Raw genomic sequence first — 121,896 nt, forward strand, 5'->3', positions numbered from 1 at the left:
TCTGTGCACGCGTTTGAAAAATACGGATCGGTATAGATTAGGGGTCTAAATTATATGAAGATGATTCTCATTTCTAACCTTGCAAGCCAAGTCAAAATTTCAATGGATTCCATGCCAACTAGTATTTTCTCCAAAAGGAAAAAGATCTTTTACAGAATCTGGTTTCTTAGTGGTCAACAGTTGCGTCCGGAGGTGTCGCTTGCTGCCATTTTCAGCGAACGTGACATGTGTCCTTGGCTCCTTGTACAGCCAACGATTGCGTGCTCGTTTTGGTAGCTCGTGTTCCTTCTACGTACACTACCGAGCGCTTGGCTTGCATTCTCGCAAGTTCTAACCTCTGTCGCTTGCGACTGAAAATGAACCGCCCACGTCCCCTGGAAGAGAAACTAGAAGAGAGAGCCCGTCTAACATGGCAAAAAGCGATGCTGGGTTGCTTTCTAGAAGCACAAACGTAGGTTTAATGTCGTCTGTTCGGTTTCTTTATTCGTGGGTTTTCGACCGTCCGGAGAATAGAAAAATCTAGGGGCTCACGTTAGGTAAATATGATAATATGGGATGGAAGATTGTCGATTGCGAGACTTCTTTGTCAGCTGTAAAAAAAATAGGCTTTTCGAGACTAGAGGTGGGTTCTTGGTCTGCCATCACAGGTCCAAAACTCAATATGCAGACTCCCAGTAATGCACGCAAACTAGAAACATCAAGAATTAGCCGAAAGAAGGCACTTCCTGCCACGACCGAAAAGTTGAAAAAAAAAAACAGCAGGCCCTTCAAAGAGCAACAAGCCTTGGAGCATTAGAATTCGAGCTTAAATTCAGGCCAGTCAGCTCACCCGATCGAGTTGCCATGAACCGAAAGGGAAACTTGGATCCGATGGTAAGACTTAAGATACCGAGAGATAGAGATGCAGCAGTTTGAGTACATCAAATATACAATGCTCGGTTGGTTACTCCCAATTAAAAAAAGGGGCAAAACAAGGAAAACAGCTTTCAGCTATTTGGAGTATTCTAACAGCAAAATCTCCACTCCTATTATTAATAAATTGGCATAAACTCTTCTCAAGTAAACAAAGGGTATGAAATATGATATTTGTTTAAAGGGCCGAAACTATGTAAGGACCACTTGATTTCGACTTGGGGCTGCACAAGTTCTCACGTCCACTTATCAGCAAGCCTTTTCTGGGGTGCGGCCCATTTGAAATACATCGGGGCCAGAAGTATACCGAGCGCGGCGATTTGTACAGTTGTCGCATTTCTCGTGTGCCCGAGATGGTACGAAAATGAACTCCGGCGGCGGTGGCTAATGTCCATGTTTCGATTTTATTTTATTTTTTGGTTGCAATCCATGTTTCCAGTTTAATGAGATTGCATGTTACGAAAGTAGCTAATAATTTTTTCAGTGATCAGGGACAGGTGTTTGATTTTCTAAGGCAGCTCGGTGATCTCCCTCATCGGCCTCTCATCTGGCGCTGGCGGATCGAATTGGATCGGCACCACTGGGATGACCTGACTCGGGGCCTTCGAACTTGGGGATAGGCACCGGAAGTAATCCATGTTGAAGATGCTCTTCTGATCAGGATGGGGCTGTGCCTCCTCGAGAAGATCTTGTCGCCCTCATTGAAATCAAGATAGCCATGGACAGGAATCAACTCCCACTCATAAAGATCCATTTCGGGGTAAGGGACGTGTTGTGGGAGAGAAGGTTAAAATAAGAAGCGTCTGCTCCTTTTTGGGGGTTGAAATTTCTCTTGGTGACCCTTTGAATTGTTGAATCAAAGGGAGGAGAAGGACGTGGGTTTGGGCTATATCATGGAGTGTGATGTGGAATTTGAGTGAGAGGAAGCCTCCCCAAGATGGCGGTGTACTCTTGCACCTGGGAGTGAAAGATTGAAAACCAATTGGCCGAAAGGGAGGGAGGCTGATGACGTGACAGGGCTTGAGGCGAGTGCTTATCCTCCCAAGAGGGGACAAAAGGAAGGTGGTCCGCTTGTGCCCCACGTTGAGGAAAATTCCCTCTTTTTTATTTTTTATTTTTTGTCGAGAAAAATTCCCTCTTTGAAGAGTTCTTGGATGTGCCCTTCCTTTTCCCCCCCCAATTTCCTCCCCCAAAATTAACCATATCTTTCGCGGGATATATTCAACTAATTGCCTTCTTTAGATTTCTGAGGTGGTATGTCCTTAAGCGAGTCTTGCAGATGAAGGTCTCCCGTAATCTGCCAATCTGGGTGGTCATGCATAGCTTCAAACACACTGATCCAATTGTTTTAGCTGCAAGTATGTCGGTTGCTTGGCCGAGGATGCATGAGAATGATTGGGACTAGAAAGGGCCTTCGGAGTGAAAATGGGCACAAAAAGAAAAAAGATGAAAGTGAAAGTCCTCACAACTGTCCATCCCTCCAATACGATTCTGTGCACACATTTTAAGAATACGGATCAGTATAGATTAGGAGGGGTCATGATTATACGAAAAGGATTTTCATTTCTAATCTTGTCACTTAAGTCAAAATTTGATGGATTCCATCCCCAAGTGGTAAGGAAAAAGATTTTTTTTTTTTTTTTTTTTTTTTTGAGAATCTTGGTTTCTTAGCATGGCAAAAGTGATGCCGAGTTGTTTTCTAGAAGTGCAAGCGTAGGTTTCTTTTTTCGTGGGTCTTCGATCGAGATATCACCAATTGATTTTTAGTATGGTGAAAACTTTTAAGAGGTTAAAATTACCTCTTTACTTTACCTATGCATAAACAAGAGGTGTTTCTTTTCTTAAAAAAGAAAACTAGGCAAAAGAAAAATTAAGAGTAGGCCAAAATAAAAATAAAAAATAAAAAGCAATTAAGCAACAGGAGTAGGAATAGCAACAATAACAAAGGCGTTTCTTCTATTATTGTTAAATCGTCGAGTTAGATGACATGTGATAATTAATTAGTATACCGATTTGAGATTTTGGTTTTCATTTATCTCGATTGTACCAGTTTTCTAATTTTTTGTTGTATTAATCCAATTTAACATAGAGTATATTCGTTATAAATGTACCTTTTTGAAATTTTTGGTAATAAAAAAATTTAATTTAGGATAAATTTATCATAAGTATATTAATTTGGGTTTTTTTTATGGTCATTTAGGATAAATTTATTATGAGTGTACGGATTTTTAATAATCAAAAAAATTAATTTGAATAAATTTATCACGGGAATATGATTTGGAATTTTTCCTCGTATTTAACTCAAAAATAAAATTGAGTGACAGTAGGAGTAGCACAAGTAGTAACAGCAGCAGTAGCAGGAGAAGCAGGAGTAATAAAACGAAGAATCAAATTCGCTTGGGAAGGTTTTGCTTTTGCTTGTACTTTGATCATGACCACAACGTGGAGGCCACCTCCACAGGTATCTCCACCTGCTCCAACTGCTCCGGTCCTTAGAAATAGAGTGGCAGCACCGTAGCAAATGTCCTTGTTGCAGACTTGCAGAATTTCATTTAAGGCCTTTTGCCCCTCCTCATGTAGCTCCTGAAACAAGTGCTAGTGCTGGCCCCTCCACACCCCTCTGGAAACAATAAATATAAACATATATAAGACCCGTTTTAGAAAAACCCAAATAGAAAAAGGGAATATTAAAACTCACGAGCTTGTCAACTTATATTAATTGTGCGTTTGGTAACGATTACGTTAGGGTAGATTCGATCGGGCGGATTCTTTTTATTCTGTTTCTAAGCCGATTCTAAGCATTTTGAGCCGTTTGGAATCGTCCAAAATTTCGATTACGGAATAGAATTACATTTGATATTTGTGTTTATTAATTATGTTCCAAATCAATTTTTTTAATTTTTAAATAAATATTTTACTTTTTACTTGTTTTTCTTTACTTTTTCATATTTTCCTTTTTTTTTTTTTCCTTTTTCTCATCTTCTTCTTCTTTCTTGTGGCCGGTCGCCGGCCAGAGCGTCGCCAGCCCTCGTCGGCAACTGGGTGAGGCTCGCCTAGCCCCGCCGGTGGCCAGGCTGACCTCGCCGGGGCCGGGCGAGGCTCGCCCGAGCCACCGGTGGGGGCTGGGCGAGCCTCGCCCGGCCACCGTGGGGCTGGGCAAGCCTCGGGGTTGGGCGTCGCGAGGCTTGCCCCGCCCAGCCCCCGGCGAGCTCGCGGACCTCGCCCTAGTCCGGCGAGCCTTCGACGAGCTCGCCGGACCGGCGGCGGATGGCGGGACGGCGGCGACGGGCGGCGAGCGGTGGCGGGCGTGGTGGATGGCGGACGCGAGATGGCTGAAGGGAAGAAGGAGGTTCTTGATTTTGATTCTCAAATTCGTTCCCGGAACAAAAATCAACCTTTTTTTGTTCTTGATTCTATTCCCAACTGCTCCTGGAACAAAAATTTTACCAAACGCGATTCTAGGCCCAAACTGATTTCGGGAACAAAGAATCAGAATTTGGCCCTGTTTGGATGGTTACCAAACAGAGCCTAATTGTCCTACCATTTTTTTCTGGGCGCTTTGAAAGGCATCGAATCTGATGCGGAGCGCAATGCGATGCTCCATGGAGTCCTTTGAGCGAGAGAGAGAGAGACTCTGAGAGGACGAGAAATTCTCTGTACTAAATAAAATTCTTTACAGGATCAAGACGTCCATGCACGGGGTATTAGCCTTACCCCGCCTGCTAGTCTGCTCTATATTTCGATACATCATTGTGAATATTACATCGTCCTATTTATATGTTTCATGAGATGACTATTTAAAATAACATCCATCAATTAAGATTGTGCAATCTTGCTTTCTATAAATAATTAATAGTAATGTCATAATTGTCTTTTAACATAGAATAATATCCTATAGAAAAATGTAAGAATCTCTAATATAATACCACTATCAGGTCAACGTGCATAATATGAGGATTTTATTATGTCTATCGGTTAAATATCAGCATTTGTCAATCACGCAAACAGTTCAATAATAATAATAATAATGAACTCTTACGCTTGACAGCGTCTGCGACTCCATGTTAACCATGGCAGCAAAAGCTAGTAAATATATCGTACAGGAGAGTGAAAAGTGAATCACAATAAATGCTAGTAAATATGCAGTACAGGAGAGGTAAAAAGTAATACAGCAGAAAAAGAAAGATCTACCCGATAAATTTTATTGACAACCAAAACAAAATCCTATCAAAGTGCCAAAAATCCTAGGTTTATTGCACTATTACCAATTTAGTCTCAGATTTTTTAATTTTGTTAGCTGAGTTCTAAACTTTTTACATTTTTCCAATTAAGTTTATCCATAAATTATGATAGGAATATGTCAATGATCTTACGTAGCACAATTAACGCTGACATAAATAAATTTTAATAGTATTTATTTTTTATTTTTTATATTTTTAGAGATTTTTTTATTCTTTTTCCTTCTTTAATTTTTTGGTTGGAAAAAGTAGATGCCAAGAAGATGAAAGAGTTTTCCAATAAATTTCACTTCCAACCAAAATACAATCCTATTAAATTATCCATTTTTTTTTAAATCTATTACACTTTTGTCAATTTGATCTTAAGCCTTTTAATTTTGATAATTGAGTTTTAAACCTTTTTGACGATTTGCCAATATAGTTCATAGGGTGAATTTTCGTAGAAAATCGCTGATATTAAAGTTGGTCATTCTACATGGTACAATATGTACTTACGTGAATAATTTTTTGAAATTTTTTAAAATAGTTTCTAAATTTTATTCTTTTTTTCTTCATTTCTTTTCCTTTTTCTTTTATGTTTGCTACACCATAAGCAATGGCTGGCCTCCCTTGGGCGAGGGTAGGCGTCACTGCCATAGGCAAGAGTTAACCTTGGCGGGCCTTGCGTAGGTGAGGGCAAATATTAGCTAGGAAGAGCGCCAGGGCAGCAAGGGCCCCTTCATCAAATTTGACTAGGCTGACTCTCACTTGGTGATATTGCCCTTGCTTAGGGTGAGGGGGCCCTTACATGAGCTTGCCCTTGTCAATTAAATTCTAAATATTTTCACATTTTATTAGTTGAGTCTATCCAACCAAAATTGGTCAAAAATTGCTAATGTGGGCAGCTAGTGCTAGCAAATGAGGTGATGCCATGGCCTATGGCCGGCGAAGGTCAACCGGCAACCCTTGTTGATCCACTCTCCAAAAAACCTTTTTTTTATAAAAAAAGCAAAGGAAAAAGAAAAGAAAGAAAAATCATAAAAAATAAAAAAAATTATTAAATTTTACGCGGTCGTGCCACGTAAGATGGTCGACATCCACATCATTGAAAACCTATCAATTTTGGTCGGACAAACTCAATTGTAAAATGTGAAATATGTTTAAAATTCAGTTGACAAAATTTAAAAATTTAAAAATGCATTGGTAATAGTGCAATAGATTTAGAATTTTTTTGGATAATTTTCCTGTTGATTAATATATGTTATTATAGATAGTCGTGTCATATAATCTATAATAGATAATTTACAGAAAATTCTCCATTTTCTCTCATGGCTTCTTCAGCCAACTGCTTATCTTCCTCCGTCCTCAACGCTGGGACAGTCTCCAATTTTCTCATTGAATAAATGACCGTGTCATCAGCATCCACTCTTCGGACGAGGCAACTATCACGAGACATCCATGGCTGGCAACGAGTGGAGGCCGACCTTCTGCCGCCGTCTTTTGGAAGGCCGCTTCACGCCCCTTCTCCCAAATCCCGAGCAATTACATGCCTTTCAATCTCTCATTTATCTAATTTTTAAAGCATGCTTTCTTCTTTGCTGCAATTTTGTGCCGAACCAGGCACTGTGGGTAGTTGGTGGTGAAGGGGCAGAGCCTGTTGTAGAAAGGCCGACCTTGCTGGTGGACGGGAGAAGGATGACGGTGCAGGAATGACCCTGCAAGTGGAGGTTAGTGTGTAATAATTCTTCTTAGTATAACTCATGAAGTTCATTTTCAAACTGGTATCATTTTTCATATTTATGAAAACGATACTTGCACCAGCAGAAAGTGTCGGGTAGTGGGCAAAACGGAAGGGTTACTATATATTTTTTTCGTTAATAAAGTGAAAAGCTCGTGACTTTATACATGTGAAGTGTCCCTTAATCTGGAAAAAATCACAATTCTTCCGTCCCCTCAAAATCGGATGATCGCGGATAATAGTCCATTAGTTGAAGGGAAAAAATATCCCAGCATCCAATGTAATCTTCCATACACAGCATGGAGCCCAAAAAATGAGTGTCAGCTGGAAAAATCCCATCGTGTTTTAAGTCGATGCGAGGCTGATTGACGTAGGATTAGCCCTTGTTAAAAGAAACTCGCGAAAATTACCACTTTGGATGTGGTTTTCGAATTGTGGTTCTCGCAACGCCCAATTACTTGTTGATTGTAATGTTTGCAAAGATTGAGTTTATTGTTGCTGTTGAACAAAACAATCTAACCCATCATGAATGGCGAAATTATTCCTAATTTCTCAGTACTCTAAGTCGATTGAATTGACTTGCTAAGTCCAATGCACTTCTCGCCAAGTTAAAATCAAGCATGAGTGAGAATTAGAGGTGTCGAAATGAATTATGGATCACTTTTTGACTCATATTTGGGACGTACTCTAAATGAGTTGTTAAACATTTGAAGGGCTGACTGAAAATGAGTATAAAATATTAAAATTGGAGAATGACCCCTTTAAAAATTAAGTTTGTATCACCAAGGCCCGTTTTTTACGAGACCGATTTGTGCTGTCTAAATACCAATCGTGGACCCAAAAAAAAAAAAAAAAAAATTCCCAGTCGGGCAGCAAGATTAGGTTCCCTTGTGTACATTAAGAATTTCACACCCACGCGCTTCCAACAGTGGACGTCCACTACGCGCTAGGAGTGATCGGTTCCCGGTTCGGTCCAGTTCCAAGGTGGAACCGGGAACTGGACCGGGAGAATCAGTTCCTAATTTTGGGAACCGTGGACCGGACCGTTGGTCTTAGGATCGAGAACCGGACCGGACCATCGGTTCCGGTCCAGTTCGGTTCAGTCCAAAAGAATTGGCACTTTATTTTTCACTAAAGAATGACCATTCACTAAAGAATAATCATGTTCTGGATCGATCAATCAAATTCGGTTTCCGAGCAATCTAATAAAACTACTCACACATGTTTCCACGTGCAAAATATTCAAACTTCACTTGTGTGAATATCAATCATAGTTTATGTATTTCATGCTTAATTTTAAGCATAAAACCCATGAACAACGTGATTAAAGGTGTTGCTTGGCTTAGGTTTTATAGACAATCTCTCTTCTATACTTTGAATGTTTAGTCGATATGAGACTTTTTAAGGCTTGAAGTGCCTTGTCGTTTGCAAGTGAGGGGAGCAAGAGAGAGAGTGTGAGCATGATGAGAGTTTTTTCTATAAATAAAGAGTAACAACAAGAGTTTTGGTGATCTCTTGGCCACATAAGAGGTTGTTACTTAAATTGCAATTCCGATTGCAATAAGTTTCATATATAATATTAATATATTATATGTGTTTATATATTATATGAATATAAATTATATATAAAAAAATTTGGTCCGGTCCGGTTCCCACCTTGGAACCGGGAACCGGACCAACCGGCCGCCGGTTCCAAGATTAGGAACCGGGAACCGAACCGCCGACCATGGGAACCACCCAAAACCGGCCGGTCCGGTCCGGTTCGGTTCGGTTCCGGTTCGGGTGGTTTCCGTTGCACACCCCTACTACGCGCGTATCTTATCCACCAACCAATGTACATATTATTTACATGTTCTCATTTTATTCCTAATAAAATATAATTGCACATTTAAAAAAAAGGTACACAAATTCAGACTTACAGCATGACTGCATTTCAGTGGGGTGTGTGTATTTTTGTGTAACAAAAATGGTGGCCAAAGTGGGCAATCACTCCGGGGATTAGAGCATCAGTGGTATATCTTAAAGGCCTCTTGATATTAGGTGAATTCTACTTGTCACCCTTATCGGCCCTTCCTTTTTTCTATTTTTTTTTTCTAATGTACGATTTTTATGACAAATTATTATTTTTCCTCCACAAACAAGTATGAGAGAGAAGATCCTTTTCATTTCTATATAAATGAAATAATAGAAGACAAGCAGCTTGGTTTTATTTGAAGTATAAACTCAATTTGAAAATCTTGCCATATGCTAAACAAAGTTTGGCAAATCTTAACATTTTAATGACTGAAACTTGTTGAATGAGGTCATGTCCCCTCCGCAACTTTTATTTCATCTCCATGATATACATTTTTCGAACAAATTATTGAGATTGATATCTCGAATTTAAATACGATTTGTCAAGACCAAACTCAAAGTTGGAAGCTGTTTCATAATTTAAGGAATGTCCACGTTCCATTTGTATTTAACCCCAAATCAAAGTCCAAATTACTTTCATGATTTGTGGATGGCCGGGGCCAGACTTTCACCACCTCCTTCATGCCTTGTCCATAACCTGACCTCTAAGTTTCCTCTTTAATTTGATGAGTCAGTTCATGGATTCATCTATTCTTTAAAAGCAACAACATAAGGAGAAAAAGAAAATGTGAAAATTGAATCCCAACGCAGGCCGATCAACTCAGTCAGGTAATTTTGCAGGCTTAATGAGAATCTAAGAAGTCAAGCAAAACAGTTTGCAAATTGGCAGGCTACTCAGCAACCAATACGCAACTCGATAGATTGAGCGGGATGATCAACCTGTACCAAATAAACAGAGCACTCGGAGGCTTGAAATAAGAACAGCTTCATAGCCTCCGCTGCTTCCGCGTCCGTCGAGCTTTGCTGATTTTTTAATCTCGACTCTTCCCTTTCCATAAATAGAGAGAGAGAGAGAGAGAGAGAGAGAGAGAGAGAGAGAGAAGGTCAGATCGGAAGATGATGAGCTCTTCTACAGGGAAGGGAAACTCAGTTGAAGCTGATTTTAGAAGAAAACACAAATGCTCAAGAATTTCGTCGGCAATTGGTGAATAGCTTGCGTTGTTTGTTAGGGGTTTTCCCTTGATTGAAGGCTGTGATATTAATCATCCTTTTCTTGGAGGTAATCTATAAAGATGAGATCGGATCCTATTTTTTATTTTTTTTCAAAAGTACAATTATATATCTATGAATGATGGATTAAGCATCTTATGCGTGGTTTGGCTTGAAATTGAAAGGTGATTCGTGTGCATGAATTACAAACAAATTAGGTAAAAAAAAATTCGTTTCTCATACTAATTAAATTATCATATTTCATTGTTCATTTAAAAATCTAAATTTGAAATTTTCAAGTATCGCATACGGAAAAACGTCAAAATGAAAATATAAAAATTATTTAAGACATGCCATTAGCGATAACATATTTCTCTTCATTTTTTATTTTTTTTGTGCAATATAAATTTTCACAATGTTAATCCTCATATATGGTATTTATTTATTTATTTACTTATTTGGGGCCAGAATCCTCATCCGTGGTTAAAAAAGATATCGCTGATTAGGAATTTCAAAAAAGATATCCCCTCGGAGGGCGCTTTAGAAGATTTGCCTAAGACCTGAAGACGCAGCCGCAGGATGTGATCGGGAAGGCTAAGAGGAGAAAACGTAATGGAGGGTGAACTAATGCCAGCGTCCATGGATTCTCCATCTCCAAACAGGCTCCGCTCTGATTCTGAAGCCGAATCTGCCGACAAGGTAACTTTCGGCTTTGTGCTTTTTCTTGGTTGGGTTAATGGAAATGAATGTCCTTGACAGGAAATTTGAGTTTCTTATGTTTGTTTGATAAGTTTTCCTGCTTCCTATCTTCCATCCGTCTTATTTCCAGATATTTCTAACTTTCTTTATTTTTCTTTTGGTGAAACTCAACCCAAAGGAGGATCGGATCAGCTGTTTGCCTGAAGACGTTATAGGCTTTATATTGTCTCTTTTGACGTCTAGAGAAGCACAAGCCACTTGTCTTCTTTCCAGAAGATGGAGGCATTTGTCTGCATGTCGGGTCACCAACCTTGACTTCGACCGGCGTGAGTTGTTGGACGAGATGAAAGATAACCCCGAGTTGGCAGAAAAGGAGAGGGAGAGATACGTGGAATGGGTGGACAATGCCTTGTATCCACAATATGAAGGATACCACCTACGTAGATTTGCATTATGCTTCGACTTGAATATTTCATATCAGTCTCACATCGATCGGTGGATTATATTTGCGTTGGCAAAACAAGTTAAAGTTCTCCAACTGATTTTCGACCCAACATCTATGGAGGATTTAATGAATGATTGTGACCCAAATCACTTGCCATATCTCTTAGGGCGGGAGACACTTATGGATGTTGATGTAGGGTGTTCACAACAGACTTCATGTCTAAATAATTTTGCCTTTAGCCCTTCTAGTTCTTGGCATGTTGGCTTGAGGTATCTTGAAGAGCTCACCTTTCATCGAATCACTGTAGAGGGAGAACTCATTGAGCAATTGCTTGCCAATTGTCCGGTTCTAGAGCGATTGACTTTGAACGATGCTTTTGGTTTGGATAGGCTGAGAGTTTCTGGCCGATCATTGAAGTTGAAATACTTGCTCATGACATGTTGTGCCGATCTTGAGTGCGTTGAGATTTTTGACACAAATCTTGCATCCTTCACTATCATGGGAATGGATATTCCAATGTGCTTGGACAAGCTCCCCCATATGTCTGAGATGTCTATTATAGGATCTAGCTGGGGGTTTGTGCATGCAGCCTTGTTTTTTCTTTCGAGTCTTTCTTGTTTGCAGATTCTCAAACTTGACTATGTTACTTCACCTGATGTAAGAGCCCTGACCGATTTTCATAAGGTTTCATAGGTTATGTCTTTTTTGCTATCTTTGTTATCATTGATACTCTCTCTCTCATGTAGGAAAAGTGGCATATTGGTCAATTGCCTAAATTGCCAAGTGTCAAGCAATTGAAAGTGAGTGTTCAAGGATATGGAGATGCAACCCTACTTCCATTCACTCTGGTGATCGAGGCATGTCCCTCCTTGCGAAGTTTTGTGTTTGAGGTGGGATTTTAGCCTCATTCAAATCTCCATCTATTTAGATATTAGACAAATGTAGGAAGATAGAATATAATAAACGAAGCCACTATTGAATCCTATTCAAGTTTCTGCTTATAGGTGAGTCATTGGGACATCACGTGATCAGCATTTACTTGATGTGACAATCAGGCGTACTTTTTTATGGCAAATTCTCTCTTTCACTAGCATTCTCCAATCCATCGATATCTTGCGGTGATCAATAATATACGGCATTCTTCTTTTTCACAGTTGATGCGGCCGTCAGAGATGCTATGCAGGCAGAGAGAATTGAAAAGAGTTGTTAGACCTTCCCATATGTACCTAAAGGAGGTTGAATTTTACAACTATTATGGTCGACCTTGTGATCATGAACTGGTGAATTACCTTGTTGAGAATGCCATTGCTCTGGAGAAGTTAGTGGTGAATCCCTGTGAAGAAGCATATTTCTCGGATGGGATGAAAAGACTGATGGAACCTAGAGAACGTGCTCTACAACAGCTCAAGGGAAAGTTACCTTCTAGAATTGAGCTGATGATTAATTAACAAAACTAGAGCATCATTCACGCGGCATCCACAGAGCTGTTATGCATTAGTTTAATTCTGCAACCTCTTGCGGATATATGTTTGTTTATTAATTTTTTGTTGCTCCTGATTCTTTTTAGTTGGATTTATAAGTTGCGTAATAGTTGTTCTCCATTTTTAAACAACATGGAATGCAGCAAGGCTATAAATAATGGATGTTTTCGGTTTATGGTTGAACTTCCTCGTGTGTTTCTACTTTTTGAAGTTACAATTGCAAGTTTACATCATCAATTCTCCATTCAATAAAACCCCATGATTCTGCCCAACATCCAATGTAATCTTCCATACACAAGATTGGACACAAAAATTAAGTCTTTTTTTTTTTTAAATTTAAAAAAGCCCCACAAGTCAATGCGAGGCTGATTAGCATGGTCTTAATCTTCGCTTGTTAAAGGAAATTTGCCACTTTTACCACTTCGTGGTTTTTGAAGTGTGGTCCTCAGAGAATGCCGCGATTATATGCTAACTCTAATGTTTGTAACATTAGGCCTATCATCATTCTTGAGTAACGTGAACAAAACAATAATACATATTAGTATATCACAAATGGCGAAATCATTGCTGATATCTGATAGTGATCTTCTAAGTTCCAAGTCAACATCAATTACTCCATTAGTATATCTTGCTGCAACTCATGATCAGATCAATCAAGCACGACCAAGAATCCATGAAGTCAAGCAGCAAAGCACAAGAAAATTTGAAAATTGACATGCAACTACTCAGCAACCAATTACACAAATTGAACGGGGAAAGGAATGCCCTTTTCCGATTATCACATCATACCAAATAGACATAACACTCGAAGTCTTCGAACAGGACCAGCTCGACAGGTTGTGGTTTGTCGGTGCCCTCCGAGCTCTACCAATCCTTTGAGTTCATTGGTTTAATGTTGTCTGTTCGCTTTATTTTTTCGTGGGTTTCGGCTGTCGCGTAGAGTTGAAAAATCGAGGGACTCTGTGTTAGGTAACTGTGATGATATGGGATGGAGGATTGTTGGATAAGTCGTAAAAAACTTAAAAACAAGTTTCGAGACTAGAGGTGGCTATTGATCTGCCACCACAAGTCCGAAAGTCTCAAAGTCAATATGCAGACTCCCAGAACTGCCCGCAAATTAGAACCATTTTTTTTTTTTTGGTAAATTTTTTTTCACAAGATTAGTCCTCCTATATGTTTTTTTTTTGGTCAAAATCCTTATCCATGATTAAAAAAATCACAATTCAAGGAAAGTTCCATCCTGTGATATTGTTCCTATGGCGGTTCCATTCCCGAAATGATCAGCGTTTCTTTTATTAAAAAAATAAAGAAAGAACAGAAATAGGCAAAAGACGATAGCATAAAAGAAATAGTAGTATTAATAAGAACAGCACGAACATGTCCGATCAAAGAAAAGAAAAGAAAGAAAAGAAAAGCAAGAGTACTAATCCTAGGAGATGAGTGAGAGGCAGCAGGACTACTAAGGGCGCGTTTGGCAACGGTTCTGTTCCAGGAAGCGATTGCGAGTAAAAGAACGTGTTTAGTAACTGTCTAAAATTTTGATTACGGAATAGAATTGCGTTTGATAACGTGTTCATTGATTTGTTCCAATTTTTTTTATTTTTAAATAATTTTTATACTTTTTTTCTTTTTCTTTTACCTTTTTACCTTTTTTCCTTTTCTTTTTCATTTTTTCTTTTCTTTTTTTCCTTTTTCTCCTATTTTTCTTCTTCTTCTTGTGGCCGGACGAGGGCGGCGACCTCACCGAGCGTCGCCGGCCCTCGCGAGGGCTGACCGTCGTCGGCCAAGCCTCACCTAAGCGGTGGCGAGGCCGGCCTTGCCATCTGGCGAGGCCGGCGTCGCCGGTGGACGGGCGGGCCTCGCGGGGCGGGCGAGGCCGCTTGGCCCACGGTCGAGCTAGGCGAGCCCGGCCGGTGGTTGGCGGGCCTCGCCTAGCCCGGCGAGCCTCGGCCTCGCTAGATCCGGCGAGGCCTTGCCTCGCCGGATTAGGCGGGCGGCGGGCGGTGGTGGGCGGCGGCGGACGGCGGCGGGCGGCGGCGGGCGACGGTCGCGGGATGACAGAAGGAAAGAAGAAGAGTTTTATTGTGTTGATTCTTTTTGATTCTCGAACGAGAATCAACTTTTTTATTCTCAAATCTATTCCAAAAACTGATGCAGGAACAAAATTTTTACCAAACGCGATTCTCGTCTTAAAGCGATGGAACAAAAAATCGGAATCAGTCACCGTTTGGCATGTTGCCAAACAGAGCCTAATCCTAAGAGACTACAGTGAGTGGGTACCAGGCACAAACCTACTGCCCAGTAACTACTAGACTACCTAGTAGTAATAGCAGCGTTACCAGCTGCATTATCAGCAGCTGGAGCAGGTGGGTAAAACAGTAAACCATATTTGTTAGGTACAAATTTGCACCTAAAATTTTGTGCATGGCTATCATTGATGAGGGCAACTCGGCAGACACCTCAACTTGTTCTAATCGGCCGTGGTTCTGAAAATGTGTCGGCATTATTTTCATAAATGCCTTGGCATCCTCCACGTTATGGAGAACCAAGGCACGCTGGTTTTTCACCTCCTGGACAGTATCACGTAGAGCTTTCTCAGCCTCATCATGAAGTCTTTTGTAATGCTGACTTTCTGCTTCTCTGAAAAAATAAATATAAATATATAAAAAATATTTACAAAATCCGAAAAAAGAAGAAGATAAACTCACGATATTGTTAGTTTCTGCTGATAGCGCGACCAAGTCTTTTGTGCGCTAAAAAATTCTTCGTTCTAGATACGAAGTCTTGCACCGAGTTCCATTTCGATGGGCGATAGGCTGAGAGAGAGAGAGAGAGAGAGAGAGGGGTGGAGTAGGGGTCGAGAGGGAGGCTGAGACAGAGAGAGGTGGAGTAGGTGTATATATATACTGGGAGGACATGGAGGATGTGTGTGGAGTTGAGCCGTTGGACCTTGAAGCATGAGATTAAAGAGAGGGAGCGGCTGCGGCATGTGGGTGAAAATGGATGATTTAACCGCAAGAGAGAAAGGCTGCGGCATGGGGTCACATGGGGGTCAAGCTGGATGCTTTAACCGCAAGAGAGAGCGGTGTGGCATGAGGTGAAGCTAATTATACTTTTTGAAAGTTGTAGGACTCAATTGTACTTTCATAATGAATTTTAAGATTTAATTGCACTTTTAGAAAATTTTAGCATTCAATTATACTTTCGTAACAAGTTTTAGAATTTCAAGTACACTTTTTCTTTATAATAAATAAGGAATCCATCATCCAAAATACAGATAAAAGTAAAAAAATTTGAGTATAGATACACTAATAGATGGAGAAGACTAGTCAATCTAGCATAAGAATCTACATTGGCAAAACATACGAGAGATTGTGTACCCTCATGAACCGCATTAGAGAATCTTTCTTTGTGCAAACCAAACTGAAGTGACAGTTTCTCCTCAAATGCCAGTACCATCATAGTAGCCCACTAGATTTGTGAGGTGTTATGTCCTTAAGCAAGTCCTGCAGATTAATATCTCTGAATCTGCCGATCTAGGTGGTCATGCATCGCTTCGAACACACTGATCCAATTGTTTTAGATGCAAATGTCGGTTGCTTGGCTGAGGCTGCATAAGAGTGATAAGGACTAGATAAGGACTAGAAAGGCCTCTGGAATGAAAAAGGGCAATGAAACCAACAAGATCAAAGTGAGAGTCAACTGCCCATGTTTGGTGTCTACTTTAGACCCTTTCTTCACGAGGTCTGGTTTAATGCTAAAAATATGATTAAAAAGAATGTTTAAATGTATTTGTAATCTTTTTTGAATTTCATTTTCGGCTAAGAAAAAAATTAGGAGCAAAATAGGAGTAGGAGCGGGAGTAGGAGAATGAAAAGTCGAATCGGCTTGCACTAGCTCTCCTCTTTCTAGGATTTTGATCGTAGCGGTCCTCGTTGTTGTTGGGTGTTGGGGCCACCTCCACAGCTATCTCGCTCCAGCTGCTGCCGCTCTCAAAAATAGGTGTGCAGCATCATGCTGAAGGACAAAGCACCAGGACCTAGTTCCGCTAGATTTGGTTGGCAATTTCATTTAGGGCTTGTTGGGCCTCCTCGAACAGTTAGGGTAAAGCTAGCGCTCCACTTCTCTGAAACAGTAAAAATAAAAACATATAAAAGACTCATGCAAAGGATGCAGCATTTTATAGGCAATTGAGAAGGGAGAGGTGATGGAGGAAGACATAAGATATATATATAAGTGGAAGGGAAGGGAAAGATGTTTGTGTAAAAAGATCGTTAGACAATACTCTCCATTTCCATCGAAGCATTGGGCCACGCTATCTTCATTGAAGCCTCACTCTACTTTCGCTTGCATCTGAAAGTCAAGTGAGAGAGTGATTCTGACTTGTGAAGTGTGAAGGATTAAGGGGAAGATAGAAGAGATGTGTATATATATAAAGTGAAAGGAAAGGGGAAATGTGTGTGTAAAGGGGTGGTTGGATAATGCTATCTTGGTTGGATAATGCTACCTCCATTGAAAGCTCACTCCCTTCTCACCTGCAGCTTGAGAGTCGAGAAAGAGAGTGACCAAGGCGTGAGCAAGCACAGGCGAGCATGACTCGTGTGCGGGGCCCAACATATAATTGTGAAGGATTAGGGAAATTTGTAGATTCGTAAAAAAATTTAAAAATAAAAAATCCACCTTCCACCCATGTTGTCTTATAAAAGAAAGCAGGTCCCTTCAAAGTGCAAGCCTTGGAGCATTAGAGTTCAAGCTTAAATTCAGCTGACCCAATTGAGTTGCTTCATACAGAAAGCGAAATTTTGGATCCAAACTCAAGGAAGTAGGGTAGAGACGGAGAGATATGCAGCACTTCAAGTACATCGTAGGATTCGAAAAAATAAAATATGCACAAAAGTCAAAGCTGCTCTCAGATATACAATGCTCGGTTGGTTCCTCCAAAAAAAAAAAATAAAGGGCAAAACAAGGAAAACAGCTTTCAGCTATTTGGAGTATTCTAACAGTAAAATCTCCACCCCACTTACTAATATTACAGCAAAAGAGTGAGAGTGAAACGACCTGTCGTGAAGCATCTAAGTAGTTTGTAGCATTCTAGTTAGATTTCTCGTCCACCCTCGGGCATATGGAGGCATGAATTCAGTCTTTTAAGATGATGATGATCTAGCTGATGAGGATTCGCCCAACGAGACAGAAGCCAGCGAAGAAGCCCAAACCCGGGCACTCTTTGCCCTTGCGTGAAAGCTCCTGCCTTTACAAAGTCTCACCTTTGTCCAAATCCTCCTCACGTCAATAGCATAAACCACACGCCCCAATAACTGAGTTGCCTCGCCAAATATTTCCAAGTTTAGATGAGGAACATACGAGACACAGAAAGCTCTCAAACAAGAGACAACTTTAGGGAATATGGCCATGAGTAGTCTCAAACAGGAAAACAACAGCGAGAGAGCCAGATATGGTTCCCTTTTTAGACTCTTCATCGACAGCACATCCTTGAACTGTGTCCTGGAATTTTCACGAGTCTGAAGACGCGATGGCTGCTCTACCATGACGTGCTGCACAGGATGAAGGCCTGTGTTGCAGACAGAAGAAAAATGAGCCATCCAAAATGTCACAAACTGAGTTTATTTGGTGCCAAAATTGGCTGCATCAATTAAAAGCTATTGGGCCAATAGCGCTCTATTAATATGGGGCAATTCTATCTAATCATTTACCTGTGTTTGTCTCGTAAAATTCCACAAGAAAGTCGAGAGTTTTTGGACCATGGTATTGCAACCTTGAAGTCTGATTCAGCAATAATATAGATGGCAAACTATGGATCCCATATCTTGAAAATACACTGTAAAACCAGCTCAGGGATAAGCACAACAGTAACTCAGATAAAAAGCAATACAAAATCCCTAATCCCGGAAGGACGGATAAAAAAGAACCATTGACCTTTCTTATTATTAACCATGTATCTTTTGATGATACAAGATTGCAACTACCATTTAACAGTTTAATAGAGGAATCCGCTTTCACGAATAACGACAAGTATTTGATGTAGTAATAGTATACCAAAAAATTCACAAGACGTAGTTAGTTGAGGATGCATATAGTTGTACCATTATGATTTTAATGAAATCATTTGTCTTCCTTCCAAATATCCCTTTTATTAACCCACCTTTCATATCCTCAATAATGGCTATGTCCGAACTTCTTGCCATTACTTTATTTCATGTCTAAATGGTTTTGAAAGCAGTCTAGTCCGTGGGGTTGTCCCTTTTTGAATACTCAAGAAGTTTCTGACAAATCCCCTTGGAGTAGCTACATCTTTCAAGTTTTATCAAATGCACATTCTACGATATTCCACCACCAAGAAAAGGTAGAACAAAGCTGTAAGCCTCATCTGTAATAACTGTAGTGCAAATAACAATTGACAAAGTAAAAAGAAAGAGGTTTCCATTGTGTGGCTTCAACTATATAATACCTACAACAATCATGTTCAAGTGAGCCTGGCCAAACAAGATAAAACACCGTTTCCACAGCATAACTAGTAAAGATAGTATCAGCACAAACCTTGGCATAGCTAAGGATTGCTCAACTGCCAAATGATCTATTTGAGGGAACATAGAGCTTAGGGCTTCGTATATAGGCCGTATAGACTGGGAAAACGGGCACCATGAAGCATAGAAAAGTACAGCAGTATATCCACTGTGATGTTTGGACATCAGAAATCTATCAAGGAAGTTCCCATTCCCCTAAACACAGTTAAATAAGAGTTTATGTATTAGTAGAACTTCAGTCTTGGGACACAGTATTCTTTTGAATCTATGGAAAGAAATAATTGGGGCAAACAGCATCCTGCCAAATTCATGCAAGAGAAACTCAAGGAAGAGGAAATAGGGGTTATTGAATATTCAATGCTGTGGAAAAGATAAGATTACAAAAGTAGGAGGACATGAGACCAAGAACAGTCTAAAAGTTAGAAATGCAAAAGAGGGTGACCAAACAACCTTTATTTTCACTTTAGAAGAAGAAGAAAATGAAGAAGCTTCATTTTTCAAATAATAAGATGCTACAATCTACTATGGGCTGAATCATGAGAGAGAGACAGGGAGTCATCTAAAGCCTTCTGAGTATGCAAAGTCCTCCACAAATACTGACCCACGCTTATAGCAGTAAATGAGTAAATGGACAAACACGAATGAATACATATGATGCCATACTTCTAATGATTAAAAAATCAACAAGAATATTCACAAACAATAGAATATACCCACCTTATGTCAAATGCATCATAAAATACTCATATTTCAGTGAGCATAACAATCAATGTAATCAAACATGATTGAAAATCCATTTGCTAATGCATTTGAGTTTCTTTCTATAAACTAAATAGACAAGATATCTGACACCTTTGAATAAAGAGTCTGAGAAGGAATGTTAAAAAATCTCAAGCAATTTGCTTAATGATTGATCCCAAGAAACTACCTCCGAAAACAATATTTAGGCATAAAACAAGAGGAATACTATTTTAGACACGTCTTGGTATGGGACTATCTTGACAACAAAGTCAAACCAGATTATTGAGCAAGACATATCAAGGTCATACCAACCTTGTGCCAGAAGAAAGATACGATTTCAATTTTATCTTATTGTCCAACTAATCGATGTAAATAAGATTCCATCTGAAACACATGTAAAAAATTTCGTGTTCTCCTCCACTCAACTCACATGAACTTTTTGATGGGGGAACTAGAAGATTAATGGCAAGAATTACACTGCAGAAATTCATGAATGACAGAAAATCTGCGGAATTAACATGTCTGTCACAAAGCTAAAACAATAATCTTGTCCAGAGGATAGGAAGACAGGCTCCGATGAACTAAAACTATCCTATTTCACTGAAACAACATGGATTCTCAAGCAGATATTCTGATCTGTCAAAGTTTGTGCTAGCTTCTTCCCGCTCCTCCTAGGTAATCACTCTTATATTTTTTTATAACTAGGATTGAGGCACCCACCTTAGGACCTTAGGTAGGCAAACCCCTGAAATCGTTTGTACTCAGTGGTGTGGGAATCAAACTTGTACGGCGTGCCAAATTCACACATATAAGTATGCCCTTAACCACTTAGTTGATCCTATGGGGTATATCTACTATCTTATATCACCACACCCAGTGAAGTCCAGCAAGTGTAATAACTATACATATCTCTCTTTGAGCATGTGTGCGTGCATTTTTGTCATTGATCAGCTGCGAGACAGCATTGAAACAAACTATTAGGATGAAAGAAAATTACTTCGCAAGGCAAAGACACACATTCCCTGACTTGAAAGGCCAATGATTTCTCCAAAAGGCGGCTTTGAATTTTAAATATTTCACAGAATCGAACTCTTCATAATACGGTCCTTTCTAATACTAACATGACCGCTCACCATTTATTTAGCATGAACTTAATCAGATCTTTTAGGCACACAGCCCATTTCAGCTGTTCTCTCCTTTTTCCTCACCATCTGTTGCCCACGCTGTGTAGAATTCACCAATTATACATCAGATGTCTTCAAGTACAGGAGCAACTAAATGTAGCATGAAATCTACTAGACAATTAAGAATGATTCTTCCTTTTACTCTTATTTCCTTGGGGAGCTAAGAAAATTATGGACACATTCTAACGTTAGGAAACATCGGTAAAGTTGAAACAGTACCGCATCAGAATTAAAGAAACTGAAGGTACATGAACATTTAAGATAATACTGACATAGAATCTTCTATCATAGTCATTTGATATGCATGTGTCTGATTGCTAGGATATGATTTCTACCCTAAAATCACTTACCAATAAGACAGTGGAGACCCTATATAAACAAGCAAGGGCCCCAGAGGTCTACATGCGGCAAAAGTCCTTCCCGTACATCTAATTATCACTCTTTAGTCTCTGAAGAACTGATGTGGAAAATAATAAAATTTAACTACCAAACCATTTAAAATGTCCCGATAGATGCCTTCTTCCAAGTCATATCACAAGTGCAAAGAACTGACCTCTTTGCAAAGAAACAATATCAAGATCCTTATTTTCAAACGCTCTTTCATCAAGTAGAACTAAATCCGACAACCTTAGGCTGGGGGGAAAAAGAAACACTGAAGCAAAAGTCAAGGCCCAAGAGCCACATCCCAAATGACAGGTTCCACCATAGATTTCTTTCAATTCTCAAATACAATTAAGTTGATCCTAGAAGACCTCCCCTTTTGCCGAACAATTACATACCACCGAACACCACCAAAGGGAAAGTCAACGCGTTCATTCACAATCCCAAAATCAGCACAAATCTAAGGCCTCCAGAACGACAAATCACCAACCCAGATCAAACATCCCATCCAAACCAATCCTCGCAACAATCCCAACCCACCTATGGGCCAAAAAGGAGAGCAACACAGAGGGCGACAATCGAGCAAAATGACGCACCTGGAGAGGCGGAGAAGGCGAGATCGAGCCGGAGCACTGCGATCGCAAGCCGATCAGGAAAGCAGGAGGCTCCCTCGGGCAAGCGGTGGCCGATTCCGGCGACACGAGACGCGCCGCCAGGGGGGACGACAGCAGGCCGATGCACACGAGGAGGACCGGAACCGCCACGGACGGAGGGGCCATTTCCAACACAAAACGGCCGACGATACTACAGCAACAATGACAACAACGGGAAGGCGGCGGAAACCGAAACCACCAGGAACCGACGGAGGAGGGGAAAGAAGGAGATAATAAAATAAAATTAAAAAAAAAAAAGGAAAAAGAGGAGGTGGGGATTTCGCAAGCCCACAAGACGGGCGGCACGGTTTATCTTCGTCTCCCAGAAATGGAACGTAATCCGATCACGTCCGATGCTTCCCTCTTCCTCTTCTTCTTCTTCTTCGATTCCGCGTGCGGTTGCGAGCTCGTCAACAATGTCGCTTTCTCTCTCTCTCTCTCTCCTCTCTCTCCTCTTTCTCTCTCTAGCTGTTGGGTGATTATCTAATGATTTTCTTTTTTCTGCCCTTCTTTTTTTCTCCCGGCCTCGAGAAAAATTGGGGGGTTGCGGGGTTGGTTCCTGATTTATATTTATATTTATTTTCTTATTAAATATATACTTTGCGACTAGTCGAAATAAATTTTAGAAAATATCTTCTTCTTTTTTCCGAAGCCCAAAGCCGCCTACGTGAGTCGCGCGCCCGTGGCGAGAGATGACTTGCTGAGGGAGAGAGAAAAAAATCTCCTTCGATTAATTTCTTTGTGCTTCTTTTTAAAAAAAAATAGAAGAAGACAATTTTGACTTTACTGCCATAAATCGAAAAATAAAGCTCGGATTTCGAGAAATTATGGGGAAAAATGATATGTTAATGTATTATGAAAATATCGTCCGCTCTTTTTTGGGGTCAAAGAAGTGTCAAAATGCATCTCTCGTCAAATTTATACTTAGTGAAAAGTTCTAGTTCACTTGGTACTCTTAATAAGGAACAAAATGATAGTCTTAAATGTAATAATTTAAATTTATCACGATGATTTTTATCCAAAAAATAAAGAGATCTATTAAAATATGAATTCTTTTTTATATCTCGTTTTTAATGTCTTGACTTATTATGACATAAAAGGACGAAAGTAATTTCATCAGTTTTGAATCATGCTATGCTAATTGAGTAACATGTTCCTTGGCAAGAGAGTCAACGCCATGTGGTAGTTTTGGACCCTGTAATCATTTTTTCGTTGCAAGTAAGATTAACTCACCAAATTAATAAAACAGAAATCCATACAAATATTGAAAAAAGAAAATCGTTCCTTTACCCAAAAAAGGGGAAAAAAAAATCCAAATGATCATTTTCACTTGTTCAATTAGGTCGGTAGCGTTCCACGAGCGCCAGGGTGCCACATCTGGAGAAAGGCGAGTTCAAGTCCAAGAGGATTAGTGCTGGAAAATTAGGGCTTCTTTTGGGAGGCTTCTCTCGGACAGAAATCGATACCTGCGAAGCGAGGAGGAATGGAAGTAGAAGCAGAGAAGGACTCCGAGCACAACAACAACAACGAGAACAGCAACAGCGGTTCGCAGCCGCTCGTGGAATCTGCCGATAGCTATGGCTACAGCCAGGACCAGCGCGAGCGCCATGCTCGCGAGCTCAAAGCCGGCCTCCATCCTCTCAAGGTTTCGCTCTCTCGTTCGCTCGCATCCTACTCTTTGCAATGTGTTCGCAATGTTATGCGTTGTTTGATCTGATGTGAGTTCATGTTTCAAGTTCCTTTCTTTCTGGGTTGGGAGGGGGGTTTGTTTTCTGATTGAAATCACTCTAGTGGAATGGCGTGTTGGTGAAAGTGGAGATTTTTGGGCGAGTGGGTTTGTGTTTTTTCTGATCCAGCAGTGGTTTTACCTCGAGTGCCATCGGCACGGCACGATTGGCATGGCGTGTCCCCGATTTACATTTGCCTTGAGCGTGGCGGTATCGGCTTAGTTAATTGGGTGCGTTTGAGGACGTCGTGGCTTGACCTCTTTTATATGCAAGAAGAAAATTTGGGTTTTCTCTGTCAAAGTGGTTTGAATTTATCTTGAGATAGGAAGAGGTGGATGGTGAGTAGCGAAAATGGGTGTTCCCTTTGTTTTCTTTTCTGGTTTAGTTTGTTTTGAATTACCGGTACATTGAGTTTGGTTTGTCCGTGTGTGGTTAAGTGCATTCTGGGGAATATGTGTTATTGGGGATTAGGTATTGCTTCCTTTATGGAGAATCCTCACTAGAATTGGTACTTCAGAAAGCAGAGGAAGATGTTGCGCTACTTATACTTTCCACATTTCCATTTCACCCTTCCATCAAGTGCAAGACTGTTGTCTGGTAAATTGGTAATGTTAGCATGACATTGATAATTAGGATAGTTAATTTTGATGTGAATCAAGCACATGATATTGAAATGGATGTTGCGCTTTTTATTTAGGACCAAAGCTTATCATTTGGTGTTGCTTCTTGTTGTTGCAGTACAAGTTTGTTTTCTGGTACACTCGTCGAACTCCAGGAGTTAGGACCCAAACATCATATGAGGACAATATAAAGAAAATTGTTGAATTTAGTACGGTAAGATCATCTTGACCATCACAGGATAATTCATGTAGACTGTTGTTTTTCAAGATGAAGTCATGGCAGACTAAACAAATGTTCTAGAATATTTTCTGTGTGTAGGTTGAAGGTTTTTGGGTCTGCTATTGCCACTTGGCTCGCCCTTCTGCTCTGCCAAGCCCAACAGATCTGCATCTTTTTAAGGATGGAATCCGTCCTCTATGGGAGGTGACGCTTTTGTTCTGCAGTTCGTGATGATGACGATGTTGATTCTTCATTTAGTTATCTCTTTTATGCTTTTAGCCACTTTTTATCGGTCATACGTGGCTGAATGATGCATAACCTTGAAAAGATCAAACTTCCAGGACTCAGCCAATTGCAACGGTGGAAAGTGGATAATACGGTTTAAAAAGGTGGTGTCTGGCCGCTTCTGGGAGGATTTGGTAAGAAATAACAAATTCAAGAATCTTATTCTTTGCCCACACTTCCCACCAATTGCTGGATTATATATCATCTATCGAGCAATGTTATTTTTCTTTTGTTTACCCCAAGCTCAGGCCTTTGCAAAAGATTTCTATGAGCTGATGATGTACTTGCAGCGTCCCATGTTAGGTTGAATTGATGTGAGTATTTCCATAGACCAAGATAGCTCATACTATATGGTCAAAGTGTGCATGCCACCCTAGCATGTATGTCTAATGTCATTCTTAAAGAGAATATTTAGTCTTTGATTTTGTCGAATTTTCTCCTGGTCTAGAAAGAAAGAAATGACTGGCGTCTTGTTGGCACACCTACCCTTATGGCAAAGCTTTAAAATGGTGAGTTTGAAAAGTTAATTTCTGAACCCTATTTTTAGAAAAAACCCATTCAAAGTGAAGGTGTAATCCCTTCATTGCATTCGGTTGTCTGAACAACACCTGAAGCATCAATTGGTTTTGAAACAGAGTCCATTGAGTCCGGACCTGTTTACAACATGTAGTTTGTGATCAAAGTAAAAAAACTGCAACTTGAGTGTTTTTCTTAAGTTATACAAAGTATATATTTGAAACAAGGTGTGTGTTCTTTAAAGGAACCTTTGCCTCATTTTCCATTTGCATGGCAATAATGATAAAACTCTGAGTCTATATAGGATGACTATATGTAAAAGTTTGGCATGCAATATGTAAGGGCATTGAGTAGGACTGCTACAGAGCAGGAGAGAAGGGAAGGTAGTCTCTTTTTCAAAGTCTTATGAGGATTGTATATAGTATTGCAAATGCTGGTCCTTTGGTGAGGGAACTGCAGTTATACGCGTGTATGCATAAATGTATGCCAATTGTTTTCTCTTGCACATGTATCCAGGTACTTGCCTTAGTTGGTGATCAACTCGACTATAGTGATGACATATGTGGTGCAGTGTTAAGCATTCGCTTTAATGAAGACATATTGAGCGTGTGGAACCGCAATGCTTCTGATAATCAGGTGTGTAAAGTTCATTACCCTTTTGTCTTGCCACAAGGTGAGCTACAATCTGCTGACTGTCTTTTGATTTTACAGGCTGTTATGGCTTTGAGGGATTCGATTAAGCGGCACTTGAAGCTTCCTCACAACTACATTATGGAGTACAAGCCTCATGATGCTTCACTACGTGACAACTCGTCATATAGAAACACCTGGTTGAGAGGTTAAAAAGATCTCAGGGTTCTCTCTTCTGAAGGTAGTCTGCAATGAGGGTCGGTATTGTCATTTAACCATGATGTATGGAAGTAGCAGTTGAATGCGCCTTCAATAATTGCAGTACTTTCTGTTTGAATTTTGAAGATGCAAATTGCATTCCGAATTGAAGTTATTGGTAACTCTTCTAAATGGTTTACAAGCTTTACTGTGGGATATGGTCCGAGTCTTCTCGCTTGACTAGCCTCAATCAAGTTATACTGTGAACGACTATCCTCTTGTTTGACTAGTCCTCTCGTTTGAGTTCCTGCCATCTTTGCTTACCTAGTTGATATCGATGGGTGATGAAAGAATTGCTCCATCTATAAGAGGAACTTCAGCCATGTTCGTTTTATGCCTATCACGATAATTTAGCGCGTGGCCAATTTCATGTTCAGTTAATTCTGCCTGAATGAATCTTGTGAGGTACCTCGCCATCGATAAACTTTGGCTGTACTAGTTGAATGATGGCTCATATTGCATTTCAATGGTAAGCTGAGATATGGAAGCGTTTTGCATATAGTTTGTGGTGATTGCTGAATGGCCATAATTTGCTAGAGCTTTTCATCAATGGTATGTTACCTCACGAACACGTTGAAATGAACATTGTGGGAAGCGGTGGGCGATCAAGTGCTTTATTCCCGCCAATCTAATTAGGAATGTGAGATCATATGATCAAAGCCATACTTGTGTCACGGGCCGATTGAGAAACCTCTTGGACATGCTTTCTTTCGGGTCATGACACTTGAGTCTCGTGTGGCAATTAAGCAATTATTGACTCCTCTGATTGCTTTGGCCAGATGATTTCTTCCGGTTGGTCATGATCGACCCAGGCCACATGGCATGAGCACCGTTCTGAATGTCATTAGAAGGTCGATTATGGATATTACTCCAAAATTGTTAGCTCATAGCACGAAACTTCTAAAGTCCATAATCTGAAACCCAAAATTGAAACCCAAAATTTTCAGAAATGCTTAGTAATTGTCAAGAGGTGTCAGTATTTCTTAAAATGTGTGTTTCGTGTTAGGCTATCAGTAGCATTTCAAACGTTCAAGTAAATCATGAGGCTGTAGCGTTGGCCATTCATGCTGGAGATAAAAGAGTGGAGATACATCTTCTAAATGAGGTGTTTGTTATGATCGCAAAATTTGATAAGCCGAGCATTGGTATCTGCACGATGCTCTGTCCACTCTCGTCTGGACCGTGTATAATCAGGACCTCTAGTTTCACCGCATCTTAGAAGATGCCTCCTCTTCCTCCTTGAATCAAAGGTCACTAGCCAGGAATAAAAATGCCGTGATGGAGGCCAATTGGACCTACTTGAGCATTCCTCCTGCTAACTGTAGTTTTTTTTTTTTGGCTAAATATTCCAATAGGATTTTACAGAAGATTCCCTTCGTAAGGCGGCTTCAATGAGACGCCGTCATTATGGGACTTCCAAGTATAAAGGGGGTCTGACGAAGCCTGAGATAATCCTCTATCACTACTGGTGCTGCAAGAAATAGGTTACTCCTGTTACTTGGCTGCAGGACTTGATTTGTTCTCAAGGTGTCGGGTGTTCTGTTTGTGCAACTCAAAACGCTGAAGAAATAGAGAGGGAACAGCTTTTAGTAAGTGCCAAGTGAAAGCAATCCAAGTCATCGATACATGATCCCTACTCGATGTCTCAGATACAATTAAGTTTTTTGCTTCTCCGACTTAACTCCTCTGTGAGCTTGGATTATCCTCCATGCCAGCAACGTACTAAGCCCCTTAGCCCAACACATTCTTGCGTTGGCTAATCATTTTATATATGTGCTCTTAGAAGATGCGTGAAATGTACACTCTCGAGTTCATGTGGTAAATTCTACACCGATGACTGGAGCCCGATGATGCCTGCCAAATATCATAAGCGAGTAGTGACGAACAGTAGAGTTAAACAGGAAAAGAGAGCCTTCAACTCTACAAGACAAGAATGTGGTTCACATCCACATGAGGAAGCAGACACATTACCGCATCCGACTCTTGCACCTGCGTTCCCAGTCGTCTTGCTAAGTTCATGCCCACCTGTTTAAATAGCTTGTTTAAGTAGCTAAAACCAGTAAAAAGAGATGATTACGACACATATGGCAAAAGCCAGATTTACACCTTTCGAAACATAATTCAACCTAGAAATGGCGAGAATTAGTCATTCGAGATGAGATGGGAACAAAGAATGAGAATGCATAGTTGCTAATGGTGTAAAAGAATACAAATGCATGATTATCAAGGGCTAGGATTTCGACGAGACATTTATCAGTTGAGATACATGGTACCGAGTGGAAAGCATCCTCAAAAGGCCCCCTTTCTAGGACCCAAAAGAGTTTTTCCTTTTGCAGGGTATATAATGACCTCGTGACCAAAATTTTGGAACACAGACACCATCTTCCTAGTTACCACCCACCCACGTCAGAGCTAGTTGCTTTCCAATTTTAGCAGTTTCAATGCTCACTCTAGGCAACAGCAATACTGCATTATCAATTCCAAAGAGCCCAAATTTCACAGCTCGAGTCTCGCAAAAGAACATACATTCCATGAGAGGATCCTTCGAGTCACTATTGAGTATTACCTTTGCCAAGGTCATCAGGATCGGCGTGGACAACAACAGCCCTCCCCAATATCGAGTGCTGGCCAGTTAGGGGGATCTGAAGAAGCAATGAACTGGTAACTAATACTTAGCATAATCAACTTAAAGAGTGAAATATCTTTATCCCAACTCAACTAGCATCCGAAAGAATTCATTCCACTGCCCCATGTTTCCTTGATAGAATAGGTCATGCATGTGTTTCTAGCGGATGCGGTGTTAACTAGCTAAAAGTTCCCATAAAGATTGCAATTCGCATGCTTCCCGACAAGTCTCAAATTCATGTCTTCCCCTTCTTAAGCCACACACGATGAAACCCTGTTCCTAAAACGAAAATCATCGATCAATATGAAATTGAATAGCATTACCTGCACATCCACGATAGAAACCTCAGCAACTCCTGCAGCACCAAATCGAAATATCAAACCATCATGACCACCAAATCAACTAAGCGACCATGACACAAGAAAGCACCAAAGGGAAACCAAGAGAATGGGCCGAACCATCTGGGCCGGCCACGATGTTGCCCAAATCACCGGCGTGACGCTCGCTGTCGGCGGGAGCTCCGTGGTTTTTCTTCAGCGGATTGAAATGCGGTCCTAGCGACACGCAGCGCAATTAGTAGGATAGACTAATGAAACAGAATTGGGTGTCCGAATAAAGAGAGAGAGAGGAAGTTAAGCACCGGTGGAGTTGCAGCCGTTGGTGGTGTCGCCGAGGGCGTGGATGTGGAAGCCGTGGAGGCCCGGCGAGAGCCCGCTGATCCTCCCTTTCACGTGCGTCGCCCCTGCGATTCACAGACAACATCAATCGACTCGCACGGACACAGAGAGACAGAGAGAGAGAGAAAGAGAGAGAGACCGTTGGGCTGCTGTAGGAACTGCAGGGAGCCCCTGACGCTGGCGTCGCCGATGATGAGCGCCACCGCTTTCACGCCGCTCATCGTGTCGCCCCTGCTTTCTCCTTCTCCTTCCTTCTTCTGTCTCTGCAGTCTGTTTAGTGGTATGCAATGCTTAGCAGCTTGTCGTACTCGCTTCCTCTGAAGCGTTCAGTTGTTATATCTCTCCTCCTTCGTGGATTCATTTCAGGGGGCCGCCGCTGTTTTATTTTCTTCTGGTTCTTATTTTATCCGAAAATTTCTGTCGTTTCATTTCCACTTTATTGTGTTGGGCCTAATTGGGTTCGGCGACGACTGGAGTAAAATCCGGCCCTGAGATGGCAACATGTTAGAGCCCAGTACCGTGTCCAAAATGAGAGTACATATATATATGAAAAAAAGCTAGAAAAAGCCACAAACTATGCCTATTATTACACATTTATCATCGAACCTACGTGACATGTTTACTCTCTTTCAAGGTTCTGCCTGATGAGCACCATTTAAAATCCAGTCTACTTGGATGCTAGAAAGCAAATGATGTAGGCATGGTTAATTGAAATACATACAACATTGCCTTAGCTAAAAATTCATTTGATTGAATCTTAATAAAAGATAAATGTGTCACATAAATATAAATTTTTGATTTTTTATATCATGATAAAAAAATCAAGTGATTTTAGAGTTTTTTATGTCACAAAAAAATTCGGAGAAATGTATCATAGTAATATAATTTGATGTTTTTGGTGATTCTTTTCTTTATTTATTTATAGCATATATCTGCACTATGGATCAACCTAAACTCAAACCCAAACCCAAATCAGACTCTAGATTCGCCCTCCACATGTCAAATCATACCGAGAGAGATGACTAAAACCCGCCAAGAATCTGCAGCGAGATCGAAGAGACCTTCCGCACGGGAGGAGGAGGCCACTGGCCTACAAGCAAGATGAGCACGAGAAGGACAAGCACAGGCCATAGCACAAGGAAGGTCTCACCAACAAGACCAAGGACCGGCTTCATGGCGACGGCGTAGCGCGAGGGGCAGAGGAGCAGCGGCGGGACAAAGAGGGAGACCGAGATTTTGATCGAGGAGGATAGAGTCAAGAGCTTGCTCTTGGTGATTGAGTTGCATAGGGCAACGGGTAAGGAGACCTTCTTGGAGGGGCGGAAGACAATGTGTGGTTTAAATTGTTTCGGTTAGATTCGGGCACCTATACACAAACTGTCTCCGTGCCTCCGTGCCTCCTACCCTAAAAGTGCTCAAGAAATTTGATTTGAGTCTAGTTGGCCGGTTTGGGTATTTTTAGCACTCCTACCCAAACTTGCATTGATGTGACCATTTGTCTACACCAAAAAAAAAAAAAAAAAAACACTAAACTTTGGACTCTAAAAAGAAATTTCAGCGGATTTTGACAAGAATTTCCTCAATTATTGATGCAAGTTTTGAGATATTAGTAACACCAGAAAAAAGTTCAAGATACTTATATCCCATAGGAATTTTTATTTTTATTTATAATTTTTTGTGATGGATGGTAACACTGGTATAAAATTGGAGATTTTAATAATGACACAAAACATCGGTGTAGTAATGTTACATAGAAATAATTTTGTGGACTTTATATTTTATATTTGTATTTTTAATTTATTATTTTCTCGTTCTTTTAGGGGGAAGGAATGGATCTTTGGATATCTTTCAACTATGGTAGTCAATATTTGAAGATCGATACCTATTTGGTAATTTATAAAAGTTCCATCTTCTAGCATGGATCCAATTTCAATCCCATAGGACTTTGTTCTATTTAAGGAAACATTTGTTCAAGGGATATGAAGAAGAACGAGTAAACCTTGCATTTTGATATCAAATGAGACATATGTCCACGAGTTATGGCAATCGTCATCTGAAAATATGATTAAGATGGAGCACAAAACATTTTGACTTCATAGCAGCAATCATTGCAATGTATTATTAATTGTAAAAAGGTGCACGTTGACTAAATTAACAAAGCACGAAACAATTAATTGATCTAAAAATAAATGTCCGCTAACATAATGTATATTGTAAACGTTATCTTTTATCTTCGAAAGCCATACCAATACAATGGTAGCGCTCTGTCCCTTACCTAACAAAAGAAAAAATTTCCAAATATGTTGTTATTCGCAAAAAAAAAAAAAAATGCTTGGTGAGTTATGAATGATTTGTCATATAATGAAGAGAGAAGAGAAGATATCGTTATTATATATCAGTTTGTATAGTAGGGAAATGGTAGGTAGCACGTTTGCTTTTTTTCTAATTAATACCTATTGAGATATTTCTCAGACTTCACCAAGAGCCGAGAAACGTGGCATCACTCATTGGCCCTGGGGTAATGGCAAAAAGTCAAATCTTAACTGCTCCTCTGCACTAATACGAGAGAGATCCCTGACTAGACTCTTTTCCGAAAAAACAATATGTAAATTAAATACATTTCCTTTATGTCCTAATTTCCGCTCGGGATGATAATTACTTCTTCTTTTTTTTTTTTTTTTTTGGCTCGAGAAATCATGAAAAAGAAAGAAAGGAAAATCGCTCCGCAATTAAAAATTCCGCCGAGCCGTCCCGCTCAGGTGGACCAGCCGCAACCGACAGCAGCCGAGCGGAGCCGAGGGGGCGGCTCATCAGCTCGACACAGCTGGCGCCGAAAGGGCGGGCGACCCCCCACGTAAAAGCCAGTCGAGCTAGCTAATCTTAAAAGCATTTTCGTTAATCAAGCAAGACAAACGGCTCGCCCGTCGCCGACGCGGATTACATAAGTAACCCCCGTGCTTTCGAGCAGGTCCCGATCTCTCCGCCCTTCTCCTCTCCTCTCCTCTCCTCTCCTCTCCTTCTTCTTCTTCTTCTTCCTCTCCTTCCTCTGCAGAAACTGCGGCGCAGCAGCTCATCTAGAGAGAGAAAGCGAGCGAGAGAGAGAGAGGGACAGGATGAGGGAGGTGATAAGCATACACATCGGGCAGGCGGGGATTCAGGTCGGCAACTCCTGCTGGGAGCTCTACTGCCTGGAGCACGAGATTCATCCCGACGGCACGATGCCCAGGTACGTTCCGGATTTGGAATGCCTCTCGAGGAACCGGACGGCATTTGCGTCGGAACCGTCGGCGGTCGATGCGTTCGTCTCGTGCGCGCGCCTCCGCGCCGCTCGAGCCTTTTCGTGACGACGACGACGGCTTTGCTCCCGAGCGTTCGTCCCGGCGGTCCCGATGCCCGCGACTCGGCTTCTTTTCGGTTGTTCCTGAGCTCCTGGTTTTCTGTTGTTTGAGGAGCTGGTGGAGCGCGCGCGCGGGGTCGACCGCTTAGCATGATTTTTTCCCCTTGTTTGCTCTGCCGCTTCTGCCCCCAACCGAGGGTTTCTCGATCCCGGTTAACGATCGGATGGAAAAGCAACGCGGCGCTGCGGTGTCGGGATCGCGGCACGACGTGTGTAGATGCTTCTTATGTCGAGGGCGCGCATTGTCGTTTTCGCTTGTTCGTGTTATCTAAGCTGCAGAGGAATTGGAAAACGTTTGCGCTTCTCAATTGTTAGCCCACAATGACGCTCATGCGCTTTTTCTATTCTTTTTCTTCGAAAGGTCGGAATTTATTACAAAAGCGAGTGTTTTGAAACGTCCTCGGTAGGGATTGGAGAAGTGGGGGTGCTTAGTTCCTTATCGTTTCTGTAGACGTTCGCAGAGTGCCGAGGATCCGGCACGTTCTAGGAAACCTGGTTAGGTGATGCTGTTGGTACAGGCATCATTTAGATCCTGATGACGCCTGTTTATCTGGGGAGGTTGTGAAGATAGCTTGTCAAGTTTCAGGGTCGCTCGGTTAATGACACTGGCAGAACTTTGGCTACCCTGAGAATACTTTATCAATTACTAATTTCATGGATCCATAGGATTTACTCTGATTGCATGCTTGATGCACTACTCCAATTGAGCTTCCACTGTCGCTGCTTTAGTAATTGTTGATTTGGTCGCTTTCTGAATTTCATAGCATCCTGGGTTATCATTACAGCCTTTGGTAGTTACTTGTGGTTATCCATTTTGAAAGTGAGAGTAAATAATGCAGAATTTGACACGCTATCTCTCTCATTTTCTTTATCTGTTTATGCTTGCAGTGACACCTCGGTAGGGGTTGCGCATGATGCCTTCAACACCTTCTTCAGTGAGACTGGTTCTGGAAAGCATGTGCCTAGAGCGATATTTGTTGATCTTGAGCCCACTGTCATTGATGAAGTTAGGACAGGGCAGTATAGACAGCTTTTTCACCCTGAGCAGCTTATATCTGGCAAGGAAGATGCTGCCAATAACTTTGCCAGAGGACATTATACAGGTTCGTACATGTCTTTTTACTGTTTCAGAATTGGCAACTATTGCTTATTTGTAGATTGTTACTTGATCTGCTTTCTCATTTTCTTTCTGCAGTGGGGAGGGAAATTGTTAATCTCTGCCTTGACCGAGTGAGAAAACTAGCTGACAACTGTACCGGCTTGCAAGGTTTTTTGGTCTTTAGTGCTGTAGGCGGTGGCACCGGTTCTGGTTTGGGTTCATTGCTGCTGGAACAATTGTCCGTAGAGTATGGAAAGAAATCGAAGCTTGGCTTCACAATCTACCCTTCTCCTCAGGTACATTCACGTGGGCCTTAAGTTAAGCAGGCCATCTAGATTCTGTAAAGCATGCTCATGATGTATGAACTTTCATGAATTTTCTTACTTTTCTTGCCTCAGTTGTACTAGTTAGCACACAGCATTCCGCCTGTCGTTGCCATTGAGAAAAAATGGTGATGGATGGCAAGGCTAATATGGGAAGATTAGATTTATTAAGTTGCTCCATAGAATATATGATGCATTTCCTATTTTTAATGACTGAACTGGAAATGCTGACTTGGCATCAGTATGAGTTGTTTGCTTTAGAATTTGAAGGAGAAAATCATCCCGTCGGTGAACAGGCATCTCCATATTCATGCATGAGATTGTTATTCATCTCTTTCTTCAGTTAAATGGATTCTATCGATGAGGTTGAGCTATAAAATAAAGGCTATAGTTTCTTGAATGGAGCAGGTTTCAACAGCAGTGGTGGAACCTTACAATAGCGTGCTCTCCACTCATTCTCTCCTTGAACACACAGATGTGACTGTTCTTTTGGACAATGAAGCTATTTACGATATCTGCAGAAGATCCTTAGATATCGAGAGGCCCACTTACACAAACCTGAACCGCCTAATATCCCAAGTTATTTCTTCTTTGACCACTTCTTTGAGGTTTGATGGTGCCATCAATGTGGATGTCACGGAGTTTCAAACAAATCTTGTTCCATATCCTCGCATACACTTCATGCTCTCATCTTATGCCCCTGTGATCTCGGCTGCAAAAGCTTATCATGAGCAGCTCTCAGTTCCAGAAATTACGAGTGCTGTGTTTGAACCATCAAATATGATGGCCAAGTGTGACCCACGGCACGGGAAGTACATGGCTTGCTGTTTGATGTATCGTGGAGATGTTGTACCTAAGGATGTCAATGCTGCTGTTGCTACGATTAAGACAAAGCGCACTGTTCAGTTTGTGGACTGGTAAGTGAACATCTAATTCATTCATGGAGATTTTAAAACATTAAACACCAAGAACTACTTGAAATGGTTAGATTTTCTTTTCGGTTTTGCATGAACCAAATACTTAATGACGTATGATGAACTGGCTGGCATGTATCTGAGGTGAAGTTCTAAGATCTAGGATTTAATGAAGGAAGATAATGTGCTTTCCCTTCTGATGGAAATGTTCCCCCTTTGCCTAAGAACATGGTAATCTTTTGACCTCACTTTTTGAGGTCCTTTATCATAGTTAAAAATAAATAAATAAATAGAAATGCGGCATCAACTACCTGCCACCGGTTCATGTCGAATTTCATCCATGCGCATGCATTAAGATGTTTAAGATGAGGGTCATATTGTTAGACATGTTCTTGAAATGAATCATGCATATCCATTCTCTCAGGTGCCCAACTGGCTTCAAATGCGGCATCAACTACCAGCCTCCATCGGTGGTACCCAGTGGAGATCTTGCAAAGGTGCAGCGTGCGGTGTGCATGATAAGCAACAACACAGCTGTAGTTGAGGTCTTCTCCCGTATTGACCACAAGTTTGATCTCATGTATGCTAAAAGAGCATTTGTCCACTGGTATGTCGGTGAAGGCATGGAGGAAGGGGAATTCTCAGAAGCCCGTGAGGATCTTGCTGCTCTTGAGAAGGACTATGAGGAAGTTGCGGTAGAGGGTGGTGATGAGGAGGAGGAAGAAGGGGAGGATTACTGAAACAAAAGGAAATTCTCCTTTTTGAAGTACCATGGGCCGTCTCTCTGGCCCCATGTTGTATGGTTGTTCTTCATGTTTTACCTTCGAAGTGGATTTTCCTTTTGGGCATATGTGCTGCCAGTTTCTTATTGTGTTTGAAATTGAAACTTAAAAGTGATCATCTTGACAGCTGATAAGCCTACATAAATTACCCTTGCATTTACTTGTGCGCATTGATTTCCTTCTATATTCATCTCTTATTGGTGGAGATGCGCATATAATGAAGAAACCCATTATTGTGGCCATGATTTATATAGCTAATTGGTCATGCTAGATGCAATTTCTTCAGTTGGTTACAGATCTCTTTTTCAGTCACATAAACTGGTGGTTATTTCCCAAGTGCTTGGAGTTGATAATTTGGGAAATTGCTTAGGAAGGTGAAAATGGAGACAGAGGAATGTCATTTGAAGCATTCAGATCTTGTTTGAGGCGAACTTTACATCTACAAGAACAAACCTTTTTTCTTGGGCTTTTACAAGTTATTATTCTCAAATCTGGTTAGCTAACCAAATTTACTGTCATTTAGCTAGCTGTAGGTAGATGTAAGGTGACTAAACCACATTACATGTTCCGGTGCAGTGAGTGATTTGGTTAATCCATTCCCACAAACTTCAGAATCTGTTGCTAGTATGATCAGCAGCTTGTGACGGTTCTTCAGGTGAAATACAGACAAGGCAACATGCTGCTATCTGGCAGATAGTATCTGCGAAGGTTTTTTGAGTGTTTAGTGTCATACTTCTTACTGTGTTTCATCTATCATCACTAGTCCATCGGCATCATGGAGATCACTCAGGAATCAGCACGAGTTGTTTCAGCGAATGCCTGAGTGTCTATGGAGGAATTGGCCCCCAAAAATGCCAGAAACTTTTGAAATAACTCAAGATCTTTCTAGTGGTAATAAACATGAATACTCAGTAGAGGGAGAGTAGTATGTTAGTTGCTACCAGTTACGTACATGCGCTTCCCCGAGAAGTGAGGAGCAATTTGAGTTTCCACTGAATCAATCAGATTCAATTTCCACTAAAAGTTAATAATTGTCATCATGCGAAATCGGTGGTACAATGCATATGCCAAATTGTAACCATGAAGATGATTTCTCATATTAAAAATTTCACAATTTTGGGTGACAAGCTGTTTATTCTTGACTCGGAATATATCTCAAAATGCTTGATTAATGCTATTTGTCCCTATTATGAGCGTATTTGAAGGTGGAGATTCTGGCGGACACCAAATTATATGGTTCCACCATGTGTTTCTGATACACGTAAACAAGAGAGCGCTGTCAAGACTCGTAAGGTTTGACTGGAAATGCATCTTACAGCTACTCTCGTCTATCTGCTGTATCCATGTGCTTGGTGGGAGAGAGAGAGAGATTCGGATTTCCAAATGAGGAGAGATTGTCGGAAGTCGTCAGGCTTGTTGATTCTGAACTGGAACTTTGTCCCCGATTACAGAGTTCAAATTTCTTTGGATTAATAGCACACGAAAATTTATTATAAAGAATCTGAAAGCAACTAGCACAGAGAAGCTGGTTCTATGAACTTTTCAAGAGCCGTGAAAATGTTTGGGTCAGCATAACAATGAACACAGGGGAGGGAGATCCCACAGACCCTCGGACGGATCATGGACGGTTTCCATGTACTCCTGCAACCCGTTCATGGCGTACAGCGATGCGGAAATCTGTCTCTCCACTTGCATCCTGTCGAACGGTGATAACTCCCCCATTTCGTCCGACTCGTCGGCTGGACCGGCCTTAATGCTGTTCGGCAATTCCATGACCTCCTGCGCGTACGAGAACCTATCGAACCCATGCTCAGGAGCCCAGGACAAATTGTACTTCGAAGAAATCAACTCCAACTCGTCCCCGCAGTGGCTTAAATCCGGCTTGTATACATCCTCGCTGAAAACCTGGATGGCTTCCGAGTTGATCTTGTCATCAGCAGATAGAGTGCTGCCACTATCCGTGCAACTATTGCTACTGCAGCTCGTGCTACTGCATGAGTGAGTAGCACTAGTAGTAGTCTTAGCCGTGGTCGAGGTACCAGTAGTAGCAGTACCCGTCGTCGAAGAAAGAGAGGCATCGAAACTCGGTTGGTTAGTGCCTCCCTTCTTGTTGTTGAGGAGGTTCCGGATGCGAGAAGCGAGGGCCGAGTCGGAGGAGACGGCGTGTGTCGCGAAGTTGGTGCGGGTGTTGGATCCGCGAAGGAGGCACGCGGCCTGGTCGTAGGCCCGAGCGGCCTCTTCCGCGGTCTCGTAGGTGCCGAGCCACATCCTGATCTTCTGGGTGGTGTCCTTGATCTCGGCGACCCACCTCCCGGAGGGCCTCTGCCTCACGCCGACGTACTTGTTGCTAACGTTGCCGTGGCCACGGCTCCTGGGCTTGAACCTGTTGCCAAGCTTCGTCACGGGAATGTCGGCTTCTCCTCCGGGCTGCTGCTGCTGAAAGTGGATCTCCATTGGAGGTCTCAGAAGACAGAAGCTTCCAGCTGAAGTAGAGAGAGTGCTAGAGAGGGAGAGAGGAATTGGTGTGGCGCCTTGGTCCGTTTTTCCATGTCCGGTTCTTCAATTTATATGTTGGAGGCCTAGTGCTTTGAATTTTCTTTCCATTGAAAGAGCAAGTTGGGAGGTGGTGATGTAAGCGGGTGATTTCTTTACGTGTTGGTTTGTGCCTGTCGTTTAGTGGATTCTCAGCCTTCTTCCTATCTATGCCCCTTGCTTCTCCTTCTCATTGCCCAAATTCTTGGAATCGTTTTTAAGATGCCATTGACTTGAAAACAGATCGATCAAGTGGGCTTTGGAAACTGCTTTTTTTTTTTCTCTCAAATTCATAGGTCAAACGCAATTCCTCGATCGCATATCTTTCCTACGTTTTCATTACGAAATAAAATAAGCTTTTGAAAACGACATAAAAACACGTCAGTACTTCGAATCGAATCAAATTAATGTTCTTTTTCTCATACATACGTAATTCAAATCGAATAAATCATGAATACACATTATACGTTTACCTTTTGTCATCTCTAACACTTTGATGATAACTAGCCTCTTATAGAAAAAAAGGAAAAAGGCAAAAAAAGCGGGGGTCAAATGTTGGCGAGGATAAAAGAGTCATTACACTTCTCCCCGAGGAGATAGATTCTCGGGAGGGGAAGAATGTGATGACGATGGGCAAGTACAATTAACAAAGTGAGGCTTCGATGCACGTATTATAATCTCTCTCGATGTTTCCCTGAGGACGGGTCAAACATTGGCGAGGAAAGTCGTGAGGGCGCGAGGGGGCGACACTTGGAGGCACCATAGCGATTCTCCAATGAAGCCAACCAATACAGTTTTAAAACACAAGAGGTTTCATATGAATTAAGTAAGGAAGACTCGGTCCAAGTAGAGACAAACAGTATAGCATCTCGGGCACGCTGCGACTTGTCCTAATCAACGTTCCCCCCTACCTAACGTCACCCCCACGCATTCCCTTAAGTCATCAAATATCTTGCATGGACTACCTACTTGGTCTAATAAAGAAGAATTGATAACCAAAGTCTCCGCTACGTTCGTCTCGCCTGAAAATCCTTGTTCTCTCTTCAGAATTGCGATTGACTGCCATGAGGGAACGACCTGCTCGTGTTGGGAGTTTGTGGATCCGATCGAGTCCGTCCGCCAGCTATGTTACCTGGCTCGATGTTTCAGGACCTAAGCCTCTTTTTCTTTTCCCTTTTAGTCTAGACCGGGGGCAACCCTAGATAGGCATCACATTTAGTGTTTCCCTTCTATGCGCAAGAAAAAAGTATATTGAAAACAAGAAAGAAGAGGAAGAAGAGGAAGAAGAAGAAGAAAACGATAGGGGGCGATGTCTTGCTCTGGAAGATGCCTCATTGGTAGCTTGGGGCCTCACGCCTGTGATTTGACTACCCTTGAAAAGGACCATCTAGTTGTATTCTTTTCTCCATTCTAAGAGCCACCAACATGTACATCGTTCACCCTTATTTTAACGCCACCAAGATTCGTCGAGCTTGCCCCGTTATTTTACCCGTTCTCTCTCTCTCTCTCTCTCTCTCTTTCGTCCAGGATTCCCCGTCGATTTTGTCTTCTGCTTTTAAAGATTTAACTAAGAGCGCCATCCTTCGGTAATAAGATATGCAGGTTGACCACTTCTCACTCCAAAAGACCAATCAGAGTTCACCAACGTCCGCACATTAAGTACGATTACGCTGCAACATCCCCCCTTCCCACAATTCACCACAATTCATTCAAACGCTTCGCGTCGTCGATCGGTGGTCCCTGTCAATGATGTTTGTGCCTGTGATCCCGATGCATTGACCATTTGATTTGTTTTTTTTTTTTTTTTTTTTGGGGGGGTGAACATTTGATTGTTGCAATGTAGGTGCTGAGAGAATTCCCAGTGTTATTCAAATAGCATGTGCAGAGAGTTTAAGGCTTTACTGCTGGGTGCTGAGCTGGTCGTGTGGTCAGGCATGCATCAGCACATACATCCTTTCCTTCTTGGCCCTTCTCTCCGTAAGCTCGTTTGGTGTATTAGGAATGAAGCGCCAAATCTAGTTGGACCACATCCATGCCTTCCAAGTCTAGTACACATAACAACGGCGGCGGCAGCGGCGGCGCCTAGTACATGGACTGTCCTAAACGTGAGTTCATAAGTTCGAACCCGGCGCTGGTAATTCGTGTATCTTGCTGTATTAGGTGAATGAGTACTAGATCTATAACACCTCGGTAGGGTTTCTGGTGAGGAGGCTCGCTTACATCAGATGAATAGTGGTGCGTGATGCCGAGTAACGATCCTTGGCAGTCTTAAATCCGAAACTTATCAAATTTTTATGGAGACTTGAAGGGAGCAGTCACATTGTTATGGGATCATGCTGTCTTAGATCTGGAATATGCCTTAGAAAGGCAGAGAGACCAGTTGTGTTGTGATTCCTAATTTCGTCGAAGGTGTGGTTCTGTTTTTTTTTTTTTTTTTTTTTTTTTTTTTTATTGGGGGGGTTCAGAAAGGTGTTGTTCTTGTTCTTGAGTGCAGGGAAAAACTCAACATCCATTCTCTTTTTAATTGTGTGCGTGTGTTTTTTTTTAGTTTATTTGTCCCATTCGGGTGTATCCCACTGTCTAGGCCTAGAAAATTGATCGAACTTTGGATCTCGAATTATTCGTGTTTATTCCGTCTGAAAGACGTCATCAGATAATTTATCGGATTTTAAATCTTGAATTATATGTGTTTATTCTATTTGATAGACGTCACCAAATGCTGAATAGGATAATGAGCTTATATTTGACATACTAAATTTAACCTCTATGTTTAAATTACAATGGGAAAGTCAAACAATAACTTACTTGCTTACCCATGATGAGCTCACTGGATCACGCGAGTTTTTGGGACTTAAGTGAGTCTTTCAAGTCATTCTTAACTAAGGTCATCTAATAAGCCTATTATGGAATAATTGTCCAAAAAGTTCTAAACTTATTGCACGATCATATATTCAATGCTAAACCTTTTAATTGCGACAAATTTGTCCTAAATCTTTTGATGATTTGATAATTTAGTCATAAACCTTTCTTTGTGTCAATTTAGTTCTAAATCCTTTGTAGATTTGCTAATTTAGTGATAAACCTATTAGTTTAATATTTAGTCGAAAAGCCTACCTTGGTAAATTTTCAAAATGTTTAGGACTAAATTGGCAAATCGTTAAAATGTTTAAGATTAAATTAACACAATTAAAATGTTTGAGAACTGAATTGGCAAATCACCAAAATGTTTTAAATCAAATTGACAAAATTGAAAGGTTTATAATTGAAATAACCTCCGTATAGTAGGTTTAAAACTATTTGGACAATTTTTCCAATTTAATCTCTTTTAACTAATTGCTGAAGTTTTGATTTTCAGCACTGAGTTGGGTCGTCAAGGACACCAAGTCTCTAATTTTTCACTCACACCGAAAGAAGGGACTGGACTGGGAGCTGGAGTGGGATGGCCTTGAGGAAGAGCTTACGAGCTGACCATGATGCCGGGCATATCATTTTGGACCATGCTTTTTGGGCCTATCTTCGTTTTGATCTGATGACAGCGTCATCCATTGGTCAGCAAGGAGCCAGCGACGCCTCTCCTCTCCACCACCTTTTCTTTTTCTATTTTTCCCCCTTTTTTTTCTTTTCTTTTTGGTGGTCTGGTTATTGAATGAATTACTTTATATATCATACATATTGCTAATATGGTACAATAAGCTAATCACAATGTCTATCTGATATGCTTCGACTAGATCGCATGTCGTTAATCATCACACAGCATGACTAATTAGGCACATTATGAAAGAATGCCGACTTAGTTTGGATGTCAAGTCATCAAAGGTCGATCTACCGAGAGGATTAAGTCTTTGCATCTAAAGATGTGCTGGTTTGAGCTCAAGATCGGTTTCTATTCATATTGATTTTTCATAACCAAGTCGTGAGAAATTAATTTCGTGGGAATACCCTATTCATCTTCCATTCTTCTCTAAATAATAGATAGATTGGTTTAGGCTTCAACGTGATGTGATTGTATATTTAATACCATTTGACCACCAAAACCCTGGAAGCAAAAGTAAACCAATCTAGAATCTTTAGAGAAAATTGTCCAAAAAGTCATAAGCTTATGATATTTATTTTATTTTTAAAATTTAGTTCCAAACATTTTAAGTGTGATAATTGAATTATAAATTTCTTCATGTTTTACCCATGGAGTTCATCCAATCAATTTTGATCAGAAATTGTTGATGTGGACACTAGCCTCCTATATGACATTGTTGACAACTGATGCAAACATTTTTAATAATATATTTTTATTTTATTTTCTTCTCTTTTTTTCTTTTCCTTCTATAGTTTTTTTTTTACAATGACCGGTGAAGGTCATCGGGCCCTCATTAGCCATGAGTGAGAGCTAGGATGCTTGCCCAACCTTGCTTAGATTTGGGCAAGGCCATTGCATGGTTGTAGGTGACGTTAACCTCACCAGCCTCTACCAAATCTGGACTAGGCTACCTTGCCCATCCGGGATTTGGGCAAGGCTGGCCTCACTCGCGACTAGTGAGGGCGTCGCGGCCCTCACCAGCAATTGGCAATGGCTTCGTTATCCTTACCCACCCCTACTGAGGCTTGACCTTCTAGTGAAAAAGAAAAAGAAAATTAAAAAGAAAATTAAATATTATTAAAAGTTATCTATATAAATACCGATCACGCCATATAAGAAAATTGATGTCCATGTCAACATTGACCAACCAAAGCTGGTTGGATGGATTGAATCGACATAAATATAAAATGTTTACAATTTAATTGAATAAAAAAATTTATAATTAAATTGACATAATTATAATAGGCTTACGACTTTATAATTGGGTTCTCCCCAATTTGAATACCTTTTGATTTACTTCCTTTGTGGAATATCCAACTAAGAAAGTTGTCAAAACTAGGATTGCGGTAGCTTCTATGAACTTTCCCTAAGTCTCGAATTAAGCATGTAGTCATTTTGGGTTTTGCTAGCATAATAGTTAATTTGTTATAAATTATAAATTTTTAAGTGAGCAAACTCCATAATAATTTATACTTATTTATTATTTAAAATAAACAGTTATCCTTATACTAAATTTAAAACTGTCGTGTAATCTTTTCTTAGTCACTTTCCCATCACCCTCATTAGCTCTTGGTCCTCGGCAAGACCTTAAACTGCAGCGCTCCCAGGGGGACAACCCCGATAACAAGGCCCCCGCGCACGGGTCGGTGCGTGCCCCCCCGAATAAGGGGACCCCGAGGGCCACAAGAAGGGTATTCTTGGTTTCCCGAGAAGAAAAATAATGGTTGGGAGCAAAGACCTGGCTCCCGTAAAACACAATTAGAACCAGGCAATTGGTCCTCGGCAAGACCTTAAACTGCAGTGCTCCAAGGGACAACCCGATAACAAGGCCCCCGCGCACGGGTCGGTGCGTGCCCCCCCGAATAAGGGGACCCCGAGGGCCACAAGAAGGGTATTCCTGGTTTCCCGGGAAGAAAAATAATGGTTGGGAGCAAAGACCTGGCTCCTGTAAAACACAATTAGAACCAGGCAATGACCTGAGTAGGTCCTTAAACTGCTCCCCCGAATAGACCATCCTGGGGACTCCTCCTCACAAGCCATTTACAGGCAAGTGAGGGAGAGTAGAATGGGATAACGGTCTTATTGGGTATCTCAAAATGTTTACAATTTAATTGATTAAAAAGTTTATAATTAAATTGACATAATTATAATAGGCTTATGACTTTATAATTGGGTTCTCCCCAAATTGAATACCTTTTGATTTACTTCCTTTGTGGAATATCCAACTAAGAAAGTTGTCAAAACTAGGATTGTGGTAGCTTCTATGAACTTTCTCTAAGTCTCTGAATTAAGCATGTAGTCATTTTGGGTTTTGCTAGCATAATAGTTAATTTGTTATAAATTATAAATTTTTAAACGAGCAAACTCCATAATAATTTATACTTATTTATTATTTAAAATAAACAGTTATCCTTATACTAAATTTAAAACTATCATGTAATCTTTTCTTAGTCACTTTCCCATCACCCTCATCAGCTCACATCCAGAGAAGTTGCCTCGTATACTCCACCTTTGACCTGACGCTCTTGCTTGTCTAAGAGATGGCCAAGCTTTCGCTGGCGCAATTCTTCGTGGCGGCCCTCGTTTTTTCAGGTTATCTTTCTTTGTACGTGAGTTTCTTTTGCGGCGATGTTTCGCTTTGCAAGACGTAAGCGTGACTGTAACGCTGACTTTGCGTTACTGACGTTTCTCGGTCGATTGGGAAAAATATTTGCAGCCATGGACGTGAGGCCTCGTGCACCAGCGGTGAGGTCGGACCGGAAAGTCCGTGCCTCGAGATCACAGATGACCCGCAGTGTTACAACCTGATTTGCGAGAAGAAATGCAGGTCCGACCACGGTGACTCCTTCCAGCAAGCGTACGGCGCGATCAGTTCCATTGGTGGCGGGGTGGCCTGCCACTGCTACTATTTCTGTTGAGTCCTCGAGCGGGCACGTGCGTCGCCACCTACTTTCGAGCTGCTTCATTGGGACGCTAATGAAACGTCTGGCCGCTTGAATTCTTGAGTAATATTTGATCTCTTCCTCTTTATTCTTATCTCTTGATTTCGCATTCTTATCTCTATGATTTACCCAATGAAGGCGATCTACTGCAATTCGGGATTTTTTTGTCATGCCTAGAGACTGATAATTAATCACGATAAGGCACGTCCAACGGAGTCGGAGTTGATCAACAGTAACGCAACCCTAGCCAAGTTGATGAAACATAGCTAGTGCCGCACCTTTTCCTTGTCGGCACGAGACCCCGATTCGGAAGGTGGTGAAACATTACATCTCTCGCCACTGTGACCCCGATTCTCGGAAGGTGGTAAAGTTCGACGTCTGTTGTCGAACTTTCTTGGTCTTTCCCACGTCCTCGAACACCAACTTGTGTAAAACCTTCGACGAAACTAACTCCAATTTTCATTGGATTTCTTCACGTTCGAGCCTTTTTGCGACAGTTGTCTCAAATTTAGGTAAGCATTATTCAATTGTATCGGGCCATGCTTTATGGGCCTATCTTCGTCATAACTCGATAGCCCCCTCATCTCCGCCAGAGCATCATCTGTACAATGAGCTGATCGCAATGTCTATCTGACATGAAAAGCCTTGTCTCGGGTTAACTTGCTCCGATCTAATCGTGTGTCTTTAATCATCACAAGGTACGACCAACTAGGCCCGTCATAAAAGAAGGACGACCTAGTCCGAATGTCAAATCGTCAACGACTCAACGGTCGATTTACAGAAACAGTTATGTCTCCACGTGTAAAAGACGTATCCATTCGAGCTCAAGTTCAATTCCTGTTCACATCGATTTTTCATAGCCAAGTCACGAGAAAGTAATTTCATGTGAAGTGAATACCCTGATCGTCCTCCTCCGTTCCCCTCTAGATGGTAGATAGATTGGTAGGCCTCCACGTGATGTGATTGTACATTCAACAACACCCGACTGCCAAAACCCTAGAAGCAAAAGGAAGCCAGTCTAGGATCTATGCGCATATTTATCCTCGAATAAAGACGTTTCTGATATATGTCGAACTTCCTTATGGGTCTAACTAGGTTAAGATCACTGGATGTGCGCATATGGTTTCGAAGAAACTGTGCGAACAATCGTTTGACATCGCCGTAGCCAGTCCGAAACGCTCTGAAAACCTCCATATTTTCAAGTTGAACAAGAGCAAAGAATAAAGGGATTTAATACCGGGCAACTCCTCATATTCTCTTCCCCCCCAAGGCCCAGATGCATGCCCATCCAAAAGCAATCATTGCTCAGTGCCGTAGCAGCTTGACTCTGATCCATTGAAATTGGCTTCTATGATAACTATACGTGTCACTCTCAAGCTCCCCAAAAGAAGCACCTACTCACTGGCATTCTGGCCACGAATTTCTCGGTCGAAATTGTAGTAACTAAGAAAGTCTCATCATAAATTATGGAGGACTTCATGCAATCGGGGAGGTGGTCCTTCCAAGGACAATAAATTGCTGATGGTCCTAGAGTTCCATTTTTCTCGTTTGCTTTCCCTTTTGTGTTAGGTGAAATGGAGGAAATAACGTTAGAGTTTGCTCGAAAATATGCACGATAAAGAAGACATGCGATACAAATTTGATGCCTCGTGCCATTGGTCGTAAATAATCTCATAATCTACTCAAGTTTTAGTTCACGATTTCCAACTTGATTGATAAAGTTAGCGAGATATTTTATAGATCGGATCCTAACATAGAAAAGTTTGAAATGAAGGAATTTCATATATATATATATATTATAATAAAAAGAAACCATGGAGAGTAATCCCCAAATCGACAAGAGAGGAACAGCCGCCCCCCATGCAAAGAGGGACACAAAGCAAAATGGCGGGCGGCCCCGCCGGAAAGGTAGAAGAAGAGAGTAGACGCATATACATATACATATATCCAAAACTCAATCACCACCACGTGTCGGCTCCCCATTGGGGGTCAAGAATGTTCTAAAACTTGATGTGCTATGATGATGAATTCTGAGGATGTTTGCGCTTTCGACCTCTTCCCTTTCCTCCTTCCCAAAATCAACACGAGACGAACTGAGCTTCTCCATCTCTCCCACCAACCCTAATAATACACACCACCCCCACTTTATCCACAAACCAATCCATCCCACCCATAATTAATCTCTAAAGCAAACAGGGAAACAGAGAGAGAGAGAGAGAGAGAGAGAGAGAGAGATCATGAGATACCCAGCTCCAGCTCCAGCTTCAAGGGGCAAGAGCACGAGCACGGCAACGCCATGCTGCAGCAAGGTGGGGATAAAGAGAGGCCCGTGGACGCCGGAGGAAGACGAGGTCCTCGCCAGCTACGTGAGGAGGGAAGGCGAGGGGCGGTGGCGGACCCTCCCGAAGCGTGCTGGCCTCCAGCGCTGCGGCAAGAGCTGCCGCCTCCGCTGGATGAACTACCTCCGCCCCTCCGTCAAGAGAGGCCAGATCGCTCCCGATGAGGAGGACCTCATCCTCCGCCTCCACCGCCTCCTTGGAAACAGGTAACCTCGTCCACGAGCTAAGTTCCGTTAGCAAAGTAACATGAAACATTCGTTTTTTCAACGTAGACAAATCTAGCGATAATTAATGAAGTTCTACTAATGTTTCATTTCTAGGGTTTCACTGTAGCATTCTTCAGGTGACATGTAAAGAAGCAAATCCAACAGAACAGGCTTTTAGCATGAGAATTCAAATAGAATAAATCCAGAACCTGTTTTTTGCCCTCTTTTCAAGAATTAAATTTTAAACAAATCTAGCTACCACTAGGAAGTTGAACAAGAGTTTCACATGCCAACTCGAAATAAAGACTACTCGATAGATCTAGAGCGGCAACATCGAGAGATATTGGACAATGAGGTTGACTATACTTTGGTATCTCCGGGTTGCTTAAACACGTGAACAGGTGGTCTTTGATAGCTGGAAGAATCCCGGGCCGCACCGACAACGAGATCAAGAACTACTGGAACACCCACCTCAGCAAAAAGCTCATCAGCCAAGGAATTGATCCCCGGACTCACAAGCCATTATTGAACCATAACCCTAGTTCTTCACCAGCAGCCCATTTGCAAGATACTTATAATGCTTCAACATTCACACCGACAGCAACTTACCCTAATCCTACAGTACCAGTGAAAGAAACCGGCGATGAAAATGATCTGAAAGTGGCAGACAGCCAGCTGGGTCAGCCTCAAAACGCGGGCGTTGCCCAAGATCACAACAACGAGAACTGGCAAAATGTGGAGGGACTCACGATGATGAACAGCTTTGGCCAGAATTATGCTGATCATAATTGTAATAACGAGGACATATTCTCTTCATTTCTGGATTCGCTCGTGGAGGACGAGTACACAAATCAGTATCACCGCGGTCTGACTGCTGCAGTTCCAGCGCAGTTTGTGCCAGGCGTTTCCTTTACTTCCGCGCCGAGCTTCAATCACGGGAATGTCACCTGGGAATTACCAGGACTCAGACCAGAAGTGGAAAGCTTCGGTGATCAACAAAATGCGGTTCTCTACAATAACCACCTACCGTGACACAGCCGAATCTGTGAAGATTAAGGATCAGTGTCTCTAAATTTGAATCAGCTCTGATCAGATAGGTTTATTAGTTCTTGTTTCATCTTGTTATATATCTACAATGAACATCTCTGGTACTTACTGCTCCAGTACAGCTCAAGTGTCTTTGTTTTTCAAGCGACACTAGTGTAGCTGGAGATATTGGGTTGTGCTATGTTGTGTTGTAAAAAAAATTTAAGGAAACATTATTGTTATAACTTTACTGATTTTTATGATAATGGGTTTGATGTAATGCGGGCTATTCTTGTTTGTCTCTATTTTTTTCTTGATCTATCAAAAAAGGAAGATGGACATCAGGAATTATCAGATGGCCTTGTGCATCTCTTGTTCATTAATTGTCCGGGTAAGTTTCTCCTCTCTCTTTGTCCCCTTTTTTGCCCTTACTGCACTGTTAGCCAGTTTTATGCAAGTCCCAAAGTTCGCAGTGCATAATTCCCTTGTATTAGTTCTGGTGAAGGATAGTCCAAACATGTAGTTTTGTTTGAAATGTATCAACTTATAATCAAACACTTTTGCCTGTAAAGCTCAGTTGACTACTTCACATGTCATTTCGAGTTCATCTTTTAGCTATACTACCTGAGTATTTGTTGGAATAAGGAGTAAAGGGGACGAGGGTTTAATGTCTCGAGATTGTTAGATCAAGTAGATCCACGTACTCTTCACTCGAGTCGAAGATCAATTTATCTAAATGCAGTGCACTCAGATGAACTCAATTCCACACGTTCAAAACATTTTTGTCATGCTATCGTGTCATAGAAATATTGTGCCTAACTCTCACGGGCTGCCTAAGGTTTTTTCTCCAAAAATTCTAAAGATTATGGTAAAAACAATTTTGGAAAACACTTAAAATCATAACATACAGCACTAGATTCACAAATTCATGTGATTTGATGCAGTTTCACATACGCTTACACGGTATACTATACTTACTTTTTACCACGAAAAAGTATAAAGCAAGAAGTATTTTATGCACGCATTATTGTCATGATTATGTTTGCAAATCTTACCTACAATCAATTGCATGAGTATGTGCTACTTCATTTATGGTACTCCAAGCTCACAAAGGTATCATTAAGTCGGTAGACTAACGTCATGTTCCAGAGTACCAAATCGATTGGCTGTGGCTTGATTTTACCTCTCAGTTTGTATAAATCAAGTAATTTAGAGATTAAGATGCTCAAATATCATAATGCCAACGGGACAAGAAAATATTGTAGTTTCTTTACCAAAAAACAAAATATTGTAGTTCTCTAGTTGCTGAGTATAAGGAACTTTCGATCGGCATCTAACTAACCTTCCTGAACTAAGTTATTTTTTGTCCAGTGCACTGCATGAATATACTGCGCAATTCGTAGAGCCGTACGTGTGTGTATTTGTATTATATTATAGTTAAAACTGTTATACTATTTCACACATTCTCCATGAATTCTTCTTTTTCAGCTAAAAGTGGTAGCCAGTTTGGTTCTCATCTTTTTTTTAGCGATTTTAGTTGTCACTTAATACATGATCCTCTAGACTTCCAAGCTAAATTTGTAGTTTCCTTCCAATATTTAAGTTAAAATAGAATGATTTAAGCACCCCTTTTCTTAGCTATTTCTCGTTATAGTGGTTGCCAACAAGATAGAAATTTTAAGGTTTTTTATTTTTTATTTTTTTACTACGTATTTGAATGGAGGGTACATTACGTTAACACACGCATGCATATTAGCCTCGAGAGGCAATGCGATCACTATATCCAATATTTACTATGGTTTCATACATCTTGTCATGTTTATTCTTGTGACGAATGGCGTTTATGATTGCTATGTATAGTTATTGGTAAAACGTACTTAAATTTGTGATTCACTTTCTGTAATTTGTCGAATTTGACGGTTGAATTGGTAGGTAAAATTCTATAGTTTGATTAAAAAGCACATCGTTCCAATATAATAGGTTTCATGTTTCAAGATAGGTCTCCAAGTACATTGGAACAGACATTTCCCTAATAATGAAGGCAATCATATCTTGTCGCTTGGACTTCTGGAAGTGTTTCAATCAACTTCTTATAACATAAGTTGTCCTAGGCAAAAATCCCGCCGCTTGATAGCACGCACATCGAAATCTAAATTTTTTGTCATTATGTAACTAGGATATTTCAAAATGGGTAAGGCATAATGTGTTTTTTCCTTGTTGACAATATTCATAAGTCGCATGTTATTCTTCTAATTATCAACCCAATTAGACCAAGAAGAGAAATTAATTGACTTTAATAAAAGATTTGTGCCAATAATATTGAAGGTCGGATTAACGTATATGACGTCACATGCTTCAATACAAAAATATTATGAGTATTCAATTAAGACAAAATACTACATCAATCGACATGGACAATCTATAAAATATAGGTTGCAAATTGTAATTAGCCCAAGATAGTGGCTACAAACATTTACTCATGCATTCGTACTTAGCAGAAGGTTTAAACTAGTCAAGTTATTCAAGTTCGACTTGCGAATTACTCAATCTCAATTCTATTCTTTATCAAACTTGAGTCGACTTCAGGCCTAAAATGTTTGACTTGAGTAGCTCATAAGCCTAGCTAATCACGTAATAATACTTTACATATTTTTATTACGCATACACTTGTAAAGATGAATAATTACAAATAATTAGACATGTATATATATAGAGTATTTTCACAATCGGAGCTCGACCTCGAGCTCTAGTTGGATTTGACTAAAATTTTGAGTCCAGAATAAGTGATTCTCAAAGTCATTGGAAAATTTGCTGGACTGAAAGTCGAGTATCTAGCATAGAGCAGTCTAATGAAACCTACACGAGCTATACGCATCCCATCCACGTTCATGAGGAATATACAGATGCCATCTCCTTGTTATGTTGCGGTAACATTGTTACCTCAGTGTCGTACTTTCAATGATAAACCAAAGTCCATGGACACACATGCAAAGAGTATAGTCCACGACCTCAGCTTCTCTTTTGATATATAGATATAGCTTGAATGATGGTTGATGTAAGCGCGCTCTACATTACTCTTTCTTTCTGTGTTTTCCTGGCCAAGTTTCAACCGTGCATTGTGGCCGTTGGAGAAAAAGGAAAGAGTCCTTCAAAAACAGGTGGGAAAACGAGGAAGAAAGGCAGATGGAGTGGGGAGATCCGAGAGAGTTTGATACGAGTGAGTAGGTGGGGAAGGGTGGTGCTGATAAAAAGCAGAAAGGAAATTGGAAAAGGGCATCCCAAAAGTCTCAACCTTGTATCTTTCTGTGGAGCCCTCCCACAGTCTCAAATATCTTGTAATACTCTCTCTCTATTTTTTACATTGGAAAATCAGTTCGGAACAAACCAGCAAGAATATATACATGGAAAATGAAAGTTTAACCTCAGACTCTGTGTGCATCTACCTGGCCTTGGTCCTAGGTGTATGGGACTTCTATGGTGCACTTGGAGACTAATCTCCGGTCATAGCCCCGTGATAGTTTCTTCAAGTCCTTAAACAAAATGCCACGCCACACTTTCAAGATTAGCATGTGAAATTTGCTCCCATCTGCTGCGATGGTCGCCTCGTGTTTTGAGTAAGTAGCGAGGATTTATGAACGGAAGGTGTAGAAGGGGCTCTCGTATAGCCCACAAAAGAAAGTAGTTTTTGCATGTCTTCTCTGCACATTTTCTGTGGCATGCATGGAATTTATCCAAGTTTATCTGAAAGAGCAGTTCTTGTTTTTACGTTACCCCTCCGTGCATAGTGATGGTACTTAGAAACTTTAGCAATCTCTCAGTGCTTGTGCAAGTAAGAGGCATGTCACAGAATCATCTTTGCTCGCAGAACTAATGAATGCTAACATATACTCATAGCCACGATAGAGAAAACGGGATCACTCTATAGAGAGAGCTACTCAACCAATCGACTTTTTCGCAGTCGAGATGCAATAAGCTTAACTAATCATAGCTCGAAATTTACAAGGAGTCAATGCCTTCAAGCTGGTTAAGCTTTCTAATCACCCTTGCTAACCCAGTAATAGTCCATCAAAACGCAGTAGCAGCTTAAACAGGACTGACTGTAATCTTGCAAACTATTCATTCGGCAGAACTCATCAAGAATTTCTGAATTGTCATCGATAAAATTAAGAACGGATCATGTACATACTCATTGTATTTTAGATAGGCAAGAGGACCTGACTTACCTGCAAGTTGAGCATCAGAATTAAATAGTAGGAAGAAGGGCACGTTCCATACTCCATCACCGTCCTTGACGAAAATGGGAAAAATCTCCAGAATCAACAAAATAAAAGAGAAAGAAGTTTTATGGGAATTGCACCGTTGAAGTGCGGGCAAAAAGCTGAGTGATGAAGGCGATGGAATAGGAGAGATTTTAGAGAATAGCGGGGAGATGGTTAGATCACGAAGTCACGTGCAGTGCTTCGGCTTTTGCTGAGTGGCCAAAAGGCCAACCAAACATTCTAATGGGGAAGAAACATAGTTAAAGATTTTCATATATAAGGCAAAGGAGACAGCGGACCTACCTTTCTTTTTCAGCGAGAGCTTGTGTTTTCTATAGGCTGCAAATGCGGCATCTATTATTAATTTCTCGTTGGTGGGAATCATGAACAACGGTTCCTTTCCATTAAAAGAGGACGAAAACTCCCTAATTAATTCTTCTCTCTCTCTTTAGGGGAGAGGGGAGGTCAGAATTCCAGCTATTTTGAGGGTAAGACACCACCGCGGCAAAGATGCGACGCACTCAAGTCGGTTATTTGGCTGTCGTGGAGAAATTTATTTATACTCGAGGGTCCTTCACACCGGTGGTTACACGTAGAAAAGACAGCGAAGGCCAAATAAACGATGAGATGAAAACCATGACGAGTCCTCGAACACCGCAGGCGTGTATAACCTGAAAGGACCACAAAAGACCCACTTCTCGGGTGCGTCGGTTAGGTGGTTCCCTCATCACTTTCCTATGGAAAAACAAATTTGCACGGCATCGAGAGAATAAAAAGAAAATTTGCCCCATTTCATGAAAGTGTATGAAGATGCAGTTGGTTGACTGCCGCTCTGGAAGGACCGTTGGCGGATGCAATGTATTGTACCTTAAGTACAGATCATACGGTGCAGTGCAGGCAATGTGTTCATTGAAAGGAGAAACGAACGCATATAGAGCAGATGAAATCAGAGCCATACAACAGATGCGCCATACATGAAATATCTCCTCATTTGTGTGAAATGTAACAGAACAGTTGCACTTCCTATCCTGACACTTTGTCTCAAACACCCATTTTTATTTCCTCAACATATCGACTGTGGAACTTTACAAATGTGCAGCGCCAGTGTGGTTTCTGAATAAGTGGAACAGGAAATTGTACAAGGATCAATTGGAACCAAAGGAAGCAGTTAGTGGGACTCTGATGGTACTTCTTCGCAGCCACAGCTCATACATAACCATGCAAAAGGCGTCATAATCGACCGGGGATGGATGCCACTGAAAATGTTTCCGGACCTTCATTACATTGCTTTGGAACATCGAGAACTTGTCGCTGCTCACTCCCTTGAGGATTCTCTTAAGCAATGGAATGTCCAAAGTGGCAACCACGACCGAGAAGCTCTTCCAGTTCAATATGTCCGCGAATGGGAGATCATAGTGATTGGCGATTATCACAGGGACACAACCATAATACAATGAATCTGCAATGCGGGCTGTGTTTACTTCAAAGCCTTTGACATGGAGGCAAAATTTGCTCCCGAGAAGCTCATCAGAGTATGGCGTGGTGAGCCGGCCATAGTGAGCAAAGATCTCAGAGTCATTTCTCCATGCTTTGACAAGCTTTTCCCGGACAGGGGAGTTTATTCCCCCAGCAAAGAATGCAAGTTTGTTCCTGAAAATTTTGACCAACGTTAGGTCAGTCCATGGATCAGCAACAAGGGAAACCTTATACATGGGAGTTCTGGAGGAAAGTATACACTTCTTTCCAATTCTCAGGAAATATCAAGTGCCAAAAGATAATTAGTACATAAACAAATGAAAAGATGGAAACCTGAGTTTGCTTTAGAAAACGCAGAAAGACCCACGAACCTTACAAAAACCACACTTATTTATGATGAGATCCTGAAATCGTACTCACCTCTTCGACGATATGATATTAGGAGGATCACCCTGTCTTGGCCAAACTTGAGGCAGAGATGCATCCTTGTGAGTTATATAACCAGGCAGGAAATAGCTTGAAGAGCACACAACCTGGATGGCATTCATCTTCACCTCACTTGCTTTATCCATGGCGGACCGACTGATGGAGTGACAAGCGACATAGAAGTGATCGGCCCCGCCTGTCCGATTCCAGTAAGGATATCTCCGAGTAATGTTGAGGACATAATCCCTTACATAATCCTGGATGCCCGCAACGCCAACTCTCGGGTCATGTCGCAACCTTGCGATAGAGAAGGGCATAAAGAACAAATCTGCCTCAGTTGGATCCTTTGTGATGAAGTGGCTCTTCATGAGGCTCTTCTTGAAGTAACTTTCACTGGCGTAATTACCACCAGGCTCAAAAGTCACCGGCAGGAGAACATTAGCGAAGGGATCGTCCCGCCTGTGAGGATAAACATATATCTTAAAGCTCCTATTCATTTCTCTATAGTCTTTCTCGAAGACATCTCTGTTATGGTACACGTCGTTGTTATTCACATGGTCGCCTGAACCATAAGACCAAAAATTCCCAAACACAGGTGTTAACACAATAAGGTTCTCAGACATTAATCTCGAGTCGTTCAATGTCTCATCCCACTCACAGCAACAAATTTTCAACTCTTTATCCGATAAACAAGGCAGAAATTACATGTCTAGAGCCGGCTAAAATGCATGGAACATTCTATTTACTTCTCGTATATCAGTAAAAAGACCATAACGGTTCTTCTCGAATGCAAATTGGATCCACCAGTTCAAATGGCTGTGAGGTAAATTTAGAAATTTCTCATCTCCTGCGGAAACACTTTAGGTTGACATGTCCATTTCTAAGGTCTAAAAAGATTTAATTATAGCAGCGGGCATCATTAAAAGGACATTATCGAGGCCTCATTAAAATGATAACTTCTTCAATTCCTTTTTTCCTCCTCCTAATTGCGAACCTTCCATAAATTGCAGTGCGAGAGCAGGATCAAACAATTTCAGACAATATCTAGCAATTCATGAGAAGATCCCAAAAGTCAAAAGGTCGCAAATTTCACTAACCGCTGGGCCCAAATCGGTCTCCCGACCCGCGCTGACCGGCGTTGACTCCGCGACCGCCGCTCCCTCCGGCCACGGCGGGGCGGCCGGCGGCTCCGGGCGATTCCTCACCCGGAGAGCTCCCGGCGGCGGGTCCTCCATCGGGAGAGACCGGGGAGGACCGGCGGGCGACGCCGGAGGAAAGGAGCTTGGGCATCTCGAGGGTGAGGGTGGGCCGGCGGTAGTGGAGGAAGAAGATGTTGGAGGTGGTGAAGAGGTAGAAGAGGATGAGGAGGGAGGTGAGGAGGGCCAGGGTGGTGGGCACGAAGAAGAAGCCCCCCCGGGTGGAGTGGGAGAGGCGGCGCTGCGAGTAGTGGAGGAGCAGAGACGGTGGAGCCATCTCCCATCACCAACGCAGAGACAGAGAGAGAGAAGGGTCGCTGAGAATCACTTCCCCTTCATCTCTCTGCTGCTGCTGCTGCTGCTGCTGCTGCCCGGAGCCGAGCTGATACAGAAAGTAAGACAAGAAGGGGGCTCTTCTGTCCTCGGGCCAAGTTGGCTTTGGATGGTTCGTTTCGTTTCTATTCTCGTTTTCGGGTGAACCGGGTCTGAGCCGGTCGTTGGATACAGGAACCGGCTTAGGAGCCGTTAATGCGGCATCCTCGGCCCTGATTAAGGATTTCCCCATTTAGAGAAGGTGGATGCTCGGATTAGACCAAGTGCCGGCGAGCCATGTTTGTCACATCACAAAGTCAATGCTCAGATTAGAATAAGTGCCGACGAGTCATCTTATCACATCATATGCGGGATTCTTTTTGAATTCTGAGAGAGCGTACAATATTATCGTACAATATTCTGGGATTCTTTTCGTTCCAACCTCACGTTGTCGATGAACTTAATTTGGAAGGGTAGCTACAATTAAAAGCGTGCGATACCAACTCCAATGCCGCTCTTTTAACGGCTCATGTTTATCTTAGCAGGTGGCCAGTTACAACACGCTTATATCATGAATCATACCCACTGTGTTTGTTTACCTTCATTAATGTGCCAGGGATGTCATTGTCCACCCCTGCAATTTACTCTAGATGAAGAACTGGTAACTCAGCTTTTAGCTGGTTTACCTCATCGGGGCAGTCTCGGTTTAGCAGAATTATCCAAGAGAAGTTTCCCAAAACAAAGAATTCATAGATGAAGAAGCTGCCAAAGAATTTTGAATCAGGTACAAAACCAGGAGGATATCCGCAGTAAAATGAGATGCTACACACTCGATTGCCACGTCCAAGAACACGCCGACCACAAATTATCAACAAGAAATAGCCAGAAGACTTTTTAAACAATTCACGACATTGCTCTTCTATTTATACAGCAAACAATACGTGAAGCCCTTAAGCACCCTTGTTGCTGGACCAGGGTTTGATCACTGCAACGACAATTATCACCACAATGATGAGTAGGATTAGGATCGCGATGCACATCCATTTCCTAGAGCTCTTCTGCAGGCTCTTCGCCCTCTGGAGGGCAGTGTTGCCACTCTGAACGTGATCCACCGCACTTGAGACCTAAGGAAACATAGAAGAAGAGTCGGAGCACATAATCAAGGTCCAAGTGTAGCAAAGCAGAAACTCATTGAACTTCTTTAATTGGAGAAGTGCTTTCATTTTCATCTAGTGGAAAGGACTAGCCTACCTGTGATTCTATATTGTCAAGCATGTCCCCCTGGGCATCCACCAACACAGCCATATCCATGAATATCTGCATCATGAACACACAAGAGTTACAACACATAGCAGAGCTTGACTTCTCTCCCACACAACATTCATCATCAAATTTGTGAACAGAAAACTTGGTGCCAACATATGATTGATCTGAACATGGATTATGATATTTGTGAACAGAAAGAGTTAACAATGGGGAATGCTAAGTACCTGCTGCAAATCTAGAAGCTTGCGCTCTAGCTCTCTGACAGCATCATGACGCTCTTGAATTTCAGCAACAGTATCCATAATCTGTAAAATTAACTAGCATGAGATCTATCCAACTTTTTAACTTCAAGAAAGACTACCTTGTTCCTAGTAAACAGAATATGGCACACTAAGGAAGCAGTTCCAAGATTCTAAAGGAAAAAATTAAGCCAAATCATTTCTTTCATCAATCTAATGATGCATATACCTTACACTAGGAGTTGGGAAAGGATGACAACTTATAATATCAAGACCAAGTAACCCCCAAAAATATCTTGAAAGCCTAAAAGATCATTAGGGCCTCCACATTTTGAAGAGAACTCTTTGAAAAAAACACATGTTCATCAATTCTCTCTGAGCAACAGAGTGAATTCTATGCAGCTGCATAGAGCCTGAAGTATTTTGACAAAATGATATGTTCAGGGAAAACGTTTTCCAAGTTCAGGATAACCCACACACATTACGTTAATCATTTGTTGAACTGAAACTTTGAGAAAACAAGAAAATTGTGGGCTTAGTTGATGCTACTTGTGGATGCACATAAGCAACATGGCAAATATATATTCCAGTTGGACTCAACAAAACTGAATTTCTTAAACATAAAGATGTTAGCAGAAAAGGCAAGAGCAACACTTCACAAAATTACTCGAATAATAAAAGTGGCAAAAAGCAACAAGGAAAAAAGAACCTGGCCTCGCCCCTGCTCTTGAATGGCCTTTTGGAAGATTTGTTCGCTATCTCCAGTCTCAATTAATCTGTCAATTGTCTATTCAAAGTTGTGTTTAATCAGTAAAGGAGCAACAGGGGCAACATACAAAAAGTTGGTAAAATTTATAAATCATTTTACCTCTTCATCGGCTCTAGCGCCCGTTACTGACCATCAGAGAAAAAAAAATGAAAGAAGTTAGTACTAAGTCATGCCACAATTGCATTTTTGATTTCCAATTAGCCAAAAGGTTTTGTACCAGTAAAAACACGCCTTTCGACAACCTCCCGATTCTCTTGATGTATATTTTCCCTAAGGACCTGTAAAAGTATTCAAAGTGCAAAAAGTTGGGAAAATGCCAGGTAGATAGAGACACAAGAGGCTATGAAGATATTTATGTTTAGAACAACCTGAAATTCAGCCATCTTGTCTTTAAACTTTTTCTTCATGGCGCTGCATCAATAAAGTTTATCAAATGACATCATTCACTTGATTATAACCAATCTCTGGTGCCATTGGATGATAGATTTAGATTAGTAATAAAAATGATAGCTTCAAAATAATGTGTTAAAAAAGAAGTAACCCTGATGAAACATTTCAACTTCAGCCACTTAACAGGATAGTCTACTGCATACATATAAACATGTTTCTTGGGCCAGCTGTTCTATAGAATCACTTCTTACAATGCATGCAAACAGATACAAGCAATGCCAATTCAAAAGCAATTATTGCCACGCATGACATCTAGATTCCCTATTCATCACCACACGCACAAACCGACACACAATCAGAGAAGATATGTACACACACACACACACACACACATGTACCTACATATATGTGTATATGTGTCTGTCTTTCTGTCTGTGTCTATATATATAGAGAGAGAGAGAGAGAGAGAGAGAGAGAGTTACACAGTAGTTTGCGTTCTTGATCGGTCAACAGCAGTACCTTTTCCACAACCGGGTTTCTGCCTATTTGCCAGATTCTGCACCAGAGAGACAATATAAGACAGATAATAATTAAATGAATATGGTCCTTACTGGGGACAACAGGCAGCTTATCATCTTACTTCACGGTCAAGTTCTTCAATCTTTGATTTTACAAAGCGAGCAATCTTTCCAACTTCATCAACTTCTTTTTCCATCCGCTGCTTGATCACTGTAGACAGTAGAACCATCATGATTAGCGATATGATGGCATAGACATAGAAGAGTGAAATATGAAATGCCACTTAAACAAATATCATAGATGAATAGAAATGGAGATACTATGCAAATAAATTTTCCGATAAATTTAACTGAAACTAAATCTCATGTTTGGGATCAAATTAATGCTTTCCAGTTGAGTTAGAACTTGTGAACATTATGGGCATCTCGTATGTCAACTATTAGAGTGGTTGTGCCATGGAACAAAATGTGATGTAGTTGAACTGTGACAAGAATAACATAGGTGCACTAAGCCCTTCTCTTAAAGGATTGTCCTGAACGGTAAACAGCAAAACAGTTTGGGTGCATGGATTTTTTCCAAGCATCAAGAGTGAGATAAAAAATATCAACTTAAACACAGTGATGGTGAAATACAATAATCACAAAATCTGTGTCTTCATCCCACATGAATGATCATCATCTGCATGTACGGCTCAGCTAAACAGCCCATTATGCACTTTTTTTTTGGGGGGGTTGTTAAGCACCCAGTATGTACTTTCAAGGTATGAAACAGTTGAACAGTTTCAACACAAGAACTTACTATTTTGGTAACTTTGAAAATGTATAAACAGCACACAGCTCTCATATTACCAGTAAAGCATAGGAGAGTCATTCTAAACATTGTTCTAACCAACGAAGTATAGCGACAGAAACATAAAGAACTGATTACCAAGTTCTTAGATAATCCAAACTTAGTAAAATATAAGTTACAAATTAAGTTCCATGGAAAATGAAGTTCCTAGATTTCTTCAGCAGCTGGGCATGCTGCAAATAACTATGCACCCACTGGCTAGACAAAAGAGCTCTAATAGATTAAAAAAATCTATCGAAGTGAGGATATAATTACACGATACTCAAGACTTGTTATCCATTGGGACGTATGGATTTTCCGGGCTATGGAAATCGATACTAAGGGGAACAGTATACTGGAGAGGAGATTACAAATAAATGGAGTTAAGGCAAATCATGTCAAGCTCCCTTTAATGGACCAATGGAAATGAAGAGAAATCATGTAGTATGCACTTCTTGCGCAATGAGGAAAAAGAAGGCTAGAGCAAATCACCTTTCATGGAAGCAGCCTTAGTTATGGCTTTTGATTCCTCATGTGCATCCTGCATACATACAAGGTGGCAGAAGGATGTATCATCTTATAATAATACTCTTTGTAACAGCAGGTTTTGAGACATCATTAATATCATACTCAATTCTACTTCTTCTGTAGGTGATGAGGTGCTAGTCGATACAATCTGGAGTTCATATAAGTAGCCATCGATTTATTCATTAGAGCCTACATAAGCTGAAGCCTTAAGTGGCATGAGAAAAAGACGCACATCTTCATTTTGAGATTGTAAAGGAAGGAACAAAAAAGCAGCAGTCATTAGAAGAAGTTCATCATTGAATTATCTATAATTCCACTCAATGATTGTCCAGAGAATATAAAGATATAGCTCACTTGTAAAAATTTTGAATTATCACAGTGCAGACAATTTGTTTGCAGCATTCATAAACCATTGATGTGTGCTAAAAAATGAGAAGAATTAGTAGACAATGGGTTTTAAGTTTTTAACATAATCAGGTATGCTCATCTAAATCTGAGACAATTGTCACCAAAAACAGGGGAATAAATAATAAAACCACAGGGGCCTAGGATGAATGTGCCTTACCTGGAGCTTCTTTAGCAATTTATTCAACTTGTCGATTTGCTTTTCAATATCTTGAACCTGGTTGATAAAGAGGCTTATGAGTGATTATTATAATGCAAAACAGATATATAATGTGCACTATCAAATTTAAGACATGAAATTACATTGAAAAGCAAAATGTTTCATAAGGAGAAGCAGCTGAAATAATATCAATAAAACTAACCTTCTTAAAGAAATTCTCCAAGCCAAGCTCCCCTGAGTGCATTGGAGCATTTGCACCCATCTCAATGTCCCCATCTCTAGAAGCTTGACCCCGAGGGATCTCAAAGGATTCCTGGAAAAAGTTATTAAACCAGTAGGCAGAAGTTAAATTTGTAGCCTCTAGCATGGTGAATTAATCCTCACATCACTTGCATAGAAGAAAAAGTGCACACGTATAATTTCTTCACAAGAAGTTTATGCCCCCAAGCCAACGAGGAGACTTCCGGGATGAGAAATAAAAAAGTCAAACAACAGAACACTTCACATCAAGGAGATTAAAGATCACTCAAAGTAAAACATTCAGATCAAACTATTCATCGCTCAACAATGATGATGATATATCTCAATGGTCCACTGATTACAAACTGAAGGCGCACGTTTTAGCCGGATTGGAAGAAGAAAGAGGGATCCAACACTTCTTTTCCTTCTCACGAGTAAATGCACAACAATCCCACTTAACCACCTCTCAACCAGCAATCTGGTGATATTAGTCATTAGTTGATAAAAGCCAAAACAATAAAGAATGCTGAAATCCAGACACCGCCCTGGTTTTGAATGGCATAATACAAGTACAACTGTAAGTACGCAGGCCTAGAATGAAAAAATATATACCCCATCAGAATAGCTTCTGCTTCAGCAAAATTTCTTTAGCAAAGAAGCTGAGGGTTCATCATCGTCTAATGATATTAATTCTCTTCTTCACCTATCTACACTAACTCATTCGCCATAGCTAGAAACAACCATTGGATCACAAACAGAACAGACGCAGATTCCTAGAATCTACTGCTCGAAAACACAATTCGAACACCAAAATTCGGCATCTGCAGGCAGGGATGCGACGGAAACATAAGAATCCAGCTCAGCCGGATGAGATGCCCTTCTCATACATCCCAAAAGCAAGAGAACAATGCAGGAAATCCAACTTCCCGCATCTTCTCCCACACATTCCGATTCTCATTAACGACATAGAATTCTCCGCGAGATACGAAAGTCAAATCGCCGCGCGGGTGATTAAATAATTCGACAACACAAACAACAAAAACGATAGATACAAGCACGACATCCAGTCGAAATCAAATGCGACCGTCCTAATCAAGCTCGACCTCAAGCTCAGATCAGAACAAAAGCCGGCGCAGCGGCGACGTCCAAAAAGATCGCGCGATAAAACAAAGACGGAGCAATATAAAAAGAAAAAGAAAACCAGCCGCGGCCCCATTCAGCTGATCGCGAAGCGGGAAAAAGGGGGCATTTTTACCGAGAGAAGGTCGTTCATCGTGGGAACGAGGCGCGGCCCTCGAGCGCGGGAGCCGAGGAAGGCGGAGATCCGAGGCGGCGGCGAGGAGGAGGAGGAGGAGGAGCTTCTCCGGACGGGGCGCGCTCGGGAGCCCGATCGAGGTCGCGATAGGGTTCGCGATCGGAACGCGCGGAGAAGCGGTGAAGAGAGAGAGAAGGCGAGGGGGGAGGAGAGAGAAACGGTGCTCTTTTTCCCCTTTTTTGGTTGGCGACGGAACAGCGAGGAGAGAGAGAGAGAGAGAGAGAGAGAAAACCAGCGACAGAGCGAGAAGGCAGGTTCTCTTCTGTCTCTCTCTCCGCCTCTGGCGTCTGGCTGTTCGGCGAACGATATGTTATGCCAGTGGAGGCTGTTCCTGGTAGCTCACTTCTTCCTTCTCTCTTTCTCTCTCTCTTCTTTTTTTTTTTCATTTTTATTTTAATGAATGATTACGGCGAAAAGATTTGGATTTTTCTAATTATTGGCTTTATCCAATAATCGATATATCTAATTTATGAAAATGAAAAACTGACTTTCCCTCCATTTTTCTCCATTTTTTTTTTAAAATTTATTTGGCTTGAGAAGAAAGGAATCTTGATTGTTGGCAAAATTAAGATATTTACATGATTCTGCATATCTCTTAAAATTTATGCATATATCTCCTTTGAAAATGCATATTCTCGATTAATTATATTTAGCATTATGTTTATCTTATTACTTTTAATAGTTGTCTAACAAGTCTTTAAATAGGCTCATCTACTATTTATCGAATTCCCTAATTTCTCTTTTCGGCATTCTTAAATTTTATTTTGATAAAGTAGTTTTTTTGGGGGGTCGAAATTGATAAAGCAGTTAATTAGCCCCTTTTCCATAGACTTTAAGCATGCCTTTAATCTGAATTGACTCAATTATTACAAAGTACAAACAACGTGCGCGGTCTCAGTTGATATTTGCTAAGATTGTGGGAGAAAGTTGCCGGAATCATAGCCGTCAAGTGTGGGCGAACCATCCCTGGTCTACTTGTAATATTGAATTTTTTTTTTTTTAAAGAATGATGTCAAAATTCCATCTTTATTTTGGTGTTGAGTCTGCTTGTTTTGGAAACTGGAGCTGGGGCCCGGGGGTCCGTCGTGGTCTCCAGTCCCCACTGCCACGACACCGGAAGAATTCCTATGCGCAAAAGACAACACAACCCATGTTGGGAATTCTTGTAGAATCGTCGTATAAATTTTGGAATAAAGACGTCGGAGGTCTTTGAATTATTGAAAACTATCTAATCAAATGCCTTTAAAAAGTTTCGGATTGGGTTCTTATGCTATGCATTTTTGTGTTCAAGCTAGTCCTTCTATATGATATACGATCAAAATGCTGAAGTGGAATGTGAATTCAGCACATTGTCAACACTAACAAGATTAGAACGATGACATGGAATTTCTTTATCACTTAGTGCTGGCATAGATAAGAAAAAGAGAATGATTAGCAAAGATTATAAACCTATTTAAGGTTCACAGTACCAAGAAAGGGAGGATTGCTTGGTTGGGCCAGGTTGCGGTGGCCAAATCATTAGTGTCTCTGAAGTAGGGGTGTAAATGGTTCGGTTCGATTCGATTCTTTTGAAAAATCGAATCGAACCGAACCGAATCGATAAGGAATTTATTAAACTAAACGAAATCCGGTTCGGTTCGGTTTCGGTTTTTACTTTTGTGTTTGTATTTCTCCCTACATACACTCCTTTCTTTAATTTTTTTTTAAAATCAATTTTGTAATTATTTTTTATTATTTTTTTTTCTTTTCTTCTTCTTCTTCTTCATTGGCCGGTATAGGCTCGGTGGCTTGATCGCAGCGGCTGGCAACCGATCAATGAAGAAAAAGAAGAAGAAAAAAAAAAACGATTTTTAAAAAAATTAAAAAAGGAAAAAGGAAAAACTTTAGATTTTATCAATTTAGTTTGGTTAACCGAACCGATAAAAATCGAACTAGTTAAAAGTTTCAGTTTTTAAAACTGCATCGAAAAAATAAGATTTTTCGATTTGATTCGATTTTTAGTTCAGTTTCTGACACTCCCACTCTAAAGCACGTTGAGGGCTGCCGATTGCTTCTTGGCGTCGTGCGACCACCGCGTGGTCCCCGTTGGCTCAAATTCGAGCAAACACACACACAGAATGACAGGGAGACACGAAGAGAAGAAACATGATGGGTCACATCGTACTCGCCAACTAAATCCACGTGAAAAGGGTTGGGCAACCCCAATGGAGCTGCTGTTGCCTGGGTGGTGCAACTGGGCGATTGAGATCTCATTGGATTCGCTCGACCGTTCGCGTCTGAATGAAATTTGGATCCAACACGCGTCAAGTCACTGTGTCATTAAAGATGCCTAGAATTCTCCTACTTTCTGATCATGAGCCCCTCGGGTGGCGATAAAAATCTTTAAAAAAAAAAAGAAGCATTACTATACTGGAACAAGCAACACTTTGAAATCATTTTCCCAGCCGGCGACGAATAATCTAATAAGGCTTTATATTATATCCAGCAAGAGGAGACCTCTGAAGGCAACGAGGAGATGTAGAGATGGGCCAAGGAGTGCGGTGTCTCGCTACAAACTCTCGAAAGGAATAATTGCAGACATGCTTTGAAATATCGAATTTGTTGCGAGTTTATGGAGCCCTCTAAGCGAATTATTCTCCAAAAATCTTTTGGAGATCAAAAGATAATTCAATGGTGATTGAGCCCGAATGGAAACCTAGCCTCTAAAGAGATTTAGATGATGTGGAAATTGAAGCCACTATTTTTTAGATTTATCCTCATAAGGCTCTCGGACCGGACGATGTGCCACGAGTTTTCTATATAAGTAAATGATCGGTGTTTATTAAATCATGTGATATATAAACTTTTAAAAAAGACTTGAATGAAAATTAATATCGCAAAACTAATTTGTACTTATTCTTTTTTTTTTTTTTGAAAACTAATTTGTACTTATTCATTATGAGCTCTTTCCTCCGATTGAACAGCGATAACTCCTCTTAACTAAAATAAATCTTTTTTGGTCGAAACCAACCAAAATAAACTTGGGTAGCAAATTTTGCTTTCTTTATAAAATATGAAAACAAAAAACAGGCATTTGTACTAAGAATTTATAAGAATTTATAAATTTATCATTTAGGCCAAACACGTCGACATAAATAAATTTAAAATTTTTTAGTTGGTTCGCGTTTATTAAAAATCAAATTATGGGACTTGTACGATCAAAAGAAAAACAAAAAAAAAACTTTTTAAGTAAAAATGACCGTTGTTTTCACTGTTCATCTCCGTCTCTGTTCCTGGTTCCTGCTGTTCTTTTACGGTTGCGCCCGCCAAAGTCTAGAGACTCAGCTAGAGACCATCGAACGCTTTCTTTGCGTGTGGCGATTTTAAATTCTCTCGGAAGATAGAGTCAATCGCTTGCAGTCGCAGCCAAGAAAGGGCCGATTTCTGCAATTCAACGAAAGCACAGCTCGCCCGCGTCCTCTGGCCCGACCGAGTAGCTTCACCTCACCGAACATCGTCACATCGCTTTTGCTTCTGGGATCAAGCAAGTTTTCCTTTTTTGGCTTTCGGAGAAGGCGTGGGGTAAGAAATTCTGCGAAATGCCTCCTGGGTTTTGTTCTTCGTGATTACGTAATTCGATCATGTGAGCCGCTGGAGGCTTAAGGAAAGAACTTCCTTGCTCCGCTGGAGGCGCGATATTATGGCTTTTTTGATACAAGGTGAGGAATTTGTCAAATAATATGATATGTCATCATTGATTGTCTGATGCAATTGCTTTGCGAGTGTGGGTTCGGGAGACAAAGGATATACATTTCAAGCTTCAGCTAACACAGCCAACATGAAAGAAGAATCTCAATCCAGTGCACGACAGGAAAAGGTGAAAAAGGAAGAGTCAAGAGGCAAGCTGAAGACCAAGGCTGCAGACCAAGGCTGCAGACCAAATCAAGCCGCATCATGAGAAAGACAAGGAGGAGGGGCATAAAGAAGAGGACGAGGAGATATAGAAGAAAAAAGGTCGAGGGGGAAAGGAAGGAAAGGACAAACAGAAAAAGGGAGATGACGACGACAATGAAGATGAGAGGAAAGTTAAAGAAAGTTAAAGAGGAAGCGAGGGAGAAAGAGAAGAAGGAGAAATGCAGTTTTAATGACGATCAAGGTAAAAGAATTGAGAATGACGAGTCCGTGGAGATTAAGAAGAAGAAAGGGAATAAGAAAGAGAAAAAGAAAGGCAAGGAAAAAGAAGAGATGGAGACAGAGAAACGTGGTGGAGATTCGGAAAACACTGAAGAATAAAAGAGAAACAAGAGGACAAGAACGAGAAGAGGGTATATGATGACATCTCCAAGGACATATAAACGCTAACAATAATTGGGGATGATGGCTTCCATTGCCATTATCTAATGTATGTTACGGCCAATATGAACCACTGAGGGTGCACAAATAATAGCCTTCGCACATAAATGATTGGGAGAGAGCTGGAAGCTTCTACTTGCAGGATTTGGGGCTTACTATTTTAGTGTTTTTCTTTCTGTCTTCTTCTTCTTCTTCTTTTTTAAAGGATTTTAAGAGGACATTGTTTGCTTTCCAACATTAGATAAGGAATCATTACTAGATAAAAAAAAATAAAAAAATAAAAAAATAAAAATTGGATGGATCTTATGTTAGTTAACTTTACAAAATATGGATACTGTTACTAAAATTTAAAAGTGCCATAATGCTGAACAAAAACTAGAGAATAAGCTTCTGGATTTGCAGCTGATCCTTAGCATTCACCACCATTAATTCATTCTTCACAAGTTGATATTTGTGTAATCAGCTTCTAAAATAAGGAAGAGTTGGATAGTCTAATTAAATGGTGGAATTTAGCAATATTTGCACTCTCAATTTTCACATACTTCTAAATCTAATTGTTTTGCATGTCAACAATGGTCTTGTCTAGTGTGCTTACTCGACTTTTGCCACCGCGATGTTATGCATGTAATGGATCACCTGTGTGTCAGACCTGAATTTTTTTAGAAATTTGCTTTATATGAGAAAGTGCAAATTACTTGTATTGATGAATTCATTATATATGACTATTTAATTCTTGGAATTGCGAGAGATTGTGTTTGAAAATAATATATTGAACATATTCAATATTCAGGTAAACCATTCAAGCCCCACTTTTGAAGCGAAATCAGACTGGTCCCCTTGCTTAGAAAGTGTGTAGAGAGAAACTCTAAAGAAAATCACTTGTATTCATTGGATGTTACAACTGAGGGCAAGTACTCCTATTTATACACGATGTCCTCTAATTAGAGTCGTTGATCTCTATCTCAATCTAACAATACAAAGACTCAATCCTCATCCCAATCCAATGGATGAGGTTGAATTGATTGTACGATGTTGGATATCAATCTTCATCTAAGGGAGTCGATGGTGGAGATCTATTTGTGTTGGGGATCAATCCACATGACACTGATCTAACCATAGAGCATCCTACCGATCTGACGGTTCCGAAATACTTTGACGTCACCTCTTCAGGTTGATCTATGACACGTGGTCTCAATTGATATTTGCTCAAATCGTGGGCAACGGTAGCCGGAATCATAGCCACCAAGAGCGGGTGACCTATCCCTGCTCTACTAGTTTAAAAAACAAAAAACGAATTTAAAAAGAATTAGTTCAATGCTCCATCTTCATAAATTACCCAAGACGAACGAGAGACAATAGAGCTAGCTTTTATATTGAGATCAAAACGAGTACTTTTGTAAAGATGTACAAATGAAATGCTGAAGTGGAATTCCAACTCGGCACTTCGTCAGCGCTTATTGGATTAATCACGACGCATGAAACTTATTTTACTTAGTGCTGACAAGGATAAGCCAAAAAGAAAATTTTGAAATAATCTTAAACCTAACCAAGGTTTATAGCACTGGAGAAGATAGGGTGGCTCAGTTGAGGTGAGCCAGGGTGGCCACATTGTCGGTGCCATGGAAGCACGCTAAGGGCTGCCGAGTGCTCATCAACCACCGCATGGCCTCCATTGCCTCTAATTAGAGGTATTGAATGGGTGGATCGGGTAGGGTCATTAATAGTTCGATCCAAATTGACTCATTAACCTATTTATGACCCATTTATGTTTAATGTAAATTTTCCGACCCATACCTGACCCAACTCATACCCAACTTATACCCGACACATTTAACTAAACTTAAAAAGCTTATTTTTTATATATGTGTTTTAAAAAAATGGTATTACTAAAATATTTTTATACAACACAAATTTAATGGACAATTTTTAAAATTTAAAAATAATTATTTTAAAAATCGAATTTTAATTATTTTTTATTTTTAAAATATAATTTTTAATTTTAATTTTTTGTTTTTCTTCTTCTTTGGCCGGCACCGGCCACAGGCGAGCCTCGAGCTTGCCAAATCCGATGAGCTCAAGCTCGCCCTCGGCGGATCTAGCGAGGCTCGATCCTCGCCGGACGTCGGTGAGGCCTCCGCCTTGCCGAGATCTAGCGAGCTCGAGCCTCGCCGATGTTGGGTGAGGCCTTTGCCTCGCCAGATCTGGCGAGCTTGAGCCTCGCCAGCGTTGGGTGAGCTCAAGCTTGCCCCTCACCAAATCTGGGTGAGCCTCAAGCCTCGCCCGGTTAGTCATTAGCCATCACCGTGCTTTCCTGACCGGAGGAAGAAGAAAGAAAAAAAGGAATGAAAAAAGAAAAAGAAAAAAATTATAATAAAAATAATTATAATTTCGGTTTTTATAAATAAAAAAACTAATTTTGTAAAATTAAATAAAAAGAGAGAGTCTCTCTCAGTAAATGGAGTTAATAAATGGGTCTTAAATGGTCTGCTCTCAGACCCATTTAAGACCCATATATCTTAATATCTTTATTTTCAAAATTTATTATGGGTGTTTTGAGAAATAAGGCTTGACCCATTAAGAACCCATTTAACTAGAAATGGGTCTAGAAATGGGTCAATGACCCATTTAACACCTCTACCTGCAATTCGAGCACACATCCACATGGAGCGATAGAGAGACGGAGAGAAGAAATGGTGGGTTGCACTAGGGGTGTAAACGGGTCGGGTCGGGTTGGGTCTTGATGTTACCCGACCCGACCTGAAACATACGGGTCACATACTGTGACCCAACTGACCCGACTTTTTTTTCTTTTTTCGGGTGAGAGTGAACGGGGGCATTCATCTTCATTGTTGTTCGTGACTTTTTACAACTATTATAGGTTATAACGAAACATTCCAAGCCTCGGCTTGGCTTTTTATTTTTTAGCATTGGATTGATTTTTGTCTCTTTTTTATTTTGGCTGGCCTCAAATGAATGTATCTTCTACAAATGAGCACAAGCATATGCATGTGGGGAAAAGAAAGAAGTTAAAATGGGGTCGGAGAGAAGTAAATGTTTAAGAAATACATTCATACAATTGGAAAAGAAGATGCTAGAGAATCGGAAATAAGAAAAGCTGCACTTCTTGCCAATGTCCACGAATTCATAAGGTATGGTGAGCTCGGTAAATATGCTGAAAAGGGTTTTACTTTCTAGAGTAAAATATGCAATCTTCTCCTTTCTTCATAATCTGCTTATCAGAATCAAAGGTTGATTCTGCAGACACAGAGCTCTTGGAGGATCCAGTTGAAAAATACAGCTTATTGCCTGTCCTTTGAGGTTTCTTCTGATTATGTAACACTGAACTCTCCGTCTTGGAATCTTCATCATCGTCTTCTTCAACCATCCGCTTCCTGATATTCTTATTTCTTGATGGCTTCCTGAAAAAGCTACACACTGACAATAAAGAAACACTGAATCAGTATACTAACATTCTTATAAACAAACTTAGAAGCTGCTGGAATGATAGGAGTTTGTATGGTACATCAGGAATTACCCTGTTCAAATGTTTGCTTTTCACCTTTCTCCTCCAAATTTCCTGGTTCAAGCCTGCTTAGCCTCACCAGAATCCGCCATAATGAAGCCTAGCCTACCACTAAAAAACAGGCTCGCCGCTCGTGTGTTCCAGAAAGCAAAGACACTGCACATGCAATTTTATCATAAGTAATCAATGCAAACCCAGAATTGCCAATGATTCAAAGACCACAGAAAGACTATCTTTGTTTCCAATATCAACTGATAAGTACACAAGAGTGAACATGTCTAAGTAAAACCTTGCTGAACAACTAAATCTATCTCCATTTAATGCTTCAGCTTTTATCTATAAACAGAGCCTATACCATCTATGAGGCCTCGTTCATTTACAAAGAAGTCCCATGCGAAACACAACATATATTTTTCACATGATATTAAACTAAACTAAAAATTGGGTAAAGAACATGTCTCCAGCAAACAAGTAGAATAAATTTTGGGCAGCAGGGTATGAAACAATAACTAAACTGGCTAAAGAAATTTTAAAAGAAAGAAACCCAGAAAGAGAAATAGATTTCGAAGAAACAGAAGCAGCCGAGCTAGAGAACTCAAAGTCATGCCGACAACTTAGCCCCAATCCGACATCAAAATTGAACCATAAAAAAACACATTCGACCCAATACAATCGCCAAATCAAATCGCCCCGCAACGAAGAGCAACAGACAATCATCAACAATCGCCCGAGCAGAAAGCGGCAACTTTGCGAAACACAAAATTCCCAATCTCCACGGCCAATGTTGAGCGCCATCGAGCAGAAATTCGGGACGGCATTTGAGGAGCGGCGAGAGGGGGGAAGGCGCGTGGATCTTGAGGGGGGCTCCTCACCTGCCGGGACTTGGAAACGAGGCGAGAAGCGAGCGCTGTCGATGATGGTCGGCCGCACGCGGCGGCAAGGGTTCCGGCGTTGGCGAGGCGGAGGCGAGGGGTGGCGACGGCGACGTCAACGGCGAGGCGGAGGCACGTCGATCGGAGGGCGGCAGCGGACTCCACGAGAAGGCGCACTCGTCGGAGAAGAAGGCGGAGCTGACGAGGTATGTGCTTCAGTGCTTGTGTTCGACTGTTTGTGTTTGGGGCTAGAGTGTTTGTGTTTTTGGCGTGTTTGACTTTGGAATTAACTTGTTTCGGGTCGAAGAATGTTCGAACCTTGACCCTACCCGAAACGCATTTTTTTGCTTGTTTTATATTTGTTACCCAAACACGATCCGAACACGAAATATGTATAATACATGTTTCGTGTTCGGGTCGTGTTCGGATCGGTCGGGTCGGGTTTTTTTGACACCCCTATATTGCACCACGGCCACCAACCAGTTCAATGTCTGTCAGGGTGGTACAACTGCAATTGAGGTGTTGCCAAGGTAGGGCGACCTCAGCCGAGCTGTCACCATGGTGGCGCAACCAGCCAATTGAGATCCTGTAACAGGTCTGCCCGACCATCCCCGTCCGGATGGAAATGTGGACCCGAGACCCTTCAAGTTATAATGTCATCAAAGATGCCCGGAATTCTACTGCTTCTGGATCACGGGCCCCTGGGGGTGGCGATGAAAGATCAAAACAACAACAGCTCTAATGCTCTATTGAAGTTACGGAGATCAAGGCCGGTTTCGAGATTCGGCCGGATGAAATTACTGACTTTTAAATTATTGGTAGAGCAGATAGTGAGTTATAAGAAAAAAAAACGTTAACTAAAAATTCGATCAATTGAGTATTGATAATTGCTTCAAGTAGAAATTAAATAATGCAAAAACTAATTTGGTAATTTACCATTGCAAACAATTATTAATTCATTGTTAGCTCCTTTCTCTTATCGAAAAGTGATAATACAGCTAAAGTACAATGCAAGTACCAAAATTTTCACGGAGGACACTTAAATACAAAAAATTATGAAATGTACATATAAGTGTCACTTTATTTAATTTTTCCGAACATTTGAATGTTACATCCAGCGAGGCTGGTTGGAAATTCTACATCACAATTTTTTATCAATATAACTCGCCTACATGGCTAACTAAAAAGCTGAGTCAGTAAAGAAAAGTTAAAACAAAATTTTTTTTTTTTTGTGAAAGTAAGTGAAAAGCTAAAACAATGTTGTTTTGTCTTTTATTTAAAATTTCAATATACATATTAATTACACTAAATTCAAAACTTAAAAAATAAAAAACAAAAAAGATCGCAAAACGGCAAGGATTGTGCAAGCCCTTGCCACTATCGACTAGGGTTTGCTAGGCCCTGACCAAGGGCTGGCAGCTATGAGGGCTTGTAAGCCCTCGCCTAGATGTGGGAGAGCCCTAACAGGTAGCGACCCTTAGGCCGACTAGGTGATGGCTGACGACCCTCATTGGATTTAGGGGAGGACTGCGATCCTCACCAGCTTATAGGCCCTTGTCGCTTGGCTAGGGCTCAATGACAATGGTTGACCCTCCCCCAACTGTTGTTGGCATTTCTCGGTGACGTTGGGGAGGCAGTGGCAAAGGCTTGCATAGCCCTCACCTAATGCCTTACGCAACTTCCTCTTCTTCCTATTTTTTTTTAAATAATTTATTTTTAAATTTAATTTAATTAAAATTTATATTAAAATTCAAACCGAGGCAAAACAATGTCATTTTTTACTTATCTAAGCATGTCGTCATGCAAAACAACATTGTTTTCAACTTATCTAACCACGTCAGTATGCAAAACGATGTCATTTTGCACTTGTCTTGTTGGAAAAACATAATGTCGAGATTTTGATTGGATTATCTCACCGTTGGCACTTAATTGATCAATTTTACTATGATTTTGGCATTTAACTATACATTTTCTAACTTTTGGTTCAAGTATCCTTGTGCCAAATTTTGGCACTTAGGGTCTGGGTGTCGATAAATACTTCCAATCAAATATACACATGGCAAAATTTTCTTTTTCTTAAAAAGTATGAAAACTAAAAATCAACATTTATACAAAAAACCCTCTAAAATTAAAATTGACATGAAACACAATAACTTATATATGTTAAATATTATTAAAACGGTTCACATTAAATAAAAATAGAGTTTTGTTAGCATAACAATCTTTGGCTACTATTAGAATAATAACTTGTTGTGGATTACAAATTTTCGAAGAAGTAGACTTTACGATAATTTATAATTATTTATTATTTAGTTTTTTATTATCTAAAATAAATTATTATTCTCAAAATAAATTTAAAAATTATTAGGCAATGATATACCTTGCTCGCACGACCAAAAGAGGTTTAAAAAAAAAAAAAGTAAAAAAAAAAAAAACCCTTTTTGTAAGTAAATATCGGCTATTTTTACTCCCCAGACAGAGATAAAAACAAGCCTCACGCGCTCGTTCTAGAACGAAAAGGATCGTCAACGTACGTGAAACTGAAACTACTCATCGCCGTGTGGGCTGTAGTCTAGACTCAACTAGAGAACATCTAACTCTTATTTCGCATGCGGGCGAGTTTAATTTCTGTCGGAAGGCAGAATCTATCCCTCGCAGTTGCAGGCCAAGAAGGGGCGGTTCCTGCAGTTCGATATAAGCGGCAGCTCGACGCGTCCTCTGGCACCCGACCGAGGAAGCTCCACCTCACCCGACATCGTCGCGTCGCTTTCGTTTCTGGGATCGAGCAGTCCCTTTCGCTGTCGGACAAGGCGCGAGGTGAGAAGTACTGCGAAACGTCTTCTGGGTTTTCGTTTTTCGTGATCATGCAACGTGATGTTGTGAGCCGTTAGACATCCCTCTCTGTCTTTCAATCCGTAATTTCGGAGCGTTGAATGGTTATGGTGCGAGAGTATGGGTTTGGGGATGTATAATCATGTGAAATTGTGGGTTTTGTGATGGGCGCTGTGTTCTGCACGAGCGATGTATCGCGTTCGGCTTTGAATGATAAAAACAGCGAAGGGCGTCTCGGTTCTCGCCGAGAAGTGTTGAGTTCTTTTTGTTTTGCTGCAAGGAAGCATTGTGTCGTCCTTGTAAATGGTAGCGTTTTCATTTTCTTTCTTGTCTATTGAAAGAAGAAAAAGATCATGCGGAGGGATTGTCTTGTCAGAGTGTGATGAAAATCTTGATTGGGCGTTTGCTTCGATTTGGCTAGGATTGGAATTGGCAGAGACTAGAGAGGATTTTTCATTTCTTGGAAACAATCCAAAAGTTTTACTTCTGATGGTGTAAAGTTAAGTCGGCTGCAAGCACATTTTTTTGGTTTCCTTGCTTGCTCTGCCAGATGGAGTAAGAACAAATCAATGGAATTGTTCCTGGAAATGGTTGCATTTTATTGAGAACTTAGTCAGAACTGAACTTGAATCCCTTATGTCATCCACAGCTTCTTGGGCATGTTGGATGTTTCACCATACTGGCTTACATGTTATCACAAACATAATAAATAGAGCTGGTAAAAAAATCATGCACATCTAGCATTTTCTTTGATTTTTCACACCTTTTTCATTGCACTTCTTGTCTTAAACTGTTGACTGCTTGTTGACCTCCAAAGGAGTCTTTCACTAGAAATCCTGCTCTCTAGGGTGCCAAGATGTTATGCAAAAAGGTGAGTGAAATGGGGTGCTGTGAACCAAAGCATTCGAGGTATGGGATAGACAAAAGCTTAAAACCAGGGACAACAGGAACTATTTTATTTTTGCAACATCATATCTTGGAGGTGAATTAAGAAATTTTGATGTTATTTGGTATAGTACAGTCAAACTTACCCCCCCAAAAGAAGAAAAAAAATGAAAAAGAAAAAAAAAAAAGGAAAAATAAGAAAAAAATAGAAAAATAAAAGAAATAAAAAAAAAAATACCAAACGCTGCACACGCACACGTAGTGGCCATTGCCAAGGGGCCCTGATGGCCCTCGCCAACACCTAGGCTGTAATTGTGCAATATAATCTTTTCTTCATTGGCAATGCTTGCCATGCCACCCTCTCTGCATTGTTATATTTCACTGATATGAGGTAGAGAATTTGTCAAAAAGTATGATATGTCATCACTGATTGCTTGATGCAATTGCTTTGCGTGGAGGTTTAGAAGACAAAGGAGGAAAAGGATATACTTTTCAAGTTTCAGCTAACACAGCCAGCATGCAAGGAGAATCTCAATCTAGTGCATGCGAGGAAAAAGTGAAAAAGGAAAAGTTAAGAGTCAAGCTGAAGAGCAAGGCTACAGACCCAGATGATGTGTCGGAAGAGAAGACTGAGATGGAAATGGAATTAAAGACCAAAACTGTGGAGAAAATCAAGCCACATCATGTGAAAGACAAGAAGGAGAAGCATATAAAAGAGGACAAGGAGAAATCGAAGAAAATGGATGTGGGTGAAAGGAAGGAAAAGGACAAAGGGAAAAAGGGCAAAGAATGCGATTGTGATGACGGCAATAATGATGAAGTCAGGACAGGTGAAGAGGAAGCGAGGGAGAAAGAGAAGAAGGAGAAATGCAGTATTAATGGTGATCAAGATAAAAGAATTGAGAATGATGAGTCCCTGGAGACTAAGAAAAAGAAAGGGAATAAGAAAGAGAATAAGTATGAGAAAGGCAAGGAAAAAGAAGAGATGGATACGGAGAAACGCGGTGGGGATTCAGAGGACAGTGAAGAATATCGTAAGGGGAAGAAAAAAGAGAAACATAAGGACAAGAATGTCAAGAAGGGAAATGATGAGAACTTCAAGGAGAAAGGAGTAGAGAAGATTAGAAGTGACGACAGAGAGGAGGAGAAGAAAAAGGGAAGCGAAAATACATAGAGATATACGAAGGGAAGGCAAATGATGAGGAGGAAAAGAAGGATATGCATGGGAAAGAGAAATATGAAGGCAAGAAAAAGGATGAAAAGGATGAAAAACACAAGGAGAAAGATAAATCTAAAGGAAAAGAGGATGACGATTTGGATAGAGGAGAAAAGAATAAGAAAAAGGATAAGGAAGAGAAAGAGAAGGATAAGCACAAGAATGTAGCAGATGAGCAAAAAGGCACAAAACATGAGGAGGAAGATAAGAAGAACCTGGAAAAAATCAAGAAGGAAGAGGAAAGGAAGCACAAGGATAGAGAGGATGTGGAGAAACAAGATGAAGATGAGGCACAAGTAGACTGTGAGAAAGAGCGAAAGAAGAAAGAGAAGAAAGAGAAGGAAAAGCAAAGGGGCAACTCGGTTGCGGAAACAGCAGATGAAGATAAGGGGAGAGGGGAGAAGAAAGAGAAGAAGAAGAAGAAGAAGACCAAGAAAACTGATGTAGGAAAAGAAGAGAAAGAAGAGAAGCTAAAGAAGAAAGGGAAGAAGCATGATGATGGACCGGATGATAGAAACAAAGAGGAGGAGAAAGGAGACGTTAAAAAAAAGAATCAGAAGGTTGAAGAGGGTATGGCTGAAATTACTAAAAGAGAGATTGAATTATGCGAAGATGCTAACAAATCTGAAGGAGAAGGGCAAAATGAAATTCAGAAAGGTGAGGAAGTTGATAAGAAGGAAAAGGACAAGAAGGTTAAGGTTGACAAGAAAAGAAAGCTTGATGGGAAGGAGAAGATTAAAGATCTTGACAAGCTAAAACAGAAGTTGGAGAAAGTAAATAGTAAAATCGAAGCTCTTCTGGAGAAGAAGTCGGAAATCTTGAGGCAACTAAATGAGGCTGAGCACGCAGAGACGTCTACTGGTGGAGCAGCTGATGAAGCTAATGCAGCTTAGGGTGATATGTGGACACTACTCTTTTCTTTTCTGTTTGTAACTGTCTGTTTTACTAAAGTTGCTACGTGAATAATGTAGGCTTTTATTTTCCTTGTTCTATAAATGTAACGCTCTGTGTCCTTTTTATCTTACCTATAGTGAGCCTCTTTTTACATAAATTTCCGAAGGCTATAGTTTTATGTTACTAGGCCTCAAGGGAGTGCTATATCCGTGTCTCACATATGTGCCCTTAACTCTTATTTGTGATTCATGATTTAACTATTATGATATGTAAATGCTTGATCATAGAGCTTCTCGGGCTGATCTGGCTGGTTAACAAATGAAATACGCACAGGACTTGAGGAGTGTTGGAAGTATCAATTTTGGTGTAAATTTGTTTGGTTATGCAGTTGTTGGGTTGATTAGATGCACTCTGTCGAAGCATGGCGCAACCAAATCATCATGGCGTCAGGTCTTGTATGATGTGTGGGGTGTGGCACATGTTGGAGTCTAGCTTCCTTGGCTAGTTTGAAGCTGGAATAAGAAGGTTGCTAGGTCGTGAAAGCTTTGAAGGAAGCTGCACCGGGCAAGCTGTGGAAGAAAATTCATTGGCTTGTTGAGTTACTCGCCTTCTCAAATTGGTGTCTCTAACTGAAGTTGATTCACTGACTTGGTTTTGAGCATCAGCAGTTTCGAGTCACTTGTGCACCCCTCCCGGTTAAAAGATTAGTCATGCTACATTTTGGATTTTCTTAGACGTTCTGAATTTCCTGAAGTGAGTCGCTGCAGCTCTTAGTCGTACAAATTGTCTTATTTTAGGGATGCTTAGCAGCATAGAAATTATATTCATAGTAACATAAGTTCTGCCAAATGGAAATTTCAATAATTCTTGGCGGTGCAAAAACATGTAATTGTCCCCATTGAATTCCTAGTTTAGTTCCTCTTAATAGGAGTGGTGGTGAGACCAAAACCAAATGGGAAGAGGGGATCGTAATGAGGATCCCCGACATTCATTGGAAGCTGATCCACGGTTTTGAACCATTTCCTAGGAAGCTTGGCCGTGAAGCCATAATCACCAAACAGAACATCTGCAACCCCTTGGCCTTCAGTTCCTGGAAGCCAAGCAGCGACGATAGCATCCATTGCTGCGACATAGGGCTGGATCACGACAGGACGACCGGAGATGATGACGACCACACACTTCACAGCTCCACATACATTCCATATGGTGCTTGTACCTGGGTCGGCAATGGTCAAGTTTGTGCTGTCGCCAAATGTCTCTGCATAAGGGTGTTCTCCCACTACTACAATGGCATTAGAGAATTTGCCGGATTTGACAGTGTCCGTATAGACAACCGTAGGTTCTCAACAGTGTTCTTAATGGCATAGACAACCGTAGTTTCTGGATCAACAGTGTTCTTAATGAAGCAGTGAGAATTGTTGTACCTGGTCCATCCACCAAAAATGAACATTCGGTCTCTTAGATTCTACAGGAAGACATGATCATGAAGTTAGCAAAGTAGAGCTATTCTATGATTGAAACAATGATCAAGTTCACAGTAAATCAGGAAGAACGGAGCTAGTGAGGTTGTTGCCACTTAGTCCCTGCCATTGAATTGTCCATCCACCACACTGATACCCCAAGTTATCTGCATGGCTACCAGCAACAAGTATTTTTGGCGCTTTCTTAGGAAGAGGAAGTAATGGCGCATCAGCTCCTTCGCCATTTTTCAGGAGCACCAAGGACCTTCTGACAGCTTCCCTAGCCAATTCTCTATGCTCCTGTTTTTCAAGTTAACCAGATTTGATGAGTAAGGATCAGAAATCATCCTTGACATCTAGGTGAACCAGTAGATTGATCTCGAGCAAACCTGACTTCCTAGCTGGTTCACTAGGCTGGTATCGGCCAGTGGATCCTCGAATAGCCCATTGTGAATTTGACTCGCAGTATTCTCCTCACCGCATCATCAATTCGGCTCATTGGGATGATCTTATCCTTCACCTGGAAGGTTAACCCATCGATGAACTGCGTGAAATTCGACGGGACCATCACCTGCAACAGATCAAATCAAACTTGAGTATGGACCGATGAAAATCTCTTTAGGTTCATCTCGTCTCATACAGCATAGTGTATAATCAATCACCAACCATGTCAATGCCCGCACTAATTCCTGCTTGAATGGAGTAGGAATAGTTAGCATGGGGGGGAGAGGTGATCCTGTCAATACCTTCCCAATCTGATATGACAAACCCCTGCATTTTTTTATCACTTTTTCAATCAATCAAATGCAAATTATGGAGTCGGAACTGAAACGGTAGCGAGACGATCTTTTACTCTGAAACGGAGCTTGTTTTTGAGGAAGCCTGTGACAAGGTTGCCAATAGCATGCATCTTGACTCCATTCCAGCTAGAGTACGAAACCATGACGGTTGAGACACCCTTGATGATTGAAGTGTAATAACCAGGCATATGGATGCTAAGCAAGCCGTGCCAATCTATTACAGTGTTATTCTCATTGATGCCATTGGTCGTTCCACCATTGCCGACGTAATGCTTTGCACATGCAGCCACATTTTTCCTGTGCCAGGAAAGCGTAAAAAATGCATCAGATGTCCTTCCCAGTGCACCCAGAGAGCAGAGCACGTTTATTGTACTTTTTGAGAATAATTGTGCTTATTTACTGTCACATTCCAAAGTTAAACGATGCAAAACGAAAGAGAAGAGGCATCTTCCTTCAATAGTTTACATTGCATAACTTGAATGGAACTAGAAATCATGCTTGTGGGACTACAAAGAAAAAATTAGCTCTACCTGACAGCTTAATGAGCTTCTAGATAACCTAAATTGTTACTAAGATTCACCAGCATGACTGTATTATCCATCACCAGATTGTATTTTATCATAAGCACGATCGAGCTAGTGATCAGTTTTTCTCAGCCTTATACAGAGAAGATAGAAAGTTTGAGAAATGTACAGATATAGTTTCGAATGCAACTAAAATCTGCAGATTTTGTTGAAGAGTTGGACCTTTCCCTATCCAAGTTTGTGAGAGAAAGAGAGAGAGAGGATGAACGCGGGCAAATATGGTGGTGGTGCGGCAACAAACCTTGCCCTTCATATAATAGAAATTTGTACTACCAACGCGTACAAAGTCGCACTCCTTTTCTTCGCTCATCCCAAAGCACGAACATGTAAAAACTAAAATAGCACGAACGTATACGAAGCTGCATGTCCGTGTCGGGAATAACTGATTCCCTAAAACAGATTCGACACTAAATCAAACCCCTAAAACGAATGCGGAAGATAAGCCCAAGAACAACCATGTATCACCGATCAAATACACACCACATAATCGAGCATATTTTATTATCCACAGATTAAACACCAACGTTGAAGTTTGAGGAAAAATCTTGATCCCGTTCTACCGAGGAGCATACTGTTGCTGTAAGGAGGAGAAAACTTACAGAACGTACTATTCTTTTCTATTTTCTTCATAGAGAGAGGGTGAAACGTCTTAGGAAAAAGGGGTCTTCAACGTACGTACGTTGAAGGAGTGTAATCTCTTTTTCTTCTCTCTCTTACGTCTTCTCCAACAGATGCAACTCTTCAATGTGTAACGTTCCCCCAAAAGACACAACCCCGTATCTAAACAACACAACATTTCACATTGCAGCCGTTCCTCCATGGGCTCTTATCTTGTGGGCCAAGCTTTTAGGCCCAACATGGGCGAACAGGCCCACTTAAGCCCATCAACACATGAATAAAAATCATCATCTCCCACTTGCACATGGTGGACCGAATAGGATCCTCTCATACCGGTGAATAATCCGTGCAACCAACATACTTTGAGAGCTCGTTGCTATACATCTATTAAGAATATATAGCAGTTCATAATGAGCATCACACTCTGAGTAAATTTAGTATGCAGTACTATAGATCGATCAATCACATTTATATCTCTCTTGATTTCATTTTAAATAATGATATATTGTATTCACAATTATGATTATCCCAAAAACAGTCATAATTGGTCGATCAGTGAACACAAAACTAATATGTGATTTTCCAAATTCGATCTTCCTCTTTTTTTCAAACTCTCAATTTCAGTTCAGCTTGCTTTTCCAAGAAATGTCCCATTAGATCGGATCAATTCATGATCATTGTTACCACTAAATAAAAATCTTGAGAATAAGTAAAATCATGATGACACTAAATTGAGGAACTCTTTTCCTCAAGAATCTCACACGGTATAAAAGTTGAGATCAAATTTTGCCACTCTTATTAGTCGTCTCATACATATGTAGTATGAAATACGTATTACGGTATTTAACTCATTTCCCATGGAGCGTATGTCTACACCTTTAATACCGTACAGATGATAGTTCAGACATACTTAATGTCTAACTTGAGTTCATGTATCTACTTATTCACAGAATTCATCAGAACTCATATATGTCATCATAGACAGATAAAGTAAAATATGTGGGTTATTTTACTTTTGGACATAGTAAATATTATGTCCTCATTTTAACACTCAGTTAAGGCGATATATGTATTTTAAGCTTGAGCTCTCAATTATCACATAGATAATAAGCTTAAAAACCGTCTCATCTTTATTTATCACACAGTAAATAGAGGTGATTACCCGTGTGAGTGGGCTAATCTCTTATCTGTCCGACATACTTTCTTAATTTAATATAATGCACTGAGCATTAAGATGCATAAACGTCAAATAAAGATTCATAAGCATTAATGATGAAAAACACAAATTCATTAAATGTGAACACTTCAGGGAAATTACAATATTCAATACATCAGCCTCTACGTAGTCCTAGAGATTTTACATTGCCACAAAACACATTTTTAGGTATTAGTTTTGTCATAGGATCTGCTACCATTCTATGCGTAGATATGTACTGTAAGTTCACATTCTTTCGTGCAACCATATCCTTGACAAAATTATAGTTGATATTTATATGTTTGGTCTTGCCATGATATTTTGGATGTTTGGTGTACATTATAGCTGCTTGGCTATCACAGTTAACTAATAATGGATTTGCAACATACCCAATAACACCTAAATGATCCAAAAATCTCTTAAACCAAACATTTTCTTGTAATGCTATTGATAATGCCACGAATTCAGCTTCCATCGTAGACAAGGCTATACACATTTGCCTCTTATTACTTCAAGATATGGCCACATTATTCCGTAAGAAAGCAAAACCAGAGGTAGATTTTCTTTAATCTAAATCTTCTCCCCAATTAGCATCTAAATAGTTTTCAAGTCGCAGATCATTTCCTTGGTAATTCAGCTTGTAATTAGTAGTTCTATTTAGATACCTTAGTATTCTTTTAACGGCCTTTCAATGTGCTTGACCTGGATTGGATTGGTATCTACTCACCATTCCAACTGTAAAACATATGTCAGGTCTTGTACACATCATAATATACATCAAGCTCCCAATAGTACTAGCATAAGGAACATGTTTTATTTGTTCATTCTCTTGTAGAGTCCTTGGACATGGTCTATCACCTTTTGCAATAGGAGTGTCAATGGGAAAGAGATAATGATTCTTGCGAAAGAAATAATGATCTCTTCGAACAATCTCTTGAAATCTTAACTCCAAGAACGTATGCAACCCCATCCATATTTTCATATCAAAGTTGGAAGATAATCAACTCTTCACAGTATTAACAAACTCCATATTACTTCCGGCAATTAGTAAATCATCAACATATAATGATATGATCACAAATTGATCTTTGAATCTTTTGATATATATACAATGATCCTCATTTATCATTGTAAAATCATGTGCCATTATGGCATTATGAAAACGTATATACCATTGTCTTGACGATTGCTTAAGACCGTATATTGATCTCAAAATTTGACATACCTTTCCTTCTTGGCCTTCCATAATGAAATCAACAGGTTGTTCCATATACATTTCTTCTTCTAATTCTCCATTGAGGATAGCAGTCTTTACATTCATTTGATGTAACTCAAGATCCATACTTGCCACTATTGCTAGAATAATACAAATTAAGGTAAATCTCACTATAGGAAAAAATGTTTTTTTATAATCAATTAATTCTTGTTGATTATACCCCTTCGCTAGAAGGTGAGTCTTATGTCTTTTTATCGAACCATCAATTTTGCGCTTTATTTTGATAACCCACTTGTTCCCAATAGCTTTGCGTCCTTTTGGAAGATCAACTAGTTCCCAAACATGGTTTGACTTCATTAACTCAATCTCCTCTTTCATTGCGTGTATCCATTTTTCTTTACTAGGGCAATTTAGAACCTCATTAATATTTCTTGGCTCATCTTCATCTTATGGAGCAACCATAAAAAGTTTCCCCTTCAATGTCAAAACGTCAACGGAGAATACTTTTGCAACTTGTTCGCCGTATGGGAGATTGTATACTTTACACGTCATTCCCCATCATGCTCCCACTCGGATTAAATAATGACAATATCATCTCATCATATGGTTGTAATTGAGAGTGAGTTGAATTAAATTCATCATTTCTTATGTTACTTCCACTTGCACGAATTCCATTAAGTTCATTATCTTGATCAAAGGTTTCAAATAGGGAGTAATCCTCACCTATTTCACCTTTCTTAAGAAATTCATTCTCTAAGGATGTGACATCACGTAATTCGAATTCAGTTATACTTCCACTTTCCTACTCATTTATGAATATATACCATTTCGAGTGTTCAAAATATCTTATGAAAATACTCTTTTTTCCCTAGGACCCAATTTCCCAAACTTGTGAGATGGCTCATAAGTATAGTTAACACAACCCCATGGTTTAAGAAAACTTAAGTTTGGTTTTATGCTTGTCCATAACTCATATGGAGTGGAAGTAACTGATTTGGAAGTCATCTGATTAAGTATATAAACAGCAACTAACAACGCATTACTCCAAAAAGTGATGTGTAAGTTAGCATGCATCATCATGGACCTAACCATTTTTAATAGGGTTTTGTTTTTTCTCTCCGCAACACCATTTTGTTGAGGAGTGTATGGAATAGACAATTATATTTCTATTTCTTTTTCATCACATAATTTTCTGAACTAATCAGATAAATATTCTCGACCTCGATCGGATCTCAATACTTTTATTTTATTGTCTAATTAATTTTCTACTAAGTTCATAAACCTTTTGAAACAACTCAATGCTTCAGATTTATGAGAAATCAAATAGACATATCCAAATCGAGTATAATCATCTATAAATGTGATGAAATAAACAGCCACATGCATTCCTTTTACGTTCATCGGATCATAGACGTCATGATAGATTAAATGCAAAGGAAATTCAACTCTTTTACATTTTCCAAATGGTTTCCTTGTCGTTTTCCCTACTAGGCAATGCTCACATATGAACAAATCGACTTTTTCAATGTTGCCCAACAAGTCCTCTTTGGTTAGTCTATTCATACATTGTTGGCAAATATGACCAAGTCTAACATGACATATATTCACATCATTATCATATAAATTAGGAGACGTGAAAAGGGAATAGCAAACATTAACATTACCATAGTTAATATTTAATACAATGAAACCATTTAGAAAATAACTACAACCATAGTAATTTGTATCCAAATACAAATCCACATCATTATTATAGAAGTTCATATTAAAATCAAGCTTAACCAACGCTAAAATAGACACTAAATTCCGATGAATCTCCGGAGCATACAATACATCATGTAGGAACAAAATGCGTCCACCACGCATGTTTAATTAGCATGTGCCAATTCTTTTTACTTCTATTCTGAAGTTGTTTCCTACATAGATCCACTTAGTTCCAGTTTGTACTCATCGGAATTCCATGAATGATTTTCTATCCTTCGCTACATAGTCTGTTGCCCCCAAATTTACAGTCCACAAAGGATTAGATTCAGCTATTAATATAGAACTTGACACATTAACAAAGTTCTTAAGAGTATAAGGGGCGAGTACCTTCTTTAGCTCATGATAATCACGAGCCTAGTGACCCTTCTGGTCATAGTTGTAACACTTCACCCTTGAAATACTCTTCACTCGGGGACGTTTTCCTATGTTGATTAGTTCTTAGTTTCTTACAAGAAGGACTTGATCCCTTGCATAACCACATATTGAATGAATCAATGCGCTTGCACTTAGAGCTCGAAGCTCCTTTTGAGTTTGAAGCAATATAGCAAATATGTGTTTCCTTTTCAGATACCTTAAGGCAGTCCTCGGCTAGCTTAAGATGGCGCACAGCATCCTCAATTTCTTCCATAACATGGTCAAGAGCTTCTAGTGCTTCTTGCTTTTCAAAAACATATTGAATTTCCATATTCAATATTTCACAATTCTCGCCGTTCATTTTGTCTTCTTTGTTCAAATCAGCAATTATGTTATTAGTTGCTGAAGTCATCGATTTGAACATATCAGACACATATGCATGAATTATTTATACATATTATTTATGCATCTATTTTGCATAGACTCATCATATTAATGAATAATTTTAAGTATGATTTTAGAATTAAAATGTCACTATGTTTCCAATCATCATCCAAAAAATCATGACTTAAAACTATCATTAATATAATCTTTTATGCAAAATAAGTCCAGCAAAGTCACAATTTTTTTTTTTTTTTGAATTTCTATTTACAACAATAAATAACATTGAATTTTCAATTATTAAACATGTCAATTATACTAAGTAATATATTCAGAGGAAAAAACATCAACATAGAAAGAGATATTAACACCTAAAAACATCTCGGACTAGTCTAAAAAATAAATGGGGAAAATCTTTTCTAATCTATCAGTAAAATTTTCTAAGAATTCTAAAGGCACATTGATCAACTATGGAAAAACCTTTGGAGAGCTCTCATGCCACCTCCAAGGCGCATTCACTCTGCGTCATGTGGCACTCATCCCAAGAGTTGAAGTTTTAGTCAACTCCATCCTATAATATTCTCTTACAAAATGTACCGTAAGTCTCCTATAATCCAGGACCACATTGACCTCCCATAGGCGATCTAACACTACTTGTCATTTAGGTGGAAGAGTGTTTATTAAAGCCGGCACATTCTCAAAATTCGACATATGATAACCATTCCATATGATTTCTTGTATCATCTGATTGACCCTGACCACGTGTGATACTATATCACCGTCGTTCCACCGATAATTAGTTAACTCCGTCATTAGCCCTTTAAGTCTTATATTTTCTTTGTCCGTTCTAGGAAATGCAGATATGCGTGCATAACGCATCATAGTTTCTATAACAAATGCAGTACAAAAATGGATTACTTATAATCCACAATAAACAAAAGGGAAAATACATAATTTTTCATGGTTCATGCAACAAATGTAGAATTAAAATGGATTTCTTATAACCCACAATGAACAAAAGGGAAAATACATAATTTTTCATGGTTCATAGAACAAATGCAGAATCAAAATTGATTACTTATAATCCATAATAAACAAAATTGGAAAATACAAAAAAAAATCGGTCGGTCAACGCCAATCAACTCCAGTCAACAGTCAACGAATGACCAGGTCGAGTCAACGGGTCAATGGGTCGGGTCAAATGGGTCAAGTCAACGGGTCAAAGGTGGTCAACAGTCAATGGCCGTCGGGTTGGGTCGAATCGGGTCGGGCCGGTTGGGCTGAGTCGGACGAACCGACCGACACGTGCTGCGCAGGCTGACGTCACGAAGACGTCAACTAGCATGTGCGTGGCAGGCTTCCGCACGTGCGACGCACGCGCCTAGGAAACGAATCGGCACGTGCGTCACACGCGCCTAGTTGAGACCGAATCGCACGTGTCGACGACACCAGTTCCTTCCGGCTGCACGTGGCAGCGCGTCCAGTGGCCTCCGGCGGCGATCCGCCACTCGTTTTTCTCGTATTGACGAGAGCTTCGACCATGCGCTATCAAAAACGAATTTCGACTTGCAGAAAATTACAAAATAGGTGAACAGTACACGGGTGTCAGGTTTTTCCGTCCTCGATCCACCGGCAGTGGCTTTTCTCGAATTTCGACCACAAAAAATAATTCAATAACATAAAAAGGGAATTGGGAAACATGAACTACGACTCTGATACCAATGTTGGGAATAACTGATTCCCTAAAACGGATTCAACACTAAATCGAATCCTTAAAACGAATGCGGAAGATGAGCCCAAGAACAACCATGTATCACCGATCAAAGACACATTACGGAATCGAGCGTACCTTATTATCCACAGATTAAACACCAACGTTGAAGTTTGAGGAAGAATCTTTATTCCGTTCTACCGAGGAGCGTATTGTTGCTGTAAGGGGAGAAAACTTACAGAACGTACTGTTCTTTTATGTTTTCTTCATAGAGAGAGAGAGAGAGAGGGTGAAACGTCTTAGGAAAAAGGGGTCTTCAATGTACGTACATTGAAGGGGTGCAATCCCTTTTTCTTTTCTCTCTTACGTCTTTTCCAACAGATGCAACTCTTCAACGTGTAACGTTCCCCCAAAAGACAACCCCGTAACTAAACAACGCAACCTTTCACATCGCAACCGTTCCTCCATGGACCCTTATCTTGCGGGTCAGGCTTTTAGGCCCAACATGGGCGGGTAGGCCCACTTAGGCCCATCAACACATGAATAAAAATCATCACTCCGCTTGAGGGACCGTGTTAAAAATGAAAAGCGCCAACGCATGAAAAGTCATCTTTCTTTTCTTTTCCTTTCATTTTTGGCCTTTTCTACGCTCGTCTCAAAGATGTTTTCATTGGCCTTGAAACATACAAGAAATCAATTCGTCAACATACTATTTTTGGTAAGTTGACTAATAACTGAAAAAGGGAAAGGATAATGTGAGAGAAATTTTCTTGTACATGACGCACACCGCACACGAGCGGTCCTGTATATATATACATACTCTCCACCTCTCCCTCTCTCTCTGTCATCTCCTCGACCATTTTTCCCCTCTCTCTCTCTCTCTGCCCGACCCCTATTCCACCTCTCTCTCTCTCTCTCTCAACCTCTCGCCCAATGGAACTCAACGCACATCTTTGTGTCCGACACGAAGAAGTCCTTAGAACACAAAATACTTTGATGCGGAATCAAGAGAAGCTGTCGATATCGTAAGTTGATTTTTTTTAATATCATCTTACTTCACCAAAATATTTATATCTTTTTTTTTTGTTAGGCAAGCGAAAAAACAGCATTACTAGAGAATTCATGAGGAGGCTAAGAAGGCAATGCTTGAGACAATTCAGAAGTCAAGAATCAACGCGCCTTGGTCCTCCATAGTGTGGAGGACGCCAAGGCGTTTATGAAACTCTTGCCGACGCATTTTCAGGACCGCAGCAGATTGCAACAGGTGGAGGTCTTTGCCAGGCTAGCCTCATCAGTTAAGACATCAATCCATAGGATTTTAGGACCAAGTTTGTTTTTAACCAACACAATTTATAGATTTGACCCCCTACTCCTGCTGCTCCCCCAGCTCGGGGTGCAGCTTGGGCTAGTACTTCTGGTACTCGGTAGTCTACTAGATTGCCTAGTTCTGTTCTTTCTTTTCTTTTCTTTAAATAAAAGAAACGCTAGTCTGTGATGGAAAAAAAAAAACATGTAGAAGGACTAATCTTGTGAAAATTATATTACACATGCTTGTATATCTAAGAACGGCTTTTGTATATCTGAGAACAGCTTTGTCTTTTGTGTATATGATTTTTCTTTTCGAATCCTATCTGTATGATTACTCGAACTGCTGCATCTCTCTACTCACCTTAACTCCTTGAAGCAGTTCAATCGGATGAGCTGACTAGGCTGAATTTAAGCTTGACCTCAAAGGGTCCTGCTTTCTTTTTACTTTTCGCTCGTAGCAGGAAGTGCCCTTTTTCGGCTAATCTTTGATGGTTCTAGTTTGCGATCACCGCCCGCCGTTGCACGACCGTTGCACGAACGTCGCATGACCGCCGCACCACCGCCGCACCACCATCGCACGAATATTGCACGACCGCTGCACGACTGCCGCATGACCGTTGCACGATCGCTGCATGACCGCCGACTGCCACCACAAGATCGCCGCCCACAACCCACCGGCTGTGGGAGGGGGCGACAGCCGGGTGAGCTATGGGTGGCGATCCTATGGCGACAATCGGCGACAACAGTCATTGGTCATGCGACTGCAGGCAGCAGTCGTGCGATGGTTGTGTGGCAATTGGTGACGGCAAGCTATTGGCGAACAGTGACGATCGTCGGCCGATGGATTATGGGCGGCGACTAGTGGGCTACAAGTGGCGGCGATCGCGGTCGCTGGCGACGGTGGCTGCAAGCGGCAAGAGGTGGCCGACGGTTGGCAGGCGGCTGATGGTGGCCACAACAAGAAAGAAAAACAAAAGAAAAATAGAAAATAAAAAAAACACTTATTTCTAAAAATTATTTCCTGGAACAAGAAGCTATTTATTTATTTATTTATTATTATTTATGTTCCAAATCTATTCTCAAGCCACTTTTTTTTATTCTGGGGAATAGAAAAATATGTTGGCGTTATCAAACAGCTTTCCGTTCTTTTTTCATTCCAGAAAACAAAAGAATAGAAATCGGAAGAAATAGAAACGTTATCATGCAGGCCTTTCGCGTCCGGTAAGAAGAATTTCTTAGCGCACAAAAAAATTGGTGGTGGTATCGAGAGAAGACGTCAATATCGTGAGTTGGACTTTTTTTAATGATCATCTCACTTCTTTGAAAATCACGACTATGTGAGGTGCTCTTTTTGTAAATTTTGTAAAGTATGAAGTCAGCGTCTCAAAGATCCCAACTATGTGATTTTTAATTTTCATTTCCGAATCAGCTTCTCTATGAATGCTACAAGAATAGTTCGATGTATTTTGGAGTCATGGCACCAAAATAATTATGAGCTCTAATATGTTTATATTTATTTTTTCAGAGAAGTAGAAAGGCAGCATTACAAAAGAGTTTTTGAAGAGGCTAACAAGGCTATGCGTGAGACGGTTTAAGAAGTCAAAAATCAACGCGCCCTGGTACTCCATAATATGGAGGATGCCAAGACATTTATGAAAATCATGTTGGTATATTTTCAGGACCGTGGCCAATTGGAACAAGTCGAGGTCTTTGCCGAGTTGGCCCCATCAATCAAGACATCCATGCACAAGGTTTTAGGTGCAAATTTGTATTTAACCAACACGATTTATCGATTTAACCCACCTGCTCCTCCAGTTGCTGGTGTAGCTTCGGCTAGTACTTCTGGTACTCGGTAGTCTACTAGATTGCTTAGTTATGTTCTTTCTTCTTCTTCTTTTTTAAATAAAAGAAACGCTAGTCTGTGATGAAAAAAAAACATGTATGAGGACTAATCTTGTGAAAATTATATTACACATGCTTGTATATCTTAGAACAGCTTTGTCTTTTGTGTGTATGATTTTTCTTTTCGAATCCTATCTGTATGATTTACTCAAACTACTGCATCTCTCTACTCACCTTAACTCCTTGAAGCAGTTCAATCAGATGAGCTGACTAGGCTAAATTTAAGCTTGACCTCAAGGGGTCCTGCTTTCTTTTTACTTTTTGCTCGTAGCAGGAAGTGCCCTTTTCTCGGCTAATCTTTGATGGTTCTAGTTTGCGGGCAGTTCTGGGAGTCTGCATACTGACTTTTTCTTATGGTGGCAGATCAATAGGTCTTTCTCCTCCTGTCCCGATCCGATCCAGCTCTTTCTTTCATCACTTAGCCGAGTTCCTCGCTACGAAATGTGAAGTGAAACACATGGGTCGTTGAATAATATGGACCCCACACATAAGGTTCGCATGATCCAACGATTGAGATAGAGCGAATTCATATGAATCAAATGTCCGTTGACAGGACGTTTACATGAATTGAGTTGGGGGATGATTGCCTCTTGCCATTTCTGTCCATGACGGGACGAAGCAGACGGTGGGCTTCCCGTTAGCGACGGTTATAGTTGGGCCCTCAAGGCCATCATGGCATTGATTTGATCCGCGCAAGTTTCCCTTCCAATGGGCCGTCACGTTCATTAGCATTTTCCCGTTAAGTTCTTAAGAACGACAGGAGAACATGATGGTTTTGTTTTTCTTTTAGAGCCCCTTCTTCAAAGTCCCTCGGACAGTCTTCTTCTGTTTACGAATTTGGTACTTAATTGCACTTTTTGGACGAGTATTAAAACTTGATTTCAAGAAATCGTTCGAAGAGATCATTATCTCTTTCGCAAGAATTGGTTATCTTCCAACTTTGATATGAAAGATATGGATGATGCTGCATACGTTCTTTGGAGTTAAGATTTCAAGAGATCGTTCGAAAAGATCATTATCTCTTTCGCAAGAAACATAGTTCTTGAACGACCATTTTCATTCTTGCCTTCACCAATGTTTCATTAGATAGTGTTCAAATAGCTAATACTTAGTTTTACGTTGCAGTTTTCAGTTGCTCAATAACATGCTCGCTTTAGATAAGAAAAGCATGTGCATAGTCTAATTCTTCATAAATATTTCAATTTATAGGTTTTTTTAACATTTTTTTTATTTACTATTTTTAATTTGATTTGAGGTTTTTATCCAATTAGCATATAGCTTAAAGTAAGTGTGGGTTTTTCTAGAATATTAATGGGTTTTAGCAATACGGGTCGGATTGGATATGGGTCGGGTCGGGTATGGGTCACTAAATTTACACTATAGAAATATGGGTCAAAACGGGTTACATGGTCAAATATAAGTCGACCCATTTTCGACCCAACCCACCCATTTGACGGGTCTAGATGCAATCATTGGAAAATGGCATTCCTTTTCCCGTTCAACTTGTGTAATTGGTTGCTGAGTTGCATGCCAATTTTCAAACCTTTCTTGTGCTTTGCTTGACTTTATGGATTCTTGGTCGTGCTTGATTGATCTGTTCATGAGTTGCAGCAAGATACACTAATGGAGTAATTGATGTTGACTTAGAACTTAGAAGATCACTATCAGATATCAGCAATGATTTCGCCATTTGTGATATACTGATATGTATTATTGTTTTGTTCATGTTACTCAAGAATGACGATAGGCCTAATGTTGCAAACATTAGAGTTAGTATATAATCGCGGCGTTGTTTGAGGACCACACTTCGAAAACCACGAAGTGGTAAAAGTCGCAAATTTTCTTTAATAAGCGAAGATTAAGACCATGCTAATCAGCCTCGCATTGACTTGTGGGGCTTTTAAAAAAAAATTTAAAAAAAAGACTTAATTTTTGTGTCCAATCTTGCGTATGGAAGATTACATTGGATGTTGGGCAGAATTATGGGGTTTTATTGAATGGAGAATTGATCTTGATGATGTAAACTTGCAATTGTAACTTCAAAAAGTAGAAACACACGAGAAAGTTCAACCATAAACCGGAAACATCCATTATTCATGGCCTTGCTGCATTTCATGTTGTTTAAAAATGCAGAAGAGCTATTACGCAACTTATAAATCCAGCTAAAAAAAATCAAGTGCTACAAATAATTAATAAACAAACATATATCCGCAGTTGAAAAACTAACTTTAAAGAGGTGAAGAGGTTGCAGAATCAAAGCGATGCATAACAGCTCTGTGGATGATGCTTTGGTTTTGTTAATTAATCACCAGCTCAATTCTTGAAGGTAACTTTCCCTTGAGCTGTTGCAAAGCACGTTCTCAAGGTTCCTTCAGTCTTTTCATCCCATCCGGGAAATATGCTTCTTCACAGGAATTCACCACTAACTTCTCCAAAGCAATGGCATTCTCACTAAGGTAATTCACCAGTTCATGATCACAAGGTCGACCATAATAATTGTAAAATTCAACCTCCTTTAGGTACATATGGAAAGGTCTAACAACTCTTTTCAATTCTCTCTACCTGCATAGCATATTTGATGGCCACATCAACTATGAAAAAGAAGAATGCCGTATATTATTCATCACCACAAGATATCGATGGATTGGAGAATGCTAGTGGAAGAGAGAATTTGCCAAAAAAAGTATGCATGCGTGATTGTCACATCATGTAAATACTAATCACGTGATGTCCCAATGACACCTATAAGCAGAGACTTGAATAGGATTCAATAGTGGCTTGGTTTATTATATTCTATCCTCCTACATTTGTCTAATGTCTAAATAGATGGAGATTTGAATGAGGCTAAAATCCCACCTCAAACACAAAACTTCGCAAGGAGGCACATGCCTCAATCACGAGAGTGAATGGAAGTAGGCTTGCATTTCCATATCCTCGAACGCTCACTTTCAATTGCTTACACTTGGCAATTTAGGTAGTTGACAGATATGCCAAGTTTTCCTACATGAGAGAGAGAGAGAGTATCAATGACAACAAAGATAGCAAAAAAGATATAACCTATGAAACCTTACGAAAATCAGTCAAGGCTCTTACATCAGGTGAAATAACATAGTCAAGTTTGAGAATATGTAGACAAGAAAGACTAGAAAGAAAAGACAAGGCTGCATGCACAAACCCCCAGCTAGTTCCCATAATACATATCTCAGACAGAAGGGGGAGCTTGTCCAAACACATTGGAATATCCATTCCCATGATAGTGAAGGATGCAAGATTTGTGTCAAAAATCTCAACGCATTCAAGATCGACACAACATGATACGAGCAAGTATTTCAACTTCAATGATCAGCCAGAAACTCTCAACCTATCCAAAGCAAAAGCATTGTGCAAAGTTAATCGCTCTAGAACTGAACAATTGGCAAGCAATTGCTCGATGAGTTCTCCCTCTACAGTGATTTGATGCAAGGTGAGCTCTTCAAGATACCTCAAGCCAACATGCCAAGAACTAGAAGGGCTAAAGGCAAAATTATTTAGACATGATGCCCGTTGTGAGCACTTTACATCAGCATCCATAAGTGTCTCCTAGCCTAAGAGATATGGCAAGTGACTCGGGTCACAATCATTCATTAAATCCTCTAGAGATGCTGGGTTAAAAATCAGTTGGAGAACTTTAACTCGTTTTGCCAACGCAAATCTAATCTACTGATTGATGTGAGACTGATATGAAATATTCAAGTCGAAGCCTAATGCAAATTTACGTAAGTGGTATTAGGGGTGAGCATGGTCCAGGTGACCCCCTAACCCTAGGACCAACTCGTACAATGTCGGTCCTTAATTTTTAGGACCAAGGACTGACCCTATTGAGCTTGGGACCAAGGACCGGACCGACCCAATGGGTTGAGTCCGGTTCGTGGTCAACCGGGACCGATCGATAATTTTTTCGTCTTATTTTTATACTCCCTAAAAAAAGCAAACTTATAAATTCAAATTACACATCTATCGACAATGCGGCATTGTGCAACTAAACTATAAATACCAATACATATTTAGCAAATTTAAGATGACATAATAATAGAAATTTCATACCTACTAACTGCTCATCGAGATATGGAACAAGATGGAAAGTTCTTGTAATCATCTATCTTTAATATTCATAACATCATATGCAAAAGCGTTTTCCTGCATTTGATCATGTAGAATCCACTCAACCAAAAAATGAACTTCACACCATTTGACTAGCAAATTATCGTAGCAAAAATGAACTTCACACCATTTGACTAGCAAATTATCGTAGCAAATGCAGTACTACTCTACTTTTCAAAAACTTCTACCATTTGACACAAATTGAAAGCAAAGTGCAGCTGAAATTCATTAGTAAAATACAATTAAACCATAAAAAGTTTAAAATACTTAATATAAACCATGAATATATAACTTCACGTTCCGTATTTTAAAAAACATAAAAATTATTTAAGCACAATAACCGCGCCAAGTACTATTTTTACCCAAGGCCTCCTTCCCGGGGGCCCGAGCCATCAGTGAGATACCACTCGGAAGAGCTAGAATTCATGTTAATTCACTTGAACTTCTAAACACTTGAAAACAAAATAAACGACGAGATAATTAATACTCAACAAAAGTTTTAAATTGAAATTACTATTAGTAATTACTATTAGTGCTATTGATAAAACATCTCAATATAATATAATATAACAGATATTTTACTTAGATTTGAATATATAAAAGAATTATAAATAATATAATATAATATAATATACGGGGTTGATCAGGGTTGAACCAACCCAAAACTCTTAGGACCGAGGACCAACCCAAAGCGCGGTGTTGGTCCTTGGAATTTCGGGACCCAAGGACCAACTAGTCCCCTTGGGAGCTGGACCGGGACCGGCGGGGTTGGGCCGGTCAGGGGTTGGTCGGTCGACCCTAGACCGTTTGCTCACCCTAAGTGGTATCCTTCATATTGTGGATACAAAGCATTGTCCACCCATTCCACGTATCTCTCCCTCTCCTTTTCTGCCAACTCCGGGCTATCTTTCATCTCGTCCAACAACTCACGCCGGTCGAAGTCAAGGTTGGTGACCCGACATGCAGACAAATGCCTCCATCTTCTGGAAAGAAGACAAGTGGCTTGTGCTTCTCTAGACTTCAAAAGAGACAATATAAAGCCTATAACGTCTTCAGGCAAACAGCTGATCCGATCCTCCTTTGGGTTGAGTTTCACCAAAAGAAAAATAAAGAAAGTTAGAAATATCTGGAAATAAGACGGATGGAAGATAGGAAGGAAGCAGAAAAACTTATCAAACAAACATGAGAAACTCAAATTTCCTGTCAAGGACATTCATTTCCATTAACCCAACCAAGAAAAAGCACAAAGCCGAAAGTTACCTTGTCGGCAGATTCGGCTTCAGAATCAGAGCGGAGCCTGTTTGGAGATGGAAATCCATGGACGCTGGCATTAGTTCACCCTCCATTACGTTTTCTCCTCTTAGCCTTCCCGATCACATCCTGCGGCTGCGTCTTCAGGTTTTAGGCAAATCTTCTAAAGCACCCTCCGAGGGGATATCTTTTTTAAAATTCCTAATCAGCGATATCTTTTTTAACCACGGATGAGGATTCTGGCCCCAAATAAGTAAATAAATACCATATATGAGGATTAACATTGTGAAAATTTATATTGCACAAAAAAAAAAAAAAAATGAAGAGAAATATGTTATCGCTAATGGCATGTCTTAAATAATTTTTATATTTTCACTTTGACGTTTTTCCGTATGCGATACTTGAAAATTTCAAATTTTTTATTTTTAAATGAACAATGAAATATTATAATTTAATTAGTATGAGAAACGATTTTTTTTACCTAATTTGTTTTTAATTCATGCACACGAATCACCTTTCAATCTCGAGCCAAATCATGCATCAAAGGCCTAATCCATCATTCATATGATATATAATTGTACTTTTGAAAAAAATAAAAATGAGGATCCGATCTCATCTTTATAGATTACCCCCAAGAAAAGGATGATTAATATCACAGCCTTCAATCAAGGAAAAACCCTAACAAACAACGCAAGCTATTCACCAATTGCCGACGAAATTCTTGAGCATTTGTGTTTTCTTCTAAAATCAGCTTCAACTGAGATTTCCCTTCCCTGTAGAAGAGTTCATCATCTTCCGATCTGACCTTCTCTCTCTCTCTCTCTCTCTCTCTCTCTCTCTTTAATGGAAAGGGAGGAGTCGAGATCAAAGAATCAGCAAAGCTCGGCGGATGCGGAAGCAGCGGAGGCTATGAAGCTGTTCTTATTTCGAGCCTCCGAGTGCTCCGTCTATTCGGTACATGTTGATCATCAGAAAAGGACATTCATACTCCCGCTCAATCTATCGAATTTCGTATTGGTTGCTGAGTAGCCTGCCAATTTGCAAACTCACTTGTGTTTTGCTTGACTTCTTAGATTCTCATTAGGCCTGCAAAATTACCTGACTGAGTTGATCCGCCTGCGTTGGGATTCAATATTCACATTTTCTTTTTCTCCTTATGTTGTTGCTTTTAAAGAATAGATGAATCCATGAACTGACTCATCAAATTAGAGAGGAAGCTTAGAGGACGGGTTATGGACAAGGCATGAAGGCGGTGGTGAAAAGTCCATCCCAAATCAGCCATCCACAAATCATGAAAGTAATTTGGTTTTTTGATTTGGGGTTAAATACAATTTGGAAAAATGTGGAGATGAAATCAAAGTTGCGGAGGGGACATGACATCATTAAAAAGGCTCAGTCATTAAAATGTTAAGATCTGCCAAACTTTGTTTTTCCAACAAGCAAGATTTTCAAAATGAGTTTTATACATGATTCAAAGCCAAAAAACCAAGACTGCAATGTCTTGATTGTTATTATTTCATTTTATAGAAATAAAAAGGATTTTCCATTTCTTCATACTTGTTTGTTGGGAAAAGTAATAATTTTTTGTCATAAAAATCTCTACAGATAAGTAAGAAAAAAAGCTAGAAAAAGGAAGGGCTATTCTATGATTGAAAGGGTGATCAAGTTAGTAAATCACGAAGATCAGAGACATTGACTTTAAAATGTTGCCATAGTCCCTGCCATTGATGCCTCAAGTTAATCCCTTTCAGAGCAGTTTTTGCCCACTTTGACCACCATTTTTTGCTGACATCTAAGTGAAAAATACAGCAAACCTGACCCACTGAAATGCAGTCATGCTGTAATTTGTCGCAGTATTCTCCTCACCGCATCATCGATGAAAATCCATTTAAGTTCAAATCAAATCAAACTTGAGTATGGACCGATGAAAATCTCTTTAGGTTCATCTCGGCTCATACAGCATAATGTATAATCAATCACCAACCATGTCAATGCCCGCACTAATTCCTGCTTGAATGGAGTAGGAATAGTTAGCATGGGGGAGAGGTGATCCTGTCAATACCTTCCCAATCTGATATGACAAACCCCTGCATTTTTATCACTTTTTCAATCAATCGAATGTAAATTATGGAGTCGGAACTGAAATGGTAGTGAGATGATCTTTTACTCTGAAACGGAGCTTGTTTTTAAGGAAGCCTGTGACTAGGTTGCCATTAGCATGCATCTTGACTCCATTCCAGCTAGAGTAAGAAACCATGACGGTTGAGACACCCTTGATGATTGAAGTGTAGTAACCCGGCATATGGATGCTAAGCAAGCCGTGCCAATCGGTTACAGTGTTATTCTCATTGACGCCATTGGTCGTTCCACCATCGCCAACGTAATGCTTTGCGCATGCAGCCACATTTTCCTGTGCCAGGAAAGCGTAAAAATAAATCAGACGTCCTTCCCAGTGCACCAAGAGAACAGAGTTCGTTTATTGTACTTTCGAGAATAATTGTGCTTATTTACTGCCACATTCCAAAGTTAAACGATGTAAAACGAAAGAGAAGAGGCATCTTCCTTCAATAGTTTAATATCTAACTGTATAAGCAAGATGAATGGTTTTCTCATCCAAAATCCAAAGACAGGAGCGGCGGCATAAGACATGTAATGTGTGACTTTCCTCTTACATTGCACAACTTGAACGGAACTAGAAATCATGCTTGCGGGGAATACAAGGAAAAAATTAGCACTACCTGACAGCTTAATGAGCTTCTAGATAACCTAAATTATTACTAAGATTCACCAGCATGACTGTATTACCCATTACCAGATTGTATTTTATCATAAACACGATCGAGCTAATGATCAGTTTTTCTCAGCCTTATACAGGGAAGATAGAAAGTTCGAGAAATGTACAGATATAGATTCGAATGCAACTAAAATCTGCAGATTTTGTTAAAGATTTGGACCTTTTTCTAACCAAGTTGAGCGACAACTACCGAGTCAAAGATTGAAAATGGGGTCAGGCCGATCATTAAATTCATCTTTTCGTGCTCTTCGTGCCGTGACGGTGAATGGTATCATGACTTTCGTTTTTGTTCGCACGCTCCGCCCGAATATTTTAAGCGAACGCATGGTCCATGACAGCAAAATCCTAATCAGAAAAGTCCAATCATGTTGCTTTTGTGGACCACAAACGTCGTGCGCATTCATCGTCTAGAAAGCACTCCTAGTTTCCCATCAGAAAAATCCCTCTCTTTTTTCCACAAACGTGTCAGCCCATCCAGGATTTCGTCTGATAAGTCAGTTCAATTAGCAGAATTTGACTAAGTGCTCGCGTTCCATGCTGACCCACAATTTGAACGAAAAACAAAGAAGTTGCTACCGCAGTTATGGTTTAATCGAACAGGACATGCAAAATGAAGATACGTGCTCTATACTGCAAAGAAGATCTCTGGAGTTTGCTTACTTTCCGGCGACGTAGGGGACACCCTTCCGAGAACCAGCAGGAAGATCACCTTGCAATCCGGGGACAATCTCGGTCATGGCCTGAACGATCTTGGGATCTTCGCTGTAGCTCTCGTAGCACCGACCCCATCGCGGATCCCTGCAGACCTGTAAACACGTAAATGCCGATAAGGTTGAGGACGAGACCGGTTTATCTGGCTCTACGCGTCCTTTTTGCAATTTTATCGAATGTATCCAAAGAGACAAGCAGAGCCGCGCCCTCTCACCGCAATGCAGGGCACAAAAACATATGGAATCCCTGTAGCTCTCACTTCCAGTGCGGTCGCAGCTCCGATACTCTTGACTAGTGCAGGATCACTATTGGGTGAAGACGGAATTAATCAAATAGCTAATGATCGACGGCGGGACAGGCGCTAGTCGCCGGACGTGCGGGCTGCTGGGCGAGGAAGACAAACCGACGCCCTTTTTTTTATCGCCCGCGCACGACTTTTCACGGACCAGTCACTTCACACCTTTTTTACTTTTCCACTTTTCCACCCCCTTTTCGAATTTTCTCACACAAATCTCTTTTTTACTCTGTGAATTTTTCTCAATTTTTTCAAAAAAATCTCCACCCGGTCACGAAAATTGTGGCTCATTTTTATAATAATTTCTGGACAGCCATTTTTATAGCAACTTTCGAATTTTCATTTTCTGTCACATTAAATCAAAGCTATAAATCGGATCGTGATTTCGTAATCAATTCAATTTTGCTCTGATTTCTTCCATTTTGTAAAAATTTTTGCACTTTATTCACTTGATTTTCAAATTACTTCTACATTTGACAAAATCCGAATATCCATAAGAATTCAAATTTCCATACATAATCAATCAAATCAATTTCCCCATTTTTTCATTTTTTTCCTTTTATTTATTCAAATGAAATTTTTATTTTTCTTATTTCCCTAGATTTGCTAAGATTAGGTATCAAAATACATGACGCACACCGCACACAAGCGATCCTATATATATATACATACTCTCCACCTTGCCCTCTCTTTTGTCATCCCCTCGCTTGACCATTCTTCCCTTCTCTCTCTCAACCTCTCGCCCGATGGAACTCAGCGCACGTCTTCGTGTCCGGCACCAAGAAGTCCTTAGAACACAAGATACTTGGGCGCGGAATCGAGAGAAGACGTCGATATCGTAAGTTGATTTTTTTAACATCATCTTACTTCACCAAAATATTTATATCTTTTTTTTTCAGGCAAGCGAGAAAACAGCATTACGAGAGAATTCATGAGGAAGCTACGAAGGCAATGCTTGAGACAGTTCAGGAAGTCAAGAATCAACGCACCTTGGTCCTCCACAGTGTGGACGACGCCAAGGCGTTTATGAAAGTCTTGCCAACGCATTTTCAGGACCACGGCAGATTGCAACAGGTGGAGGTCTTTGCCGGGCTGGCCTCATCAGTTAAGACATCAATCCATAGGATTTTAGGACCAAGTTTGTTTTTAACCAACACAATTTATAGATTTGACCCCCCTGCTCCCGCTGCTCCGAGCAGCTCCTCCAGCTCGGGGTACAGCTCAGGCTCAGGTGCAGCTCGGGCTAGTGCTTCTGGTAGTCTACTATATTGCCTAGTTCTTTTCTTCTTTTTTTTTTAAATCTGTGATAAAAAAAACATATAGGAGGACTTGTGAATATTATATTACACATGCTTGTATATGAATCCTACAGGACTTGTGAATATTATATTGCACGTGCTTTTATATTTCTCCTCCTGTCCCGATCCATTGAAATGGACCTTTCTTGTGAGAAAGATTTAGCTTATCTTTATTAGTGGGAGAATCACAGTAGGTAGGGCGGCGACAGAACTCTTCCAAGAAATTGATTGATATATCTTGCTTTCAGAATGACAACATGGTAGTGTTGAGTACTTCAAACAGGTGCCTAAAGCAGACCATAAAGAATCCTTACAGAGGGAATCAAATCATATGTAATGCAGAAGATGGAATTGGGAAAACGTGACAAACCAACCAAAAATTAAGATGAATGGAGCTGCCGCAATCAATAGAAACTCAATGCCAGCAAAATTTGACATTTATGAGAACAGATTAAAATCCGCACGTAGAGTCTTCTCGGCATCTGTCTCTATTTTTTACAGGATGTGCATGAACATGCACGAAGATCATTGAGAGTCAATGACGAGAATCTTTATTCTTAAGGAGTTAAGGAAGCTCGGTGTTCAAAGGGAAAGGAAAACTATACTATAAAATTAAGAGAACAATGTACACTTATGTCAATCTGTACAGCCCAATTTACAAAAGTGCATGAAGGAAAAAATGTGTTCCCTAACGCCGGTCAAGACTAGTTCTTGACGATTTTTACGCTGCTGTAGAATCGCTCGAGATCTTTCATAGCCTTCTCTTCGATCTGGATTGCGCGAATAGACGAGGGTGCATCGACCTCCGGTTTGAACCAGCGGTTCATTCCGGCAGAATCTGAAGGCGGGCCCTGCCTGGATGTGACTGCAAATCCGGTCGTTCGCGTCTTTGGACTGTGGGAGAGACTCTGGTGCTGTTTACCCTTTGGTTAGATAAGAAGCAAAAGTTTTTTTTTTTTTTTTTTTTGTGAAAGGTAAGAAATATACTGACTTAAGAACCAAGAGGCTTTACAACCGTACAGCAAGGGACCTGGAACCAAAAAGCTTACACTCAGAAGATAAGGTAGTCAAAAGAGTAGAAGGGTACCAGGGGTAAAGCTGCAGAACAGGGAAAGAAAGAACGGCAGCAAAGAACCAGGCTAAGACAACAGCCACAGCAAAGGAGAGAAGGGCCAAACAAGGCAGCCTGCACACGAGACAGAGAAAGAAGGGAGAAACAAAAACAGCAAGACAGCGAAACACCAAATGCTTGATTCTGGTAATCCATCTTAGAATCCATCTTAATTCATTTGACACTTTTATGCTTTTCAGGTTGATCAGGTTTTGGGCTTCATTGTTTTATGTTTCTCTATGTATTATAGACATCCGTAATTTTGTTAGTTTACTTGTTTCAGAGAAGCCGGACAGACATCAACATAGTACTGTACGTCAAAATCAACTTAGATGCAAGAGACGAGTGGACATGCTGATGACAGACAAGTTGATATAAGCATTGACAGATGATATCAAACTGTACAATCTAAATGTTTTTCAATGGTTATTCTCTTATCGGCTGGAATTTTAATGGTAAAGCTGGAGGAAGAGTCGAAAATTGTAAAACTTGGTTGACGACATTTCATCTTTCTTCTATTGAGGTTTTTTTTTTTTGATCTGACTTCTATTGAGGTTGAAAGACGTGCTTTGAGCAGGTTTGTCAATGTAGACCTGCTGTGTATAAAGATTACTTACTAGGTTTAGTTCAAATGCTTTACTGTTGTTCCTTTTCAAGTGCTGAACGTATTCTCCTCTGTTTTTATCCTCTAATTTTGCAGGAGGAGCCCCATATCTATTGCAGCAGCTATTATTTACATTATCATTCAGCTCTCTGAAGAGAAGAAGTCTCCCCAAGGTTTTAGTTTCCCCAATCCTATTCAATTTAAACAACTAAAGACATATTGGTGCATATGTAAATGGCATTTGAGACAACATGTGCATATAAATAATCGAATGTTTGTGCAAATATATTACTTGCTACTGGAGTCAGCGAGGGGATGATTAGGAACTCCTCCAAGGATTTGTATCCTCACATTTTGAAGATAAATACCAAGCTGGTATGCCAAGAAAGAGGATCTAAAGAATTTCTACAGCTTTTGAGTGTGCGTAGATATACAAACAAAATCAACATTAGTTAACTTTCAGTTAGTTTTGGAAATCAGAACAATCTTGAATTTTTAATTATTGTTATAAAGAATATAGTCGTTCTTAATTCTCACTCTTTGTATTGTTGGAAGATATCTTGAAAACTTTATTATTCAAACATCAAAATGTTGTGTTCGAGTTCTTTTTGGCCCTCGACTACAGAATACCAGTGTCATACAAAATACACCGCTTTGATTTCGCATGATAATGTGGGCGAGAAGACGCAGCGTTGTTCAACTCTGATGAGATGTTGGTTTAATAAGTTATAAGTCCATCCACTTTGATCTTTTAAGCTCTCAATTCATCTAGTTAAATCTCATTAGTAGTCTCCACCTTCGACCCGTTACTTCCTTTGATTGGTCATCATAGTAAAACTCAATTTCACTAGGTATGTTTCTGTGCTTGAAGAGATAAAACTCTGCACTCTGTAGTCTTAGAGTCCCGATTTCAATTAATATGAATCTATACGAAATGATGCATAAATTAGGTAAACTATAAGCGCATTTCCATTTGTCCTCCTAAAAGCTTGGTAGAGTTTTAACAATGGCTTTTCATGGATGCTAGTATTGCTCATTTTGCAAAAAAAATCATCACTACAACCAGAAAATGAACCCTTATTGACAGAAAATTAGTGACATTTTGACGATACAATATATATGATACAAGCTTTTAGTATCATACAGAAGAACCTTCTAAAAGCTTGGGGAGATAGAACAAGGCAAGAGAAGAAAATAAAGGTAAATGCACCGGTTGACTGGAGCTAAAAGTTATGTATTGGACAGAGCCACTCAGCAACCTCTTTCTAGTTAAACGCATGCACTAACTCATCTTTATACTATTCTAGCACCTGCAACATTTGAGTAAGACGAATGTACATCAACTAACACTATAATCTCATTTTCTATAACAAAAGCTATACACAGGGCATTCCATTCCCGGTTCAATTTGTGTAATTGGTTGCTGAGTTGCATGCCAATTTCCAAACTTTCTTGTGCTTTGCTTGACTTTATGGATTCTTGGTCGTGCTTGATTGATCTGTTCAGGAGTTGCAGCAAGATATACTAATGGAGTAATTGATGTTGACTTGGAACTTAGAAGATCACTATCAGATATCAACAATGATTTTGCCATTTGTGATATACTTATATGATTATTGTTTTGTTCATGTTACTCAAGAATGATGATAGGCCTAATGTTGCAAACATTAGAGTTAGCATATAATCACGGCATTGTCTAAGGACCACACTTCGAAAACCACGAAGTGGTAAAAGTCGCAAATTTCCTTTAACAAGCGAAGATTAAGACCATGCTAATCACCCTCGCATTGACTTGTGAGGCTTTTTTAAATTTAAAAAAAAAAGACTTAATTTTTGTGTCCAATCTTGTGTATGGAAGATTACATTGGATGTTGGGCAGAATTATGGGGTTTTTATTGAATGGAGAATTATCTTATTGATGATGTAAACTTGCAATTGTAACTTCAAAAAGTAGAAACACGCGAGGAAGTTCAACCATAAACCGGAATCATCCATTATTCATGGTCTCGCTGCATTCCATGTTGTTTAAAAATGCAGAACAGCTATTACACAACTTATAAATCCAGCTAAAAAAGACCAAGAGCAACAAATAATTAATAAACAAACATATATCCGCAGTTGAAAAACTAACTTTAAAGAGGTGAAGAGGTTGCAAAATCAAAGTGATGCATAACAACTCTGTGGATGCCACGTGAATGATGTTCTGATTTTGTTAATTAATCACCAGCTCAATTCTAGAAGGCAACTTTCCCTTGAGCTGTTGCAAAGCAAATTCTCTAGGTTCCTTCAATCTTTTCATCCCATCCGGGAAATATGCTTCTTCACAGGGATTCACCACTAACTTCTCTAAAGAAATGGCATTCTCAACAAGGTAATTCACCAGTTCATGATCACAAGATCAACCATAATAGTTGTAAAATTCAACCTCCTTTAGGTACATATGGGAAGATCTAGCAACTCTTTTCAATTCTCTCTGCTTGCATAGCATATTTGACGGCCACGTCAACGGTTGACGTGAAAAAGAAGAATGCCGTATATTATTAATCACCAAAAGATATCAATGGATTGGAGAATGCTAGTGGAAGAGAGAATTTGCCAAAAAAAAAAAGTATGCATGCGTGATTGTCACATCATGTAAATACTAATCACGTGCTGTCCTAATGATGCCTAAAAGCAGAGACTTGAATAGGATTCAATAGTGGCTTGGTTTATTATATTCTATCCTCCTACATTTGTCTAATGTCTAACTAGATGGAGATTTGAATGAGGCTAAAATCCCACCTCAAACACAAAACTTCGCAAGGAGGGACATGCCTTGATCACAAGAGTGAATGGAAGTAGGCTTGCATCTCCATATCCTTGAACACTCACTTTCAATTGCTTACACTTGGCAATTTAGGCATAGATATGCCAGTTTTCCTACATGAGAGAGAGAGAGAGAGTATCAATGACAACAAAGATAGCAAAAACGACATAACCTATGAAACCTTATGAAAATCAGTCAAGGCTTTTACATCAGGTGAAATAAATAAGTCAAGTTTGAGAATCTGCAGACAAGAAAGACTCGAAAGAAAAGACAAGGCTGCATGCACAAACCCCCAGCTAGTTCCCATAATACATATCTCAGACAGAAGGGGAAGCTTGTCCAAACACATTGGAATATCCATTCCCATGATAGTGAAGGATGCAAGATTTGTGTCAAAAATCTCAACGCGTTCAAGATCGACACAACATGATACGAGCAAGTATTTCAACTTCGATGATCGGCCAGAAACTCTCAACTTATCCAAAGCAAAAGCATCGTGCAAAGTTAATCGCTCTAGAACCGAACAATTGGCAAACAATTGCTCGATGAGTTCTCCCTCTACAGTGATTCGATGCAAGGTGAGCTCTTCAAGATACCTCAAGCAAACATGCCAAGAAGGGCTAAAGGCAAAATTATTTAGACATGAAGCCCATTGTGAACACCCTACATCAGCATCCATAAGTGTCTTCCAGCCTAAGAGATATGGCAAGTGACTCGGGTCACGATCATTCATTAAATCCTCTAGAGATGCTGGGTTAAAAATCAGTTGGAGAACATTAACTCGTTTTGCCAACACAAATCTAATCTACCGATTGATGTGAGACTGATATGAAATATTCAAGTTGAAGCCTAATGCAAATCTATGTAAGTGGTATCCTTCAAAATGTGGATACAAGGCATTGTCCACCCATTCCACGTATCTCTCCCTCTCCTTTTCTGCCAACTCGGGGTTATCTTTCATCTCGTCCAACAACTCACGCCGGTCGAAGTCAAGGTTGGTGACCCGACATGCAGACAAATGCCTCCATCTTCTGGAAAGAAGACAAGTGGCTTGTGCTTCTCTAGACTTCAAAAGAGACAATATAAAGCCTATAACGTCTTCAGGCAAACGGCTGATCCGATCCTCCGTTGGGTTGAGTTTCACCAAAAGAAAAATAAAGAAAGTTAGAAATATCTGGAAATAAGACGGATGGAAGATAGGAAGGAAGCAGGAAAACTTATCAAACAAACATGAGAAACTCAAATTTCCTGTCAAGGACATTCATTTCCATTAACACAACCAAGAAAAAGCACAAAGCCGAAAGTTACCTTGTCGGCAGATTCGGCTTCAGAATCAGAGCGGAGCCTGTTTGGAGATGGAGAATCCATGGACGCTGGCATTAGTTCACCCTCCAGTACGTTTTCTCCTCTTAGCCTTCCCGATCACATCCTGCGGCTGCGTCTTCAGGTTTTAGGCAAATCTTCTAAAGCGCCCTCCGAGGGGATATCTTTTTTGAAATTCCTAATCAGCGATATCTTTTTTAACCACGGATGAGGATTCTGGCCCCAAATAAGTAAATAAATAAATAAATACCATATATGAGGATTAACATTGTGAAAATTTATATTGCACAAAAAAAAAAAAAAAAATGAAGAGAAATATGTTATCGCTAATGGCATGTCTTAAATAATTTTTATATTTTCACTTTGAAAGTTTTTCCGTATGCGATACTTGAAAATTTCAAATTTAGATTTTTAAATGAACAATGAAATATGATAATTTAATTAGTATGAGAAACGAATTTTTTTTACCTAATTTGTTTGTAATTCATGCACGCGAATCACCTTTCAATTTCGAGCCAAACCACGCATCAGATGCTTAATCCATCATTCATAGATATATAATTGTACTTTTGAAAAAAAAATAAAAAATAGGATCCGATCTCATCTTTATAGATTACCTCCAAGAAAAGGATGATTAATATCACAGCCTTCAATCAAGGGAAAACCCCTAACAAACAACGCAAGCTATTCACCAATTGCCGACGAAATTCTTGAGCATTTGTGTTTTCTTCTAAAATCAGCTTCAACTGAGATTTCCCTTCCCTGTAGAAGAGCTCATCATCTTCCGATCTGACCTCTCTCTCTCTCTCTCTCTCTCTCTCTCTCTCTCTCTCTATTTATGGAAAGGGAGGAGTCGAGATCAAAGGATCAGCAAAGCTCGGCGGACGCGGAAGCAGCGGAGGCTGTGAAGCTGTTCTTATTTCAAGCCTGCGAGTGCTCCGTCTATTTGGTACATGTTGATCATCAGAAAAGGGCATTCATACTCCCGCTTAATCTATCGAATCGCGTATTGGTTGCTGAGTAGCCTGCCAATTTGCAAACTGTTTTGCTTGACTTCTTAGTTTCTCATTAAGCCTGCAAAATTACCTGACTGAGTTGATCTGCCTGCGTTGGGATTCAATTTCTTTTTCTCCTTATGTTGTTGCTTTTAAAGAATAGATGAATCCATGAACTGACTCATCAAATTAGAGAGGAAGCTTACGGCGCGCATGACAAAATTTTTGTTTCTCGATTTTTCTGTTTCTCTATTCTCCGGAACAGGTTTGGAACATAAATTTGTTTGGTAACGCAATTTGATTTCTCTATTTCTGAAATAGATTTCTATTCCAAAATAAAGAAATTGAATAAATCGAAGCTAAAATTTTTAACTTCTCGGTTTCGAAATAGAAATCGGAAAGCGAAATCAAACTATATAAAAGAACCTTGCGCTTTCTTGCTAACTTAATTCACTCATAACCACAACCACATTGCTAATTTTCTTTTTCTTATTTTGCTTGTGTTTTTTTTTTCTTTTTTGCATTTTTTTCAATTTTTTTTTTTTTGATAACTTCTTCAGGATGAAAGGCAATCGAATGGGTCCCCAATTTTCAAAAACGACCAAAGTTCTTAAATGCTTACTTAGCTTACTTAAAAACAATAGGGTTCTTTCCTCCTAGAAAAGGCACGCACATGGCTAGTTAAAGAAAAAGTTCTTACGAAATAGATGAATAAAAAACATGCCTAGAAATTTAACCTTATTTTTTTACGAATTCAAAATTCTTGCAAAATCAAAATAATTAGATTGTTACACAATCTTGAATTTTAATTCGAAGGCAATAGATTCAAGAGAATTTCTCTCTTTGCTATGCAAGGGCCATTAAAGGTTCATTGAGCAACAATAAAGAAATTAGAGATGAGCAAGCTGGACTGATTTTATTCGAGAATCAAAATAAACTGACCTTCCCCAATTGGTTTCTAACCATTAAACGTTACGTTAAGGTAGAATTCTTATATATTCATTTACACCATTAATTTTATTTTGTTGATAATCTTGTATAATACTAGTTTTTGATAAAATGACAAGGTTGTATAAGCGTCATTGATAGCACCCATATTCATGCTTCTGCAGTACTTGTCTGAACTTATACAAGATGAGCTTGCAAACGATACATTGATCGAGGAGGGAAACCAAATAAATACGCTTAGGAAATAATTACTAATAAAATGGCAAGGGATAATAATATGTCGGAAATTCCATGAAATTGTATTTTCAACTTTTGTAATATATTAGTATTATTTTGACTATTATTTTGTATTTAAGGATTTCCTATGTTATTTTAGTATTATTTCGACTATTATTTTGTATTTGAAGATTTCCTATGTTGTTATCTAATTAATTTCTATTCCTAGAAATAGAAATTTTGTTCTATTATCAAACGGATTTATGTTTTAGAAATAAAAATTTTGAATCGTTATCAAACGGGTTTTTTTGCTCAGAAACTTGTTTGGGGAATAGAAATTAAGAAATTGATTTAGCTAGAAATCAATTTCTATTTCAGAAATTTTGTCATGCGCCTTAGAGGTCGGGTTATGGACAAGGCACGAAGGTGGTGGTGAAAGTCTGGCCCTAGCCATCCACAAATCATGAAAGTAATTTGGATTTTGATTTGGGGTTAAATACAAATGGCATGTGGACATTCCTTAAATTATGAAACGGCTTCCAACTTTGAGTTTGGTCTTGACAAATCATATTTAAATTCGAGATATCAATCTCAATAATTTGTTAGAAAAATGTATATCATGGAGATGAAATCAAAGTTGCAAAGGGGACATGACATCATTCAACAAGGCTCAGTCATTAAAATGTTAAGATCTACCAAACTTTGTTTAGCACATGGCAAGATTTTCAAATTGAGTTTTATACTTCAAATAAAACCAAGCTTCTTGTCTTCTATTATTTCATTTATATAGAAATAAAAAGGATCTTCCCTCTCATACTTGTTTGTTGAGGAAAAGTAATAATTTGTCATAAAAATCATACATTAGAAAAAAAAAATAGAAAAAAGGAAGGGCCGATGAGGGTGACAAGTAGAATTCACCTAATATCAAGAGGCCTTTAAAATAAACCACTGATGCTCTAATCCCCAGAGCAGTTGCCCACTTTGACCACCATTTTTGCTACACAAAAAATACACACACCCCACTGAAATGCAGTCATGCTGTAAGTCCGAATTTGTGTACTTTTTTTTTACAATGTGCAATTATATTTTATTAGGAATAAAATGAGAAAATGTAAATTATCTGTACATTGGCTGGTGGTTAAGATACGCGCGCGTAGTCGACGTCCACCGTTGGAAGCGCGTGGGTGTGAAACTCTTAATGCACACAAGGGAACCTAATCTTGCTACCCGACTGGGACCTTTTGTTTTTTTTATTTTTGGGTCTGCGACTGGTATTTACTAGAGATGTCAAATGGATCATTGACCCAATTATTGACCCATTTATGTTTAAATGGGTCGTTAATGGGTCAGCCTTATTTCCCAAAGCACCCATGATTGGTTTTAAAAATAAAATGACTAAAATATATAAGTCTTAAATAAGTGTACTTCGTAACCCTCTGTACTCATTTAAGACCCATTTACCAATCCATTAAAGATAACCTACAATCTAGTCTACCCTACTAGAGGTGGTAAAATTATAATTATTTTTTTATTTTCTTTTTTTATTTTTTTTTTTTCTTTCTTTCTTCTTCCTCCAGGTGGGCGCGGCCAAGCGAGAGCCTCGAGCTCGCCGGATCCGATGAGGCAAAGGGCTTGCCTCGCTAGATCTAGCGAGGGGCAAGCTCGGGCTCGCCAGTGCTTGAACTCGCCCAAATCTAGCCTCTAGCGAGCCTCGAGCTCGCCAAATCTAGCCTCTAGCAAAGCTCTAGCCTCGCTGACATCCGGTGAGGCTTGAGCCTTTGGCGAGGCTTGAGCTCACCAACGTTAGGCGAGGCTCGAGCCTCAAGCTCGCCAACATCAGCGAGCCAGGCGAGCTCGAGGCTCGCCTGTGGCCGGCCGCCGACCGTCGTCGTGGCCGGTGGCCGGCCAAAGAAGAAGAACAAAAAATAAAAAATAAAAATAAAAATTTTAATTTAAAAATAATTAAAATTCGATTTTTTAAAATAGTTATTTTAAAAATTATAATATTTATATTAAAATTAAAACGAGGTAAAATGACTTCGTTTTTTTTTCTTATCTAGTTACGTCGTCATATAAAACGGCGTCGTTTTTGGCTTATCTAATCATGTCAGTATGCAAAACAATGTCATTTTGTACTTGTCTTGTTGGAAAAACCATGTTAGGATTTTGCCTGGATTATTTCGCAAGTAGTACTTAATTGATCAATTTTGTTCTGATTTTGACACTTAATTATACATTTCCTAACTTTTGACACTTAAATAATCCCATATCAAATTTTGGCACTCTAGGGTTCGGGTGTCCGATAATTACTTCCAATCAAATATACACATGGCAAAATTTTCTTTTTCTAATAACATATGTAAACCAAAAATCAACATTTATACAAAAAATCCTATAAAATTAAAATTTACATGAAACACAATAACATATATATGTTTAATATTTTTAAAATGGTTCACATTAAATAGAATAGTTTTTAACTATGTTAGAATAATAACTTGTTGTGAGTCATAAATTCTTGAAGAAGTAGACTTTAGGACAATTTATAATTATTTATCATTTAATTTTTATGATCTAAAATAGAAGTTACTCTCATAATAAATTAAAAATTATCACGCAATCATATATCTTACTTGTGCAAACAAAAGAGATTATTATTATTTTTTTGTCGGTGACCAAAAGAGATTTTTTTAAAGAGATTAAAAAAAACTTTTCTTGTAAGTAAATATCGGCTATTTTCACTCCCAAAACAGAGATAAAAACAAGTCTTACGCGCTCGTTCTGGAACGAAAAAGACCGTCAACGTACGTGAAACCGAAACTGCTCATCGCCGTGTGGGCTGTAGTCTAGACTCAACTAGAGAACATCGAACTCTTACTTCGCATGCGGGCGAGTTTAATTTCTGTCGGTAGGCAGAATCTATCCCTCGCAGTTGCAGGCCAAGAAGGGGCGGTTCCTGCAGTTCGATATAAGCGGCAGCTCGACGCGTCCTCTGGCACCCGACCGAGGAAGCTCCACCTCACCCGACATCGTCGCGTCGCTTTCGTTTCTGGGATCGAGCAGTCCCTTTGGCTGTCGGACAAGACGCGAGGTGAGAAGCACTGCGAAACGCCTTTTGGGTTTTGGTTTTTCGTGATCATGCAACGTGATGTTGTGAACCGTTAGACATCCCTCTCTGTCTTTCAATCCGTAATTTCGGAGCGTTGAATGGTTATGGTGCGAGAGTATGGGTTTGGGGATGTATAATCATGTGAAATTGTGGGTTTTGTGATGGGCGCTGTGTTCTGCACGAGCGATCGATCGCGTTCGGCTTTGAATGATAAAAACAGCGAAGGGCGTCTCGGTTCTCGCCGAGAAGTGTTGAGTTCTTTTTGTTTTGCTGCAAGGAAGCATTGTGTCGTCCTTGTAAATGGTAGCGTTTTCATTTTCTTTCTCGTCTATTGAAAGAAGAAAAAGATCATGCGGAGGGATTGTCTTGTCAGAGTGTGATGAAAATCTTGATTGGTGTTCACTTCGATTTGGCTAGGGTAGGAATTGACAGAGACTAGAGGGAAGTTTTCATTTCTTGGAAACGATCCAGAAGTTTAACTTCTGATGCTGTAAAATTAAGTCGGCTGCAAGCACGTTTTTTGGTTTCCTTGCTTGATCCACCAGATAGAGTAAGAACACATCAATGGAATTTTTTGTGAAAATAGTTGCATTATATCGAGAACCTTAGTCAGAACTGAACTTGAATCCCTTATGTCATCCACAGCTTCTTGGGCATGTTGGATGTTTCACCATATTGACTTATATGTTATCACAAACATAATAAATAGAGCTGGTTAATTAATCATACACATCTAGCTTTTTCTTTGATTCTTCACACCTTTTTCATCGCACTTCTTGTCCATAAACTGTCGACTGCTTGTTGACCTCCAAAGGAGTCTTTCACTAGAAATCCTGCTCTCTAGGGTGCCAAGATGTTATGGAAAAAGGTGAGTGAAAGGGGGTGCTGTGAACCAAAGTGTTCGAGGTACATGGGATACACAAAAGCTTAAAAACCAGGGACAAGATGAACTATTTTATTTTTGCAACATCATAGCTTGGAGGTGAATTAAGAAATTTTGATGTAATTTGGTATAGTACAGTCAAAAAAAATTCGCTGCACACCTAGTGGCCAAGGGGCCCTGATGGCCCTCGCCAACCCCTAGGGCTGTAATTGTGCTATATAATCTTTTCTTTGGCAATGCTTGCCATGCTACCCTCTTTGCATTGTTATTTTTCACGGATATGAGGTAGAGAATTTGTCAAAAAGTATGATAAGTCATCACTGATTGTTTAATGCAATTGCTTTGTGTGTAGGTTTAGAAGACAAAGGAGGCAAAGGAAGTACTTTTCAAGTTTCAGCTAACACAGCCAACATGCAAGGAGAATCTCAATCCAGTGCATGCGAGGAAAAAGTGAAAAAGGAAGAGTTAAGAGTCAAGCTGAAGAGCAAGGCTACAGACCCAGATGATGTGCCGGAAGAGAAGACTGAGATGGAAATGGAATTAAAGACCAAAACTGTGGAGAAAATCAAGCCACATCATGAGAAAGACAAGAAGGAGAAGCTTAAAAAAGAGGATAAGGAGAAATCGAAGAAAATGGATGTGGGTGAAAGGAAGGAAAAGGACAAAGGGAGAAAGGGCAAAGAATGCGATTGTGATGACGGCGATAATGATGAAGTCAGGACAGGTGAAGAGGAAGCGAGGGAGAAAGAGAAGAAGGAGAAATGCAGTATTAATGGTGATCAAGATAAAAGAATTGAGAATGATGAGTCCCTGGAGACTAAGAAAAAGAAAGGGAATAAGAAAGAGAATAAGTATGAGAAAGGCAAGGAAAAAGAAGAGATGGATACAGAGAAACGCGGTGGGGATTCAGAGGACAGTGAAGAATATTGTAAGAGGAAGAAAAAAGAGAAACATAAGGACAAGAATGTCAAGAAGGGAAATGATGAGAACTCCAAGGAGAAAGGAGTAAAGAAGATTAGAAGTGACGACAGAGAGGAGGAGAAGAAAAAGGGAAGCGAAGAATACATAGAGATATATGAAGGGAGGGCAAATGATGAGGAGCAAAAGAAGGATATACATGGGAAAGAGAAATATAAAGGCAAGAAAAAGGATGAAAAACACAAGGAGAAAGATAAATCTAAAGGAAAAGAGGATGACGATTTGGATAAAGGAGAAAAGAATAAGAAAAAGGATAAGGAAGAGAAAGAGAAGGATAAGCACAAGAATGCAGCAGATGAGCAAAAAGGCACAAAACATGAGGAGGAAGATAAGAAGAACCTAGAAAAAATCAAGGAGAAGGAAGAGGAAAGGAAGCACAAGGATAGAGAGGATGTGGAGAAACAAGATGAAGATGAGGAACAAGTAGACTGTGAGAAAGAGCGAAAGAAGAAGGAGAAGAAAGAGAAGGAAAAGCAAAGGGGCGACTCAGATGCGGAAACAGCAGATGAAGATAAGGGGAAAGGGGAGAAGAAAGAGAAGAAGAAGAAGAAGACCAAGAAAACTGATGTAGGAAAAGAAGAGAAAGAAGAGAAGCTAAAGAAGAAAGGGAAGAAGCATGATGATGGACCGGATGATAGAAACGAAGAGGAGGAGAAAGGAGACGTTAAAAAAAAGAATCAGAAGGTTGAAGAGGGTATGACTGAAATTACTAAAAGAGAGATTGAATTATGCGAAGATGCTAACAAATCTGAAGGAGAAGGGCAAAATGAAAATCAGAAAGGTGAGGAAGTTGATAAGAAGGAAAAGGACGAGAAGGTTAAGGGTGACAAGAAAAGAAAGCTTGATGGGAAGGAGAAGATTAAAGATCTTGACAAGCTAAAACAGAAGTTGGAGAAAGTAAATAGTAAAATCGAAGCTCTTCTGGAGAAGAAGTCGGAAATCTTGAGGCAACTAAATGAGGCTGAGCACGCAGAGACGTCTACTAGTGGAGCAGCTGATGAAGTTAATGCAGCTTAGGGTGATGTGTGGACACTACTCTTTTCTGTTTGTAACTATGTCTGTTTTACTAAAGTTGTTACGTGAATAATGTACGCTTTTCTTTTCCTTGTTCTATAAATGTAACGCTCTGTGTCCTTTTTATCTTACCTATAGTGAGCCTCTTTTTATATAAATTTCCGAAGGCTATAGTTTTATGTTACTAGGCCTCAAGGGAGTGCTATATCCGTGTCTCACATATGTGCCCCTTAACTCTTATTTGTGATTCATGATTTAACTTCACTCATTATGATATGCAAATGCGTGATCATAGAGCTTCTCGGGCTAATTTGGCTGGTTAACAAATGAAATACGCGCAGGACTTGAGGAGTGTTGGAAGTATCAATTTTGGTGTAAATTTGTTTGGTTATGCAGTTGTTGGGTTGATTAGATGCTCTCTGTCGAAGCATGGTCTAACCAAATCATCATGGCGTCAGGCCTTGTATGATGTGATGTTGGAGTCTAGCTTCCTTGGCTAGTTTGAAGCTGGAATAAGAAGGTTGCTAGGTTGCGAAGGCTTTGAAGGAAGCTGCACCGGGCAAGCTGTGGAAGAAAATTCATTAGCTTATTGAGTTACTCGCCTTCTCAAATTGGTGTCTCTAACTGAAGTTGATTCACTGACTTGGTTTTGAGCATCGGCAGTTTCTAAGTCACTTGTGCACCCCTCCCGGTTAAGAAGATTAGTCATGCTACATTTTGGATTTTCTTAGACGTTCTGAATTTCCTGAAGTGAGTCGCTGCAGCTCTTAGTCGTACAAATGGTCTTATTTTACGGATGCTTAGCAGCATAGAAATTATATTCATAGCAACATAAGTTCCGCCAAATGGAAATTTCAATGATTCTTGGCGGTGCAAAAACAGTGTAAATGTCCCCATTGAATTCCTAGTTTAGTTCCTCTTAACAGGAGCGGTGGTGAGACCAAAACCAAATGGGAAGAGGGGATCGTAATGAGGATCCCCAACATTCAATGGAAGCTGATCCACGGTCTTGAACCATGTCCTAGGAAGCTTGCCTGTGAAGCCATAATCACCAAACAGAACGTCTGCAACCCCTTGGCCTTCAGTTCCTGGAAGCCAAGCAGCGACGATAGCATCCATCACTGCGACATAGGGCTGGATCACGACAGGACGACCAGAGATGATGACGACCACACACTTCACAGCTCCACATACATTCCCTATGGTGCTTGTACCTGGGTCGGCAATGGTCAAGTTTGAGCTATCGCCAAATGTCTCTGCATAAGGGTGTTCTCCCACTACTACAATGGCATAAGAGAATTTGCCAGATTTGACGGTGTCCGTGTCCGGGTTCTCCTCATAGACAACCTTGGTTTTTGGATCAACAGTGTTCTTAATGGCACTGAGAATTGTTGTACCTGGAAAAATGAACATTCGGTCTCTTAGATTCTATAGGAAGACATGATCATGAAGTTAGCAAAGTAGAGCTATTCTATGATTGAAACAATGATCAAGTTCACAGTAAATCAGGAAGAACGGAGACATTGAACTGTCGCTTACCACTAGTGAGGTTGTTGCCACTTAGTCCCTGCCATTGAATTGTCCATCCACCACACTGATACCCCAAGTTATCTGCATGGCTACCAGCAACAAGTATTTTTGGCGCTTTCTTGGGAAGAGGAAGTAATGGCGCATCAGCTCCTTCGCCATTCTTCAGGAGCACCAAGGACCTTCTGACAGCTTCCCTAGCCAATTCTCTATGCTCCTGTTTTTCAAGTTAACCATATTTGATGAGTAAGGATCAGAAATCATCCTTGACATCTAAGTGAACCAGTAGATTGATCTCGAGCAAACCTGACTTCCTAGCTGGTTCACTAGGCTGGTATCGGCCAGTGGATCCTCGAATAGGCCCATTGTGAATTTGACTCGCAGTATTCTCCTCACCGCATCATCGATTCGGCTCATGGGGATGATCTTATTATTCACCTGGAAGGTTAGCCCATCGATGAACTCCGTGAAATTCGACGGGACCATTACCTGCAACAGATCAAATCAAACTTGAGTATGGACCGATGAAAATCTCTTTAATTTCATCTCGTCTCATACAGCATAATGTATAATCAATCACCAACCATGTCAATGCCCGCACTAATTCCTGCTTGAATGGAGTAGGAATAGTTAGCATGGGGGGGAGAGGTGATCCTGTCAATACCTTCCCAATCTGATATGACAAACCCCTGCATTTTTGTCACTTTTTCAATCAATCGAATGCAAATCATGGAGTCGGAACTGAAACGGTAGTGAGACGATCTTTTACTCTGAAACGGAGCTTGTTTTTAAGGAAGCCTGTGACTAGATTGCCATTAGCATGCATCTTGACTCCATTCCAGCTAGAGTACGAAACCATGACGGTTGAGACACCCTTGATGATTGAAGTGTAGTAACCCGGCATATGGATGCCAAGCAAGCCGTGCCAATCTGTTACAGTGTTATTCTCATTGACGCCATTGGTCGTTCCGCCATCGCCAACGTAATGCTTTGAGCATGCAGCCACATTTTTCCTGTGCCAGGAAAGCGTAAAAAATGCATCAGACGTCCTTCCCAGTGCACCCAGAGAACAGAGCACGTTTATTGTACTTTTGAGAATAATTGTGCTTATTTACTGCCACATTCCAAAGTTAAACGATGTAAAACGAAAGAGAAGAGGCATCTTCCTTCAATAGTTTATTAATTTGGGAAAAAATATAGTGAGATAATATCTAACTGTATAAGCAAGACGAATGGTTTTCTCATCCAAAATCCAAAGACAGGAGCGGCGGCATAAGACATGTAATGTGTGACTTTCCTCTTACATTGCACAACTTGAACGGAACTAGAAATCATGCTTGCGGGGACTACAAAGAAAAAATTAGCTCTACCTGACAGCTTAATGAGCTTCTAGATAACCTAAATTGTTACTAAGATTCACCAGCATGACTGTATTATCCATCACCAGATTGTATTTTATCATAAGCACGATCGAGCTAGTGATCAGTTTTTCTCAGCCTTATACAGGGAAGATAGAAAGTTTGAGAAATGTACAGATATAGATTCGAATGCATCTAAAATCTGCAGATTTTGTTGAAGAGTTGGACCTTTCCCTATCCAAGTTGAGCGCCAACTACCGAGTCAAAGATTGAAAATGGGGTCAGGCCGATCATTAAATTAATCTTTTCGTGCTCTTCGTGCCGTGACGATGAATGGTATGATGACTTTCGTTTTTGTTCGCACGCTCCGCCCGAATATTTTAAGCGAACACATGGTCCATGACAGCAAAATCCTAACCAGAAAAGTCCAATCATGTTGCTTTATTGGACCACAAACATCGTGCGCATTCATCGTCTAGAAAGCACTCCTAGTTTCCCATCAGAAAAATCCCTCTCTTTTTTCCACAAACGCGTCAGCCCATCCAGGATTTCGTCTGACAAGTCAGTTCAAGTCGCAGAATTTGACTAAGTGCCCGTGTTCCATGCTGACCCCCAATTTGAACGACAAACAAAGAAGTTGCGACCGCAGTTATGGTTTAATCAAACAGGACGTGCAAAATGAAGATACGTGCTCTATACTGCAAAGAAGATCTCTGGAGTTTGCTTACTTTCCGGCGACGTAGGGGACACCCTTCCGAGAACCAGCAGGAAGATCACCTTGCAATCCGGGGATAATCTCGGTCATGGCCTGAACGATCTTGGGATCTTCGCTGTAGCTCTCGTAGCACCGACCCCATCGCGGATCCCTGCAGACCTGTAAACACGTAAATGCCGATAAGGTTGAAGACGAGACCGGTTTATCTGGCTCTACGCGTCCTTTTTACAATTTTATCGAATGTATCCAAAGAGACAAGCAGAGCCGCGCCCTCTCACCGCAATACAGGGCGCAAAAACATAGGGAATCCCTGTGGCTCTCACTTCCAGTGCGGTCGCAGCTCCGATCCTCTTGACTAGCGCAGGATCCCTATTGGGTGAAGACGGAATTAAGCCATTAGCTAATGATCGCATCAGATGATGTTTTTTTCTGGTCAACACATCAATAATTGGAGAAGCCGAGCACTCATGACGAATATTTTGCTTTTAGCAAACATTGCAGAATTGACCAAACCTTTCTGGCTGCTATCTGTCCTTATCGTAGCTGTTCAGCCACTACCGATCAGCAAAGCTATTCTACAGTCATCTCAATTGAAATCCCACTTTCGGCTTTTCAAAATTTCATTTCATAGTTTGATAGCTCGGTCATGTAATCAATCAAAACTCGACCGAGACGGAAGACCGCAGTCCCAACACGTTTTCAACTTGCCTGGTGGCTCCAAGACCGACATTGTGAGGAAATATCGTCGCCCTGTACACGTTGTTATGGCCGTGGACCGCGTCAATCCCATAAATCATGGGGATGCCGAGCCGGGTAGACAAGGAACCGTTCTGGAAATCGTTCACCATGTCGATCCAAGTCTCCGCAGAGGCCTGCGGAGCTGGGACGCTCCCTCCTCCGCTCAATACGCTCCCTAGTACAATTACCCCATGCCTTAGTAAACATTTAAATCGTTCGATCCTAGCTCAACGGATCGTCGTGTCGTGTCGCACTCACCGATGTAGTACTTTTTCATGACTTCGAAGGACGCGACGCTGCGTTCGATCTGCGTCATCTGGCCTATCTTCTCCTCCAGACTCATACGGCTCAGCAGGTCGTTGATGCGGGTGTTCAGCGGCTGCTTCGGATCTTTGTACTTCAGGTACTCCGCTCTCGTCACGCCGGAGAAACAACAGAGAACTAGAATCCCCACCATAAAGATGGGAGCTCTCGCCATTTTTTCCACTATCTTCCCGGAGCGTCCTCTGTCTGAAAAACAGAGCTCAAATTGATCCAAATTCGAAAACATGCTTACGGAAAACCGAATGCATAACAACAAACAAGAAGCAAATGAATCGCAGAGTTGAACAGAAGTCATTGCCGACGCTGAAAACTCATAAAAATCGAGCAGCGACTAACTTAGTCGCTGCAACTTCGTTGTCAGATTGATCAAATACCGAGGACAGAAAATGAATTCATCGAAACAGAGGCACCCCACGAGCAGCATTAACTGCACCTACGGAGCCTCGGAAAAGAGGAATCAACGACGCTCCATCAACTCATCAATCAGCCACGATAAAGGCTCACGTGGTGAACTAGCTAAACGCGACTACACTGTCGTCCTCGAGCTCGGGCAGTATCAAACCAAAACCCATCTTCGTCGGACCGACCAAAATGACAAAAACCATCTCTCCCTCTCTCTCTCTGCAACTCACCACTCGAGCCTAATTCTAGCGAGATCGAGAACAGAGGCGAGAGCAGTTCAGGGCAGGCGCGCATTTGGCTCGAGAGAATCGAGAAGAGCGTGAACGAGAGAGAGAGTGTCACTGACGACTTACAGAGACTGCGAAGGAAGGAAAAGGATCACCTCCGACAGCGAGAGAGAGATCTGCTACGGCGAAGATGAGCAAAAGGCTGAATTTATAGATATTTTTCCCTCGTTCGAATATTATTAATTAATATTATTAATATCTCGGCGTAATATATGGGATGGAAATGGAATTTATGCTCGGATGATTTTAACTTTTTCCTTTTACAAACTTGTCCGGATAAAAAAAAAAATCTTGTCCGGATGATTTAGGAATAATAAATAAATTTCTTTTTAGTCTTTGTAAAAGTGGTGAGGCTTTGAAATAAAGTCAAGCACAATGACGCGACCCAAATTTGAGAGACATACAAAACTTAAATCTTTTAATGTAATTTTTGCAGTCGTTTCCTTTTTCTGGTTCCTTCTTCCTTTTCTCTTCTGCGCCCTGATAGACGTTAAGGGGCAAAAAAAAAAAGACTTGGTGTTGAGAAAAAGGTTTTGGAAAAGCTTTGATTAGTAGGAATATAAAGAAAACCAGAGTGCCTAAATTACATATATAACGGTATGCTATACTGACACGTGTCGAGGGAGTACCGTTTGGCGATTAAAAAATTTTCATTGGATTCGTATCGATGATGATTAATGAATTTTTTAATAATAGAATGGTGATTAGTGCAACGATATGCTTTAAAATTACTCCTAAAAACCTCACATAAGTTGTGGAATGTTCAGATTTAGTCATACGTAATTATTTCACATCATTGGTGACCCCGAATATTTGAAATTGGCAAGGTTATTGTCACAATAATTCACGAATAAAGAAAAAAAAAACGGTGTTATATTGGTCTTTCTCTAAGTGTGTTTTGTTTTACCGTCCTTTAGAGCAATTTCATTCAGACAAATTCATAAAATAAAAATAAAGTGATAAGAATTTAATGAATATCAATCAAGGGAGCGGTAAAAGTTATTTTACTAGATTAAAAAGGATATAATGCTTACGCATCTGAATTGTCGAACTTAATGAGACCCATATGGGATCCACAAATTCCACCGATTTAGATATGCTGAGTCTACAAGATCATAGCGTATCAAATAATTTTTTCTAGAATA

The 121,896-nt window shown here is 40.2% G+C and overlaps 11 protein-coding genes and 2 long non-coding RNA genes across 16 annotated transcripts; 5 read left to right on the forward strand and 8 right to left on the reverse strand.

The window, feature by feature from the left end:
- Positions 1 to 10,542: 10,542 nt before the first annotated feature.
- LOC104414139 (putative F-box protein At3g58860) lies at positions 10,543 to 12,522 on the forward strand. The gene is made up of 4 exons (XM_039299234.1): positions 10,543 to 10,629; positions 10,760 to 11,731; positions 11,821 to 11,964; positions 12,229 to 12,522. Exons 1-4 carry the CDS (start codon positions 10,543 to 10,545, stop codon positions 12,520 to 12,522), a joined length of 1,497 nt encoding a protein of 498 aa, XP_039155168.1.
- Positions 12,523 to 17,397: 4,875 nt separating this feature from the next.
- LOC104442955 (5'-adenylylsulfate reductase-like 5) lies at positions 17,398 to 22,573 on the reverse strand. Its single transcript, XM_010056328.3, has 4 exons — positions 22,000 to 22,573; positions 19,111 to 19,292; positions 18,267 to 18,391; positions 17,398 to 18,124 (listed from the first exon to the last, which is right to left on the reverse strand). The coding sequence occupies exons 1-4, from the start codon at positions 22,180 to 22,182 to the stop codon at positions 17,700 to 17,702; spliced, it is 915 nt and encodes a 304-aa protein (XP_010054630.1). The 5' UTR covers positions 22,183 to 22,573; the 3' UTR covers positions 17,398 to 17,699.
- An 805-nt stretch (positions 22,574 to 23,378) lies between these two features.
- On the forward strand, positions 23,379 to 26,535 carry LOC104442972 (eukaryotic translation initiation factor NCBP). The gene is made up of 6 exons (XM_010056347.3): positions 23,379 to 23,701; positions 24,522 to 24,617; positions 24,723 to 24,827; positions 24,965 to 25,042; positions 25,941 to 26,060; positions 26,136 to 26,535. Exons 1-6 carry the CDS (start codon positions 23,540 to 23,542, stop codon positions 26,265 to 26,267), a joined length of 693 nt encoding a protein of 230 aa, XP_010054649.2. The 5' UTR covers positions 23,379 to 23,539; the 3' UTR covers positions 26,268 to 26,535.
- A 1,338-nt stretch (positions 26,536 to 27,873) lies between these two features.
- On the reverse strand, positions 27,874 to 29,961 carry LOC104442982 (superoxide dismutase [Cu-Zn] 2). Its single transcript, XM_039306005.1, has 7 exons — positions 29,755 to 29,961; positions 29,579 to 29,680; positions 29,397 to 29,492; positions 29,262 to 29,293; positions 28,879 to 28,954; positions 28,284 to 28,337; positions 27,874 to 28,166 (listed from the first exon to the last, which is right to left on the reverse strand). The coding sequence occupies exons 1-7, from the start codon at positions 29,834 to 29,836 to the stop codon at positions 28,138 to 28,140; spliced, it is 471 nt and encodes a 156-aa protein (XP_039161939.1). The 5' UTR covers positions 29,837 to 29,961; the 3' UTR covers positions 27,874 to 28,137.
- A 2,767-nt stretch (positions 29,962 to 32,728) lies between these two features.
- On the forward strand, positions 32,729 to 36,296 carry LOC104442991 (tubulin alpha-3 chain). Its single transcript, XM_010056361.3, has 5 exons — positions 32,729 to 32,841; positions 33,901 to 34,115; positions 34,208 to 34,407; positions 34,843 to 35,351; positions 35,773 to 36,296. The coding sequence occupies exons 1-5, from the start codon at positions 32,729 to 32,731 to the stop codon at positions 36,086 to 36,088; spliced, it is 1,353 nt and encodes a 450-aa protein (XP_010054663.1). The 3' UTR covers positions 36,089 to 36,296.
- Positions 36,297 to 37,322: 1,026 nt separating this feature from the next.
- Positions 37,323 to 38,663, reverse strand: LOC104442998 (ethylene-responsive transcription factor ERN1). Its single transcript, XM_010056369.3, has one exon. The coding sequence runs from the start codon at positions 38,582 to 38,584 to the stop codon at positions 37,697 to 37,699; it is 888 nt and encodes a 295-aa protein (XP_010054671.1). The 5' UTR covers positions 38,585 to 38,663; the 3' UTR covers positions 37,323 to 37,696.
- Positions 38,664 to 47,183: 8,520 nt separating this feature from the next.
- LOC104443016 (transcription repressor MYB5) lies at positions 47,184 to 49,029 on the forward strand. Its single transcript, XM_010056385.3, has 2 exons — positions 47,184 to 47,723; positions 48,125 to 49,029. The coding sequence occupies exons 1-2, from the start codon at positions 47,416 to 47,418 to the stop codon at positions 48,753 to 48,755; spliced, it is 939 nt and encodes a 312-aa protein (XP_010054687.2). The 5' UTR covers positions 47,184 to 47,415; the 3' UTR covers positions 48,756 to 49,029.
- Positions 49,030 to 53,970: 4,941 nt separating this feature from the next.
- Positions 53,971 to 56,599, reverse strand: LOC104443026 (probable glycosyltransferase At5g03795). The gene is made up of 3 exons (XM_010056394.3): positions 56,008 to 56,599; positions 54,905 to 55,472; positions 53,971 to 54,658 (listed from the first exon to the last, which is right to left on the reverse strand). Exons 1-3 carry the CDS (start codon positions 56,381 to 56,383, stop codon positions 54,154 to 54,156), a joined length of 1,449 nt encoding a protein of 482 aa, XP_010054696.2. The 5' UTR covers positions 56,384 to 56,599; the 3' UTR covers positions 53,971 to 54,153.
- Positions 56,600 to 57,147: 548 nt separating this feature from the next.
- Positions 57,148 to 63,382, reverse strand: LOC104443035 (syntaxin-132). The gene is made up of 13 exons (XM_010056402.3): positions 63,018 to 63,382; positions 61,725 to 61,835; positions 61,523 to 61,579; positions 60,922 to 60,970; positions 59,723 to 59,811; positions 59,565 to 59,638; positions 59,061 to 59,103; positions 58,910 to 58,970; positions 58,792 to 58,817; positions 58,633 to 58,710; positions 57,909 to 57,989; positions 57,670 to 57,735; positions 57,148 to 57,542 (listed from the first exon to the last, which is right to left on the reverse strand). The coding sequence occupies exons 1-13, from the start codon at positions 63,033 to 63,035 to the stop codon at positions 57,369 to 57,371; spliced, it is 927 nt and encodes a 308-aa protein (XP_010054704.1). The 5' UTR covers positions 63,036 to 63,382; the 3' UTR covers positions 57,148 to 57,368.
- Positions 63,383 to 70,418: 7,036 nt separating this feature from the next.
- On the reverse strand, positions 70,419 to 72,058 carry LOC108957727. Its single transcript, XR_005549827.1, has 3 exons — positions 71,805 to 72,058; positions 70,945 to 71,088; positions 70,419 to 70,844 (listed from the first exon to the last, which is right to left on the reverse strand). It is a non-coding gene; the product is annotated as an uncharacterized LOC108957727 (long non-coding RNA).
- Positions 72,059 to 74,390: 2,332 nt separating this feature from the next.
- Positions 74,391 to 115,605, forward strand: LOC104443046 (golgin subfamily A member 6-like protein 22). 2 transcript variants are annotated; one of them, XM_039314302.1, is made up of 2 exons: positions 74,391 to 74,621; positions 113,761 to 115,605. In XM_039314302.1, exons 1-2 carry the CDS (start codon positions 74,414 to 74,416, stop codon positions 115,401 to 115,403), a joined length of 1,851 nt encoding a protein of 616 aa, XP_039170236.1. In that variant the 5' UTR covers positions 74,391 to 74,413; the 3' UTR covers positions 115,404 to 115,605. The 2 variants fall into 2 exon arrangements, with proteins under 2 accessions (XP_039170236.1, XP_010054714.2); XM_010056412.3 differs by lacking the exon at positions 74,391 to 74,621 and adding an exon at positions 112,257 to 112,507.
- On the reverse strand, positions 79,723 to 100,145 carry LOC104414149. Of its 2 annotated transcripts, XR_005551741.1 has the most exons (4): positions 100,035 to 100,145; positions 99,770 to 99,915; positions 98,483 to 98,725; positions 79,723 to 79,862 (listed from the first exon to the last, which is right to left on the reverse strand). It is a non-coding gene; the product is annotated as an uncharacterized LOC104414149 (long non-coding RNA). The 2 variants fall into 2 exon arrangements; XR_005551740.1 differs by having other exon boundaries at positions 99,770 to 100,041.
- A 562-nt stretch (positions 115,606 to 116,167) lies between the features above and the next one.
- On the reverse strand, positions 116,168 to 120,909 carry LOC104443077 (beta-glucosidase BoGH3B). Of its 2 annotated transcripts, none has more exons than XM_010056438.3 (10): positions 120,818 to 120,909; positions 119,997 to 120,248; positions 119,709 to 119,913; positions 119,279 to 119,369; positions 119,014 to 119,159; positions 117,697 to 117,940; positions 117,512 to 117,616; positions 117,234 to 117,416; positions 116,940 to 117,144; positions 116,168 to 116,797 (listed from the first exon to the last, which is right to left on the reverse strand). In XM_010056438.3, exons 2-10 carry the CDS (start codon positions 120,214 to 120,216, stop codon positions 116,310 to 116,312), a joined length of 1,887 nt encoding a protein of 628 aa, XP_010054740.2. In that variant the 5' UTR covers positions 120,217 to 120,248; positions 120,818 to 120,909; the 3' UTR covers positions 116,168 to 116,309. The 2 variants fall into 2 exon arrangements, with proteins under 2 accessions (XP_010054740.2, XP_018732057.2); XM_018876512.2 differs by lacking the exon at positions 120,818 to 120,909 and adding an exon at positions 120,695 to 120,773.
- Between the last annotated feature and the right edge of the window lie 987 nt (positions 120,910 to 121,896).

This window comes from Eucalyptus grandis, chromosome 1, assembly GCF_016545825.1.
Source record: "Eucalyptus grandis isolate ANBG69807.140 chromosome 1, ASM1654582v1, whole genome shotgun sequence".
Lineage (NCBI taxonomy): Eukaryota > Viridiplantae > Streptophyta > Magnoliopsida > Myrtales > Myrtaceae > Eucalyptus > Eucalyptus grandis.

Excerpts from the sequence above, each read along its gene's own strand:
- LOC104442991 (XM_010056361.3), top strand. The coding sequence starts at position 32,729 with ATGAGGGAGGTGATAAGCATACACATCGGGCAGGCGGGGATTCAGGTC. Across the intron at positions 34,116-34,207 it reads TGCCAGAGGACATTATACAG|TGGGGAGGGAAATTGTTAAT; the intron begins GTTCGTACATGT and ends TTCTTTCTGCAG. Across the intron at positions 35,352-35,772 it reads ACTGTTCAGTTTGTGGACTG|GTGCCCAACTGGCTTCAAAT; the intron begins GTAAGTGAACAT and ends CCATTCTCTCAG.
- LOC104443026 (XM_010056394.3), bottom strand. The coding sequence starts at position 56,383 with ATGGCTCCACCGTCTCTGCTCCTCCACTACTCGCAGCGCCGCCTCTCC. Across the intron at positions 55,473-56,007 it reads AGACCGATTTGGGCCCAGCG|GCGACCATGTGAATAACAAC; the intron begins GTTAGTGAAATT and ends CTTATGGTTCAG. Across the intron at positions 54,659-54,904 it reads AATATCATATCGTCGAAGAG|GAACAAACTTGCATTCTTTG; the intron begins GTGAGTACGATT and ends CAAAATTTTCAG.
- LOC104442998 (XM_010056369.3), bottom strand. The coding sequence starts at position 38,584 with ATGGAGATCCACTTTCAGCAGCAGCAGCCCGGAGGAGAAGCCGACATT.
- LOC104443016 (XM_010056385.3), top strand. The coding sequence starts at position 47,416 with ATGAGATACCCAGCTCCAGCTCCAGCTTCAAGGGGCAAGAGCACGAGC. Across the intron at positions 47,724-48,124 it reads CACCGCCTCCTTGGAAACAG|GTGGTCTTTGATAGCTGGAA; the intron begins GTAACCTCGTCC and ends ACACGTGAACAG.
- LOC104443077 (XM_018876512.2), bottom strand. The coding sequence starts at position 120,758 with ATGCGCGCCTGCCCTGAACTGCTCTCGCCTCTGTTCTCGATCTCGCTA. Across the intron at positions 117,941-119,013 it reads GTCCCCTACGTCGCCGGAAA|GAAAAATGTGGCTGCATGCT; the intron begins GTAAGCAAACTC and ends TTCCTGGCACAG. Across the intron at positions 117,417-117,511 it reads TTAGTGCGGGCATTGACATG|GTAATGGTCCCGTCGAATTT; the intron begins GTTGGTGATTGA and ends GATCTGTTGCAG.
- LOC104443046 (XM_039314302.1), top strand. The coding sequence starts at position 74,414 with ATGCGGGCGAGTTTAATTTCTGTCGGAAGGCAGAATCTATCCCTCGCA. Across the intron at positions 74,622-113,760 it reads GCTGTCGGACAAGGCGCGAG|GTTTAGAAGACAAAGGAGGC; the intron begins GTGAGAAGTACT and ends CTTTGTGTGTAG.
- LOC104442972 (XM_010056347.3), top strand. The coding sequence starts at position 23,540 with ATGGAAGTAGAAGCAGAGAAGGACTCCGAGCACAACAACAACAACGAG. Across the intron at positions 24,618-24,722 it reads AAATTGTTGAATTTAGTACG|GTTGAAGGTTTTTGGGTCTG; the intron begins GTAAGATCATCT and ends TTCTGTGTGTAG. Across the intron at positions 24,828-24,964 it reads GAATCCGTCCTCTATGGGAG|GACTCAGCCAATTGCAACGG; the intron begins GTGACGCTTTTG and ends TCAAACTTCCAG.
- LOC104443035 (XM_010056402.3), bottom strand. Across the intron at positions 59,812-60,921 it reads TAAGGCTGCTTCCATGAAAG|TGATCAAGCAGCGGATGGAA; the intron begins GTGATTTGCTCT and ends TACTGTCTACAG. Across the intron at positions 58,818-58,909 it reads CGAAAGGCGTGTTTTTACTG|TAACGGGCGCTAGAGCCGAT; the intron begins GTACAAAACCTT and ends TCTGATGGTCAG.
- LOC104414139 (XM_039299234.1), top strand. The coding sequence starts at position 10,543 with ATGGAGGGTGAACTAATGCCAGCGTCCATGGATTCTCCATCTCCAAAC. Across the intron at positions 11,732-11,820 it reads ACTATGTTACTTCACCTGAT|GAAAAGTGGCATATTGGTCA; the intron begins GTAAGAGCCCTG and ends TCTCTCATGTAG. Across the intron at positions 11,965-12,228 it reads TGCGAAGTTTTGTGTTTGAG|TTGATGCGGCCGTCAGAGAT; the intron begins GTGGGATTTTAG and ends TCTTTTTCACAG.
- LOC104442982 (XM_039306005.1), bottom strand. The coding sequence starts at position 29,836 with ATGAGCGGCGTGAAAGCGGTGGCGCTCATCATCGGCGACGCCAGCGTC. Across the intron at positions 29,493-29,578 it reads CAACGGCTGCAACTCCACCG|GACCGCATTTCAATCCGCTG; the intron begins GTGCTTAACTTC and ends GCGTGTCGCTAG. Across the intron at positions 29,294-29,396 it reads CATCGTGGCCGGCCCAGATG|GAGTTGCTGAGGTTTCTATC; the intron begins GTTCGGCCCATT and ends TTGGTGCTGCAG.
- LOC104442955 (XM_010056328.3), bottom strand. The coding sequence starts at position 22,182 with ATGGCCCCTCCGTCCGTGGCGGTTCCGGTCCTCCTCGTGTGCATCGGC. Across the intron at positions 18,392-19,110 it reads CAATCCTTAGCTATGCCAAG|TGTATTTTCAAGATATGGGA; the intron begins GTTTGTGCTGAT and ends CTGGTTTTACAG. Across the intron at positions 18,125-18,266 it reads ATTTTACGAGACAAACACAG|GCCTTCATCCTGTGCAGCAC; the intron begins GTAAATGATTAG and ends TCTGCAACACAG.